Raw genomic sequence first — 134,973 nt, 5'->3', positions numbered from 1 at the left:
TTTAAAAAAAATTCTGTCCTTAATGACAGATTCTTACATAAAGAATATAAATTCTTGAGATATTGCAACTTACCTGTTATGGACTTGAACATTTGGTCTCCCAAAATTTATATATAGTCCCCAATGTGATGGTATTTGGAGGGGAAGCCTTTGGGGGGTAAGGAGGTCTCGAAAGTGGAGCCCCATGATGGGATTAGCCCTTCAACCCAAGAGAGCAGATCTCTCTCTATTTCTGCTCTGTCTCTATCACTTTGCCATGTGGAGCTACAGCAAGAAGATGGCCATCTGCAAACAAAGAAGATGGCCATCTGCAAACAAGGAAGATGGCCGTCTGCAAACAAGGAAGATGGCCGTCTGCAAACAAGGAAGATTGCCTTCACGGGAACCGAATCTTCCAGCACCCTGATCTTGGACCTCCCAGCCTCTGGAACTGAGAAATGTTTGTTGTGTAAGCCATCCATTCTGTGATATTTTATTGTAACAGCCCAAACCAAGATACTACCAAATAAATTACATTTATGAGCAGGTTCCCTCTGTGTCTGTCTCTGTCTGTCTCTCTGTATCTGCCCTCTGTCTCTCACCCTCTCTATAATTATTATTGATTGCAATGTGCCAAGTGCTACACTAAGAGCTTCATATATATCCACTTATTTATGCCTCACGAGTCAATAAGGTATTGGTGTAGACACAGTCTAGATATAAACGGAATATAAAGGGAATTACACAATTGTGCTGTATCCATGTTAATTCTACGCCTCCATCCACTGTATCTGTGTACTCACATCTAAATACACCACAACATGGGGTGCCTGTGTGCTTCAGTCAGTAAAGCATCCGACTCCTGATTTTGGCTCAGGTCATGATCTTAGGGTCATGAGATCGAGCCCCGGCTCCACACTCAGCACAGAGTCTGTTTCCTCCCTCTCTCTGCCCCTCCCCCTGTTCATGCTCACTCTTTCTCTCTCTCTCTCAAATTAATTAATTATACATATATATATACATATATATATACACGCATAAACACACACAAACACAAATATATCACAACAGAAACACAATGTGATATACGTATACACATGTCAACATGAGTTACGTGAATACAACTCAGCAGGTCCTAATCTGTGAGATGTTCAGAAGATGAATATGACGAAGAACATAAATCTCACTTTCTCTGGCGTAAAGGTCATGAGGACACTTCCTTGGGTCAGATACATGAAACAAATCAAAGATTTGAGGAGTTAAATGTTCTCTGGAACTTTCTGTATCCGAAGAGACGCAGGAAAATCGACAGTGGGGATGGTGATCTGGCTGCTAAAAGTAATTACTCACAGACTATGGTGAAAAATGAATGCCCAGATTTGGGGGGTCTCTGAGTCAGGGTAGGGGTGGGCAGTTTCTTCACAGGTGTTTCAGGTGGGTAGCGCTATTCTCTTTAACAAGAACTTCTTCACAGTTTTTCCTCACTGTAGCTCTATCGACCTAGTAGTCAGTAATTACAGAAATAAGTTATTTTTGCAAGGATTTTTTTTTGTATCTAGTTCTTCAAAGGCCTTTTACTACGGAGCTGGAAGAAGGCGTAGCATGTCCAAAAGCCCGATTCCACTCCAAATCCAGAGTTCCACAAATAAATTTGACTCAGGAGTTTAACTTGCAGTAATATCGAAAATCAGAGAATGTACCACTGCAAGAAAGACTGTAGCCCAGGAGAGGATCACATTGCCCTGAGGCCTCTGGGCCTCATCAGGTGCCACCCCCTCCCCCCCACCAGATGACTACAGAGCTTTATGCACCAAAGTCTAGAAGTAGAAATGCTGGGTCAAAGCATAAGGGTTTTTTGGGGTTTTTTTGTTTTTTTAATGTGCATCAATTGCCAAAAAAGGTGGGTTGATTTTCAATCCTATTGGTAAAATTGACACAATAATTTTCAAAGTATTGAGAGCCAAAATGGTATCTCATTATTTTAATTTTCATTCCTTTGAATATTAGTAAGGGAATATTTTTTAACATGTTTATTAACCACACTTACTGCTGTCTTTTTTAAATGACCTGTTCGTGTTCTTTCCTCAATAGGCCATTTTAAAAATAATCATGGCACACACACAATTAAGTCAAAGGACACAGTTTCTTGGAACAGGTCGTTTCCCTGTATTCTTTTAAAGAAAGGTACTACATAAAAGTATTAACACTATCAGGAGTTGTAACGAGGAGAATGGCAAGCACAAATAACATTTTTCTAGCCCATCATTTAAAGCCCAAGGCTTTTATGTCCATTCTAAGAATGGAGTGCTGGAAGGGAGATGAGTGTTTTTCAAATGTTCCTGCTGGTTTTGCTTATGCTCTTTTATTTCCATCCAAAACACTGAACCAGAATCCGTTTGCTATATATGTTTAAATAATAATCTCTCCTTTGGGGGTTAGCCACTAAATAGTTTGTTGTTTTATAGAACTAGTCACTTTCTAGTTTAGAAAACATTTCATCTTTCTACTAGAAAACTTCTCAGAACAAAAGTGTGTGTGTGAGTGTGTGTGTGTGTGTGTGTGTGTGTGTGTGTGTGTGTGTGTGTGTGTAAAGAAACTGGCACTCAGCAGTAGCCCAGAATCAATGATCTTTTTTACACTAAGTTATCAGGGGTACTATTCCCCACAAAAGAGGTAACAGAGTGGTCAGAGGTTTGGGTTTTTACTCATTCTGCTGATGAAGTTCAGAGTTTAAGAAGCTTTCATAGGTGTCTCTTCAAATCTCCAGACCCCCTCGTCAGCATGCCTCAAACTGGACTTCACGAGCCTCCGTACTTTCAAGGATTCCTCCTTATCATCAAGCCCTACTTCTCCTGGGTTTTCCAACACAAATACTCATGTGTCCCCAAATCCACCAGCTCAGCTGGGTTTTGGTATAAGACACCCACCCTCTCTTCACACTAGCCCAAATCCCTGAGGGCCTGGTCAAGCCCCACCTTCACCAAGAGCCCTGCTCACACCCGTGTGACCCACACAGAGCTCTTCCTCTGACCACATGTACACTTGTGTCTCTTCGCCACACATGCCACCACGGGGTCCTGGGCTCTCTTATCTGGACAACTCTTCTTCGCAAGGCTATCTCCTCTTCCAAAGTAATGGTAGGTGGAAACACACATTCCCTACACCTAACTTATGGTAGGTGGAAACACACATTCCCTACACCTAACTTACATGGAGAGGGTCTTAATTAGAGGGAAAAGCCTGCTCTTTCCCAATGTCCCACCTTCTGTTTGTTCCAGAGTATTACCTTTATCACTACAAACAGTCCTTCACCGTGGAGATCCATCTTGCCCAGAGCATGTGGATCCCAGAGACACTCAGTGCAGGGCTGGAATGTCCCTCTGGTCTCAGTGGAGGGTGACAACAAACTGTTTTCATGCAGGACCCTCAGCACCAGTGCTCACACTCATACATCCTGTTTAAGGTTGGGTGTTGGCAATCTGCATGTTCCCCATTCATTACTTCAGTGAAATGTATTGCTAGATTGTTTTCCTGGGATCATTTACAGGTCAAAAAAAAATTAGGTCAAGAGGCTAAAAATAGCCACGTTTTCCTAGGCCACACAAGGTGGCCAGAATGCATCAAGTTTTAGAGTTGTTAGAGTCGTCACTGCATGCTGTATGAGCTTCACAAGAATCTGAAATATTTAAGCATTTCTACCATTCGCAATAATCCTCTAAAGTGTCTTGGGGTCTCCGACAGTATTATTTCTCCTTGGCTGTGTATCCTACTCCCCTACATCTCCGCTGGGAGCTACATGTGAGCAGTTCTGCAGATACACCAGACTGTTGGAAGAGGTCGTCAAGAGGACGTGACCTCCGGTTACCATGCAAGCTGCACCCAGAATATCAGAGGCTCCTCACCCTCTCTCTTACCCTTGAAATGTACATTCTGCTCCCCATTCCCAGAGCTGGAGCAATTTCAAGGATGCAGCCTTGAGAGGATAATGTGTCGCTGAGACCATCTGGATGGCATAAATGACTGAACCCAGTGAAGGCCTCTATATAAACTCTTAAGATTCTTGTGGGGGCAGTGGGAGGCAGTCTGGTTGTAGAGTTGTGGCTCTTGTGGCTACCCAAGAGATGTCTCCTGGTTTATTCACTTGCTTATTCCAACTCCCACCTACCAATGGGAAGTGGTCTGCCTCTTTCTCTGGTCACTCCCTATATCTCTGGTACTGTGATCAGTTTCAGACTCATCCAGAGCTGCGCACCCACAAAGATACACCTTTTATTTCACATCCCTGCTCCTTCACACATTTCTGCCCGAGGTTTAAAGATCAATTGGTGTGCACTGTGCACAGAATAAAAAGAAAATCATCCCTGCTTGAGATCCAAATTACACTTAAATGAAAGAAAAATATTTAGCATCTTACAGCTTCTACCTACTTCCCTGCAAGTGTTTTTCTTACTGATGGATTTCTAGACAACAAAACAGCTTTACTATAAAAAGGTTTGGGATAGCCCTCGATCTGCCCATGAGGATGAAACAGAAAAGGTGGCCTGATTAGTGTGTAGGTGCAGTTCTTGGGCAAAACAGACTAAAAATAATGATAAGCCAGAGCCTCAGGTCTCCCGAGGGGACAGCAATGTGAAGGTGGGGAAGGAGTTTGGCATGGAATCCATGCTGAAGACGCAGCTTATGACCCCGGGCCCACGGCGAACCTCACACAGTAACAGAGTGGACTACTCAACACTGGGCTACCAACTGAGCTGGCCGCCAGGGTGACCTATATGGCCACCCAGGGATCCATTAAGTACAGAATAATGTCAAAATTTCCCCAAAATAGCTTACGTTTTTCCTGCCTCTGTGTAACTAGAGGTCCAGTAACTAGAGCAAAAAAGGGCCTGAAGGCTGAAGAATCCATCTCCTTGCGAGTAGGGATCAGACCTGGAAAGTGGTGGGATGAGCAAGCTAAGTCAAAACGTTCCAACCCAAGTTTCCTGCATCCCTGTTCCATCTTGCCATACTCTCCATGCATTACCTGCACAATTCCTGCACTGTCTGGGAAGCTATTTGATTCTCTAAGGTTATAGATATATGGATTTGAAGTAGGGCTAATCTGTTTTCTTTTAAAACTCAAGTATGGTAAAACCATTGTAGAAAACAGTTTAGTAATTTCTTATCACTATAAACATATATTTGCCTTAGGACCCAGCAATTCTAGTCCTATGTATTTACTTGGTAAGGTAAGTATGATTACCCAATTTTATCAACAAGTAAACCAAGGCTCTATGAAGGTAAGTGACTTGCCAAGGCCACAGAGCTCATGTGTGATGGTAGTTGAACTGGGAATTCAGGTGCATTGTACCCCCCCACTTCCCTACCAAACCTGGCATTCCATCACAGCATGGTGCCTCCTTAAAGAAAAAAAGAAAAAAAAAAGAACCAATGATTTCCAAGAAGTTTAGCTTAAAAAGGAAACAGAAAAATGAATGGAAACATCTTTTTTAGTGCCTCATTATCAAGTAAACCATATTTTTTAGAATATTTTCATTGTACTGATTTTAACATCATTCATGCATTTCTTGTTCTATTAAAGTATTTGAATATTTAATGCACCTAAATGATTTTGTGTGGTGCTGAATTCATGAAAAGGAGGTTGCACAAGTTTTACTGAAAATATTTTACTTGAGCTTTGTGGAAACCAAATTCTCCTTTCAAAACTGGTTCAGGAATAAATAAAACATGGTTATGGGTAGATGTCATAAGTTAAACAAGACTTTATTTTCCCCACCTTCAATAATTTTCTATTTTCTAGACAGGTTTACGTTTATATCTACAGAATAGAGAAATTACTGCAGGTAGACTCCAAGATCTATAATACTAAGCTAGCAAATGAATTGCAATGAATGTAAAATTGTTCTCCAAGAAAACAATAAAACAATTATGTACTTATATGTACTAATATAAATAGGCCAGGATTTTACCTCTAAGTTAAGATGGGAACCGCACGTAACACGTAAGGCTGATGCTCTATCAGGACAAAAATCTTGACTGCACCAAAAGAATGTTCTACATCCTTTGTAGTAACAACTGGTTAGAATCCTGAGAACAGGTGTCTCTGTAATATACTCTTGGCATCACTCCTGTTTGAGAGGAAGTGGCTATTACTGAATTTTACTCAAACAGAAATCACTTTTCACTGCTGAAGAGGGTCTTCTTTATATGTGAGTCATTATTTTCAGTAAGTAAAGAAGGTCTTCCAACTACAAGAATCAAAAATGCAACAACAAACAAAAAAAGAAAAGAAAAATGCCAAAATCTACACAATGATGGATCAGGCTCTGTTAAGAACTTCCATAATCTTGACCAAGCAATAATTGCTTGCCTGTGATTTCAGGATTGAAATTAATGTAGTAGGAGCCTCTTACAAATCTAGCAACAATCATTAATAATTTGGCTACTTTCTTGCCTTCTTGTATTTTTCAATGTCCTTATAAAATTCTTGAATTTTCATAAAATGGATATTATATTTCCAATATGTATACTTATTTTTTTGAATCCTTATAACTTGCATGTGAAAGGCCTGGGTTGATCATTTTTAAATATTTGCTAAATGCTTTTAAATCTGCAGAGCAGTAGGAATTAGGGGAAGCACACCCATTGTCAGATGCCCTGCAAAGTCAGTTCTACCTGGAAACCCTTGAATGTCATGGCCATTGAGTTGGCTCTGTATTTAAATTAAATTAAAACAGACCTGAATTCTGTTAGAGTTCAAGTCAGTCTTCAGCACTAAAGATACCAGCTCTGTCTAAGAGACCAAACATACCTGAATAATTTAATTTTTCCACATTTCAATCTGAATTCCTGGTTTTATGTTCATGATAGCACATTTAAAAAAAAAAAAAAAGGCACATTTTTCTCAAGTCCCTGAAGGAGGGGTAAGTATTGGGTGCTGAAGGCAGTTGTCCATCAAATGTACCTTACGTATTTGAAAGAGGCCTTTTTCTTTAAAAGGGTGGAATTTTTCTTTAAAAGAGTCATTTTTCTTTAAAAGGCATACACTAAGGAAAGATGGAAGGGGAACTGGACGATTGCAGAAAATAGAGCCCATCCATGTGAATATGACAGTGTATATGCTAAATATGAGACCAGGACATAAAATCCTTTGTCTCAGAGCGGTATCTAGACTTTAAAAGATGATTCAGATGAGTGTTTCCTTTTTTCTGACTCTTACTTAATTGCCTGTGTGGGTTGGGGAGCAAGTCCAAAAATAACAGCTAAAACCCTGTGTGTACTCTCATAAATCAATTTACCGATTGTAAATGAGCTTCTGCTGATCATTCCTGTGATAACATGAAATTTCAACTTCAAACAGGACACGTTTTACAAAAGCATTTAATCTTCAATCAAACAAAGTATATCTGATGCAAATCATGTATTTGCCAGTCCTGAGTTTATTTATATGTACAAAACACATTAAAATAGAATAGCAAGTCATTTTGATTTAAATAAGAACTGTTCTAAAATAATATGGGTAATAAAATTCTTTCTCAGGCTTACCTGGTTAGTTTTGTTTGTAATACTTTTTAAGGTGCTAGTTTACATTGAAATCACAGTATTACAAGCAATACAATCTAACACTGTATTATCTTGGCAAAAATGCAAGCATATGGGTTGGCAAACACGGAAGCAACATAAGGCTAAATGTGAACATTATGGTGAAGTTGGCATGCGGTTACAGCGTGTGATATGGCAATGGAAGCATGAATATATCCTTTTAGAATTATCTGCCTAAATATTATGTTAGACTCTGAGAGGCTGTGAGGAGCAGTGATGCCCACCTCACCTGATGGCCATTTATTATGCACATGAGAGAAAGGAAGGAAGCCCTAGGACTTCTGTGGGCTTCGTGGAGAGCTGGCAAAGTCCTTGCTAGTCACAAGAGAGTGGAAGCTCAGGCAGCTCGAACAAGTGCTGGGCAAGCGGTCAACCCCTCAGCTTTGTCTCACTGCCTCCTCTACCGAGTCCACTATACTCGGGACTCAGCTGCCTTCTTAGCTTCTCCCTCTGCTGCTTCAACTTACACACAGCCACTGCTTCTATTGCCTTTTCTGAAAATTCAAAATGGCCGAAAAAGAGAATTTGACAGCATCCATTAGGTGTCATCCAACATGGAGTCTTTCTACTGGACATACTCCTCAAACCAGATCATCCCACAGGCTAGTGGGCTCTATACATCTAGCCTATTTGGAGAGTTGCTTTGGGCATAAAGAAGGGTTGGGTCAACCAGTGAGGATCATGGTAATAACCAAGTCTCATGACAAGAATCATGGGAGCTTATACAGAAGAGACTGTGGTTGCATAAGTCATTCTCTATCCCTAGAGTTCCAGGGGCTTTTCTCCAGTTCAACTATGCAAAGAACTGTTATGGGGAACATAGAAATGAGTAAAGAAAGGTCCCTGCCTTCACAGAGCAGCTACAAACTATTAATAATATGTTTTTAGGTGGAATTTCACCTGGATGTCCTCACAAGGGTTTGGAGTTACCCTCCTGCCTTAGCTTAGAGAACCTCTCTCCCTGAGCAATTCAGGTTGTTCCATGAGAGATGCTTAAAATGAGCTGTTCACGCCAAGCTGTCTTCTCCCCAACATTCACAGAGATGTGACCCTTTACAAAGCAGAAAGCATCAAGTTCACATCATAAAGAACAAATAAAAGATAAATCTCTTCTAAAGTCACTGAACCAAAGCATTCTTCAAATTGGCAAATTTGTCATGTAGCTAATTGAATAAATACTCTCAGAGAACAAAGCTTACCTCCCCTCACAAAATCAGCGTGTGTTGGTCTTTACCTACACCTTATGGTTATTTGTCGTATATCCATTTCCACCACTGAACTGTAAGCGTCTTGAGATTGCAAGCGGGGTTGTTCATCTCTGCAGCAGCAGGACCTAGTCAAGAGTACATGTTCCATAGGTGTTTCTGGACTGAATGAGTGAAGGTATTTATTACCACCAGCAGATAACAGCAAAGCGTAGCTGATACAGTATAGTGAAATAGCACACACCATGTTCATGGGAAGGAGGAGATAAAAATCTCACTCTGGCAGCAGAAAGAATGTACCAGATACAGCTTCCAGGCTTGGACTAAGGCAGTGTGTATCCACCTTCCACCATAATCGAAGAGCCTGGATTTCTCAAGAGCCATCACACCTATCTTCTGCAGTGACACTTACCTTGCATTCACTTCTAGGGGATGGAAGGGAAAAGCGATACCTCTGACATTAAGAGCAATCTATCTCTGGGGGCGCCTGGGTGGCTCAGTGGGTTAAAGGCTCTGCCTTCAGCTCGGGTCATGATCCCAGGGTCCTGGAATCAAGCCCCACATCGGGCTCTCTGCTCCGCAGGGAGTCTGCTTCCTCCTCTCTCTTTGCCTGCCTCTCTGCCTACTTGTGATTTCTGTCAAATAAATGAATAAAATCTTTAAAAAAAAAAAAAAAAGAGCAATCTATCTCTGCAGTTTCCACCTATGAGTATTTAGAAATAAGCATGGGAAAGCTACAGCAGGGCCTCTATACAATGGTAGTGTCACTAGTCCCAACAGATGTTACTAGAGGAATCACTTCTAGAACATCAGGGTGTGCTCTTCTGCTAGCAGCCTGAGCTGGGCTCTCCCTAAGGAGTACTTCGGTAATGAAATAATGATACCTTATGTGGTATCACTGGAAGGGATGTTGATAATCAGAGTCTGAAGGGCTCCCTGGAGCTGCAGATGGGTTTCTCCCAGATCAATCAGCACATTAGCAATAGAAATGCCCATCAAATTCTCTGTGGAAAAATCCAGAAGTACCTACCAAGCTCTGCTACAATAAGCTATAGGGCAATTAGTTATGCCCAATATTCAAGACATTCTTGAACAACCTTGAAGTTCAGCAGTGTTTTCAAGATGAGAAGCTAAAAGGCAAATATGGTGGCAACACCAGGAGTCTGGCTCAGGGTTCTTTGCTTGCCAGAACATGCACTGCCAGGTGATAATGTATATCTGTGTAGAGGATCACAATTATCTACTGGTACCCCAATGCTCATTTTTGCCTATTGAATTAAAATTTTCTTTCCTAGGGGTACCTAGGTGGCTCAGTTGGTTAAGTGTCCAACTCTTGATTTTTGGCTCAGGTCATGATCTCAACGTTATGAGATCAAGCCCCACCCACATCAGGCTCTGCCCTGGGTGTGAAGCCTGCTTGAGATTCTCTCTCTCCTTCTTCCCCCCACCAAAAAAAAATATATATATGATTTTTTTTTCCTAGTTATGTTGTATATTTTAATTTTTCACAGAAAACAGGACTTCAACTAGAAAGGACTGGATTTTTTAAATCATTTTTACAACAGTCATGAACAGAGTACTACTTTTTACTTTGACAGAGGAAACACTGTGTCTATAATTCAACATTGCGTTTAGATATAATCCTTATAAATCCATCTGATTTCGGCTTCTGCTTCTGGCCAAAGTGAGGTAATAGGGTCCATATTTACTGAAACAATCATGAAAACCAGATAAAATCCATAGAGGAACAGTTTTCAAAACTGGGTATCAGCCAGTAAAGGACAGCAGATCCTTGAGGGGTGGGAAACAAAGGAGGTGAGCCCAGTTTGTTCCAGATGATGTTTGGAAAGTTTTGAGGCCAAAGCAGAGAGAGGGACAACTGAGGAGGATCCTGTTCTATTCCTTAGGGAAGACCCAAGGCAGCTGAGTTCACGGGACAGAGTATGAGGAGGAGAGGGTCTCACGGAGTGAGAGCCCTGGAGATCTGTGGCTGGTGGGTACCCCTCAGCTTTTACCTGTTCTTACCTGCATGAGGAAGCTGCCCATAGCAAGATGGCAGGGAAAGGGCCATCAGACATGTGAGTATATCCTCTTTCCGCTTGCCTATCTTCTTCTAAAGAGCAGTTGGTTCTTTGAATTGGGGGAGGAAGAAAGAATTTTAATAGGAAAATAACAACGGAGGACAAAACGACCTTCTAGTTTAATTTCATTAAATTCAGCATCTCTAGAATGACACTCTTCCTATCTACAATATAATCACTTGTTTTTTGTTTCAGAAAAGAAAAATACGAAGATAGTATGGTTTCCATACATCCAGCTTCTCCTACTATTGATATCTTACATTTAATAAGGTGCAAAGGTCACAATTAATGAACTAATATTGATGCTTTCTTCTTAAAGTCCACACACACTTTGAGATTTTCCTAGTTTTTCCTAATTTCCTTTTTCTGATAGTCACTCATTTGTACTTTATGACTCTATTTCAGTGGTGTATGGAAAGGAAATTTATCAAAACTGTGCTTTTTCAAATGAAAAACTTTTAGTGCAACCTTCATTTGAAAAAAAGAATTACAAATCTGAGTAGAAAATACTAAACTAGGGTACCTGGGGAGCTCATTCAGTTAAGCATTGGCCTTCAGCTCAGGTCATGATTCCAGGCTCTAGGGATCGAGTCCCACATGGGGCCCCCTGCTCATTTAGGGGGTCTGCTTCTCCCTCTGCCTCTGCCCCTCCCCCTGCTCATGCTCTAGAACTCTCTTCTGCTCTCTCTTTTTATTTCCTTCTCTCTCGATACATAAATAAAATCTTTAGGGAAAAAAAATACTAAGCTATTTCTAACTTACACCTCCATCTGAAAACTACATATTCTAAGATATAACAGACTCTTGTCAAAAAGTAGCTTAAAAGGCACTTTGGACTCTGGTAAAAAATTTTTGGGACTTGGGTTTCCTTGTCCCAGGGGTCCCTCTAAAGGTTTCCTATAGCTCTGAAGAGCCAGTTCAGAAAGCTTAGAATCCAGTACCTCAGAGCCCTCTACTGGCCACTTCTCACTACTGCAACCTCATTTTGGTCCATTCTTAACCCTAACAAACTCCCTGAAAATACTTCCTCTCTCAACCCTAAGAGCAGGGGCAGCTTTTATGATACAGGGCTGAGACCCATATAAGTGCAATCAATGTCTTAAAGGTGAGGATTTAGAAGGTTAAAAGTTTCCTCTGCCCTGTTACACATATTCTGACAAATTTGAAAATTTTAAATGTAATAAGCTGCAAACAACCAATCAGAGCCAAATTCAAGGCCGCTAACCAAGGATGCTTTAAAGGACATTTACTACAGTAAAATGACGATTTCGTAGCTTTTACCTTCAGTTCTAACAATCAGGAATAGAGATTTTGAGGGGGTGGGGAACCCTTCTTTTAATAGGTAAAGACATTGGGAAAAATCCCTAGGGCAGCAACTGGTAGTCCCGTTTCATTCGTGACATTCAATTTCAAAACACTTACTAGGATCTCTCCCTTCTCTTTTGTTTCAACATAAGACATCAGGATACATGTTCTAGAACAGAAGATTTCTTTTGGGCAGGAATTGTTAAGAAGACTGGAATCAAACCAAGTATCTTTACCAACCACAATGGAATAAAACTACACATCAATAGCAGTAGGAGAACTGGAAAATTCATAAATACGTGAGAATTACACAACACACACTTGAACAACCACAAGTTCAAAGAAGAAATCACAAGGGGGATTAGAAAATATCTTGAGACAAATGAAAAGTTAGACACAAAATACCAAAACTTATGGGATAAAGTCAAAGAAGAATGAAGAGAGAGCTCACAGGTGTGAACATGTATACTGAAAAAGAAATCTCACATCAACAACATAGCTTTACACCTCAAGGAACTCGAAAAAAAGAACCACCTTAAATCCCAAGGTGCCAGGTGGAAGGATATAATGAAGATTACAGCAGAGAGCAAAAGTAGAGAATAGAAAAAACCATCAAAAGACTTGGGTTTTTTGCAAAGATCCGTAAAATTGACAATCCCTTAGCTAGGTTAAGAAAATAAGACTGACAACTCAAATAAGTAAAGTCACAAATGAAAGAGAGGACATTACAACCAATGCCACAGAACTAAAAAAGGATATAGGAGAACACTATGAACAACCGTAGGCCAACAAACTGGATAACCTACAAGAAATGGATAATTTCCTAGAAGACACAATCCGCCAAGACTGAATCACAAAGAAATAGAAAGTCTGAACAGAACTTTAACTAGTAAAGAGATTGAATCAATAATCAAGAACTTCCCAACAAAGAAAATCCAGGACCAAATGGCTTCACTAGTGAATTCTACTAAACATTTAAAGAAGAATTAATGCCAATCCTTTGCAAATTCTCCCTAAAAATTGAAGAGATGGTAAAACTCTCAAAATGATTTTATAAGGCCAGCATTACCCTGATGTCAAAGCCAGAGAAAGACACTGAAAGAAAAGAATACAGACTGCCATCCCTAATAAACAGAGATGCAAAAGTCCTCAACAAAATACTAGCAAACTGAATTCCACAGTGCACTAGAAGGATCAGACACCAGGGCCAGATGGGATTTATCCCCAAGAGGCAAGGATGCTTCAACATATGAAAATCAATGTAATACACCACATTAACAGAATGAAGGATAAAAACCACTTAACCATTTCAATCGATGCAGAAAAAGCATCTGACAATACTGCACACACTTTCACGATACAAACACTCAACAAACTAAAAATAGACCACTACATCAACATAATACAGGTCATATATGAAAAGTCCACAGCTAGCATCACTGAAAGCTTTTCCTCCAAGGTCAGGAACAAAGCAAGGATCCCCACCTCGACATTTACATCCAAAATAACATTGAAGCCCCAGCCAGAGCAATTAGGCAAGAAAGTGAAATAAAAGGCATGGAAATTAAAAAAGGAAGAATAAAAAGATCTGTTTGTGAATGACATCATCTTACACAAAAAAAAAAACCTTAAAAAGTATGTATACCCCAAAAAAATCATAATAATAATAAAATAAATTTAGTAAAATTACAGGATAGAAAATCAACACAAAAATCAGTGGTGTTTCTCAAGATGGGATCGGGAGGGAGACAAACCATAAGAGACTCTTTTTTTTTTTTAAGATTTTATTTATTTATTTGACAGACAGAGATCACAAGCAGGCAGAGAGGTAGGCAGAGACAGAGAGGAGGAAGCAGGCTCCCCACTGAGCAGAGAGCCCGATGCGGGGCTCAATCCCAGAACCCTGGGACCATGACCTGAACTGGGGCTCAATCCCAGAACCCTGGGACCATGACCTGAACCGAAGGCAGAGGCTTTAATCCACTGAGCCACCCAGGCGCCCCAAGAGACTCTTAATCTCACAAAACAGAGGGTTGCGGGGGGGGGGGGGGGGGGGGGTAGGGAAAGGGTGGTGGGGTTATGGACAATGGGGAAGGTATGTGCTATGGTGAGTGCTGTGAAGTGTAAACCTGGTGATTCACAGACCTGTATCTCTGGGGCCAATAATACATTATATGTTAATTCAAAAATCAGTTGTGTTTCTATATACTAACAATGAATACTCTGAAAAGGCAATTAAGAAAACAAGTCCATTTACAATATCAAAAAGAATAAAATACTAGGAATAAACCCAACCAAAAGGTGAAGGACTTGTACTCTGAAATCTATAAAACATTAGTCAAAGAAATTAAAGGCAGCACAAAAGTAGAAAGACATCCTGTGATCATGAATTAAAAGAGTTAATATTAAGATGTCCATATTACTCAACGCAATCTGCACAATCCCTATCAAAATGTCAATGGCTGGGGCGCCTGGGTGGCTCAGTGGGTTAAAGCCTCTGCCTTCGGCTCAGGTCATGATCCCAGGATCCTGGGATCGAGTCCCACATCGGGCTCTCTGCCTACTTGTGATCTCTCTCTCTGTCAAATAAACAAATAAAATCTTAAAAAAAAAAAAAAAGTCAATGGCTTTTTTTTTTTTTTTTTTGCAGAAATACGAAAATTCATCCTAAAACGCATTTGGAATCTCAAGAGACCTCAAACAGCCAAAACAATTTTGAAAAAGAAAAACAAAGGTGGAGACCTCACACTTATTTCAAAACATACTACAAAACCTACAGGAATCAAACACTGTGATACTGGCATAAAGACAGACACATAAATAAATGGGACTCAGGAATAAACCCTTGCTTATATGCTCAAATGATCCCTGATAAGGGTGCCAAGACTACTTATGGGGGAAAGATGGTCTCTTCAAATGGTATTAGCAAACTGGATAACCACATGCAAAAGAGTAAAGTTAGACCTTATTTTATGACATATAAAAAAGTTACCTCAAAATGGGATAAAGCCCTAAAACTGTAAAACTGTAAGAAAGAGAAAGCTCCAACACATTGGGTTTGGCAATGATTTATTGCGTATAACATCAAAAGTACAAGCAAAGGGAGACAAATGGACTATGCCAAAATTAAAAACTTCTGTGCACCAAAGGACACAATCAACAGAATGAAAAGGCAGGCTACGGAATGAGAGAAAACACTAACAAACCATACATCTGATAAGGGGTTAACATCCAGAATATACAAGGACTCCTACAATGCAACAACAAAAAAAGTCAAAAAGTCACATTGACATGGCCAAAGGACTTGAACAGACATTTCTCCAAATATACGAATGATAAACATGCATATGAAAATATGCTCAACATCACTCATCATGAGAGAAATGCAAATCAAAACCACAATGAGATATTACCTCACGCTCATTACAATGGCCACCATCAAAATGAGTAACCAAGTGTTGGAAAGGACATGGAGAAATTGGTACCCTGTGTACTACTGTTGAGAGGATTGGGAAATGGTACAGCTGCTAGAGAAAATCGTATGGAGAGTCCTCAAAACATTAAAAAAAAAAAAAATAGAACTACCATAGGATCCAGCAATCCCACCTCTCTGTATTTATCCAAAAGAATTTTTTCAAAGGATCTTCGAAGTACATTTGCACTTCCATGTTCATTATGCACAGTAGCCAAGAGGTGGAAGCAATTCAAATATCCACTGATAATGAATAAAGAAAATGTGGTACATACATACAATGGAGTATCATTCAACCTAGAAAATCTTTTTTTTTTTTTTAATTTTATTTATTTGTCAGAGAGAGGGAGGGAGAGAGCACAAGTAGGGGGAACGGCAGGCAGAGGGAGAAGCGGGCTCCCCACTAAGCAGGGAGCCTGAAGCAGGACTCAAACCCAAGACCCTGGGATCATGACCTGAGCTGAATGATTGGTTACCAGAGAGCAGGGTGAACAGGAAAAATGGCTCAATGGGTATAGTTTCAGGTTTGCAAGATGAAAACCTTCCAGGGATATAACGTGCAATGTGAATATAGTTAACTCTACCAAATTATATACTTAAAAATGGTTAAGATGATACATTTGGGATGGTTTTAGCCACAATTTTTAAACTTAGGTTATAAATATTAGTTTTGTTAAGCACGGAGTCAGGAAATGTATGAGAAAAGGATTTCCACCACAGGACACTTCCAGGTAGGTGGAACAGAGAACTGGGTGCCTGGCCCCCCGCACAAGCACCACCCCACCATCGCAGTGGCTCTCATGGCCCCAGGGGAGCGCAGGCGCACTGAAGGGGACCAGGTTCCCCGAAGGGGAGCAGCTGCAGGTTACAGCATAGCCAGGTCCACTTCGGGTAGACTCCTCTGAACAGTCTGGGAACCAATTGATAGCTTAGAGAGCCTGCCATCAAGGCGAATCAGCCATTCCCAGCTGAGAAAGGGCAGTACCTTCTTGAGTGTCCCACCAGGAAAGCAGAAACACGTGAAGAAAAGGAAGGCAGAAAGGGTGACCATGATTGACAGACGCAAACACACAGACTTAAGACCCTCTTTTCTGGGACTTCAGAAGGCCATTTACTAGTGAAAGACAAATCTTCTTGTGGGGAAACAAAGGGCAAGAGAACAAACAGAAGGCAACACTTCAAGGCCAGGGATGGGGGAGAGGGGCGAGGCTTAGGCACCAAATTCCATCTCCGCTTGCTAATTCAAGCTGATTCAAAATGAAGTGAAGCTGATTCTCGGTTTAAGTCTTCTTTATTTACAGTATAAGTCTCCAAAAGGTCAAGGCAGTTTTATCTCTTAAATAACATGTCAATCATATAAAACAGCTAGAACCAAAGTAGAGAAATATATACAATATAATACATTAAGTATTTTCAATATTGTTAATTGAATTCTTCGTATTAAATTAAAAGAGAATATTATGATTTACAATGTCACTTCTCTAGTTAAAATCAAACCTGTCAAAAGACATAATGTACATTTTTTACAAAACCAGCACAGCAGCATTAATAAAACTGCTCATGATTGTAATTTTTGTTTTCTATAATACACTGCACCTGTGTTACAAAAACAAATAAACAAAAAGGCATTGCACTAGATGGTTTGAATACTGTCTAAGTCAGTATGTTAATACTTGAGGAACAATGAATGGCCTGACCTGTTTCACCACCAGGCTCATTCACAAGTTTCCATTCTGCTAGCTAAATAAACTTTCTGCGGGTAGATGACTCTTCCTTGGCCAAATGCTAATCGGTAAAATGCCAAGGAGACACTGATGCCACCAAAACCAACACAAACCTATTTACAATACCCAAGAAAAGCCAAAGCTAGAAAACCACTCATGGCTGGATCAAGAAAAAAATTATAAGCAGCATTTTGTAGGAAATTTTGAATGTCTACAAATTGAAATTATTCAACAAACTACAAAAGGGCTTGCAATAGCCGATTCCCCTTATTTTTCTCAGACTTGGGTAAGAAAATCTTTTTAATTTTTCCATAAAGTGTTGATGGCATCAAAACCCTTCATATTTATAAATAAGATGTCTATACAATGCAACACGTTCACAGAGTTTTCTTGTGCTACTATCCATTTTTTTCAGGATTTGTATTTTATTCTAAGGAAGAAAGTAGTAAGATTTCTTCCTCAGTCTTAACTTTTCAACATCAATATTCTCCAAACCGCAGAAGGGAACTCAAGGGACGTGAGTGGTCATTCAATGCCTAACACCAAGAAGCACAACACTGAAAGCCCCTTATATACACATACGGTAGCGGCCTCCACAAAAGCAGCGGGGGGGTGAGGATATATAGTTCTACCACTCACAAATTTACTTCCCTTTCATTAAGACATTTTAAAAGGACAGATCACCCTTGCAAGGTAGCAAGTATTGCTTGGGATCATATTATACTGGAATTTTTTTAGCCTCAAAATTATCTAAGAGGCAACAGTGCTTAAAAAAATAGGTCTTCAAATCATGGGTAGGGAAAACGAAATCAACATCACACACACTACGTCAGGAATTATTCCAGGGGAGGATCCCAGCTCCACATATTTGGTATTGAGACCAAAACAAAGAAACCACCTGACTACAGCAAAGGAAAGCTACCTTCTCCTGGGGAGTGCATGAATGAGGGTGCAGGAAATGGACAAATAACCCTAAGTATCCTGACTGAAAAAAAGAACAGAGACAAATCAGTGTTTGCAATCAAAAGGAGATGCAAAATCCATTGTTCCGGACTGGAGGAGTTACATTCCATCCACCTGTTTCACTTCTACAGGAGCCCATCCTTTTCTCGTCTGCAATATCAAAATTAAAACCACTAGTGTTCTGTGAGTTTCAAAAGGCACACCACGTTTATTTAAAAAGTGCTTAAAATTAGTCCTAAGTCCTTGGTCAACTTGTTAACTAGTTCAAAACAAACCACGTATCCAATAAGCACCAAACACCAAACTAATGCTTTCCTTCTCTAAAGCAAACTTTCCAAAATGTTCCTATTTCACATACTTACAGTCTCTGTAACTGGAATGTACCCAGATTTTTCTTATTTTGTGAAAGTTACAATAGAAATGTGCTATTAGAGGAAGCCTGAAAAGAGAACTTTATAAAACTTTATAAATCCCCAAATTACCCTTGTTAGGGAGAGCAGCCACGAGGAAGTATTTGTCGTTCTGTTATTTCCTCAAAGTTAGTTTAGTACTATATTGGATCACTTCTAAACAAACAAAAACTCTATTAAACAAGAAGTTCCTTACTACAAATATTTCATCTCTTAACATTTCTCAATAATCAGAACTGGCCTAGAAACTAGTGCAGAAAGTTAAGAAACAGATGTCCACACTAGAAACCTCTTAGTTTTACAGATGTCATTTAAATCGCTATTTATATTGAAAAAGACACTTTACCTTTACAGAAAACAAGCAAGTGTTTATGTCTCACCAAATATCTTGGGTAAGGCCTAATTTATTTTTTCCATTAAAAAAAGAAATCCTCAGTAATTCTCCCTTTGGGAAGTTAGTCACAATAGACCGATTTACTGTTTCCCTGAAAGTGGAGGAAAACCTAGAATATGAGCATGTGTGGGTTAAGTGCAGTTGAACATATTAATTGCACAAAAGTTATAAACAAGCTTAAAAAACAGCTCCAAAAGAAGGCTTACAGTTAATGGCTAGAGTCTCCTGTCACCCGCAGAGAAGACAGAACTTAAAACACAGCAAGCACACTCAAAAACAAGGCAAGGTAAGAACACAACAGGATTCCCAATTGAAGTCAAATGCCCCAATAAAACAAGAACAGACTGGGTCCATTTTTTTCACTGGCCATTAAGAGAGTAATTCAGAATTTTTTAAAGGTTTCAGAAAATCTGATAATAGACAACATTATACTTTTATGTAAGAAACACAAAACAAATTCACCACCTCTACAAATGCTAAGTAAAGAGTATATCAAATGAGATGCTGGGAAAGCCAAAATCTAGGAAGCATTATTTTCTTAACAGGTCTGTTAACAAAACCAATACCCCATTTTTTCACCCTTATCTCCTCACCTCTGACCATACATTCATCTTTAGCCCTTTGAAATGTGTATTTTAGCTTAAGTGCAAAAATGTTCATGCAACTTCCCAGCATAAGACAGCTCATTTGTAGTTATCAAAAACCAAAGTGCAAATCCATGGTGTTTTAACCCTTCAGTTATAGACAGCCCACACGACCACAGAATGGGAAGGCCTTGGCATATAGTGGTGAATGTGATGAAGAAATAAAACATGTAGCTTATTTTTGGTCCTTTGCTCCAGGCCCCTTTCATTCACAGTCCATTTCAAAATCATGTGCTCCCTCTCAGCAGTTCAGACCTAAACCTGTCCAGTGGTCTGGAACCATCAGGAAATATTTGTCCATCGCTTCACAAAATCTAGTCCTGTACAACTCCGGAGAGACCACAGTTGGCATTTTACCTAAGATTATAAAAGAGCAAAGAGAAAAAGCTGTTACAGAGCTGACTTGAACAGCTATGTTCTTTCAGGACAACTGCCGTAAAGACACACACACACACATAACAATCTCAGAAAGGAGGTAGGGGTGTCCACTGTGCCACATAACAGGGCCTTTCTGGTAGGGGTTTCCATTTTAAAGACTAGTTCCCCGGGGCACCTGGGTGGCACAGTCAGTCAGTCAGTTAAGTGTCCGACTCTTGATTTCGGCTCAGGTAAGGATCTCAGGGTCGTGACAACAAGCCCAGAGTCAGGTTCTGCACTGAGCCTGCTCGAGATTCTCTCTCCATTTCCCTCTACCCCATTCCCCTTCCCCACCTTCTACCTGATAAATAAGAGACCAGCTCTTGTCTAGAGATGAGAGATGTGTGAAAGCACAAGTAGAGCCAGCAAGACTCAGAGAACTTAGAAGATTTCAGCTGTTAGTTAAAAACAACCCCTTATTCAGAATATCTAGCTTTTTCGGGGGGTAACTTTTCATTCTGGCATTTTAACACAACTTTAAAACCAATTATTTTCCCACCTATGCAAGTCCCTTTATTATTTGATCATTTTGGCAATGATAAAATCAGAGATAACCACTGATTTTTTTTAGGATTTAAAAAAGTACCCATTTCTTAAATGTTAACTGATAAGGAAGACATGAGACTAATTTAAAGAATAAGCAAAACTTCCGCTCACCTTGTCCTCCTAAAATTCCTGTTGATTTCACAACCATCTCAAGCTTTTTGTCCCATGTAAATGTTCGAATATAATCTGTTACAGGAGGCAAGGTTAGCAGTACAGCTATGTTAGTAAATATAAGAAGATAATAACAACAGTAATCACTACTACTTCTACAATGTTTACTGAATGCTAACAATATTGCCAGGCACTGTCCCAAGGGTTTTTTCCATATTAATTCTTTTAATCCTCTAATAACTTCAGAGGGCTTCCTTTATGAGTAACTTTTGAATACAGATATTTTTGGTAAAGATAATGAAATGAAAATGAGACACCGAATAGAAGGTAACTAAAATTTAAAAGCTACTGTTGAATTTTCAAATGAAAGTTGGTGAAAATATTTAATAAGCTATGACTAACCCAATTTCAGTATAATCCTCAAATTTACTCCGGCTTCAATCATAAACTGTAAGTAACTTATGCTCACTGACTTACCTATAATTCCGACGACCAGTTCGTTGCTAGTATCATCTCGTCCAACCAGCAAAGAGTAGTCTATAATGAGGTGGCTAGAAAGAAAGTGGGAGTCACTACGGATCGAGGCTCTCAGCACAGCTTTGGAATGAGAACGGATATACAGAGGGTTGTCTCGAACCATCTTTAAGAGATTTTCATCCAGCAGGACCACATCACAACTCTCTTTCCCAGTATCAGTTTTTACATTTCTATTCCTAAGTGAACCTTTCAAATCAAAAACCTAGAAGAAAGAAAAATTTCTGTCATTTATGCATGAGTTGCATAATTAATTAATGTAATAAATTGGAAATGCAAAAAGATTCCTTGTTGCCTATACCATTACATAGATTTTTAAATTTAATTTTAAAACTTAATCATAACTTATATAATTGTATTAAACATATATTATATTAAATATATTACATATAAAATTATATATAAGGCATGCATTATAATTGTGTAAGAAATAAAACAGATGGTAATTCAACTCATCATTGAGAATTAACACCCAGGTATTCAGTTACTCAAACACTTGAAGAATAAACTAACCCACTTAATCAACTTTAAGATACATTAACAAATAACTCCAAAAATTTATCACTGGATCATAAAGCAGTTTAAAAGCCAGATGCAAACAGTCTTAGGAAACTTATAGTTTTGATATCAAAATTCCACATAATACTAAGGCAATGTAGAAGTTAAATTTGGCTACAAAGTCAGGTTTAATACTATCGAATAAGATGTTATTCTCTGATTCATTACACTCAGGAACCAGAAGTGCAAAAGGTTCCAGTAGCTAAATGGTTTGCACAGTTCAATATCCTTACCTGTGCCATCTTTCTCCCATAGAAAAGATTTTCCATGACAAGGAGATCTAACTTCTTCTCAGTGTTGTTCTGAGAATTCTTATAACCAATTCTGTAAACTCCAAGAATTTTGGCCAATGCAGTGGGCCTCTAAACAAGAAAATTTGTAATTTAATACCCATATCTGGATTACCCATGTAATATCCAAACAAGATTTTCTATTAATATGACCAAAGGACTTTGAAAGAAACTTAAACCCTTAAATCTCATAAGTAAAAACAGTAATGCTAATAAAAACATTAGATCCTTCATGTTCTCCCAAAGGATAATGCTTTATAATTTCTCAGTCACAAATTTTGTCATGACATATAATTTCCTCCCAAATATGCAATAAACCATAAATGGAAAAAAAAATCTAATGACTCCTTTATACACTTACTGGGAGGATCATTGCTAAACATCAAGTGGGCAAACCTGACAGGCACTGGCTTTCTTTCCACCTAAGGACCAACACATGCAGGTCTCAACAAATATTTCCAATTTCTGTCTCGACAAGATTACAAATTATAACGTGCAGCTATTTTCATCCAATCGTAATGTTTCTACACACACACACACACACATTAAATGCAACCTGCTGGAGATTTCTTGGCTCCTCACTGGCAAAGGTGGGAAAAAGAATATGAAATGATTGCATCTCTCACACCTCAATATCAAAACAGATCCGGACACATCCGGTTCCTATCTTAGCATGGAAAAAACTGCCACGAGGACTCTCAGGATATGAAAAAGTCCAGAAAATTCTAATTACGGACCAAGGTTTGGGATTTCTACCTTTTGTTGAACGGCATTTGTAATATAATTAAAGTAGTGCGGTGCAAAGTCGAGGAAAGACTGGACTTCCAGACGAGGCATCTGCTTCAAAATGAATCTATCATCTAAAAGGCAGAAGTGTCGTAGGTGTTTATTCAGTCACAATATTTCCTGAGGTAACCTATACTACATCATTCCAAATATCCCAAATGATGTCCCATCCCAATGACGTCCATCCCAAATGATGTGTTTGCTTCATAGCTTTAAGGGAGATTTTCTGACATCACAGAGAAAATTTTCATCAGAACATAGTTCCAAGTAATGGAGGGCTCAAAGAGTTCCTGAGGATTATACAGTCAAGACGCCTCTATCTTTGACAGTACCAGACCTGAATTCATAACTAGATAGTCTACTTTTTAAAACTATTAAGTAAAATTTTGTAGACTCTTTAACAATGCAGTAAGTCACAGTTATGAAAGCTCTTATCAAGCAACATTTTGCTTGATATTTGTTGCTGCATTTTCTCAGATAATTTTGTTTTCAGGGTATGGAGAAAAGAATGTGAAGTACAAATGGTCATCATCTTCTGTAAACTTTACAGGTGAAGAACTTGGCCCTCCTATTTTCAGGTTAAGTATTTGTATTTTTATCTTGTCTCATCAGCTCTGAGGAACCCTTTTGAGTCTTCTAGAAGTTCTCCATTACTATTTACATTTGTCGAAGTCGGGACCGGAGAGAGTTTAGTAAGGATCGGATCAACGTCTGTCTCTAACTGCACACCACATAACCTGTATATTCTTTTAAATACTGTTATTACATCGTCTCCAACAGAAAAACAGAAAACTTCGTTTGCCAGCAGACTATATACAACCTCAGTTCAAGGGATTCACAAATTATCTGAGGGGGAAAGATGGCTACTACTCAATTCGTGAGGGAGTGACTAAAAAGACTTACCCTCAGTTGCATAGAAGGCAGCTCCTGATTTGCCACCGCGGGCCTGCCAGGGCGACGAGTGGGAAAGAGAACGAATGAAATCATCTTCACTGCTGCCCAGAATCACTTCGCGCATCTTATGAAACTCTCCCGCATAGTACAGGCGACAGTAAAACTTGGCATTTGCATCAGAAAATTCTATGAACAGAAGTGTTTAAAAAAAGGAGGAGAGGGGAGGGCCTTTTGTGAATCAGAAATCTCTCTTCTGCCTTGCCCACTTCCCACGCCCAACAAATCTGACCATTTCATTTTCTCCAAGATACCACTTCTCATGTTAAGTTTACACCCCTATTTATCACAGTTCTGTTAAAATGATTCTCAGGGAAGACTGAAAAGCATCTAATGACCTTATAGAAAAATCAAACATAAAATAAGACCCATTTCTAATTTTATACTGGTCACTGTATATCAGTATATCAGTATACTTTACACCTTAAATTTTACCGTACTTATTATTCTGGATGATAAATTTCTGGCACCCAAACACACACACACAATTCTAGATACCTGGGCAAGGCTCTATGGCTTTAGATTACACAATAATTATTTAAACATTAGAAATTAAATCAAATTATACCTTATAAATTAAATTTTAATTTAATTTCTTTATATATTAAATAATGTTTATCTTATAAACTAAATCTAGATTAAGTAAAGCTTATGTCAGCACACAGACAATATACATTCCAAGAAACCGGATATTATCTAGTATAATGCTAGAAGCCTTAAATAACAGTTTTCTCAATTACAGTCCCTGTCCCCAAACTAACAGTATTTTATCTTATACTTACGAAGCTCCACATGAGGATTTATAAGTTGTTTCTTTTGTGTATCTCCTCCATCTACCTCATCTAAAAAGTTTAATATCATTAGTAAAGTCAAAGTTTTCAATGTGTTATCAGTTCATTTTGTCTTTTTCCCCTGACATAACAATAAAAATCAACAAGTCAACTCTTGTTATCCTGGTCAAGTCACTCCCAAGCAAGCATTATGTGTACAATCAAACTTGATAAACTATTACAAAAATATAAGTACCTTTTGAAAGAGCAATTTCCAGATTAAAAATAGAGAATTCTGGTTGAAGAATAATTTTTCTTATATCTGATTCCTCTGATAACAGTATACTCTCACTAAACTCTGCCTCTGAAACTAAAAATATACTATATGCTAACTGGTTTTAAATAAAAAGAAAAAAATACAGATTAAAAAAACAAAGTAATATATCAACACAGCTCTTTGATCAAGTTTCCATTACTTCTTTATCAGTTTCTGACTGTTTTCCCCGTGTGTGGAATAATGCTTCTCCAATAGCTTGAAATGCCTTCTTTGTCATTTTATATATTAGTATATGACAAACAAAAATACACTAGTGTCAAATAAATGACGAATAAGTGACAAATAAAATATACTAGTGTCTACTCCAGAGCTATTTTTTACACTTGATTTGTGCGGCAGGCCTACTGCTAGATGCACTCTAATGATCACGAACGTGGAATTATTTCAATAGCTAGAAGAAGTGATCCTCCATGTTTCACGTTTCTGAATTATTTTTCTCAAAGCACCAATGTCTTCCAAGGATTACAGCCCAACAGATGTCTATAGAATACTAAACAGATATCTTAATTACTAATGAAAATTTATTATGCTAACTTTTAGACTAATTCATGATCTAACCCAGGGGTTGCCAAACTCTTTTTGTAAAGAGCCAGATGGTAAGTATTTTATTTATTTATTTATTATAGTATCTATTTTATTATATTTTATTTTATTATTATGGTAAGTATTTAACTATTCAATTTATCGATAGGACACGAAAGCAGCCAATCAGTCAATGAATGGGCATGCATGTGTTCCAATACACTTTATTTACAAAACAGGTCAGCACAGTTTACTGATACGTGGTCTAAGCCCATATTCAAACACAATCAGGTAGATATATTTTTAAATATCAAAATGAAGGCAGACATCAATGCCCTCAACCCTACAGAGACTGGGAAAGAGGAAATGTCTGAGTGGGTAGTGGAATGAAAACATTTGAGTATGTAACTATGAGTTCCAAGGTGAGATCGATGTTTTACATGTTTAATGTCACTCTGTCCTCAGTAAACCATGGAAGACATTGCTTTTGCCACTTCACAGGTATGGCAACCAAGGATTTCTGATCCTCAGTAACACATTAAGTGATAGCAAAATATCTAAAGCCATGGACTCTACAAGTGCCATGCTTTTTCCACTCTGCCATTAGGAGGCATGAGAAAAGAGCGAACACCTTGGTTTCAGCAGTAAGAATTATCTATTCAAGGCTATAAAAACACAAGCAAGTAAAATAATCACATTTGATCTCCTTTCACACACCTTGAGGCTCAATGCCTTGACTCTCCATCCCCTCCTTGCCCGTCTGCCCAACCTGGTAGTAAGCACTATCTGCTCCACGTAAGGTCTCTCTCTTCTGGGAAGAGAGATCCGGGCTTTTCCCTGCTGTCCCTCGGAAGAAGGACAGCATTCCAGAAGCCTTTTTGGCTAAAAATAAAAGGTAATATATTAAGTACAGGTCACTGCAGGTGGAAAATATTTTCAATTCATTCTTTTGTTAGTAGTAACCATTATATAAGGGTAATAAATTTGAGTCACACTGATACTTTCATTTGCACAGCCTATCATTCCACATGTTTTATGGGGTCTGGGAATGGATTATTAGCCAAGCACTTTTATTATCAGAAATATAAAAGAAAAAGCAATGTCCAGATAACTGTATCAAAACGTGAGAAATTCTACAGAACATCTTTCCAAAATATCTTTACATGGCGGTCAGAATCTTTTTTCTTTTAAAGATGTATTTATTTATTTAAGAGAGAGAACACATGCATGCACCAATGCAGGGAGGGACAGAGGGAAAAAATCTCAAGCAGAATCCCCACCGAGCACAGAGCCCATAGCGGGGCTTGATCCCACAACCTGTGAGATCATGACCTGAGCTGAAACCAAGTGTTGGAAGCTTAACCAAGAGATCCACCCAGGCCCCTCAACAGTCATAATATCTTAAGCAACAAAATTCAAGACTAAATTCTTACATTATTACAACAGTTAATTAAACTAATACAGAGCAATACTATGATCTACAAGAACTCAGAGTTAAAAATAACATCTCTATATCATTTGTGTTCCTATATTTTAACACAGCAAAATCTAAGATGTTTTCAGCATTTTTCAGAAATTAGTATAAAATGGCCAAAAATATTACTAAAGCTTACTCTATACTCTCATTCTTAGTTTTGAGTTTAGTATACTTATATCATCTATGTATGATCTATGAGCTTAGCATATATGATTCTAATCTTGTACATTTACCATCTACAAAATCCACATAAAATATCACTCATAAAGAGCTTAGTTAGGATGGCAGACACCATGATGGCCTCCTTAATACCCAAGCCCATCTTGTTCCTGGATGAAAGAACTGCAATTCTGTTTGGGGCAGCAATGTGGAAAGCCCCAGAAAATGAATCACAATTTATAAAAGCAACAAGGGCAGTGCTAGTCACTACAATCCCAGTTTCCCTTGCAGAGAAGGGTGACCATGAGACTCAGTTCTAGTCAACGAGGGGAAAGGGGAAGCCTCTCTATTCCTATTAAAGGAAACAGCTGCAGCTTGTAGTTACCTCCCTTGTTTCAATTCCAAGTAGAGACATGAACTGGAACATTCTGATCATTAGGAAAACTTAAAGAGAATCATAAAGAAATCACTCCTCTCTTGTCATAACAATGCTGACTAGCTAAACCAATGCCAGCAACTGCCTACCTCTGGACATTGCTATTTTACAAAAATACACTGAGCCTCAGCCAGTCACTTGAGTTTTCTGTGATTTGTAGGGAGTACATTCCTGACAAAGCCAGAGAGCTGTGTTCAAATACCAACCTCCTGCTACCTCTATAATCTTGAGCAGGTTACTGAAGTCTTTTCTTTCTAAAAAATGGGGATATGTCAAATAACTCTTATGAGGTTATTGTGGGGATTAAAGGGCAGGACCTGTGAAAAATTCTTTTCACAATGCCAACAATACTGTGAAAACTTTTTTAGAAGTCTCAGAGCACGTGGGTGGCTCAGTCAGTTAAGCCTCTGCCTTCAGCTCAGGTCATGATCACAGGGTCCTGGGATTGAGTCCCGCATCAGGCTCCCTGCTCAGCAAGAAGCCTGCTTCTTCCTCTTATTCCACCCCTTCCCCGGCTCATGCTCTCTCTCCCAAATAAATAAATTCTTTTTCTTAAAAAGTCTCTCTCAGCTTGTATACTTTCAACTGAAAGCTCTAAAAAGGCAGATTCTGCTTCTTTTTGCATAGACCTATGAATTTCTAGAAGTTTCAAATCTAATAATGACGTAAAGATCAAGGAAAAGCAAAATATTTACAAAGGAGGACATACAAAAAATTTTTAATGCTTCTTATATCATAAAGACCAGAAGTAATAAATTCTTGCCAGCTGGCATTTTCTTATTTAATGTTTTCTTCTTCAAACCATAATTACAAATAACACTACTAATAAGTGTTCCTCTGTGTATAGTCTTACTTGGCTGTGGTTCTGCTTCTGCTGAACGGTTTGTCTGTCCTCCGCTGACCTCAGGTAATCTAATAGGGCTGCTACTCTTTGGTCTGCTATCTAAAGTACTGAACAACAACAAAAAAAAAAAACAAAAGGAAAAGTTAGCTTCATACAATTTGGACAGAAAATGATTCCTACATTAATCTACTCCCCACCTAATCCCAATCACGGTATCTGAAATCTGATTCATAATTTGTGTAAACACAGGTTTTTAACACAGAAGAAAAAGTCTTGAAGTGTCTACTGGACTTAAGAAAATGAAAGCAAAATGTTGTAAATATAAAAGTGTACAGAAAATATATGAAAGCAGAGACTTTTATATCTCCCCCAGTTCATTAGAGCTATCTTAGCACCTGTAAGTCGAACAATTACAGAAAATACCAATTTCATATTTCTCAGGCTAGTTACCATGATAATAAATAAATCCAGATCAAATTTTGTCACATTAGTGAAGGCGTAAAACCTACTTCAATAAGAACCAAAATAATAAGCATATGACAATTTCTGTCTAAATGTCTAAAATATTGAATATACCAAAAGAACTGGTGGGGGGTTTGGTTTTTTTTTTTTAAACTATTTGGGATCTTTAAGTATTATGGAAAATTCACAAATACTTTAAATTACAAACGAAGTAAAGCAGTAGGTTACTAATTTCACAAGTAACGATTTTTTTAATGAAAACAAGGAAAATTTAAAACACTGAAAGTTTAAGTCTGCAATATATACTACACTTCTATGTCATGTATCAGAAAACTGTGTCCAAAGGCCCTGTTTAAGGCCTTTTGCTATACTTGAATTTTGTTCTGTCAATTGTTTGCTAAAGTTTGAGTGCCACGATCAGTATTCTAGCAACTTTCACACTGATAATATGCTATAAAATAAAACTGAAGTATCAAAGCACGAGTGTTTAAAAAACGATACAGCCAAATGCAGTAAATTCTACTCAATCACGGATCACCTGTTTGTTGGAAGCCCTTCTTCGGCACTGCTCCGCTGAGTCGCTTTGGATAATTCCTCTAAGGCATTTCGGTATTCTTTACAACTTAGGGTAGAAATAGGTTGAAAATGTTAAACATTAAGTTTCTCCTCAAAATACATCAGATACTTTAGAATAAGTTCCACATTACAGAAATATAATCATTTTATGTGTCAATAATTAAATATATTTGAGTCAACTAATAAAAGTTATCAAGGAGAAGCTTCAAGAAGATCATCTTCACAGGTAATAATGCAAAATACAAACCAACACACCAACCAGCATCAATATCCTAAACAATGATTGTGAAAGCCTATGTATTAACATTTAGATCAAACATCTTCAGGGATAGAACAGGTAATTTAAAGAAAACAACTTCAGCTGTTACTATAATATAACAGCAGAAAAGGAACTTGAGAGTGCTTTTCTATTAAAAGGTACTGAACTTTAGGAAAAAAATCCAACTCTTGGACTAGAAGTCTGAGAGCCCTGATTTAGATAAATCAGATGTCAGGGAACAAAAGAAGCATATATTATTTTTCAAGACATTAGAAGAAAGTGACTTCTACAGGAATACTCAATTTTTCACAGTACAAAAGAAATTTTGTATTTGGTTGGCTTTCCTACCTTTCTTATCTATTAATGTAGTATGACTAAGCAATAAAGAAATAAATATTAACTTCCTAAAGGCCAAAAGGCAAAAAAAAAAAAAAAAATCACATGGACTCTCCTAAAGAAAAGAAATTCCTCATAATCCAAACAGACTCTAAACTTCATAAATGCTAAGGCATATAAATCTATCTTGTTTATTCCTATAAATCTAATGCCTACTATACCACATACTGTAGATATTCAAATATTTGTGGAATAAGCAGCCTCCTTGTAACCAATATATAAAAAGAAAAATTTACATTTCAAAGCCTTCCAACAGAAAGAATTTAATTAAACATCTTAGGTTATACTTAAACTAAGTTCTACCACTACCAAGATACTGTTGTAATTACAAAGCACTGTCTTTTTAGACATAAGATACTAATATTTTTAGAGGATGTTTTTTTAAGACACATGATAACTGCTGGCATGTAAGTGGGTTAAGACATAGGAACCGCATTACTCTAGTAAGAAAACCTTACCTGCTATGTGTGAGAAGCAGGAAGGAAATTAAGAGTACAAAAGATACTCAGATAATATGTTTTATTATATCAATAAGTAAGCGTAATAAGGAAGGGATACAATGGATATACAGTATAATAGAATGTTTAGAGGGTATAAGAATGAATAAGTAACTTGCCTAGTCGATTTAGTCAGAAGCTTGCTTAAGAATCATCCTATTGTTATTTGGGCACAGAATACACTTTCAGACCCAAAGACAACAAGCTACATGCCCAAAGAACATATATTCTTGCATATATTTAATCATCCCACCCTACTCTCTATAGAAGATCTAAAAATAAGGCCATTAACAAATATACATAAAATATAAAGATCTAATCATAGGTGAAAAAGTCCCATGAAAAATACCTGAGAGCAAAAGCAATGATGGAGCTGGGTTCCTTCTCACAAACCGCAATGGGCACCCGTTCATGTTCGTACATTAAGTAGTGTTTATCTGGATCACTGTTGAAATTTTTTAAATAAACCAGTAAGAACAAAATTAGCAGGAAATGACATATACAAACCACTAATACATTATAATAAATTTCAAGACAATTTTAAGTTAACTAAATATGGTGCAATTATAAGACTATAATTAAGTAAACCAAAAGGTATGCAGAACCTGAACCAAACAGCCAAGGAAAATGTATCAACAAAAAGTTTTGTTGTTTGTTTTTTAAGATTTTATTTATTTGACAGAGAGATCACAAGGTAGGCAGAGAGGAGGCAGAGAGAGAGAGGAGGAAACAGGCTCCTGCTGAGCAGAGAGCCTGATGCGGGGCTTGATCCCAGGACTCTGGGATCATGACCTGAGCCGAAGGCAGAGGCTTTAACCCACTGAGCCACCCAGGCGCTCCGTCAACAAAACGTTTTTAAAGGCCACTGAAAAATCGTCAGATTTAGTCTTCAAGTCAGAGGGTTCTGGATTAGTTATTCCAAACAACACTTTCCACGCTGCCAAGACTTTGAGCCATGTTCATCTCCAAAAGTATTTATAATGAACAGCAGAAGCGTGAAAGATTTTGTTCTACTATAAGCCTGAAAGATGAGTTTTCTAGAAATTGTGGAAAATGTACCATTAGTCCAACAAGAAATAATGTAACACAAATGTTCTCCTATTATCATATGGGAACTCAAAGGGGTGACCATTTTAACCCCAATCTTGATCCCCGGACTTCCACCCTCCAGCCCCTAGAGAAGCATTCATTCATCTGTGTCATAGCTACGTACTGAGCACCCACTGTACCAGAGACACAGTATTAAGAAAAACTAATACTGAGCACCTAACTTGGACAAGATGTTAACAATTCAGAGGTGGGAAAAAATAGGCATGGTAGAGTTTATAGTACCGTAGGTGTAAAGAAACAAATAACCCTACAAATAAAAACAATCACCTTTCGTGGTATGTTTCATGAGGGAAACATGAGAGCTTGTAACAAAGAGACCTAGGTTAGGGCAAGGAGCTAGGAGGAGGGTCAGAAGTTTTCCTGAGAAAAAATTCAAGGAGTTAATGACTAAAGAAGAAAATGAGGGTGTGGGCAAAGGCCATATAACAGGTGGGACAATAACCCACTCAAGAAATTATGATACTGGAGTGGGAAGCAGAGAAGACAGGGATGCTCACAGACTGTGGTATGAATCACTACATGTCCCCTCCCTGAGACTGGGAGCTCCCAAGAGCGGTGATTTTCCTTATTAATTTTGTTCTACATCCTTGGGCACCAGAGCTGGCACTCAGTAAATTTAAATACTGAGTGAAGAAATAAATACAAAAGTCAGTTAAGAACAAAGGTTCTTATTAACAAATGTCCACCTTTTGGATACACTTGAGCAGCATTTGGCTATACAGATCAACCAGTGGGGAAAAAAACAAACTCTCACGGTCAGCCTGTTCTCTTTCCAACTCAGAAAACCCCATACAAACAAGATCTCATGAAAACTTGTATGGGTCACTGTAATACATCACCACTGACAGAAAAGTACCACGTCCCATTAAGTTATTAGGTCAATAATGTCATCTTCACATACAACCAGTAGTATGTTTCTATGATTATGGGATCAATAGATGTAGCGGTATATCTTTAATATATATATGTATAAAAATAAACACATATATGTATAAACAATTATTTTCAGAATCAGTAGTCTTAAGCATTAAGCAACATTATAATGCCTTTTTTTTAAGATTTTATTTACTTATTTGACAGACAGAGAGCACAAGTAAGCAGAGAGAGATGAGGAAGCAGGCTCCCTGCTGAGCAGAGAGCCCGATGTGGGGCTTGATCCCAGGACCCTGGGATCATGACCTGAACCGAAGGCAAAGGCCTTAATCCACTGAGCCACCCAGGTGCCCCTATAATGCTTTTTTCATCCGCTCATCTACTATGTAATGATGATTAATTACTACATAGTAATTGTACAAATTACATTATACCAAAGACATCTCTTTTACTATGATGAAGTATAATTTACGATTAAAAAGTACATATACAATTAAGTAAGTATATCTAAATATGGAGAGAATAAATCTATACAAAGAGGTTTTTAAAATTAAGTGAAAATAAAACCACTCAACAACAGTCACTGACATTTATAATACTTACAAAGGAAATGGAATAGGGTTATAGCTATTTCCTGGAAGCAAATTCGCAAAGATGGCTTTCATGGTTGATTTTTCCTTCACTTGGCTGTCTGTGGATCCCAGCAAATGTCCATCAAACACATCTAGGATAAAAAATATGCTACTTACATGTTAATATTCAGAAAGAGTAAAAAGAAAAGGAAGTATAAAGTATCAACATCATTTCTTGTCATTCGTGGAACACAGACATATAAACACCATAATTACCAATTAAGGTACAAAATTTCTCATCTAGGAATAAGGACTCTTTTGGGATGAAAGAAGCAGCAATAGTGAAGAAGCATACACAGCACTGACTCCAAGAAGCACACTGCTTGTTCTACGTCTGACCCTCTCTGAAACTGGCATCATCCTATAATCAATGGCTTCTCACTGCAGGGGCAGCAGCCATGATGTAAGTACTGCCTGAGTATGCGTGCACTTAGCCACAGCTCTTCTTGTCATCACTTCAACTCAGTTATGTGCACTGTGGTCGTTACATCATAGTTTAATTGCAATTTAAAAGTTATTTTTAAAGTTTACAGTACTTAAGTAGTTACTGCTTAAACAGAAAGCATGGAAAGAGAGAAGCAAGGCAAAAATTTGCTACTAGTGAAATAAACAGTTGTTCTTGGAGAAATGGCTGCAATTTCTCTTATTTTCTTACAAGGAAATAACAAGAAAGTGTGCTTTATGGGACTCAAGAAAGTAATACCCCCCAGAAAACAGGAATCAGGGTAACATTCAGTTACTGAGATATTTATATGTCAACTAGTGCAGCTTAAGAAGTGATATAGTAAAAAGCTCTATCTAAAATAGCACTTTTTTTTTTCTTAAACTTTAGAGATAAAGATAGAGAAAAAGAGAAGCACACGTGCCTGAGAGGAAGGAGCAGCAGAGGGAGGGCAGAGACAGAATCCACAAGCAGACTCCCAGCTGAGCATGGAGCCCAATGTGGGGCTCGATCCCAGGACCCTGCGATCATGATCTGAGCCGAAACCAAGAGTCGGCCACTTAACCAAATGTGCCTTCCACGTGCCCCAATAGCACTTTTAATAAGCATAAAATTTACAAACTCTGAGAAATAAGAAAGCATCGTATCAAAGCATTTGTGGTGCTCTCCTTTTCTGGATCGAGTACAGTAAAAGTGACTTCAACTGCACCTTCAGAGCTGCTGGCTGTGTCGAGGTCAGGGGGCCCTGCCCCCAGCTGTTCAGGCATGACCTCTGGTGGAGTAGGCAACTGGAGATGGGTAGAACTGGTCGAGCTCTGACTGGACAGGGTTGTAAGGAAGCGATCCTCTAAAGAAAAACAAACTTAAGTGAATCATTTAAAAATGCTGATCCCATGTCTACCTAATAGGAATATTTTTTTTTTAATTTTTTATTTATTTGAGAGAGAGACAGAGTGAGAGAGCATGAGAGGGGAGGTCAGAGGGAGAAGCAGACTCCCCATGGAGCTGGGAGCCTGATGTGGGACTCGATCCCAGGACTCTGGGATCATGACCTGAGCTGAAGGCAGTTGCTCAATCAACTGAGCCACCCAGGTGCCCCTAGGAATGTTTTTTAAATGTCAACTCATATTTCTACTTCCTAAACCAAAGAATTTTAGCTTCCTAAAAATTATCTAGGCCCTTTTAGCACATATTTTAGAAACAGATACAAATATCCAAACAGGTTATATGATTTGATCACAGTCAGGTCTTAGTGACAACACTGTGACTGGCAACCCAAGTCTGATTCCTACCCAATATCCTTTTCCACTGGGCCATAATATCTACCTAACCACTAGTCCATTCAGTTTCACCAGGACACCATTGGGGAAAAAAATCACATACTCACTCTCAGGGGGAAAGTTCACTTAATTATAATAGAAACGCTAAGAATTATGAGTTGAGTTAGTATTCCACAAAGGCAGTCTAAGGAAATTTTCCTACAAATTTTCTAAGATGGCAAGTTATTCAATGAAATACTGTGAAAGACAACTTAGATCTAGGAAAGATTTTAGAAACATAAAAAACATAAATTAAACTTTCTAATGTTTTTGCAGTCAAACCTGCTGACTCTGGAAGAGGCAAAACAAAAATCCAATTTCCTTTTATTCTTTGCTCTTCCCCTAACAGCAGCCATCTCTATATATCATGTATTTCTATATCCTAATTTATTTTCTTGCAATATACTTTATAATAATCTTAAACTGACAGTGCTACAATACTCTACAGGTAGGAAACAAAGTCTAGAACAACTACGTCAGAAGAAATTCCCCAAATTAGCCACTGAAATGACCTACAGACTAAGAAATTTCTGTAAATCCAATAGCAAGTGATCACCAGACTCAAGCACCAACCTTTTTCTCCATTTTGAAGCCCTGGAGAAATATTTCTTGGAGCTGCATCCATCGCACTTATCTGTAGAGAAGTAAATACTTTACTCTTCAGAAACATTAAAATCACATTTTTAAAACTTTCTTAAGAATTATTAAGACACTCAGCTTTCTTGTGGGTTATAACTTTTGATTTTTATCTTATTAGAAATTAAAACTGAAAGTTTTAGAATATGCATTAATTCATTTTTTGTATTAATTCATTTAAAAATAATAAGCTCTTACAAGTTAACATAAATAACATTTTTAAATTAAAAAATAGCTATTTACCAAAAAAACTGGTCAAAGTGGCATTGTTTTACACTTTTGCGCTTTTGTAAATGCTTTAAGTATTTTGCAAATACTAATCTATTGAGCCATATTATTATGATTGAAGAGTATAAAGAAAATCTAGCCCCACACAAATATGCAATTGAAAAAGGGAAATCATGTAGGGCCCTCAAAAGGAACTTTAAAAACCCCCAGGGGTCCTTGAACTACACTTGGAAAATGTGTTCTAAAGAGTAGCTCACTTCCTAGCATTAAAGCATCTAAAAACTACTTATGATTACCCATTAAACTTAGTAATCTTTTATTATCCACTGGATAATGGGATAATATTCATTATTATCCAATATCCGGTAAGATATATTTCAAATCACTATAAACCCTGTATACAATTTGATTACAAAGTCATTTCTTAGATGGCTCTTAGAACATTCTTAGATTTGCTCGCCATACCAGAGAGACCTCCCTGGTCACCCTAAATAAAATAACTGACCTCCAGCCACTCCCCTAGCAAGACTCTCCATTTCCCTTATTTTATTTTTTTTCTTCATAGCCTTTTTCCCATTTGTTTTTTAAGTTTATTGTCCACTGGTTTATTGTCAGTGTCCACCTCATTAGATAAATGTTCCACAAGGATAGTAACTATGGCCTTTATTCAGAACGATATGTCTTAAACCTAGAACAGTGCCTGAAAGTACTCAAACACTAGTTACTGAATTAAAGTACAGGCAGTGCTACAGATTTTCACATCAACTTTCAAACCTTCAAAAAGATGATCATCTACTGAATGACTTTGTATTTTCGATTCTGTGTCTACCTATTATAATTAAAGGTCTTACACCACTAACTTTGCAGTTTCTTCAGTGAGCAAATGAAAAAGCCACTACAGCTAACACTAATGGTGTTAGCCATTGATAACCCTAGATTACTTGGCAAATACTAGTGTACAAATCATCTTAGGTAACTGACTCTTACTCTCACCTAAATTTTAAGGAAAAGTGATTCCTACACAGTTGTTTCCGAGACAAAAAAGAAGCATCAAGATCTAAGGCACTTGAATTTATAATTTTATGGAAATACTTCTCTACAGATACTATACATTTTTATAAAAAAAAAAATCTCTCAAAATCCCTCATCGTATCAGTATATTAAGCCCTTATGGGGTGCCTGGGTCACACGGTTGGTTAAGCGTCCAACTCTTGGTTTCGGCTTGGGTTGTGTTCTCAGGATCATGAGATCAAACCCCACAACGGGGTCTGTGCTCAGCGCAGAGTCTACATGAGACTGTCTCTCCCTCTCCCTCCGCCCCTGGCCCCTACATGTGTGTGCTCTCTCTCTCTCTCTCTCCCTAAAATAAAAAAATAAAATCTTTAAAAAAAAAAAAAAAAAGAATAGTAAGCCCTTATACTATACTGACATTAACAATTTTTCAGAAAACAAGGTTCATGTAATAGGCAGAATTCTAAGATGGCCCCCCAAAATCCTGCCTCCTGGTATACACAATCCCCTTTCCCAGTTAGTCAATTAAAACACTAATTTAAATACTGCTGCTGTGACACGGTTCTGCAGATATATTTAAGGTCCCAAACTGGTTAACCTTAAAATGGGGAGAGATTATCCAGGTAGTGACCTAATCACATAGGTCCTAATCACATAAGTCCTTCAAACCTGTGTCTAGAGGTCAGAGAACAGGAATTAGGAAATTACAAGCATGCATTGTTGTAAGCTTTGAAGATGAAAGGAGGCTCATGCAGGCATGCGGGCAGCCTCTAGGAGTTAAGAATGAGCTCTGGTCACCTGTCAGCAACAAAAGTGGGACCTTTGACCTCTAATCACTAGGAATTAAATTCTGCCAACACCCTGGATGAGCTTGGAAGATGACCCTGAGCCTCAGGTAAGATAACTGCCCTGGCTGAAATCATGACTTGAGTTATGTGAGACTAAGCCGAGATCTCAGCCACACTGTGCCAGACCCTGGCCCCCTGGAAAAGATAAACTTGTGTGTTAGGTCACAAAGTCTGCGGTAATTCTTGATACAATAAGACAAAACTAATACAGTTAGGAAAAGCCAACTAAATCAATGTGCAGAAGAAACCCAATACTAGGTCCCTTAAGAAAAACTTCCCGCTTAAGCACAGAGATTTAAAAAAAAAAACACACACACAAAACTACATAGTAAAATAAATTAGGACTCTATTATGTACTCAGAGCATCCCTAACTTTTCCTTTATGGCACCTACTGCCACCATGATGCACCTACTGCTATCCAGTGATGCCTACAGACAGTGGCTTTTGATAGATGTTTGAAATGAACAAACAATTTTATTTCAAGCAAGATAAAAATTAATCCAGGCCATGTCTCTTTGAAGCCTTATCACTGCAAAATGAAAGCCTCTATCTAATATTATTAAAACCACGTATTAAATTACCACTTGAAAGTGTCTTAAGTGAAATTAACTGTAATACTTATATCAATGAAAGACCAAAAATGAGAACACATTTCTTTACCTTGCTTTCTTCCCCCTGTCTCAGTCTTCCAGGACTTGGAGGAACTGAAGGTCGCTTTCTACCCTTTTCCTGCTGGAAAAGGTCCTGCAATCTATAATTAAAAGGGTTGTGGGGGGAGAACATAGTTTGTTTCTAATATCCTGAATAAGGTATACAAATTTTCTCTTTACAGTTGTGAAACCACAATAATTAGATTCTCCTATTCCAATTGCAATGGTTATTAAAATTATACATAACTTTCTTATTTCTAACCAACTAATCAAGAGCTGTGAGTGATAGGACAGTAGTTATAAAACAATAACAAGTTATTGTAAGAGACAGCATAATGTAACAAAAAAAAACAAAAAACAGGAGCTTTAGAGATGAAGAGATCTGAGCTCAAAATCCAGCTCTGACAATTAATAACTATACAGCTTGGGGAAATGCCTTAGTCTTTAGAGATTCTGTAAAATGGAAACAGTATATACACTGTAGGATTCACAAGACCAAAACGTCCATCTAGGCCTTACTCACTGCCTAGCATAATGCAGATGCTCCATAAATAAATGCTATAATAATTCAATTGAACTTTTAAATAAGCATCAGAGGGAAATATTTCCCCCAATAAAAATTTACATAAAGGTCTAAGATACACATAATAATATATTTGAAAGTTCGGGCCTAAAAACCAATAATCACTCCACAGAATATTAATTAAGGTATATTATATCCAATAAGCGCACACACTCCTAAGTATCTGAAACAGCACTGAATGCTACTCTCATCTGTTTTTTATCTTTACAAACTACCTGAAGATTAGCATATATGTTTTAAATGATGAAGGGGAGGTGTTGACAGAAAAATAAAAACTTCTACAACTTGAGAATTAAATGTAGCATCACAATAAAGGCCTTTAAATTAAAAACATCATGGCAGAGCAAATTTTGCAAAAACATTCAGAAAAGCACCAGACTGTGAAGCATACCTGTTATTCCAAGCTTGCAGCACTTCGCAGAGACTTTGCTTCTTGGCGATGAGGGACTCGAAGACAGACTGCAGCTGCTGGGGGGTGTCCACTGAAGAAGACATGAGCCTCGCCTGCATCTTCTCGATCCAGTTCTTGAACTCGCCTTCTTCCATCTACAAGGAAAGAAACAATTCCAGCCGTCTGAGACACACCTCTAAAGAAACTTCTGATAAGTTTTTTAACTTTTGAGCTTCTGTCAAAGAAATGAATGACCTCTTTCTGTGCAAAGATATCTTCCATTTTTTCTTCTCTTGTTTTGCTAAATGTATCCGTTTTCAAAGATGCAAGTCGTTCATCAACAGCAAGATACACCTGTGAAACTCTAATAAAAACATAAACGTTAAACACCTTAGAAAAGTTGGAATTAAATTTTCTAATCTCACATAGAAAAACAACAACAAAACCTTTTATTTTATTGAATTAAGCATCATACATAATTTTGCTACACAAAAAAGACCTAAGAGGATGTACATCAAAGTTTCAACAGCTGTTATGTCTAAGAGGGTTTGACTTTTTTATACTTTTATGCAGTCTACACTTTTTTTTACATCGGACATATATAACATATATTCAGAAAAATATTTATGTTTTCAAAGAAAGCTAAATGAACAAACCTGATATTTTAAAATATGTGTATATTAGAGACAGATGTCTATATACACAAAAACAGATGATCAAAGAAAGTACAACTTACTTTTGAAAGAAGTCCTTCAGGTCCTGAAGAAGGGACACTTTTAATGGGGCCTGACGTTTAATGAATATTTTGGGGAGTGGAACACATACTTCAAGAAGCCGAATGGGAGAATAACTGAGAGAAAAAAAATACAAACAACAGTAGAAAAGTAAAAAATATTTTAATCTCTTGAGTAGAGATAAACCTAAATTCTATGAGGCACAAGACAAAGTTTCTATAATACAGCATTTTGAACCAATTATAAAAATACTGAAGACATCATTCAACCATTATAAATATCCTCCTCAATTCTGGAAGGGTCCTGTTTGTTTCTTCACTGTACTGTGACCTCATCATGTATCGCCTAAAGCACAAATGGGATAGAAACCTTTATGCAGGTGAGGAACCCCTTCCTACAGTTCGTATAGAAGCAGGTCACCTTCCCAGCTCCTGAGGATTCCTCGTGAACCTTTCATCCTCCTGAGTCCCTTAGGATACTTTCTACTCGTGAGTTTCTGTCGTCTAACAAATCTATCACCCATCCAGGCGGTAGATTCATGTTTAAAGCTCTTGCTTTCAAAAGGAAATAAGCTCTAAGTATCAGTATTTCTGAAGTCCTGTTTTATGTCAGATGTTGTTTTAGGTGCTGAGGATATAGCACTAAACAAGGGCCAGAATTACTGCCCTGGTGATTCAGGAACAAGGAGACTCGGGCAATAAACAAAACAGAGTTCAAATATCAATTATATCAGACAGTAAGCGCTCTAGAGAAAACTAAAGTAAGCAAGGGAAGTAAGCAGGGAGTGCTAGGCGTGAGGAGTCAGGGCAGGAGCAATAGAAACAAAGACCCACAGGACGGTCAGAAAAGCAGGCAGATAGCTGGGGAGCAGAGGGGCGGATCAGGGAGGGAAAATCAAGTACAAGGCTCCCAGGCAAAATCCTACCCGATATAAAGGAGGCTGCAGTGAAAGGACAGGTGTTAAGTGAGGGGACAGGCACAGGAGGTGAGAATAGAGAGGTACTGAGCAGCCAGAGCTTGTAGGAGCTCACAGGCCCATAAACGGGCTCACTGAAACGGACACCCATGGAAGGGTTTGCAGCAGAGGAGTGGCCTGAGCTGACTTTCACTTAACAGAATCACCCTGACTACTGTGTTGAGATCAGACTGCAGGAGGCAAGCCAAAGGACAACTGAGTGAGCCCACCGCAATACTCTAGGGAAAGTCAACAGAGGCCCAGCCGAGAGTGGGAGTGGTGGAGATGGTCAGAGGCATTCATATTCTGGATATATTTTGAAGGCAGAGCCTGAGGCTTTCTCAAATCATGTAAATCACAGCGTACCCATTCTGCAAACTCGTGATTTTAGCTCTATCTGGAATATCCAGTTAACTTTAAGCTAGTTAATGTCTTAACAAATGCTTACAGAAAACAGTAGTTAAGATTAACACCTGTAACAGCAGAGCTACTAGTTCCGATCAGGACTTCATCACTTGCTAGCTCTCTCAGTGACCGACAAGCTCGAAAGTGAGGTAATCATCATACCTCTTTCTTCTCTGTATCGTTCCAATTTTAGTATATGTGCTGCCGAAGCGAGCACTCATACCCACTGCTTAAATTAAGGATGAAGTAAAGTGACAACACTGAAAGCTCTTCGCACAGAGGACGACCCTCCACATCTGCAGTGGCAGGGGTGGGGAACAACACACACCACAAAGTAATTCAATCCAGTTACAGAAGAAATGTCACAAAGCCTTCTAGGGAGTATGTGACTGTGTGTAAGGTCACTCTGGCTTCTTACCTGAAAGATGCCACCATCTGATTATAGGAGAAATACTGGTGATAATCATGATGGATGGAGTGACCACATGGCTCAGCATTGGCTCTGCGAGTGTACTGGTGCCCATAAAACCTAAGTTCAAGGTATTTTGCAAATGACATGGACCAGGACTCATTGGAAAGAGCAACAACTGGTGTTACCTGAAATTCATATAAATCATTTGTTATATAACCACATACTGAGAATCTTTTTTAAAAAATAATTTATTTTCTTTTCTACTACAAATCTCATATATTCTGAATGAAGAAAACTGGAAAAAGAAAGAAATGTTTGTAAGTGGCCAGAGTTAGGGATGGCTCAGGGAGCGGTATCACTGTTGATCCCACCCCACCAGCATCAATATGCTAGTACATTTACTTTCTATGTATGCTTATGTATATTTATATGTATGTATATATGTCCACATATATGTAAATGAATACATAGGAGGTACCTAGTCAGTGTATTTGTAAATAAAAAGCCCTTCCTATAATTAGTCTCATAGTCTTGTGTTATTTTAACTTAGCAATGTCTCCTAAGTATTTTCCCACATAAGATACTCTCATACAACTTGATTTTTAATAGCCATAGAGTATCCCATTATATGGACGTATCTAACCAATCCTTACTGATGTGCATTCAAGACGTAAAATTACAAGTTTTTCTCTATTCTAATGATGCTCTGATGAACTTTCTTGTGTGTGTGTGTGTGTGTATAATTACTTACAAATATCCACAATTATTTCCTTGGAATAAATTAAGGAAAGTAGGAATTGGTAGGCCAAAGAGCATGAACATTTATGCAGTCTTTGATACTTTTTGCCACATGGTCTTCTATAACTGGGGCACTGGGAAGTGCCTGGGTGGCTCAATGGGTTGTGTCTGCCTTCGGCTCAGCTCAATCCTGGGATGGAGTCCCATGTGAGGCTCCCTGCTCAGTTGGGAGTATGCTTCGCCCTCTTCCTCTGCCCCAACTCCCCACCCCCACCACTTGCATTCCCTCTCTCTCTCAAGTAAATAAAATCTTAAAGGAAAAAAAACTGGTGTATTCATTTACACAATCTCCAACAATATCTGAGAATATCAATTTCCCCACTTTCTTACCAATCTCAGGAATTATAAACCTTAAATGTAATTTCTTAAAAAACAAAACAAAATAAAACTACACTTACTGGTTTTCTTAACACTTCTCCGACCTGAGCAAAATCTATTTGCACAATCTACTGGCCATTTCTGTTAAATTGCTTTGTTATGCCTTTTACCCTTTTTCTATTATCATGCCTCACAGAAATGTAATACTAAGTATATTACTAGTTGGTCATATTGTAAGTTTTTTGACACATGGAAGTTTTTTTCATTTTTGTGTAACAAAAACTGTTTGCCTTTTCCTTTCTAACATTACCCCAAAGGCAAAAGTCTTGTTTTAAAATAAAGTACATACACCAAGGCATGTAAGATATACAAATCTAACTTAAGTTATTCATTTAATTCACTACTCGATCTACAGAAGTTCATATATATCCACAACAAAATATTACTCGCTGTCTAAAAGGAACAAAAGGCCTATAAGAACAAGTATAAAAAGACAGATAATTACAAGAAATGATTTCATGGCTGTGTGCTTGCTACTGCAGAATGAACAGACTTTGATTTTACATTCCTCAACCACTGACATTGACATAGGCCACACTATTATTTTATCTGTAATTCTCATATTTGCCTTCCAAAAGCACACTCCAAAATAAGCAAATGAAGTTACTAAACTTGGCATACGTTCACTGCAAACAATTTGGATAAAAAGTAAGTATTAAAGGCATAATATTGTCACCAAGTATTTCCTCCAGAGTGAAAAAAAAAAAAAGTACACACAAGAAATAAAACACATGGTCTTTTTCTCAAAAGATCAAATTTTTAAATTTAATATTTTCATGTGTGTGTTCCAAAATTCATTGTTTATGCACCACACCCAGTGCTCCATGCAATGCGTGCCCTCAAGAGCTCAATTTAAACATAGTCTCAGCTTTATCTCTTAATATAGGAATGTCAATATAGGCTCAAATAGACACAAACATCCTAGAGCGCTATCATTGTGCTACAAGTCTGTCTCCCCCACTAAAGCACAGGAGCCATGCCCCGGCCCTCACATAGTCCCCAGCACACAGACCGTGCTAAATAAGTATGTCTGCTGAATAAATAAACATAACTGAAAATTGTCGAGATATAATCTCTGTAATTTTACTGAACAAGGTATCTGTATGTTACCTAATGACTGGTCAATTCTAAAATGGAAACTTCAAGAAATAAACACTAAATGCAACACCCAGCCCTGGAAGGTAAAATATAGAAGAGCCCAATGACGAATAAATCCAAAATAACACAGACCACCCCCTCCCAAAAGAACTATACAAATAAAGAAATAAATGATGTTGTATGAAATACTATAGCAACAGGGCACATTTACCTGTTTGCAGATTCTGCACCAGGAATAGGTGAGAATTGTATGTTGATATCCAGGCACTGGAGAATCCAACTCCTTCAGGATTATCTGCACACAGCCTTGGCCATGGACAAAGCGCCGAATATGATGCACCATGGGGGTATCACAGAACATGCTAGGACACTGGTAAGAAGGCCTTTGACCAAAAGAAAGTCCTCACATTAACCATGAAACCAGAAGCAATGTAGAATGAATACTGGCTAATTAGAACCACTGTCCAGAAATTATTTTCTCTAGAGCAATATTGATGACCCGTGGATGATCAGAGCAGGGTATCACCCACATTGCTCGGAGCCTATAGCTGAGCATCCTGTCTTCTCCTACAGCTCAGTGACAGTTTCCACTTATTGAGCACCTTCTATTTGCTTAGCATTTTGAAAACCTCAATTCATTCTACCTATGGAAATCCATGATACTTCAGGAGCTTGTTATTCCCTGTATAGGGGGATGGTAAAAATTACTCTTTATCATGTAAATGGCCTGTGATAGCACTAAGACTTAAACCAAGGTCTAGCTGATCTCTATGCTTCTCCTGCCTCTCATTTCAATCACTGTAAAGACGGACATCCTTTAAAAAAGCCTTAGGGATCGCAGCATAATTAGACACTCAAAGATCTGAAACATGAACTAGATAAGACATTCCAGGGTTGAATATGAAATTACTTTGTATGGTATAGTCTGATATGTGGTATTATAGAAGGGCCACATAATACTCCAACTCAGGCTCATGTTTTAGGTTGAAATTCTGGGCATCAGAAAAGCATACATGGACATACATAAGGAGAAAATTTGTTCTTACCTGAAACAGTATCTCTCTAAAAATATTCCTAATGTAAGATCATTCTTTCCATAAAATTCCATCGTTACAATCCTAGAAGAAGACAACATTTCTTAGGAACATGTATGTCATAAGAACCACAGCCAAGACACTTCATGAGACCACAAACTGACTACCTGTTAGATATGCCTACAATGTAGTATATTAAAGTTGGCAATATTCTGCTGTTCTTATAGAACAGAGTTAACTTCATCAGATAAAACAGTTTTGGACTAGCCACAATGTATCTCCTTACCCACTCCCAGTCCATTAGTATCTTATCAAACTACATCAGGATGTATAAACAATAATAAAAAATTACTGAAACAGATGTGAGCCAGGAAGTTTCCTTTACAAAGCCGTTATGTCCTATCGCCATAAAACAGAACTCCTATCTCCTGTCCTCTGGTCCACACCTTTACTGAGCATGGAGAACAGCAGCTCATATCCTTCCAGGAGAGCCAATTCCTGACGTTATGCCTAACTTATGAATGCCCACAAATAAGAGAATTTGGCTATATACAGCACTGTTAAATTATTCGAGCCTTGACCTAAAGAGTCCATAAATTCCCACAGAAAACTCCTGTGGGTTCCTCAGCCCCAAGTCAGTCTGCTAGAGCTACACAGACACTAGAAGAATGATCTCACTGGTAGGAATAAAGTGATTCTAGAGTCCAAAATTAAAATACACAACACATTTTATCACAGAAACAGTGTTCCAGGAACAAGTTTTTAAAATTAAAGTATATAGTACTTTTGGTTAGTTAGTTTTGTTTTTTTTTTTAAGATTTTATTTATTTAACATAGAGAGAGAGATCACAAGCAGGCAGAGAGGCAGGGAGATGGGGTGGGGGGGTAGGCTCCCTGCTGAGCAGAGAGCCTGATGTGGGGCTCGATCCCAGGACCCTGAAAGCATGACCTGAGTCACAGACAGAAAAGTATATAGTACTTCTAAAACTAAAGATAAACTATGTAATAAGCAGTCTTTGGTGACTATTATATCATTTTAAACAAATAGTTCATAACACTATAAGATGTTTTTCTATCAGTGTACTTATAATTAAGTTTTAGAATAAAACCCATTAATAAGGCCAAAGATTCACTACTTTTATGAAAATGATGCCTCACAGAAAACCTGCATAAATTGTACATTATCGTCACAATGCTTAAAATTAGGTTTTAGAGGGGTGCCTGGCTGGCTCAGTTGGAGGAGTATTCAACTTCTTGTCTTTGGGGTTGTAAGTTCGAGCCCCATGTTGGGTGTTGAGAGTACTTAAAAATTAAAAAAAATAAAATAAATTTTTTTTTAAAGCAAACTAGCTTTTATGTATCAACTTTCTCAATTTTTTTAAAATATTTTATTTATTTGACAGAGAGAAATCACAACTAGGCAGAGAGGCAGGCAGAGAGAGAGGAGGAAGCAGGCTCCCTGCGGAGCAGAGAGCCCAATGCGGGGTTCAATCCCAAGACTCTGGGATCATGACCTGAGCCAAAGGCAGAGGCTTTAACCCACTGAGCCACCCAGGCGCCCCAACTTTCTCATTTTTATACATACGAATTTTCTTCCACCCCTCACATCCTTTTACTCTCTTACTCAAGATACTTCTCATTTACTCCTTACCCATGGACAAATACAAATTCCATATTTCATTCACAAGTTTAAAAGTTCTATCAATTCGTATACGACCAGCAGCATGCCATGTACCTAAAAACAGATTCTGATGGCTGAAATGTGTTTTTAAGTTGTGGAATTCTGTTGTTAAATACAGTGCAACAGGGCAAGAGGAAAAGACTCCTACCAAGGACTGACGCAGGCACTGGGCGCGTTGCTGGACTGGGCCGAAGAGCTGCTGAAGAGCACGCACAGTCTCTGGTGGTTCCCGGGGTTCAGGCAGTCCACCTACAGGAGAAGGAGCGGATGAGCACCCAGAAGCCGCCCCGTGCTCCAACCCCCAGGCGTGCTCCTAATGCCCAACCTATGTCCCTCGATTTGCCTCCCATCATCGCTGTGAGCATGCCAGTGAAGACTGAAAACTGCCAGGAACTAAATGAGGAAGAGGAGCAGTTCATTTTTGAGACACAACAATCCAAAAAGTTTAAATTAATTTAAAAATACAAACAGATGTCTAAATAGCTTGTTTTCCTAAATACTCTTTATTACTTACAAAACCGCATTAAATTACTTAGGAAGTAAATAGTTAATGAACTAGATCCATATGAAACAATCAGTTCAGATCGTAAAGTACAAATAAGTAAATCCCTGAGCATGTGGATTTCTCAGATTGCTGTTGCTGGATACAACAGCAATCTGAGAAATCCACATGCTCAGGGATTTACTTATTTGTACTTTATATCTGTTCTCGGTCATTACAAAGGCAACATTTGCTCTCTGCTGAAAATAGAACAGTACAGAGGTAAATGAAGAAGCTCTCCTCCTTTGATGCTACCCCACCTCCCAGAATGGTAACTTTGACCCTGTGGTTAAAAACCATGCATTCTCTTTGTGAGTTCACGTGCATTTATACACAAAAACATCCACATAAGAATACACAGGTGATTTTGTTTTTCTAAGAATGAGAGGATGCTACATACAATACTACTTGTTTTTTTAACACTTGAAAATATATCTATCATGGGCTCTATCTGGGTGATTCAATGAGATCTAACTCATCCTTTTACTGCAAACAACTAGAAACAAGGCTTCAACAAATCTCCTTGTACATATATTCCTATAAAATGTAAGCATTCCTATATAAAATGCTTACTTATTTCAGCAGAATAGGTTATAAAAGACTGGAATCCTGGACCATAGGTATATACATGTACATGGAAATAAAAATGGGTCTCCTATCACTTTCTATAAATTTACACAAATGTATATAAACACCAATTTATATACAATTTATTATAGGTTTTTTCCACACCACATTAACCATGACTCTTATCACTTTCCTTTTTTGCCAGTCTCACAAACACTAGTGTACCATACAGAAAACGGTGTCCCATTATTACTTAGTACTTCCCCAACTCTGGGTGAAATTAGGCAACTTTTTATGTTCTATTAAACAATTTCATATCCTGATTTAGAGATGGATTTTTTCATTAGTTTTATTACAAACACTACCAATAATGTGTCCATAAGCAAATCTTCCTTAATTTCCCCTCAATTTGTGTTTAGAAAGAATAAGGGCACTATCATCGTTAAATAACGTGAAGTGTTTTATGCTAAATAAATACGTCTGACATTTTCTAAAACACATCCATTTTGGGCAGGAACCTTCTGTCTTGCTCCCTTTCACAAGCTTATTAAAAGGATCAAGGGAGCATCACACCACACCCAAGTCAGCCTGCCACAGATCTTACCTAGCTCCACCCTTCCCCCTACCACAAAGCTCTTCCCATACTTGACTGCGAGCTCAGCGTGAAAAGTTCAAAACCCAGTTTCATTACTTGATACTCCTACTTCATATTTAAAGCAATACATAAGCCAGCAGACTCAAGGCAACAACAACAAAAAAAAGGTACAGGAAGAAATATTTACTAAATCTGCAATCTGTCATATTCGTGTGTTTTTTTTTTTAAACATGCCACAGCACAGTTTTTCAACAGGTTCTAAACGTGCACCCGAAGTGGCCTCACCTTTGTCGACCACACCGCATCATTCGGAATCAACCCCTTCTCTTCATCACACTCAATTTTGCTTCCTGATCGGCCGCTTGCTGTACCAGGTACTTCCTTTGAATAAGCAAAAGGGTCTGCATTTTTTTGCTGAATTCTTCCTCCTCTGGCCCGGTAATCAGCCAGCATTCTACCCAAACTCTGGCTATCCCCAAGATGCTCAGCAATTCTGGTGCTCACTAGCTCGTGTGAGGGCAAGACTTGAATAGACTTGGCCTGAATGCTCCCATTCATGCCCTGAAGGCCGGACAGATCCCTGAGCAGCTGCTTCTTTCGTCTGCTCTCCATTTCTTTGAACTCTTTATTGAGGAGAGGAGACCAGTACACCTGTTCGGCAAAATAATCTCGGGTAGAGCATCTCATCCCCTTTTCAGTCAGAAGGAAGGGCTCCCGGAATGTGATTACTGGGGAGATACAGAGGATCACGTCTTTCAATTCCTGTTTAAAGGCCAAAGAATAAGTCTTTCGTTTATCTTCAGAAGAGGTGACCTCCTCGGTTACATACAATCCAGTGTCATCCTGTAAAGGGTCTCTAAAGGTTCTTATCTGGCTTTTGGGATCCTGTAGCTCATCCGCGTGCTGCAAGGGCTCTGGCTGCTCCATGCCCAGGGCATCCTGCGGGTCGTCCACGTGGAGCGGCAACAGTGACTCCGGGACCGATGGAAAGAGAGCACAGGGTATACCTGCTGCGCAAGTCGTCGTGGCATATTCTTGATGCTTCAAAGAGGCAAGATCCTGGGTCACGCTTTTATTTTCCTGGTCACCCTTCTCAAACACAGTCCTCGATTCTAGCAAACTGCCATCCTCGGAGGGCAGAAGCTCTGCAGGGAAGTCAGGCTCCCGGGTGAGGGGACTTCCGCTGAATGGCTCCTGTGCAGTCCCTTCATCCTCCTGCCCCTCGATCAGAGAATGGAAGGAAGGGTTCTGTGTTAACGTAGGAGGCATAGCAAACTCATCCATGAGGAAGGAGATTTCTAGTTGAGAATGGTAAGCTACACAGATCATAAATATTAGGATTTCCTTAACTCGAGCCAGCTCATAATCAGAGCCTCCTCTAAGCTTGATTGTGCAACCCAGATGCTGTGGACAGCCTTCAAAAAACATCAGTGTTTTGGTTTGCTCTACAAATAAACATAAAAAGTTTAAGAAGACTTAGGTGGCAATCCGTTAAGACCAGACAGAATTAATTCATTATCCTAACCTTTATGAGAGAAAAACCTCTAAGTAGGACCACAGTTGCCAATACTCATCTAACCACTGCTCACAGATACTAGCATTATAACTAGTTATTATTAACAGATAGTAGATATTAGTAGGACAAAGTAAACACTGTAGTACTAATGAGTTTACTCATTTCTCTTATCCTCGATCTCAGGTGAATCTATGCTAAAGATCACTCACCACTAGGTAACTGAAACATCTGCATATAAAATTTGTGACAGGTGCCCAGGTGGGGTTTTGTAAGCAGCTGGTCCATCGACATTACTAAATCACCTTGGGTCATCCGACTGATTCGTTCTAAAACTTGCTAGAACACAGAAAAACATTATATTACAAAATTAGAGAAAAATAAAATTCTTGGTAAATTTTTTTCTGGAAAATTAATATTAAAAAATAAACCTCATCATTTCCTTAATTTTAATTACACAATTAAATTATATAATTTCCTTAATTTTAACTATATAACAATTCTTTTGGTTCCAGATTAGACTACAAGTAGTTGCCTAGCGATCAATATGTACCCACGAAAACAAACCAGATTCATATTAATAACATATAAAAGGTATTTAAGCATCATGTATTGGCACAGAATACTGAGGGGGAGAGGGGGAAAACTTTCTAGAATTGCCCTCTATTCTGAAGAGGGTAACTTTCCAAGAGAGAAAATTTTCTACTTATTCAATTCCCTGAAAAAAATGAAAGCTCAACAAGGACTACTTATTAACTAATGTCTATTATACCTTTGGTCTTGTAAATAACTATAATGAGCGCTATATAATTAATTACACTTTCTTCCAGCCTGAGGTTCTCCAGTCTTAAATAATGAAATGGCTATTGTGTCTACTGTCCTACTTTCAATATACGGAATAGCAAATAGATAATCAAAGATCCCTGCATATCAATCATGCATACATACAAATTTAAAAACTGAGATTTTAAAAAATGATATAAAAATAGAAAAATAAGAACACTCACTGATTTTACATTAATGACCAAAGTAATGCCATGTTCTAGTAACATGTCTTGGGCAATCCGAGATACTGTTTTTTCAACTAGAACCAATGTGGGTCGAACATCAACTATTCGCTGAACATAATTCTTCAAGAATTCCCTTTCCTGAGGGAAAAAAACAATCAAAACTATTACAGCTGGTACAATTCAAGATCTAGAGATATTAAAATATCAGGATAGTTTGACAATTAATATAATCTAAGCCTAAATTCTCTTCACCCATAAATAAGTCCAGAAGCAAGTCACTTCAAACAAAATCTACAGTATTATTCATAATTCTAAACTGTTGGCTATGCTAAAAAGAATTTCGGGGAAACTTTATTTTCTGACTTACTAATCATACTTTGATTTTCAGTTCTTAGTAACTTGTACTATGAAAGTCAAGAATCTAATTAGCTTGCTCTTGGATGTTAAAAAAATAATAATAATAAAAATAAATTTTAAAAAATCTAACAGCCCGACTCCCCAATGAAAGCAATTTCTACTTTTTTTAATTATAGAGTCCCAATTATGTTCTGAAAGTAACCAGAGTAGCTCTTCTTTGGCTATCTCAATAAATAACTCTAACGATGCTATTTCAGCTTCCTCCTCATCTCAATTCTCCCAGAGTATGATCATATTCTACTCAGAACAGCCAGAGTTAAAGATCTAAAACACAAAGCTTAATACAATTGCTTGACAAAGGTTTATTTTCAAAGCAAATAAACTGTTAAGTAATGACCAGAATTAAAATAATACAAATCAGGGGGCGCCTGGGTGGCTCAGTTGGTTAAGCAACTGCCTTTGGCTCAGGTCATGATCCTGGAGTCCCGGTTCAGGTCTGCATCAGGCTCTCTGCTCAGCAGGGAGTCTGTGCCTCCCTCTGACCTTCCCCTTCTCGTGCTCTCTCTCTCGTTCTCTCTCAAATAAATAAGTAAAATCTTAAACAAACAAAAATACAAATCACGAACTTTTTCATAAAATTTCTGGGCTCCACACAGGAGGACACCTGAATGTGTGAGCACGTCTGTCACTTCTGCTCCACACACCCAAAGTGTGTTCTGGGCAAGTCTGTATTCACGGCGAGAGTCACAAGCAGCGGATGAGCCTATGAACCTGCCAGGATGGAGTGTATTTCTACCTTTCCCTGTTTTATTGACAAAAACTGGACATTTTCAAAATCTCCCATTATTAACAAAATAGATTTTTTCCCTTGAAATGTGTTAATTTCCTACTCTACCTATTACATGGTAACTGAACAGCATTTTATTTTATTTTAAAATGTTTTATTTATTTATTTGACAGGGAGCTAAACAGCACAAGTAGGCGGAGTGGCAGGCAGAGGGAGAGGGATAGGAAGGCTCTCCACTGAGCAGGAGCCCAATGCAGGGCTCTATCACAGAACCCTGGGATCATGAGCTGAGCCAAAAGCAGCTACCCAACCGACCGGCCACCCAGGTGCCCCCTAACAGTATTTTAAATGTTATTTTTGCAGCTTCAAAAGTATACCTAGAAGACGTTGATTTTTTTTTTTTTTTTTAATCTCTGGGCTTTGGCACAGGAATGGCAAATATACTTCCTCTCAGTCACAACTATAAACAACTGCCATGATTGAACACGACGAAGCACCCTGTTCCAAAGGAAGCCTGGTCCAGGCCCAGCAAGGAAAGGATATCAGGGAGTAGGCCATGAGCCCAGAACAGGGCAGGGGCAGACCAACAGCCCGAGCAGGGTCAGCTTTGTGAAGACTCTGTGAAGACACCGGCTACTTATCTCCTTGCCCTTTGCTTCTCCTTCTCCTGATTCCAGGCAAACTTTGTTTATTGTGCTTTGCTTTACTGTGCTTTGCAGATACTGCATTTCTTACAAACTTGAAGGTCTGTGGCAACCCTGTGTCAAACAGGTCCACTGGCACCATTTTTCCAGCAGCACTTGCTCACTTCATATCTGCATCACATTTTGGTAATTCTCATAGTTTTTTACACTTTTCCATTATTATTATATTTGTTATGGTAATCTGTAATCAGTGATTATGAACAGCCCCCTGAAAGCTTAGATGATGGCTAGCACTTCTTAGCAATAAAGTAGTTCTAAATTAAGGTGTGTGTGTGTGTGTGTATACACACACACACATATATATATGTATAATTCCATTTGCATACTTATTGGACTACAGTACAGCGTTACCATAACTTTTATATGCATCAGGAGACAAAACAAATCATTTGATGAACTTTATAGCAATACTAGCTTTCTGCAGTGGTCTGGAACCAAACCCGCAATCTCTGAGGTATGCCTGTGTTTACCAAAATTTCTGCTGCTGCTTTGGTTATTCCACACTGAGTGGACAAAAAAGAGAGACAGAGAGAGAGAGAACTCAAATCAGCTGATACTTTCTATCAATTCAAACTAAAAACTTTCATAGGGCAGGTGTTTAAGGTTTAAAAAACTATGTCTCAAAGCACAAACAATATATTTTACCTTATAGCAAATTAAATCATGTTTCTTAAACACATGTTTGCCCAGAGCACATTTCTCTAGCACAGACTTCAGTCAGCTAACCCAATTGCAAGAATGGAGTTACAATAGAGTAGATAAATTTAAATATACTTTTCTGTAAACACTAACCTGTGGATTTCAGTTATCTAGTTCATCCAATACATATTCATACATTTTATACATTCATACATACATACATTTTAACATTTAACATTAACATTTAACATTTTTGTTAATGTTATGTATGTATGAATGTATGTATGTATGTATGTATGAATACATATTCATACATTTTATACATTCATACATACATACATTTTAACATTTAACATTAACATTTTAACATTTAAAATTAACATTTAACATTAAGTCATTCATACATTTTAACAAATCCATTCAGGATAAGCCTTACAATCAACACAGTTGTGATCTAATCCTATAAAAGTCTTCCAATGATACCTTCAGTGAGATCAAGAAAACTCCCAGCATCAAAAAAATCTGAGGGGCGCCTGGGTGGCTCAGTGGGTTAAAGCCTCTGCCTTCGGCTCAGGTCATGATCCCAGGGTTCTGGGATCGAGCCCCACATCAGGCTCTCTGCTCTGCAGACAGCCTGCTTCCTCCTCTCTCTCTCTCTCTGCCTGCCTCTCTGCCTACTTGTGATCTTTGCTGTCAAATAAATAAATAAAATCTTAAAAAAAAAAAAAATCTGAGACTCCAAGAACAATAATTTTGTTTTTCCCTATTCCTTATATCAATTCACCACTGAGAAGTCATGGCAAATCAGAGCTATCAGGGATGGTAATGATCTAGTCGAAACCTGATTTTTGTTATATATAGCTGAATTCTAAGAGGAAAAACTCCAAGTAACAAAGCAGAATTCCAAAAAACCACAAATAAGTTTCTTCTTTTGCTTTTCTATGAATTCAGTACAAAAGTGACTGCTCCTACCACTCTCAGAAAATTGTACCTTTCACCTATGGATATTCAAGTAATGCTTTTCCTAAATATTTTTGGAACTGAATATAAGTGTTTCCGCTATAACATGATAAACACATTCCTGAAAACCTCCCATTTTGAACAACTGCAAATGAAAATGCATAGCATTCACAGGAGAAAAGGAATTGGGGCAAAAAACTTTTTAAACCAATGCAACTTCATATCCAGCCCACTAGCAAAAATAAAAGTCAGTACCCTGCGATGAACTTGGACAGCCCACACGGGTGGCTCAGCACAGCTGGAGGCTGCCTCAAGGGAATTTAAAATGTACAAAAGCAACTACAACGGTACAACCGGAAATGGAGCTCTGAGCCGTGGGGCCACTAAGAGCCATCCAGGAAGGAAGGGCCAGGGCTGCAACTCCCTGGGGTGAGAGCACTTTCAGCAGAAAAGCACTTTTAGTTTCTTAAAACAGAGCCAAAAGGGTTCCAGCCTGTGTAGCAGCTGAGCTGAAGCTGAGGATTAGAATCCTCCGCAGCTCTTCTGGGTTCCTTAGTTAAGAAAAATCATACAGAAACACAATTTCCATCGGATGTTACTCCCCTTAACCAACCATGTAAAAGGTAACTGGCAGTCCAGAAACATGTGTTTTAGTAGGACAGACTCTATTAAAAACTAGGTATTGCCACTGGGGATCTGCTAAGTTAGAAAAATCCTTAAAGTAAATCAATAATCCAAGTGGGCAGAGAGGCCAGAATTTAGAGTTTCCCTTTTTCTTCCATATATTCCCCAAAAGTCGTACGTTCCCTTTAACAACTCTGAAACTCTAAAATGAGGAATGACAGAGGTTTTGATAAGCTTCCAAATACATAAAAGATGTCTTTTATAATAATTTTTTAAGTGAAACAAAGCGATCAAGTCTCTTTCCCTGCCAAATACAACCAGCTGGAATGAGTTACGAGCCTGCGAGCTCTACAGTACACAAAGACCCCTGCAGATCACTGTTTCACTCAGAAGTCCTTACCTGAAGCACAATAGGATCAATGCAAGTAAATTTAGTTTCTTCTCTGTAGAGATATTCGATGGAACACTTCAACAGAAGAATTTTGGGATTTTTAATACACGAGTTCATCTACAAAACATGAAATTTGTTAAAAACTTTTTAAAGCCTGCACTTTACAGACCTCCTCTAATCATATCTTTTAAAGTTATATTGTTTATAATTCTTGCTAAATAGACTATCTCCTTTTATTTGTACTGAAATACTCTCATTACTCTCATGTAGTTCTTTTGTGGTATTCTTTTTTTTTTTTTTTAAAGATTTTATTATTTTATTTATCTGACAGAGAGAGAGATCACAAGCAGGCAGAGAGGCAGGCAGAGAGAGAGGAGGAAGCAGGTTCCCCGTGAAGCAGAGAGCCCGACGCAGGGCTCGATCCCAGGACCCTGAGATCATGACCTGAGCTGAAGGAAGCAGCCTAACCCACTGAGCCACCCAGCCCCCCCCCCTTTTGTGGTATTCTTATATATTTTTTCAAACCAAACTGCTCAGAGCAATGCAGACTTCCTCAAAAATTGGCTTTGCTTCACTAATTCTATTTTAACCTAATCCTCTACACTCTTTAAAGTTTTTTTGGTTGGGGGGGTTTCCTAATATTGCAAGAAAAGATATCAAGTCCTGGGTCTAGAAGAGAAGGGTTAAAGACAGGATTCCTCACAAACTCATAGAGATCAGCAACTTTAAAAGCATAATTTACCCTTTCTAAAATTCAAGAAGGAAAAAGGAGGAAGAAAAGAATGAAAACATTTCCGGAATAGATTCTAAGCAGTGATAAATTGGGAAACCAAACCAAGTAACAAGAACTCAAAATGGAAAACCTTAAAGTATCCAGAAGGGCAGACTCAGACAAAGACCCAAACCATATAACTAAAGCCACAAGCCCAACAGCCCAGGCCCTGCAATGGAGGTTCAGAGTGACCGTGCTTATACACTCTGAACTGACAAATGGCTTTAAAGCAGTAAATGCAGCAGTTGGGGAACTACACTTGGGGATTTTTGTTCTTAGCAACTACAAATTAAAGACTATCTCTAAATATGGTCAGTGAAGCAAGACAGTCATTCATGCATATGTTTCTACCACTCCCACATACAATTTTCAACTCTAATGAAAAGCTCAACATACTCTCCTCTTAATTCAATAGACATCATTTAATTTGGCTTAAATTACTACTTTGATGGGTAATATGCCTGTTTTAATAAGATTCTATGCAGAAATACTGACATTGGATCAAATCCAAGCATAGTTTTATTTATCAATGATCACTGACAATTTTCGGGAGGCTTCATGCCTTGCAAAAAAAGGAATTAGTCTCTGCTTAGAGAAGAGTGAAAATAGGACTGTAGTTCGCCCATCAGGTTGCTCACACTAGAAATCTACCTAAGCTCTCACTGTAACCAAATCAGTATCTCCAGAGGTAGGGGGTCAGGGTTTCTCTATTTGCAGTGAGTTCCTGGAGGGACTCAGGAGCACAGCAAGTTTGAGAGCACTGCTAGATGGATGGTTTTTCAAAATGTGATGACCAATGACACTGGAAATACATGCAGTGCCTACTTTAAAACTGGCCCCACATTCCCCTTAGCCTCACACTCCCACACCCTTACACTGAATGGGAATTTCCAGGGGTTGGGTTTAGGAATCCATGTATTTTAACAAGGTCCACAGGGGACCCTGATGTACCATGCACTTTGAGAATCAGTGGACTTCAGAATAAAGATCAAGCCCCTAAATGGGATACAAAGCCTCTTGTCTGCTTCTTCCGGCCTCATCTCCTTTCTCATCTTGCACCTTAGGATCTCAGAGATTCCTTAATACACCAGGTTATTTCACCCCATTCCTCAGTGCTAGTGCTAGTGCTAGAAAGAGGCCTCAGGCCTGAAGGCAAAGATAGTGAGAAGGATAACAGAACACCAGTGACAGTGCTGCGGCTCAGACCTAGACGAGAGAATAAAGTTTTAAAATGCTAGGCCTCTGGAAGGACTCCTGACTATTAGAGAAACCTAGTCTCCCTAAGATGTGGCAGGTCAAAGGAGAAATGAACCTACCCTATCATTCTGTTGGTCTGGAAGCCTGACCTATCCTCTCTCTTTCTTCTTATCTCACAAATTCCTATTATCCAAATCCTAATCATCATCAGCCCTGAAGACCTGACCCGAACTTCCAAAATTTCACCTCTAGAGCAGACACTGCTAACTGCTCCTTGCTATCTACTCTCCTTCTCTCCTATGATTAGCGTACCCCAAATCGTTGGCTTGGTACACAGTCATAGTTTGCTGAACTTCACTGTTGAACAGATCACATTACCTTTTTATGTGCAATGTTTTTGGTACAAACAAATCCATTGACAACCACAGAATCAAACTTCTTTCCACCTGGAATCTAAAGAAACAAGAAAACAAAACTCAATGATATATTATTAGAATCCAGTCAGATGGATGCTATTATTTATTTCCATTTTTTTAATTTTAACTATTCTATAATCAAATCAGAATAGAAAGTTCCAGGATATAATTCTTCCTTTCAACCAATAATTACTGAGATCTAGCATGACTATTTTTCCACCTCCCACTCTCTATGGTCTTATCTGGTACTCTAAAATACCCACATGACTGACCAAATTGTCAATTAAAACCACTACTGAATCAAACGTCACAGGCAAAAAATACATATAGGACTCCACTATATAAGGCAATTATCCACTGCTTTTCCTTAGAACAGTAACAGTAATCTGTAGGAAGAGGTTTTCTCATAGATGATCTGTCAAGAAAAAGGAAGCAAAAAAGAAGAAACCACCTTTGGTTGGTTTCCCAATTCCATGCCCAACTCACCCCCTTCCATTCACTTCTCACTTCCTGTGGGTGGCTTCTATGACCCATAAGTGCACTGCTAACAAAGAGCAGATGGATAAACACGCCCCCTTACTTAGAACCCCTTTTAGATTACCATTAAGAGAAAAATTACTACCAGGCCCACACCATCAGTTCCGAGCACTAGAAAAGCATTAGCAGAGCTCACTTTTTTTATATGGACAAACTGACGGATATCCATATCATCATCCCGGTTCTTGACATCAGGCCGCACTGTCTGAACAACCTGGCAGACCAGTGATACGATGATGTCCCTCCAAGATGGTGACAATGACTCATTATGGAGCAACTGTTGGAGTAGTGCCATCATGTGGTTATGATTAGCTGAACTACAAAAATGTCAGAAGAAAGAAGTTTCCAGTTATGACTGCCAGAGACAGTAATTCTGAAGATGCAATAAGCAGTCTACAAAGAAATAAACATAGGAATTATGGCTCAAAGACAAGATCTTCTTAAGCCAATCTTATTTCATCTGTACCTTAATGATTTTATACATGAATGAAATCTGTGAGTATCTTCAATTAAGATAACCCCTTCAATTCAACGAAATTTTAACACATAAATTACAATTGGGACAGACAATCACAGTTTAGGACTCTTGTTTTATAAGAAATTTCATCAGAACAGGCTTTATTTCCAAAGTAATCTTAGTATTTTTGACTTTATGAGGAAGAACAACTACTCATATCCCCATCAAGTCATTGAAAATTATAAAAATGGAAGATTAACATCAAAAAGCTCACTGCCTTACAGCAACCTCTCCATGGCTTGTTTCTCTCCATTCTCCTCCCTCAGCAGCTCCAGGTTGTTATGATGCCAGCCCAAAGGTGTGAAAGGCAGCTCTTTGGATTTCTCCTCAACTCGACGATTAAATAAGGATTCTAAGTGTAAAATAAGAAATCATACTTCACCACTTCACCATTATGTTTTATGCCATGTTCTTAATAGATTTAGAAAGCACCAATTTTTCTTTTTTTATCTTTTATCTATCTTTTATCTTTTAAACTCGGCCAATTCAAATTGTTGGTATAAAAAGGCAAGGACATGTGTAAATACACAAAAAAATTAAGTGTGAGTTCGGTTACCAATATTCACAACCATCAAAATCAGAGACAGAACAGGAAAAAGCAATTCACATAAGTAACTAGGACTCTCAAGCCAATAATTATAAATACAGTTTCTGAAAAAAAAGAGATTTGTAAAGTCCTTTTACTTCACCGGGGACATTAAAAAATAAGGGGGCTGACTTTCCCTGTAAAATCACAAACTAAAAACTGCATTCAACAGAACTCTGAGTGCTGGCAGAACGACATGTGACAATGTGGGTGCTGAACTTTAGAGAGGAAAGCTCAGCCCTGATACGTATGAACCAGTACACAACAGTGTAGACAGTCTATTCTGGTAATTCTTTATAGTGTTTCTTTCTCAATATTAGAACAAAGCCCTTTTTTAAAGCAAAACCTTTACAAATCAAACCCAAAAATGAACTATAAAGAAATATTAAAACATGGTAACAATTTACATAAGATTTTGTAAAATCCTTAAGTTTTTAAAAAGAATGAAAATGCATCTAGACAAAAAACAGATTATATCAAATGCTTTGCAAAAAGGAGGGGCAACTGGATGGCTCAGTTGGCTGAGTGTCTGCCTTTGGCTCAGGTCATGATCTCAGGGTCCTGCGATCTAGCCCCGCATCGGGCTCCCTGCTCGGCGGGAAGTGTGCTTCTTTCTCCCGCTCACCCTCTGTTTGTGTGCTCTCTCTCTCTCTCTATAGCTCTCACTCTCTCTCAAATAAATAAAATCTTTAAAAAAAAAAAAAAAAAAAGCTTTGCAAAAAGGATGCTCACTATATAATTACTGAAAAATGTGATTGAATAAATGGAAAAAAGCAGGAAATGCTTACAAAAATTCTCTGATCTATCCCCCTCTTAAAGCAAACCAAACAAAAAAACTTTCACCCAAACAGTTCAGCACTACAAAGTAAAGCATGTGTCCACAATACGAGGTACAAAAAAATTATACATTTTAATTATGTAAACATCTGGCCTATATAAACTTCTAGTTGAGCCAGATGTTCAGAGATGAATTTAGAAACACTGTTAAGTTATGAAAACTTAACTGAGGTCTAAGCTGTGGAGTGCTATGAACTACTTAAGAACGTCCTTACTCCACAGTAAGCTAAGTAGGGAGGTGTCAGAGAAGGCTGTCTTCTTCTATAGTGTCTTGTCCCCAAGAAATCAATCGGCAAAGTTAGTTCTTTATCTCTTCTCCCCATTTCTCTTTCCAATTCCACACAGCAGGCAGCGTCCTCAAATGGATGAGCTCTCCCTGGAGGCTTCTGGACAAGTTTCAGAATCCTTGATGATACATGTATCAATACTTAATTTTATATTCATGATTTGGAAAGCATTAAACTATGCCTTTCAAAGAATAAAAATTAAATTCTATAAAAGCTTTTAAACAGTTGCTTTTCAGATCAGAGATCTTCTCTCAAACCAAGTCCAAATTTATATTCTTCATTCCCAACATCCTCAGAGTTACTATACATATAAAAACTGTGTTCCCGTAGTACTAAAATAACCAAATTTGTTTTCAGTACTTGTTCTGTGCCCATCAATATGCAAAGCCCTTAAGTACACCCTCACAAGTAAGACGCACTGTCCCATGTACAGCTTGTGATAGAATTACCTTTGATGAAGGCGTCACTTATTGAGAGTTGTTGTCCTCCATTGTCAGAAATCAAATACTCTGCATACCAGGGAGAGAGCAGAGGAGGAAGAAAAGGAGAGACTTATGACTGCAACATGCCAGCGTAATTATACAGAGAACACACCTACACACAAAGTATGACTCATACTAAACCCAACACTGCCCAGCCAACTGAAGAAAGCTTTAGACTAAAATGCATCATTATACTTAATCCATACACTTCAAACCAAACTTAACAGACTTGAATAATAACTCAACAGAACCTCGAAGCAGTCATGTCAGATAATCCTTAACAGACTGCTTTTCCCTTATCAAAGCTGAGCCAGTTTATGAAAATTGAGATCTTCAGTAATTTAGGTATGACAAGCCTAAAAAGCTACATTATTTTTCTCATGTATAACTGTACGATTTCAGAAATAACTGTCTATATACAAAATAGTTTATAGAGAAGCCACCTGAAAAAATATATAGGGTTTTTTTTTCAAATTTCAGACTATATGCTATAAAGCAAATTAATACAGAAGTGATACCGGCAGGGGATAAAGATTTAACTCATCAGGACTTTCATGTGCTTTCGAATTAGGGTTTGTTTTTCAAAATTTTAACCAAACACTGCCAAATAGTTGCCATAACTGAACACATGCTGTGTTCATTTAGAATTTTAGAATATTACTTTTCTCACAAGTGAAACTTATTCTTTACTTCCCCATGAACTTTTCTTTGCATCTGTGACCAAGCATAGCTCAAGTGAGGTTCTTTCTACTATGTAAATGAAACCACAATGTATTTTAAGCCTTTTAAAATAAAGGTTCTCCAAAAAATTCTTTCCAAGTAGATTTCACTCATAACAAATGAGCTTTGGAAGTTGCTATGTTTATATGCCAATATGCTCATCCTTTGAACAAAAGCAGAAAAAAAGTTCTACATTGGAAATTCAAAGTAAACGATGCCAAATACAATAAATCAAGTATGTGGACAAATAAAAACAGATGTTGTACCTTTTTCCCACACCTCCTGCACAGAAATGAATAATGCCAATCTGTTTGTTCAACTAACATACTGGCTTTACAAGCTTTACTTTTCATACTAAAGATTAAGAGTGTGTGTGTGTGTGTGTGTATGTGTGTATAAAATGATTTGGAAACATACAGAAAATCCTATATCCCCTTCACCTAGGTTTAACAATTGTTAACGTTCCATATCTGATTTCTCTCTACATATATGTATGGATTCTCCCTAACCATTTGAAGTTACACACATCATGACCCTTGACCACTAATACTTCAGCATACATCTCTTAAAAATAAGGACATTCTTCTGTATAGCCACAATACCATTTACAAACTTAAGAAAACTGACAATGTCTTCCAAAAAAAAAAAAAAAACTGACAATGTCTTAATATGAAATTAGTGCATATTCTTCAAATTTATCTAACTGTCCCCAAAGCTCTTTAATAAATTTTTGGCCTCAAACCTGGATCCAATCAGGTTCATATGATGATTTCCTTTATTCTCTTTTGGTCCAAAGCAAACCTCCTACTTTTTACTTTGTCATGATACTGAATTTTAAAAGAACCCAGGCCAAATGTCCTGTGGAATGTCCCATTTTCTGGATTCAGTTGGATTGTTTCCATATGGTGCTGTTTAACTTGCTCCTATAGGTTTTCCTACACATGGGAAGTTAGATCTAGAAGCTTATGAAAACTATGATTCTCACTTCTCTAGGTTCTACTCACTAACTTAATCAAGAATGGTTCAGAATCCTGCTTGCAACACACAACAAAATGTATTTTAGTTGTACAACTCTCCAAGTTTTACCAATAGTGAAAAACTAATCAAGCAAGAAGATCACAATGTTCCAGTTTTACAAGTTTATGAAAATGTAGGGTTTGCTTGCATAAGATAAAAACACCAGATTTTTTTTTAAGTACAGATATGTCAATCAATTTTAGAAATCCAAATTTCCTCAGCCCTGGAAGATAAAGGATGATTCCTAAGAAAATATTTTATAAATATTACCTTTAACTTTCAGGAAAAGATAAGAACCACCCATTCCCATCTACACTCCAAAAGGAAGGAAAACCAGAGGAAGAAGGTGTATTACTACTCTTTCGCCTCACTACCAGTTGGCTCTGACAATCTTTACTTTCCGGTAATCAGTGTTAATGTTAACTACAATGCAGAAAAAATACATTATTGTACTTCAACTTCACAAGAAAAACAGAAGAAGAACCATTCTTGTCCATATGCTGAAAACTAACAGGAGAAAACTGTGAAAGCCAGAAACATTCATTAAGGGATTCAGAAAGGCCTTAGATTTTAGAGTCTCTAGGTCACATAGGACCTGTATGCCCTACAACATAACCCATGAGCATCCCTTTCCTGTTGCTACCAGGTTACTCCTTCAACATTTGGCACAACCATTACACAAAGTACAAATCCACATGTTATATTAACAGTGACATCACGAAGTTCTTACATTCGCCAAACACACTAATAACCTCTCTATGTGTGCTTTTTATAGAGACTCCAGAACCCGTGCTTTTAAAAGGCAGATATAACTACTGCCTGTAACTTCCTCTTTAACATATTTCAAGTGTGAAATTGTCCTCTTTGTCCAAAGATTACTGAGACCATTAAATGTCTTATTAACATAAAAGACAACAGTCTCTACCACAGTCTCCTGAGCTGACAATCTCATACCACCATAAAAGAAGGAAACGGTATTGTTGTGGAAAGATTTAATTTTAGTTAACCAACACCAGTGCCTAGTCACCACCAATCTCTTTTCTAAATACCACAGGACATCCTCTGATTTTTTTTTTAAGATTTTATTTATTTATTTGACAGATAGAGATCACAAGTAGGGAGAGAGGAAGGCAGAGAGAGAGAGAGGAGGAAGCAGGCTCCCTGCCAAGCAGAGAGCCCGATGCAGGGCTCGATCCCAGGACCCTGGGATCACGACCTGAGCGAAAGGCAGAGGCTTAACCCACTGAGCCACCAGGGCGCCCCTCCTATTTTTTTTCTACAATTTTACCAACTTCCAAAGTCAAATCAACAACCTATTTTTTACCAAATTTTAATGCTTCTGCCACTACAATCATCTGAACCCCCTCCTTTTCTTTGTAATTCTCCAAAGATAACAAACTCTGGCCCCATGATCACAGCTCTAAATTCTTTCAATAATCTGGTATATATTTTGCCTGCACCTGGAAAAAGACTTATTTACAATAATCAGGTATTCTCTGACTTCTCTTATCATCTTGGACTTTACTTTCCTTTAGCCATATATATTCTTTCCTGATAAAATTATCTTGATGGGGGCGAGGAGAAGCTTCCCCATATTATTATCACCTTCCCCATATTATTGCCCTGATTTTCTTTCTCTGAACCACAATTTTAAAAATCTTTTCTGAGATGTTCTTGGCATTTACTCCATCCATCAGCGCAATCTGGACTTCTGCTATCCTGTCATTTTTATTTTTTTTTAAGTGCTTGCCCCTCTTTCAGATTCATCCTCCTATAAAAGCTACCTCTCACAACTTCTATAGACAATCTTTTTAATGGGTTGAGAGCAGGGACACCTCGGTGGCTAAGTTGGTTAAAGGCCATGATCCCGGGGTCCTGGGATTGAGTCCCGCATCTGGCTCCTTGCTCAGCGGGAAGCCTCCTTCTCCCTCTGCCCGCAGCTGACCCTGCCTGTGCTCTCTCTCTCTCTAACAAATAAATAAATAAAATCTCTCTAAAAAGTAAGTAAAGGGTTAAGAGCAGAGTGGTTGCAGAAGAGTCATTGTGATTTTTTTTTCAACTGTGGATGCTTCCCCTTTAATTTTCCTTAGGGATACAATTTGAGATCGCACTGTACAAATGTCAGTATTGAAGCTCTCTGCTCCATTCCTTTCCCAATATTAGGAAGTCAAGCACCCTTAAGCAAATTGTCTGACTGTGCTCAGCAGTCCATCTTTTGCTATTATAAATACTATGATGACAGGTTATTTTCTTCACAGTTTTCATAATTTTCTAATCTTCCAAGACATAAAATCATCATGTCAAAAATGTACTTCACGATCTACTTTCAGCAAAACGAAACTGCATTGCCAACACATGTGCCCCAAGGATATCCTCCATCATAACAGATGCCACCTCTGACCCGTATCCGTCACTTCTATTACAAAAGCATCACCCAGTATGCTCCAGGGAACCAGACTATAGTTCATCTCACCCAAGTGTCATGTCCACTCCACTGTCCTTTCATACTCACCCATGTTCTCCACCACGCTTACAATTTGTTTTGAGGATTCCCATAAAGACATGTATCTTACTCATGTTCACGCTAGGCAAGTCTCCTCTTTTACTGCATCCTCTCTAAATTTCTATTTTTTTAATAAGATATACCTTTTTATTACAACTCTTTTTGTTGTTTCAATTTTTTACTTAAATTCCAATTAATTAACATATAGTATAATATTAGTTTCAGGAGCAGAATTTCGTAATCATCATTTACATATACCACGCAGTGCTCATCACAAGTGCTCTGCCTAATACCCATTCCCCACTTAGCTCATCCCCTGCCCACCTCCGCTTCAGCACCCCTCGGGTTGTTCTCTATAGTTAAGTCTGTTTTATGGTTTGGTCTCTCTCTTCCCCGCCCCCCCAATTACTGTAACTCTTAAAAGCTTTTTAACCACATCTTGAGGATAATGGTTACTATTGACAGCCATTAAAAATTTGTTATAGAAAAGGGAGTTTGTTTCAAATTATTTTAGAATAGATGTTTAGGTTCAAAAGCTTCTCTTTTCTGACCATATTTTTAGACTCAAAATAGGAAGTAGCAAGGAATCAGACAAGCATTTCCAATCTAAGGAAACAATTCAACTTTAGAGGGCTGTTAAAAATCCAAACTTCAAGTGAAATCATGGAATAAATGGTTTCATCTTTATAATGATTTTTTAGTTACTAGAACATAATGAAATCTCACAATTACTTACTTACTTATGCATTTTTTATTTATTTTCTTTTACATAATGCCTCTTTAGGGCTAAAATTTAATTTGGCTGTTAGTTATATCCAACAGGGTAAACCTCAAAATCCATTTTTAAAAAGCATTTCATCTATGATCTCACGGATATGTGAAATCTGAGAAACAAGACAGAGGATCATAGGGGAAGAGAGGAAAAAGTGAAACAAGAAAAAACCAGAGAGGGAGACAAACCATAAGAGACTTATAATCTCAGGAAACAAACTGAGGGTTGCTGGAGGGGAGAGGGGTGGCTGGGTGACGGACACTGGGGAGGGTATGTGCTATGTGCTATGGTGTGTGCTGTGAATTGTGTAAGACTGATGATTCACAGACCTGCACCTCTGAAACAAATAATACATTATATGTTAATTTAAAAATGACATAAAATGAAAATACAAAAATAAAAAGCATCCCATTTTTAATATACTGCTGTATTAGATTTTGGTAATGATTTATCTTATTTTTCCTTTTATACCAAATGTCTTCTGAATATGGCCATTATTATTTTTGAGTCAGTAGAAAAAGCCCTCATATAAGACAACTAAAAATAACAAATTCACTTTGTATTACTCAGAGAAGAAACCTTTTTTTTAAATACAGCACATACATCACAAGCATATTTTTTTTTCTGGACAAAAGAATGATATTTTATTTATTAACAACAGAAAATATAACTATTGCATGGCCTGGTAATACATGTGAGAGTCTGATCAACACGATCCTTCCCTGCAGAAAAACATTTGTGAGAAGCTTCATCATGGTTAGAAACCATGCAAAAAATTCAATGATATCAGGAAAGAAATGTGCATCTTCACTCTGTTCTTTCCATAGCAAACATTTTAAATCATAGTAGAAAGATGTTTTGTATTGTGTGTTTCCCCCTAATACAGTTGGAGCACGTAAAAAGGTTTAGTGAAATACTACATTACTGGTTAATGGCATAAGCAAATAGGCTTTAAAATGTTAAATAAAGAAAGAGAAATGAATAGAGCAGAACATCCATGTTATAAATGCAAAGAAACGCCACCTTGGAAGTTGCACATTATGCTAAGGGAAGAGCAGTAGTAGTAGATCCCTTTAAAGATGTAGTTCCTTTTAAAGACTATAAGCTTTAAGTTGGGTGTGGTGGTACTGAGGGAGAAAACGAGAAATAAAAGGAACCAACCAAAAAAAAGTGTGGGGAGGCGGTGTGGGGAAAACGAGAAAGGGGGAACAAAACCCACACCGAATCCCTTCCGCCACATGGGACAGAGGAAGCCAGGAAGACAGGCTGGCATGAGATCGTGTGTGGCCCAGCTCTCCAGCCTGTGCCCGGATTCCAGATGGTGACTACCTCCTACCTTTTTGGTCAGCAGGGTGAGGGGGCACATGTGGGTACTTGGAGGGCTTCTTGATATGGAAGTTCACGTTGTCCAGCTCCACGTTCAGGCTGATGGAAGCGGCTGAGTCACTGTCCACTGTGGACTGGAAGCTGCTGACTGATGTGCGCTTGCTAGGACTGGCAGAATCTTTTAGTGTCAGGGAGGGGAAAGAAATATAGGGAGAGGAGGGGAGTAAAAATGGGTTTCATCAGGGTATTGGAGGAAAGGAGAAAAATGTTCTTTTAATAGACAAGGCCAATGTGCAATACCAAAATGGATACAGTATTTTCATGTACTTCTGTGGAGACTTAATAAAAATTGGAACACATTAAATATATGATGAATTTTTAAGATGGAGAAATCTATTGGAGGTTCTGCAAAGAGAGAGTCTGATATCATAGTGAAGAGGTGAGAAAGTTGTCTGCTGCGATATTATTAGCTCAGAGTTATTTTTAAGCTGCTGCAAACTAGAGACTATGGCAAAATCTGAAAACGCCAGTAGCCTAACAAGTTGGTTTCTTAAGAAAATACTGTATCTAGAACAAAGATTGCTATCAGATGTTTACATTTAGTTGGTGCCATAAAACTTAAAGTCGATTGTTTCAACTAAACAAACAAGACACTCATTGATCATACATACACAGTAATGAGTCACAAAAATCAAAATATTAGAAAGTTTAAACTCACTAGTCAAATTATCGTCACCTTCTTCAGCTATCTGTTCCGTGTCACTGTCATCGAACTTTATGTCTTTAAACCAGGATGGCTCAGAGTGTCCTTCCACAGAGTTCACTGAGTCACTGTCTGGAGAAGGGGTCTCGGAGAATTCTGTACTCTAGTAAGATCAAGACAAGATCCAAGTAATTCACATTCAGTGGCAACTTTCGATGGCAACACTACAAATAAACTCAAGCCCAATATTTCTACAAAGCTAACCACTGAATAAATTTAGATAAAAATAAGCTAATTGATAGAAACCAAGTAAACTGGCATTAATGTTGATAATTCCACTCTAATAATTATAATAGTCACTAATCAGTAGGTTTAGGCAGCTTAATATGAGTAAAACATAATACACAGATTTTACAGTGTTTCAGTTCATGCTTTTTAGTCCTGAGAGTAAACCTGGCTCAGAATTTATTCTAATCTTGTGCCAACACTAGGACACATTCTGGAAAACAACTGTTAGATTTTAACAAATAACACCACACCAGTCTTTTTGGTCATTTGTCTTTTCTAACCTTTAAGTTTCCATTTTAGTTCACAAAGGTATTCTTAAACATTATATAGATATATAGATATATAGATATATTTTTTAACATAAACCAAAAGTGAAAGCTTATATTTTTAAAAAATTCTATTTTAAATCATTTCTATTCCCTAATTAAAGGAAAAAGATATATACATCATTGTTTTATCATTGTTTTATCACTGCTATACAATTTAATACTGGTAATGTGTCAAAATCTACTGCATTGGTGATACTTTTTCTACCATTTTGTTATGTATACTCTCTCTTAGTCCCGAAAACACAGAGTGAAACTGAAAACCATTAAAGGTAAATGACAGGCAACTATATCACCACAAGGTCCAGCTTCAGAAAAGTCAAACCCCCTGGAAACTGTCTGATTCCAACAGGTTTTTCATCACCCCTACCAAGTAAAAATGCTTTTAACTTTCAAACAGGGAAAATGGATCTCTGTCTAATTCAACGACTTTTTATTCCCACCGATGAAGACAAGACTTCCCAACTCGTCAGCGATGACACAGAAAACTACCTGCAGTGGTCTGTACAGCGCGTACTCATCCCTGAAAAGCTGGTCGTGATGACTGACACAATCCAGCCAACGTCCATCGACCATTGCTTGTCCGATGGCTATAGCTTGTGCCCTGAATGAAGACCAACAAAAATAAAAACTTTAAAAAGTCAGAGTAAGAGACTATGGACTCTGAAAAACAACCTGAGGGTTTTGAAGGGTCAGGGGTGGGAGGTTGGGGGAACAGGTGGTGGGTAATGGGGAGGGCACGTTTTGCATGGAGCACTGGGTGTTGTGCAAAAAGAATGAATACTGTTACACTGAAAAAATAAATAAAATGGGAAAAAAAAAAGTCAGAGTAATTTCACAGGCACAAGATGAGACGCAAATGGAATTTTCTTCCATTTTAATCAGCTGGAATGACAAATGGTCAGTCAATCAGTGAGGGGTAAAACAAGAGAGACTTGAAGCTGAACTGAAACATTTTCCCAGATACCAGGGAAAAGAGAAGCTGCTGGTAAGGCAGTCCTAGCAAAACCTAATTTTACTTACAACAAACATGTAAGAAGTGCTCAGTACATGCATATCTCTGTCACTATAGTAAAACAAAATGGTGAAACTAGCATGGTTCTTGCCCTTCAAGAAGCTTATGGTCTTGGTAAGACAATACCAAATATTACAGATATATATACATATATATACAAAAGAGATACTTCAACATATACGGTAATACATAGACGCTAAAGGAACATCCTGGTGGCTCTGTCGGTTAAGCGTCTGACATGATCCCAGGGTCCCGGGATCGAGCCCCACAAGGAACTCCCTGCTCAGTGGAGAGTCTGCCTCTCCCTTTCTCTCTCCATCTGCCTCTCCCCCTGCTCATGCTCACTCACTCTCAAATAAAGAAAGAAAACTTTAAAAAATAATAATAATACATAGACACTTAATAGATGAAACAGACACTCAACACACCGCACTTACACGGCATTTCACAATTTATAAAGCACTTTAGCCCGTATTATTTCATTTCGTCCTCACAGCTTCTTCACAGCACCTATACATTCTCCTCACATTGAAACTGAGAGGTCCAAGGTTCAAAAGAGATTAAATAACTTGAGTAAAAGCATAAAACTAAAAAGAAATACAGTCAAAACCGGACCCCGGAATTTCTACTCTCTCTTCCTACTTACTTGTTTCTTCCCAGGAAAGGAGTAGTTAATCTAATCAACTAGAACAGCTTAGGGACATGCTGCCTTGAAAGGCAATATGGCCTGTCCGTCTCTTTCTCACAAATGATTCCTGAGCCGAGCAAGACACTCCAAGTGGGACTTATGAACTCAATTCCATAGGCTGCAATGTCCAGAACAGAGAACAGTAGCAGGAAAATCCACTGTGATCTCAATACCTAGTTACGTTCCCAAATCCTGCTTAATCAGAGAGCTTAGTGCTGGGGAATTACTGCATACTTCTGCTTATAATAAATAAGGTAAACTGTGCCCCATTTGCCCCTTGCATCTATTTACTACTGGTTAAAATGCAGAAGGGAAGAGGGCTGAGTCATGAGCACCCTATGCACCAAATGCAGGAAACAAACAGCACCCTCGTCTTAAAATCTGCTGCCCTTATATCTACAACATCATGGCCTTATTAAAAATAAAGCAATAGGGGCGCCTGGGTGGCTCAGTGGGTTAAAGCCTCTGCCTTCAGCTCAGGTCATGATCCCAGGGTTCTGGGATCGAGCCCCGCATCGGGCTCTCTGCTCCGTGGGAAGCCTGCTTTCTCCTCTCTCTCTGCCTGCTTGTGATCTCTGTCTGTCAAATAAATAAATAAAATCTTTAAAAAAAAAAAATAAAGCAATAAATAATATCAAAAAGTCTTTCTTAAGATCACATTACCTGGTAGCAATGTGTCCATTTCGGATTAACCAGTTGACTAATTCTTTTCCCACGATGCAATTGGGATGCGTTCTCAGCCAGTAACGGTGATCCTGAAATTCCATTCCACTACTGTGATGGCAGATTTTCTTCCACAGGTCCTTTAACTGAACGCTGTCCTGAAATCACATTATGAGCAAATAATTACTCCTGAGAAGGATGCTATCACATACCTTTGCAGATTCTTTCCTGTGATTTTCAGAGGCCTAAAAGGAAATTCAATACAGATTGTCAGAGCCAACTCACACCATTTAATAGAAATAACACATGCATGGGGAGCAGCTTGAACTCAGTTAATCTAATTGCAAATGTAACTTTTTCTCTTAAAACCAACTATCCCAGGGTACCTTGGAGGCTCAATCGGCTATGCAGCTGCTTCTGGCTCAGGTCATGATCCCACAATCCTGAGATCGAGCCCCATGTTGGACGCCCTGCTCAGCAGGGCGCCTGCTTCTCCCTCTCCCTCTGCCACTCCTCCCCACTACCCAGCTTGCATGCTCTCTCTCTCCCAAATAAATAAAATCTTTAAGGAAAAAAATAAAAACAACTACCCCAAATAATTTTTCCCAGTCAATGGCACGTATGCTCAGTCTCCTAGTTATCAAAGTACAAAACTGCAAAATCTCCTCTTTGAAGGCAGGGCAAGGGAGAGGGGAGAACAGTCAACCACACCAATCCATTTCTTGTAGCCTTCACTCCAGCAGCTTCCCACCTTTCTGACCTGTACCCGACAACTGCCAAGTGACTCTTCCTAAACAAACGCCTTCAGTGAATGACTCCCTGCTCAAAGAAAACTCCCAACATTGCTCAGCACTTATGGATTCAACTCTAAACTTGTAAAGGCTGAACTCACCATGTTCTACCAGGTAACCCCAAGTAATTTTCATTCTCATTGCCCACGCACTCCAGCTTAATCTCTTTGCCCACAGACTCCAGATTACTCTCTCTCCCAACCTCTCCTAACTAATAAATCCTACCTTGGTGCATGGAAAATGTCATGCTTATTTTCACCTCTATACTTGGTCATACCTTTAAAAAAGAGTTGTTTTCCTCAATGCCTGCCCAAGTCCATCCATTCTTCAAGGTCCAGGCCAAGGCTTCAGTTTAAAGCCCTCACCACTAATGATCTTTCTATTACTTATCAATAAAGTATTGCTTTTTTACTATTAAGGACCTGACCGTCAGCCTCATTTCTACCTTTTGAATTTTAAGCTTGAGGACAGGAGCCAATTTCCATTTCTTTGAGTCGGGACTAAACACAATATTTCACACTTACATAAAGTCTATAAACAACTGATAACCATCTCACGTAAACATACAGTAGAAAGGTATGCAAAGCATTCTATGTGTATGAGAAACATATTTCAAAGTTTAAAAACAATCTGGGACCTAACTAAAAGTTCAGCTCTCTTACTACTATGTAAGCACCTCAAATCTTACCAGATGAAAGGAATCGAGAAAATATTAATGCAATATAAGAGTGCTGAATGCTTCACCACTTTCTTAGGTGATCTTAACAAAAACAAGCTAATTATTTCCTCTATTAATTTATATGCTAACTGGCTATTCATAGGTTTCTTAAAAATAGCAAAGAACACTAGACCAGTACCAGAAGAATTTTGCGTTCATCCTCAGTGGTCTCTGTCCTAACATAGGTTCGGTTAGCCTGGGGACTGACAGATGTCTCATATGAAGATACCATAGGAGAACCAGATCGATCCAGTGACAGGTTAGTAATGCTAGCTGATCTGGAAATAGAAACAAAAAGAGAATACACAGTTATAAATTCTTCATCAATAAATAAAATGACAGTAAAAATTCATTTTTAAATAAATGCTTACTGGGACTCCTGAGTGGCTCATTTGGTTAAGTGACTGCCTTCGGCTCAGGTCATGATCCTGGAGTCCCAGGATCAAGTCCTACATTGGGTTCCCTGCTCAGGAGTCTGCTTCTCCTTCTGACCCTCTGCCTTCTCAAGCTCTCTCAATCATTTTCTCTCTCTCTCTCAAGTAAATAAAATCTTTAAAATAAATAAATAAATAAATAAATGTTTACTTGCCAACATTAAGGGTACTTTTAAATGTAATTATGATGGTTGCATATGATATCATCATTGGGAGAAGCTATTTCAGGATAAGTGTAAAGCAAAGCCGCTATGGAGAGATTATAGGAAAGCAATGGTAAATATAGTATATTTATCAGTAATATTTCAGAGGAAAAGGATATAAACTTGTTAAAATGCTGAAAACTAGTGTTATTGTTTTTGTTTTAACTGACAAATATGAAGAATCAGACTAAATGCAGAAATAATCTTGCAGGGGTCCCTGGGTGGCTCAGTCAGTTAAGCATCTGCCTGAGGCTCAGGTCATACCAAGGTCCTGGAATGGAGCCCCAGGTCAGGCTCCCTTGCTCAGTGAGAAGCTTGCTTCTCCCTCTCCCTCTGCCACTCCCCCTGCTTGTGTGCTCTCTCTCTCTTACAAATAAACAAATAAAATCTTAAAAAGAAAGGCGGGAAGGAAGGAAGGAAGGAAGGAAGGAAGGAAGGAAAGGAGGGAAAGAATTTTGCAGATCAGGGACAGGAAACTTTGGCCCACAGACCAAATAGTTTTTGCATAACCAATGAAACAAGAATGTCTTTAGGTGAATATATATAATGCTCTGGTAAAAGAAAGCTAAGCAAATGTTATTCCCCTAAAATAATTCCTTTCTTCTTATTAGAACTGCATTGCTATCCTCAATCATACTTTGAATTTGATCATAAAAAGAGTGAAAATTTGTTTCCTCTCTTATTATATTATTACTTATATAACATTCTTAATTTTGCCTCTGGGCAAAGTTACTAGATAAATGACTTGTAAGTGGAATGTCAACAGCATCAAGCAAGCTTTTATTTATTAAAAAATTGGAGATAGAAATTTTAGTTAACTTCTACTTTGAAAAAAATGAAACCAAATTTTAACTTCTATATAAAGGATAAAAAGGCAGAAGCTTCTATAATGAGTTAGGCAATAAACTCATTTAATTCTCACAGCAAGGGTGCCTGGGTAGCTCAGTGGGTTAAGCCTCTGCCTTCAGCTCAGGTCATGATCTCAGGCTCCTGGGATCAAGCCCTGCTTTGAGCTCTCTGCTCAGCGGGGAGCCTGCTTCCCCCATCTCTCTCTGCCTGCCTCTCCACCTACTTGTGATCTCTGTCAAATAAATAAATAAAATCTTTTAAAAATAATAGTAATTCTCACAGCATAGTATACAGTAGGTACTACTAAATCCATTCTACAAATGAAGAAATCAAGAATCAGAGATCAAGTAATTTGTCTAAGGTACCTCAACTAACAGCAAGGCTGCCTGCCACTCAAAACCAGGTGCCAACTGAAAAACTATGCTCCCCCTAGCATGAAGATAAAGATACTTTTAAAATAATTTTGGGGTGCCTGGATGGCTCAGCCAGTTGAGCATCCAACTCATGGTTTTGGCTCAGGTCGTGATCTCATGGGTCATGAGATCAGGCCGGAGACAGCTCCACGCTCAGTGGGAAGTCTACTTGAGGATTCTCTCCCTCTGTCCTCCCCTCAACTTATGCATGCCTATGCACATGCGTGCTCTCTCTCTTTCTCCCCCACAAAAGTAAATAAATAAATCTTAAAAAAATTTTAAGAAATTATTCACAGGTCTGTAACAGGTTTAGCAAAAAGTCATTCTTAACAGCTTATGAGAAACCACGGTTATCAAATAATCAAGATTTTTCAAATAATCATTTATTTCTTTGCGTATTCTTTTACTGAAAAGTCACCACTATATGTCTGACTCCATTAATTAAAATCTCTCTTCCAGGCGCCTGGGTGGCTCTGTTGGTTAAGCAACTGCCTTGGGCTCAGATCATGATCCCGGAGTCCTGGCATCGAGTCCCGCATCAGGCTCCCAGCTACACGGGGAGTGTGCTTCTCCCTCTGACCTTTTCCCCTCTCATGCTCTCTCAAATAAATAAATAAATAAACAAAATAGAATCCCTTTTCCAATGAATTTATTATCCCTGTGTTTTGCTTCTCTAACATTCTAACTATCCCTGCACATATCCTGATATGGCAGTAACAAAAACAAAAAAAATTAGTAATATTTGTTGTCAAATACTTTTTTTTTTTTAGATTTTATTTATTTGACAGAGACAACAAGAGAGAGCACAAGCAGGGGAAGCAGCAGGAAGAGGGAGAGGGAGCAGCAGGCTCCCCGCCGAGCAGGGAGCCCAACAAAGGGCTTGATCCCAAGGTCCTGGGATCATGACCTGATCTGAACGCAAATGCTTAACCATCTGAGCCACCTAGGCGCCCCGATGTCAAATACTCTAATAAGTAGCCTAGCATTAAGAATGCTGGTTGAAGTTTTTTATTTAGAAATAGTACTCAGACTAAATTATACCTTTCCCAAAGATTTACATCAATCATAGCATTAATTCAAAACACATGGAACTACACTGTAAATCAGCATGGCTCTTTCTCCATTTGTACAATGCTAAAAGAAATACTGTAATTCATCCCACCTTTTAAAAAAAAATCGCCTTAACTCCACATCCCCTTGGGACATTCCCCCCTTCACTATAGCACAACTCCCATCTCCATTCTTCTTCTTCCATTTAGGGAATCCAAAATGGTGCAGCCACTTTGGAAGACAGTTTGGCAACTTCTTATGAAACTAATCATACTCTCTACCTGTGATCCAGCAATCATACTCCTCCGCATTTATGCAAATGAATTGAATACATGACCACATCAAAACCTGCACACAAACCTTTACAGCAGCCTTGTTCATACTGCCAAAACTTGGAAATAACTAAAATATCTTTCAGTAGGTAAGTAGATAAGTTGTGGTATATCGAGACAATGGAATATTATTTAATGCTGAAAAAAAGAGTTATTAAGCCATGAAAAGACATGGAGGAACCTTAAATGAATATTACTAAGTGAAAGAAACCAATCTGAAAAGGCTACATTCTGAATGAGTCCAACTATACAACATTCTAGAAAAGGGAAAACTATGCAGATAGTAAAAAGGTCAGTGGGTTGGGTGGGAAGGAGAAATGAATAAAGAGAGCACAGAGAATTTTCTTTTTAAAGATTTTATTTATTTATTGAATTTTTTACTTGAGAGAGAGAAAGAGAGGGTGAGCACAAGCAGAGAAAAGGGAGAGGGGCAAGCTGACTCCACACTGAGCACAGAGACCCACACCCTGAGATCATGACCTCAGACCAAAATCAAGAGTCAGATGCTTAACCGAAGGCCAGGCAGGCACCTCAGAACAGAGAATTTTTAAGGCAGTGAAACTAAGTTTACTACAACATTGGATAACACATCATTATACATCTGTCCCAACCACAGAATGTACATCACCAAGAGTGAACCCTAACGTAAATTATGAACTTTGGGTGATAATGTATCAATGCAGAGTGATAATATGCTAACAGCTGCTCATCAACTGTAACAAATGTACCACTCTGATAAAGGATACTGATCATGGAGGAGGTTATGAGGGTAGGGATATATGAATTTTCTGTACTCCCTACTCAATTTTGCTATTAGCCTAAAACTGCTCTAAAAAATGAAGTTTACTAATTAAAAAAAAGTAAAAGATTCTGATATCTGCAACTTATTCTCAAAAAAAGTCTATTATATAAATAGTAACAAAGCAAATGGGAAAATGTAAATTAGTGAACCTAAATAGAAAATATATTAAATTTATTATTCTTGGAACTTTTTACAAATTTGAAATTTTTTCAAAATAATTTTAAAAGTTTTTTAAAAATTCAAACTCTCTCTAGTAGCTTCCCACTTCACCCAGAGTAAATGGCAAAGGCCTACAATTCACTATAAGAATATTCTACTCCACGTACACAGGACCTCTTGTTACTCTTTGCCAGCTATGTTCCTTCTAGAAATTTGCTATTTTCTGTTTTCTTGGTACACTCTTCTATTAAATGTTCACATGGCTCATTCCCTCACATCCTCAGGCCTTTGCTCAAATGTCACCTTCCCCATGAGATATTCCCTGACTACACAATTTTAAAATGTCAATCTCTACCCATATGCCTTATTGCTTTTTTGAGCATTATATTTTTGACTGTTTGATTCACTGCTATATTACACATACCTGGTTTCTAGGTACTTAATAATACTTGTAGAAAGAACTGAAAGTATGTTAAACCAAGGTCATTCAGATCTCTAGTTCTTCAGGTTAAGAACTACTTAGTCACCACTTAAACTTGTAAAAAAGGAAAGCATTTTCAGTGAAGAGATATGGACACGAGTAAGATCTAGTAAGTTGAAAAAGGAGGAGGAAGTGTGCGGGTGTAGAATGATTACAGGCAACTATTTCAAGGAATTTGGCTAAGAAGAAAAGAAATAATTGAGAATATAGGTGAAGACAGGTGAACCATAAAGAAGAAATTTTTGTTTGTTTTTAATAGGTGATCTGAGTTTAAATGCTAATGGTGAGGAGTCAGCAATGAGAGGTAGAAGGTACAAACATCAACAGGATAATTAATAAAAAATGAAAAAGGATGGGATCCAGAATACAAATGGAGAATTAGCTTGGATAAGAGGTAGAAAAAAGAAAGAAAAGAGATGAGCTCTAAACGTAACCAGGTTGGTAAATGGCGGTAAGAGCTGAGGAAGTGCCTATTTGTTAGCTACCCTCTTTGCTCTACAATAGAAAATAAGGCTATCTGCTGCGCTAGAAGAAAGCCAGTGGAGATCTGAAGCCAGCAGAGAATACTGGAAAAGAGACACTGAAAAGAATGCAAGCCAGAGCTGACTAGCAAATGGAAAGACAATAGTTTAACTCAGATTTTAGAGCTAAGAAAGTATAACAATCAATCCTACCCCATTTTTATGTTTGCTCTTCTCATTGCCATGAAAGAAAAAAAATCAAATACAGAACATGGAGTTTTCATTTGGCAGCTTACCTATTTCGAGCAGGAGATTTCCCAGCATCCTCCTGAACAGATACAAGTCTTGTTGTAAGAGGAGTATTTGAGGAGTCTGAATGAATCAAACTACAAAGAAAGTAGAAAAATACTGAGATGATTTGGGACAGTAACAAGCAAATCCAATTTCAGTGAAGTGCTTTAACATTTAAAAGATGACTGATTTCCCCTGTAATAATGAGATTAGAGGTCAGTTTTGCTTTCTTCTTTTAATTAAGACAGAAACTATGGTTTTTATATTAACTACATCAACTGCCAAAAGACTGGTAGCTTATTAAGTATACAGTATGACCTTAAAATAATAACGCTGGTTGGATGGGTACTTACAGAACTCCTACATCCATCATATGCAAAACTGAAATGATTTCGGGGAGAAACCCTGAGTTCAAGTATTTTATTCTCAGTTCCCATAGCCCACTGGAATAGCACCAGAGTCAGACCTATGTCCAAGTGCTGGCTCTCCCTCTTATTAGCTTTTGACCTTGGGTCCATTAGTTAATCTCTCTAAACCTTAGCTTCTACATCTGTCAAAAGGAGAAAGTGGTGCCCATCCAAGAGATACGATAACTAAAAGAGAATGAACATGAAACAATTAGCACAGAAATACAATTATTCTATCTCTGACATCTATCCTATATCTCTCAGGAAGATTTCAAATCTAGTTTATTAGAGGACACTTGCCAATTCTGGGCTCACATAACAGGGCCAGCCACAACTAAAAGGGATTACTAACTGAAGTGAGAAAGAACTGAGAATCCCTATATTTTTCACTGTTCTATTAAATGCAGAATCAATTTTTAAAATTTATAAAATACACATAATTTATAAAGAATTATGACACCACAAATAACAATGCACCATCAGCACCGACTCTGAAATGCGTGTTTTTCCCTACCCAATCCCATTCCCCTCTGGGCCTTCAATGATACGACTTATCAATTATATACTTATCATTCCTTCCCTTCTCCTTAAGTTTACCACATCTGCATACCTAGACGGTGTATTTGTTTTGTGTATTTTTGAACATCATAAATAATCGTTGTACACCTCCGTGACTTTCTTTTCTGCTCCATATTATGTCCCTGAGAGTCATATATGTAGAACGTAACTATAATTCATTCTTGACTTCTATTTAAATTAGTTGCTTATTACTTCCTCACACTTTTAAGGGTGATTGATAAAACAACTTATCAGAAAAGGGTTAATTAAAACTCTAAGCTCTTTCTTATGGCCAGATTTAGTATTATACATAAGAATATAACTTAGCTTAAAAAAAAAAAATCAGAAACTGATGAATCTAGGATTCTAATTCAAACAATTCCGTGTAACTTCCAAGAGTTAGTAACATCCTTCACCAGCAGGCAACTGGAAGTAGCAAATTTTAATCTATGGAAAAACATGAAATGTTCCTTAGGGAGGAAAAAAGATCGAATTTCATTTACAATTTTTTTTAAGATTTTATTTATTTATTTGACACAGAGAGACACAGCGAGAGAGGGAACACAAGCAGGAAAAGTGAGAGAGGGAGAAGCAAACTTCCCGCTGAGCAGGGAGCCTGATGCGGGGCCAATCCCAGGACCCTGGGATCATGACCTGAGCCAAAGGCAGATGCCCAATGACTGAGCCACCCAGATGCCCCTCGTTTACAAATATTATGAATACAAAGTTTATGGGCATTTTCCTTCTCTAAGAAGGCTACATTAGAAATTATTCATCTCAATTTCTATTTCCTTTTCAACAAATATCAAGATATATGCCATACACTGTTCTTGGTACCAGTGGGTAGAACAGTGAACAAGAACAATATAAAGTCTCTGCTCTTGTACAGCTTAGGTTCTAATTAGTCGATATAATTACTACCCATAAACATTCCAAAGAATAAGGAGAAAAATGTATAGAAAATAATTCAAAGAAGATAAAAATAAACTGAAGGCAGTCCCGGGTCACAAAACTATCTGTATTTCTCAAACATAAATAAAATTGTACTTAAGTGTTAGTACCTTTGCCAGGCAAAATCATCCTCTAGAAATATGTTGCGACTAGCTTTTCTACTTCCAACAGGCGTTCGAGGTTCACTTGGATCCAGTACAGACACAGAGGAAGCAGAATCTGAAAGAGCATTCAAGTCTTCCCCAATGGAATTACTGTCTGTGGAATGAGCATAACTTAAGGCTATCTTTCTACAGTATGTACAAGCTCGGAGGTCCCCTAGGAAGGAAAACAAAACAAGAAAATGAACTTAAAAAATAATGATAATAGGTTACTTAACAAAACACATTAAATCCTTGGGTTAATAGTTTTTCAAGTAACAGGAAAATGTCTTCCAGTAAAGACTACCAAAAAAGATGTTTCCACAATGCAAAATAATTTTTGGTTCATTTATATATTTTAAAAACCATCATTATGATAAATTCAACCAGTCATTCAAATAACCTCAAAATTTATTAATGAGTTAAGAAAATGATACTTTAAAAAAAGTATAAGTATTTTTCGAAAAAATAAACTTTTCAAGGTTCTAAAAATGAAATAAGGAACAGTAAGTTCAAGAAAAAAACTGTTTCGAATAGAGTAAATAAAGCAATACAAAGAGAAACAACATGTTTTCCCTGGGCAACAAGGAAAATGTCCTTCCTGAAAGTCTCTGTTGTGAAGCCCTGAGAGCGGCCTCCACAAGGGGGCACCATCTCAGAAACAAACAAATACAAAATGGGCTTACAGACCCTGTGAAGTGTGCTGGGGAACTATGTTTGGTTCCTATGTTTGGTTGAGTTGGCAATGAAATGTTCTTCAGAGGACAAACAACAAAGTTATTTAATACTTTTCATATGTTGTTATTTGTTTAAGGTCACAGCCCGGCCCAAACAGAAGTTTTAATTTCCATCCTGTTTTTCTGTTACAGCTATTTGTGTGATTCTGTGTTTACTGTACTAAAAAAAAAGGTCAGATAATTGAACTTTACAAACACATGTTATTTAACAATTCTACTTCAATTTTTTTTTACAATTAACATTAGAAAACTGATGGGACTTGAACAAAAGATTTCTTTTTTAAATTTATTTTAGAAGCCCAGAATTTATTGAGAAAACATTCAGAATGAGGGAAAAAAAAAATGAACTCAAAAAATTTCATCAGTTAGTAATAAGATTTTAATCAATACTGGAGTTTGAATTATTGAAAGAGAATTACTAATTTTTAAAAGAAACAATTTCAGATTTTATTACATTCTTAAAGGCAACTGTACTATTTTTACCATAATTACAACCAATTATAATTATGATAAACAGTTAGGGGTTTTTTCCATTTTAAGACTACAACTATGTAGTCCTCAGTTTTATTAAATTATACGTGTATTTTACACAAAATGCATTTTACACTTGTTGCATTACTTATTTCTGATGCCACAATTCAACAGATGAAATATACTAAAACTAAAGAAAACTATATCCATCTCAATCAGGACCAAAAAAGTGAATCTAGTCTGGGGTAAATGAGAGTGTCTGGACAAATCACCACCAGCCGAGAGAAGCAGAACTACAGTAAGGAAGTGAAATGACATCCTGCAGAAAGGTCTCTAAGTTCCCACGACAAAGACTTGGTTTGTTTCTTACTATAAAGAAATCTCCCTTTACCAGTCAGCTATTAGAATAAAAATGGTCAGAACTCAGCCAAGCCAGAACTGAAAAGTTTTCATTTCATGAAGAAATTTAATCATCAAGTGTCTGCTGAACACATGCTTAATTATGTGATGGTATAACAAAGACTGAGGAGACACAGCTCTGCCACCAAAGACCTTGGTCCACTGAGGTGAAAGACACAAATATAATTAAAAAGTTGCCTGACGGATGTAGAGATATTAATGCTACTACCACCAATAACTGCTTAATACACATTCAACCCTTTCCATGTGCCATACATTATTCTAGGTACTTTACATTTATTCAAGGCTACATTGTACAACTGTGCCCAATTATTCCATTTGCAATGGTTAATTTTATGTGTCAACTTGGAGAGACTGGTTGGTTGGCCAAATAGTAGTCTCCTTGTTACTGTGAAGGGTTTTGATTAATATATGATCAACAATATACAATCTGTTGATTTAAGTAAATTACCCTCCATAAAGTAGGTGGCCCTCATATCTTAGAATATTTTTGCCAAATTAGCAGGTACAATGAGACTTACTGGTTGCTCCTAACTGTACTAGACAAAGTGGGGAGGGGGGCAGGAAGGATGACCTCAGGAATTCAAATTCCCAGCTGTACAAATTACCTGGAAGTTTCTATGTCTTCCCTGAAAGAAATCATTATCTCCTGTAGCCACAGAGCTGAAAATCAAACTAAGAGTTTCATCCTGCAAGTGGCTGAATCACAACACACACTGAATCCTTAATCTTGCAGTATATGACTGCACTGATTAGAAATGAATGGAATCCTGAAAAGTAGAATGGAGATATACGGAAAGATCCTGATGAAGCTGGGGACATGAAGCCCTGAAAAATTCTGCTGAGTTTTCTTTACCTTTTTTAGCCTTTGCAGTCTGTCAAAAGAGATTAACCCTGATTTGCCTGAGAAATCCAAAATGGCCTGAGTTTTCTACCTTGCAAGACACTGCTTATTCTCCTCAGGACCCACTCCCACTACCCTCTGGCTTCTAGAGCTATAACAAGACTCAAGTCCCAGCAAGCCCTGAAAGGTAAGGGATAGTGTGACCCATGAGAAGGTGAACTAACATGATTTTTCCAACTCATGTAGACAGAAACCCAGGGAATAGGTATGCAAATGGATATCAAAGATATAGGAGATACAGTGGAGATGTATCAAATATACAGTGGAAAGAACATAAAGTAGGACCCGGCTGAATTTATTGATATGAGCCCACTAAACAGAGATTATGAATTGAAAACCATAGCATGAGGGATAAAGAGGGCTCTAACAATCTTGTTGGTTGACTGGCTGAAACATGGACCAAAAGTGGCCTATACTTTAAGAGGTTGAAAGGCCAGAACTGCCCTGGTGTATTATGAAGGAAGGGATCCAAAGAATTAGGGATATTAAATGTTAAGAAAGGATTTACCAAGTAACACCTGCTCACTCACCCCAGCAGGAGCTAGAGCATATACCTTTCATGACCATGAGAAATAAATTTGTGAGGGGAACCCAGGATCCTTATAGACCTTGTGATCGCTCTTCTCTGTAGGTCAGAAATTACAGTTGGGGGGGGGGGGGGTTGGTGGTACCTGGGTGGCTCAGTGGGTTAAAGCCTCTGTCTTCAGCTCAGGTCATGATCCCAGGGTCCTGGGATCGAGCCCCACGTCAGGCTCTCTGCTCAGCGGGGAGCCCACTTCCCCCCTCTCTCTCTGCCTGCCTCTCTGCCTACTTGTGATACTGTCAAATAAATAAAATCATAAAAAAAAAAGAAAAGAAAAGAAATTACAGTGGAAACTGCTTCCACTGAATTGAAAAACCTAAATGCAATGGAGACCATTAGATCCTAGGGTGGCACACGCAGAATGGAGGCACTTAATCACCAATGACAAGGTGGGCACGGATGACAAGGTGGGCACGGATACTATAAGGCAGTAGAGTCAACACAGGATTCAGAATAGTCTGACTTGTAGCGACCATGGCATTGATCATGGTACTCCCAGAAGTAAAGTCAATGGACAGTCTACTAAATTTTTACTAGATTTATTTAAGACAAACTCCAGAACAAGTGGACAGTAGCCTAACTTAAATCAAAAACAGCCATGACCTCCCAATTAATTCTCAGAATTGAGCCATTTACAGATCCCGAATTCCTTGAATGAAGGAGGGAGGCTAGGTCCCCTTGAGAAAAATCTCATTACACTGCCAAAAACTTAACACTGTTAATATATCTATCACTCTTCCCCAAAGAGTGACTGTGCATTAAGAAAAAGGTAACAGTCAAACCTTTGGGGGATTACTGGACTTGGCTCTCATTTCAGGAGACCCAAAATTTTATTGTAGTCTACCAGTCAGGAGAGGGGCTATAGAGGTCAGGTGATGAACAGCATTTTAGCTCAGATCCATCTTATGGTGGGTTGAGTGGTTATTCTGTGGTTATTCCTCTGTTCTAAAACACATGATTGGAATAAACATACTCAGTAAATGGAAGAATCCCTACATTAGTTCTCTGACCTGTGCAGTGAGAGCTCTTATTATAGTTCTGGCCTCCAGAACTTTGAGAAAATAAATTTCTATTGTTCTAAGTTGCTCGGTTTGTAACATTTTGTTATGGCAGCCCTGAGAAACTAACACGACAACCATATTAACAAGACAGGATTCTATCCTAAGGGTTACGGGAGCTCTGAATGGGTTTTAGGCAGGTAATATCCCAATATGATTAAATTAGTATTTAACAAAGAATAATAACCAGAGTGTGGAAAAGGAACTAGAAGTAGGGAAAAACTAAAGGTAAAAAAATTCCTCTAAAGGCTGTAGCCATAATCCTGACAAAAGATAATTGAGCTCTGAACTCTAGCAGCTGGGGAGCAGGGGGAGTGAGTAAGGCTGAGAGGAAGATTTGCATGGCAACAAAAATAATTTGAGAGATGCAAAGAGTATTCTCCTTTTGGTGACTTCTGCCCACCTTCCACTCCCAAAACACTGTATAAATCCACATACCATTGTTTGGTATTTTCTGCTTCAACAAATAATTTAAATAAAATTTAAAATTTCCATACTGATAAATTTACGAAAGAATATGAATAAGATGCAGTTTGCTAAGCAAGGTGTCCTATAACTCAAGGATGATCTACATTTTATAAAATGAAAATTCTCACAGTGATACATGTTAGTAATCTATCCTAACCACCTTGTCTAATAAACAGTATTGCTCCTATGGTTTTTTGCTAGCATCTATGACACACTATCTTTTACTCTAGTTATTCATGAGCCTCTCCATCTACTTTATTATTTGACTGTAAAGTCCTTTAAAGCAAAGCTGTATCTCCCCCACTTTTGTGTCCCCCATGCCCCACATGCGAAACCCAAAATAAAAATTGGCTTCACAACGGTCCTGTATTATAACTATTTTACAGTTATGACCTTTAAAAACTGCAAAACTGTCAATAAAGTGCATTTACCTGTATAGCCCATAAATTTTCCAGGGATTTCTTGATTACAGCAACGACTGCAAAAAATCTGCCCACACAGTCGGCAATGGTGTCTGCGCCTGAAGGTCGTAAATTTCTCACTACAGTCATAGCATTCTTTACATTGGCTATCTGGCATCCAGTATTGCTTCAGGTCGCTATCCTGTAACAGTAACAATATGTGAAACTGAAAATATGAAAAGATGCAATGAAAAGTGCAATGCTAATCAATATCCTACAAGGTTTCTTCTGCAGAAATTGACATCCTATTTCAAGAATTCATATGGGAATGGAAAAGATCAAAATGACCTTAAGCCTTAAAATAGCCTTAAACAAGGCTTAAGCTGAAGGACTTACATTACTGTCCACCAAGACTTATTCTAAAACTATAGTAATTTTAGATAGAAAATTCATTCAAGGATAGGAAAAGAAATGGAGCTATGGAACAGAGAAGAGCCTGGCACACCCTCACACACGTATATGGACTTATGATGAGATTTATAATGCAATCAGTGAAGCATGGTATTTTCCAAAAAAGCAAAAATAAAACAAACCAAAAAAATGGTGTTTGGGGGGCACTTGGGTGTCTCAGTGGGCTAAAGCCTCTGCCTTAGGCTCAGGTCATGATCCCAGGGTCCTGGGATAGAGCCCCGCATCAGGCTCTCTACTCCGCGGGGAGCCTGCTTCCTCCTCTCTCTGCCTGCCTCTCTGCCTAGTTGTGATTTCTCTCTGTCAAATAAATAAAATATTAAAAAAAAAATGGTGTTTGGTCCAATTAGACCTCTGTGAGAAAAAAAAAAAAAGCCTGACCCCAAAACTTCCCATGAATTATAAAGTTTCTTGAAGAAACCATGAAAGACAGTCTGGGCTAAATAAATACTTCTTCAACAAAAAAGCACTAAAACAAAAATCACTTACCATAAAGGGGAGAAAAATGATAAATTAAAGTTAAGAATTTGTATTAAAAATGTGTTTGTAACTGGAGGAAGTACCAGCTGAACATTCTTTCGAGTCGAGTAGCATTATGCCATTTTTAGTGAGTATGGTATGAGCCCCATATAAGTATTTAATAAAAATCTTCTAAACCCCCTAGAGAGTACCTGGCTTTTCCCCTCCATGATTTCCTTGAGGCGTTTTAATACTGTGCTGAGGCTTCGAAGCTGAACAGCTGTACGAGGGTCATGACCTCCAAAGGTAGGTTCTGCTTTCCTTCTCGTGTCTGAATCAGATTTACCAAAAAAAAAAAAGAAAGGAAGAAAGAAAAGGCAACCTTGTTATTAGTCTCTAATATCTATGCAAAATAAGGTATATATGTGATGCACAGTGCCTTTATGTTCTCCCAGCCACTGATATGGATTGAGAGTTAAACTAGTTTTTAAAAAGATAAGCGGCTGTTGGAAGTATTTATTACCATGTAAAACACTGCTTCACAAGCAAGTAAGGGCTACCTAAGAAAAGCACTGTCTAAGACCATCGATGGCTTTGAGGCCTCAGACAGACGCATTGCCTAAAAGGGCCCAAAATTCATTATGATTTACTGGGCTCTTTGGTCCCAAGTCATCATAAATACCTGCTAAAAATTTAGAAGAAAAAGCAATCCCTGTGAGTTAACCTAGCTTAGTCTCTACAGCCAAACAGTAAGCAACAGTTCAGTCTAGAGACCAAGTACCTAAAGCCTCATGAAGCAGATGATCAGAAAAGAGTTTAATAACCACATCCCCAAAGACTGACAGAGCTCAGAATATCCAGGGTGGTAACTTACCCACAATTTCCTTCACCAAAATCTAAACAGATTAAAAACACCAAAGAATTACTAGAACTCCAGTCCTACCCTTTCCTGCCACCTCCTTGACCCTGCATCTCCAAACTGAAAGACATCACTTACACTTTAAATAGCAATACCAAAGCCAGTCCTATCAATAGTAAACCCAAATTCAGCTTCGTGGACAAAATGCGTACGCCCACAAAAACTGTCATATTATCTCCTTATTTTAGAGTAAGATTACGACTGAAGTTTCCTGGCTCTGGCTGTTACAAAACTTAAGAATGAAGGGAGGTGGCTTGATAAAAGGGATGAAAATCTCTATTAGTTTAAACTCATTACCAAATAACCTATGGAAATCAAGATGGAAAATACCCGGCCTCAAGTCTTTGTCAAACTCACCGCTAGATTTGTTTAAAATGTTCTTTGTTTTGGTTGGGTGGCACAGAAAGGATTACCGAGAAATGAGTGGTTGCTCTCTGAATCTAAACTGACAAAGAACTTCCCAAGACAACTGAATAACACAAATACTTATCAAAAGTGCACCTATGTTACAAAACTTTAAAAACTTTTTCTATAGTCAAATGCTAATTGCAGCAGACACCTCAGATGTGTTGTTACAACATGCAAGCATTAGAATGACCAAATTCTCCTTGAGTATCACAAAATAAGGGAAGTGTCCGTAATTCATAATGTGAAAAAAGAGGCAGATGAAGCTGTTAGACTGCAACGGCTGTGCTCCCATGCAGGGACGACCCCTTGCATTTAGCTATTTAGAAGTATAAGAGAGTACTAATGGCATCATTCACTAGAAAAGGAAAAGCAAGGCTGTTGCTGGAACCAAAAGAATCACATATGAAGGTGAAAGAGACCTGAGAGGAAATCTGGTCTAGCATTCTGCCCTAAATAACCTTAGATGCTTCTCTTGTAAAACGGACATTACATAATGAAATGATGTTCCTAAAGTCACAGGGCTAATAAATTGTGGAATTACAGCCTTGCAGTAGAAAAAGGAACTTGATTGGTCAAACAGTCCCAGGCTTCTGAAGCTTAAATGTAAATGCCTCTAGCAGCTAAGGCAGAAAAAAATCAAAGAATCAAAGGGACTTGATAAAAGATAGTAAGGAGTGGTAAGGATTGCAGCAAATTAGACATTACAAGTGATTTTTTTTATTTTATTTATTTATTTTTGAGAGAGAGAGAGTGCACATGAGCAGGGGGGAGGAGGAAAGGGAGAGGGAGAAGCAACTCCCAGCTGAGCAGGGAGCCCAACTTGGGGCTCTCGATCCCAGGACCCCGGGATCATGACCTTAGCCAAAGGCAGAGGATTAACCAATTGAGCCAACCAGGCACCCTTACCTAGTGATATTTGAATTCAAGTTTATCAAAACACCAAGGCAAGGTGTGATAGGCTGTCAGTTTGTAATCCCTAAAAGACTCTAGTCTAACTCCGAAATTTGACAAATAAGGAAATCCTATGCTTAATTCAGCATAGGACATAGTCAGATCCCTCAACAAAAACAACAGTGTGGCCACAGGTCAGGTTTAAATGCAAAGGAGTTTACTGAGCTTAAAGCATAGATGGGGATGGTCTCTTCCTTCCATGGAAGAGCTCCCCTCTCCCTCTCCCCTTCCCACTTTCTGGGTCTTGCTTCCAAAATGGCTGATGTAACCCAGGCTGAGGCTCATTGCCCTAGGAAACATGCACAAGCCCCACTCCAGTCCTCAGGTTCCGCACTGAGTCTCGGCTGGCCATAAAATATCCTCCCACCAACCATCATTACCTGTGACTGCCTACTTTTCACTCAAGGATCTCCTGGGGAAGCTGGCCAGACAAGACAGGATCTGGTGTCGAGGGACACTTGACTTCCAATGCTGCCCCCTCCTCCTCTCTTATGCCACCTCTCACTGCCTTTCTTCTATCACCTTGAACTGGGCAAACCACTGTGCTGAGTTTAATACTCTAATAGAAATAAACATAAAACAACTCACTTTGTCTTGTCTCTCAATTCAGGCACTGATCCCCAGTCTATACTCATCAGAAGAGCAGGAAAATGAAGGAGATGACTATAGTAGACCAGGACAGAGAACAAACAGGCAGGAGCTCAGCTCATCCAGCCACAATGACAGTCTGCACCCCAACAAGGACAGAAGGCCAAGAGCAAGTGGCAGCCCGCTAACAGAAGTGACAGAGTTCCGCAGCCAGAGGCATGCGCACATTACACTAGCCATCCCAAGAACAGATGCAGAATTCATTCACAAAGTTGAAACTAACCTGTGTTCTCCTGGGGATGTTGCAAACTGTTCTCTTCTGAAACCCAAGCAAGTAATTAATCAAAAAACAGTCAAGAGATCTGTGCTTGGCCTAAGGTAAAATTTAATAAAACACTTAGGAACTTTTTTTAGGTATCAACAAATTCTTTCACTACCGAGGCAATAGTGTCATTAATTCTGAACAGCACCTGACTATTCCAAAACGGCAGAAAAGTTAAGTCAATAAACAACCTGGGAAACACAATGACTGGAAAAATCCAACACTCAAGAGAGAGATGAAATGAGAAGCACTGTCTCACCTAATACTGCTGAAGATCGTCGCTGGAGTTCCTCATTAAGCTGTTTTTTATAAGGTGTAGGTGACCTCACAGACTGTGTTCTTGAAGGAAGCTGAGGGCTGGCCCAACTTCCAGCTAGAGGCTGCTGCTCTCCCTGGCCCCCTTCTGCGCGCTCTGTAAGAAAGGAAAGCTTGGCATTATTTGAAAAAGTAAAACTCAAGAGTTCAGCAAAGAGGATGAAATTGTTCAGAAAACAATGTAACTACATATTACTTGCATAATTAAAAATTAAGTTTAAAAAAAAAGAAATTCAAAGAAAGTGGCAAAATTACAAGCTGATATATCCTTGGCATATGTGATCCTCAGTTTGTTTTACATTTCATTAGAAATATTGTGAGCATATTAAAGGAAATAGAATACAAGCTTTACATGACTGCAGAGAATTTTTTTGATCGGTTTTGTTTACGGGGTAGATACCACGCACTATTAAAACAGTGCAATAGTGAGCAGACAGTAGGGGCTCAAAAACATTTGCTGAATAAGATTATTGTCTTATGATGAGTAAATATAATGTCGTATCCCAGATGAGATCCTAGAATAGAAAAAGGACTTTAGGTAGAAACTGAACAAGTATGATTAAAACACATACTTTAGTTTACAACAATGCATCAATGACGGTTCATGAATATAATACAGTATAATAAGTACACTATACTAACGTAAGATGATAATAGGGAAAGCTGGGTGTGGGAGTATATGAGAACTCTGTACTATCTTCCCAATTTTTCCATAAATCTAAAAGTAAACAGTAAGATTTCTTAAAAAGTCATTATCTTAAAAATGGACTAAGAAGAGGAGGTTTTATACACTTTAAATATGACTAATACTAAAAGTCAGTTAATACTACTAAAATTTCTCCTGAATTCATTTAACAATTTACCCTCAAATTCCTTACAACAAGAGGGATTACTTTCTATTGCATATCAAATAATACAGACAAATAAAAAGCAAAGATACAGGCCATATTTTTAAAAGTTTTTTCCAGGTAAAAAATATATTACTTGAAAAGAGCTCATTTAAAAAGTACCTTTTCACTTCCACTGATGGAATGGACAAGTCATGAGGATGAAAGGCACAACAGAGGGAACAGAGTCAATGGTATATAAGAGCCCAGCATGGTGACAGAGGGAAGCTACACTTGAGGGAGCTCAGCACCACGTACAGACCTGTCCAATCACTATGCTGTACACCTGAAACTCAAGTAACACTATGTTGTCAGCTACACTTCAGTGAAAAAAAAAAAAAATAAGGAAGACCCCAAATAAAGGAGATTCTGTAAAATAACTGGCGTGTTATCTACAAAAATGGCAACCTCACAAAAGACAAACAATAGGAGACTAAAGACAGATGAAAACTAAATGCAAAATGTGACCCTGAACTGGATCCTGGAAGCAAAGTTTTCTTCTGGGAACACTTCATTTGTGTGGAATACAGACTGTTCATTACATAAAAGTACTGCATCGATACTAAATTTCTTGAAATAAATAAGTAAAAAGTATCTTTTCTCTTGGTATCATTACATTTATACCTCAATCTAATGGGTTTAAGGCAACAGGCATGCTGACAGTTTAAATTTTAGAAACAGAAGAACCTTTCCTCCCATATGCTGATTCTTCTAGTTTTATGGATCTAATTACAATCTTTTGTCTATTAACCCTTAAAAGAACAAAGTTGAAATATATTAAGGGAAAAAAACCGCTAACTTCAAAAAGGGACCTCTTTTTAACATTTAGTTTTCGATTCAGATCTTTAGTTACCAATAATTAATAAGATTGCAGGGAAAACTCTAGCTTTGTCTTCATAAGCAATAAACCCCAGTGACCTATGACTAAAGCTATCTCCTTGTTGATATTTCACATCCTTGCAAAGAAACAGCATGAAAGCTGAACAAGAGAATTTCGGAAAATCAAAATTGCAGTTTCTCTGATCCTTAAGAATAATGCTTACCTTTGTTAAATCGAAAGAGATTGACGAAAGAACTATACGCTGATTTAAAAGGAGGTTCGTCCTGATCAGGAGTCAAAGGCTTAAAGTGTGTGAGATGAGAAGGACTAGTAGGAGACCGCGGCAAATCATTAGCAGAGTCCAATGTTGGGGAAGCCTTATCATCTGTGGCCATCTCATGAGTCTAAAAAACAAAGATAGGAGTTCCTAAGGAAGCCCAAAAGTTGATTCAAAACAGCAGCCCTAAATATCTGGAAATCTGACTCTGAAAACTCAGATCTCTGAAAACCAAAGAGTAAATAAATCTAGTTTAGCGTATATTGCAAATTAAGGCTTAGAAACACTGTAGTCTAGATCATAAGGGTCTCAATCACATAAAACTATGATTATATAGCCAATCTAATTATCTACGTTGTTATTCAATCTACATAAAATATCAGAATCATTAACAATTTGGAGGTAAGGTATAAATGTGAGCAGGAAAAAAGAAAAAAAAAAGCATTTTGACAATTTATATTTTGACATAATTTATATCTTTTTCATTTTAGGATTTTTTTTTTTTAAAGACAGATACTCAATAGTATTTTTTAATACTACCAGGGAAAACTGGTATATTAGCATATTAATTCCTCAAAATTTTTTGAACTTATTTCAATTTTTTCTTTTAAAAAAATGCAAAGCAGGGGCGCCTGGGTGGCTATCAGTTAAGCGTCTGACTCCTAATTTCAGCTCAGATCATGATTTCAGGGTCATGAGATGGAACCGGAGCCCAGCATATGGGCTCTGAGCTCAGAGAGGGTCTGCTTGAGGTTCTCTGTCCCTCTGCCCCTGCACCAGCTCACATGTGGGCGTGCTCACTCTCACTCTCTAAAATAAATAAATAAATCTTTTTTAAAAATTAGAAAAATAGAAAATGTAAAACATAAACATTTCCAAGAAAAGAAGATGGAACAGTCAACCCTTAATGATACTTCTGTATAACCTCAAAAATTACCTCAAGCCATGCCTTATCACCTCAAGAACTATACAAATCAACAAGCTGTTCCTAGCATCTCTTCTTCTAGGCACATGAACTTGGTTCTTCTCCTTTTAAGAGTAAACTCATATAGACATTAAAATGAAGATCTTAAAGGGCTTTTTCCCAAAAAACTAAAAATCACAGTTCAACTGAAGTAGGAAAGGTAACCACATCAACAGATAGAGGTTACAGAAAAACACGAGTGTCTATTTCCTGCCATCTTAATGCTTCAAATAAATGAGAACCATAAACTACACATTAAAGTTCTATAGTTTGTCAACTAATTTATGTTTTACTATGAGGACATCATACTCTTTCAAATGCTTTTCACTTTCAAAATCATATCTACCATCTTGTTTTATTTTTGCAAAAATCCTGGAGGGAGCACAGAGCTGGACTTATTACTACATTTCATCTTGGAGGCAAGCAATGTACACTGAACCTAAACACCTTTCTTGAGGGTCGCAGAGCTAGTCAGTGATAGAACTGTAAGTAGACCCCAAAGTTTCATTCTAAAATTCCTCTTTAGATCAAAATTATTTTTGTAGTTCTTCATAGACTTCCAATTCTAGCCTATCTGAATTCTAACTATTCAAGACATTGCCTGATTAATAATTAATTAAGCAAAGCAGAAATTAAACCATGGACTTGAACATGATTTGGCAATAACTGTTTATTGGTATGGTGGCGGGGGGGAAGGAGGAAGAAAAAGAGGAAGGAGTGTTGAGGAAGAGCAGAGAGAGAGATGGAGGAGAGAGAGAGAGAGAGGAAAGTAGAGGAAGGTGGAGGAAGGAAGGAAGGAAAGGGAAGGGAAGGTTAGGTTAGGTTGGAAGCCCGCGGAGTGAGGGAGGGGGTGGGAGGAGGAAGAAGAAGGGAAGGAGAGGGAGAGAGGAGGCCTCTAATATCACCCACTATTGGGGAGAATAGTCAACAATCCATATTCCAGCATAAAGGATTTTGAAGCAAGCTGCTGACTGAAGAAATGTAAACTAAAAAGAGGGGGAACGGAGGAAAAGGAAAGGAAAAAAAAGAGCACTAAGGAAAAAGGATTATGTGATTACAGGAACACTCAGGCCTGGGAAAACAGTCTACATTCTACTTTGACATAAGTAATGTCGAAGCAGAGTTAGCAATCTGAATAAGAAATCTCCGCATTACTTCTGAGGGTCACCCACATTCAAAACTAATTAATAAGCTCTGGAAATATGAGGATAAAAATTACCATGACAACACTCAGCAGCTGTAATCTTTGAAACATAAACACAAAAAAAAAAAAAAAAAAGAAACATAAACACAGTCACACAGTTCATCTTAAAAATTCTATAAGGACACCGGGGTCTTGAAAAAACTGTTATAATTCTTACTCTGATAGCTTAAAAATTGTCTGTGATATAAACCAGAGGAGTCTTTGCTAAGTGATAGGCAATTAGAAATATTAACCTACTCTTCCAAATGCCAGTACTCTGCCTCTTCTCATTTGAAAGCTCCTAAGACCCACCACCCACTATCTCGGTGATTAAGCCAATATGAAACCTAATCGGGTATTAAACAAGCCTGATCGACTGGCCAATTTCAAAATAAAGCAGATGAAAAAACCCAAGTATCAGCTGAATCACTCCTAAATACAGTTTAAAAATACTTAAAATGTACTCAAAATAATACAGGTCAGCTGAATACCAGAAATGTCAGTTTCCAACAACAAAGGTTTTTTTGTTCAATTTTTCATCAACATGCCAACAAAAACACTAAAGCAAGACCACAACATGATCCATATTACTCTTCCCAAAAAGAAGAAAAAGGGAGCACCCAGGGAAAGAAAAAGGGACGGTAGTCTTGCTCCACAGAAGACTTAACCTGTCCAGTCTGTCAAAAACCCAAACCCAACCAAACAAAAACAAAACAAAACAAAACAAAAGAAAGAAAGAAAGAAAAGAAAAGAAAACTAAGGTTATTTTTTAATCCTGATGGGTGTTTTGGAGTGGCAGAAAAACAGATTCAAATAAGTGAGAAATGAGAGAGCGCCATACCCCAAGCCACTACCTCTACCGTCAGCAGGGTACTCATTTCAAAAGAGGATGCACTGAATCCATACGTGATAATTTAGCATATACCTATACACTTCCGATAAACCTAAATAACTTATACAGAATCCTAGCACTTATCATATTTCTTGAATATGTTAAAAATAATAACCACTATATTGAACAGGAGACTCTTAATTCCCTAAAAATATCCATCACATTTCATCCTCACCCTTTCGTTGGGAATATTCTAAGCAAAGGGAAAATACTAACTGGGAAATCAAGTCTCCTCCTCAAACACAGGTAGAAATGGAACGGACTCAAACAGCAGAAGTAATCATTTAAGGAGGCATATACATATTTGAAAACCCACTATTGGTGTCGTTTTCTGTAGCTCAGGAACTTTCTTCTTCAGTCTACGGATGCAACTGACAGGAGGAGGAACTGGACTGTGCACCTCCAAAACAAGCTCGGGGACACGGGACAAGAGACGGGCAAGGGAACTTCAAATGTTTCCGAGAAAACCTCTTCAAGAACAGCCGCACCCGGCTCCCTTCCCCGCTTGTCAGAAAAGGGGCGACCGGGGAATCAGGGAGCCGGCTCGCCACGGGCGCGGGTTCTCTGCCCTTCGTTGCCCAGCCTCGGCCGCAGTCCGGCCTCCCGACACGGTTGGGAATCGCCAGCTCTCGCCCTCACTTCAGCCTTCCCCTCCGCTCTGGCCCCGGAGCTCCTCAAACCGGCCTTCTTCCCCGCTCTCAGCGCCAGCCGGCCGCGCGACAGGCCGCCTCTTACCTGCGCCTCCCGCCCCGGCCCCGCCGGCCACCCTCCACCCCAGTCGCCGCTTCACCCGGTCCAGGCGCAGGAAGCCAGCTCCGGAGCGCAGCGACGGGGGTACTCGGGCCGCCGGCGGTTCCTGCAGGAAGCAAAGCCACTTACATGGTTGATGCGGTTTCTCGCTTCCCCCGAAGGCTCCGCCCCCTGTTCCTCCTTCTCTCCAATCCGCAACTCTCCCGGGCGCCGGCCCCGCCCTCTCCTTCCCATCCGCGCCACGTTCAGATCAGACGCCCAGGCAAAAGGAGTCGAGCTCAAATAGAGTCGTCTAGGACAATTTGACTGATTAGGCCGCTTCAGCCCTCACAGAGGAAGCCAAGGCGACTGCGCGCGTGAGCATCACGCGTGCAGGGTCACCGGACGGGTGCTGTCTGGGCCGCCGCAGTTACCGTATGTGTTCGATGATGGGGGCTCTCACAACATGTTACCGCGCTCCGCGTTCGCAGGGACTGACATTCACAAGAGCGCAGACCGTTGTCACACTTAAGTGACGGGCAATAACTGGCCATGTGACCTTAACCAAATTACTAAGTTCTTCCGGCTCCTGCCCTCAACTGTACAATGGGGCTGATAACAACACCCACTTCACAGACAGCGTTTGAAGATAAAGTAAAACATTTCACATAAAGCTTCTGGCACAGTGCCTCACCCCAGAGTACGCGATGTGAGCCCTAGACCTAGTCTTTTCATTCGAGTTTTGTGTTGCCCCAAGACTGGGTGCAAAGAAAATTACCAAGCCTCGTCTTGCTCAGCCTGGCTTGCATTAGTCTTTTTGTATTGCTGTGAGAAAACATGCCAAAACCTGCTGGCCCCAGTTGTGGGGCTTGGCAGGGGCGGTCAGAAAGGAAACCCAAAGTGAGGGGCTATTTTAATTAAATTCGTCAAGCCCTTTCCTCAAGAGTTTTGGCAAATCCCTACCCAGTTTTCCTCGAGTTAGCCTTCTCGGCTATGGAGAGCAGCTCCGAAACCGGACAGCTGATACCAGTACAAGGAAATCCCTACCACCCTCAGGGGGGCCCTCAGCAATCTTCCTAAGAGTCGTCAGCTTCCTCTTTCATTTCTCAACTACTATTCCACATCACACCATTCCTCCTGCGCCATTGCCTTGACTATCATTCTCAGCAGAGAATCTCATCTACCTGAGTGAGAAAGTTGGGATTATTGGGTGTGACCTCTAACAAACCCTTCGTTGAAGCACGGTCTTAATGGTTCTTACTGAGTCTATTATTGTTATGATGGTACTATGCTTATATTCTTCCATCAGGTATCACTTGCATTTGAACTCAAAATAGCTTTTCCTTTTCTTTTTTTTATACTGATTCCCAATAGTCAATTAATCAAATAAGGAGACCATTAGACTGAGATGGTTCTAATGTCTTAGTAGCCTACATAAGCAAACCCAAACCTAAGCCTATAATACCTCAAGCTTATGAATTTGAAACCTAAGGCTAACCAATCACAAACAACCACCTAGGCTTTACAAACACAGCAACTGCCTAAGCTGTAATCTATCAAATAATTTCCTTGTTTTGCTTTTGCCTCTTCTCTATAAAAGTCTTTCCCTGGGTGCCTGGGTGGCTCCGTGGGTTAAGGGACTGCCTTCCTGGAGGGTCACTCAGTAGGGAGTTTGCTTCTCCCTCTGACCCTCCCTGCTCTCGTGCGCACTCTCTCTTGCATATAAATAAAGAAAATCTTTTTTTTTAATAAATAAATAAATGTCTTTCCCCTAGCTCCTGTCCCTGTAATGTTTCCAATAATTTCACGTTTGGCAATGCCCAATTCCTGCTCAAATAAGCTCTTAAAAATTGTAATATGCCTCAGTTTATTTTTAACAGTATTAGTACAGACTCATGATTTTTTACACTATGTTATAATTCATTACTGTACCACTCTTTTTGATAGTCGAGTTTTCCCTGATTTGTCCAGCGAGAGCCCCTTCAAGCAGCTTCCACGTTCATTTGACTTGCCTTTCTCACTTTCATCCAACAATTGCAATTCTAACAAGTGTGCCTAAGGAACTGTTTCTAGTGCAAAGTAGAATGTAGTAAAATATGTTTTTCACATTTATTTAAAACAGTAATAAACAAATAAAAAGGAAACAAATTTCTAATGAACACAACCTGAAAGCAATACAATCAAATGATGGACAATTATGCAGTCATTAAAAATTATGCTAAGGCTTTATAGAGCATGATTCTTCATTTCATGGCCAATCATCTTAAAAGAGTTATGTTCCTTTTCCCAACTTCCCATTCAAATGTCAATCCCCTCGACTATGGCTTCATTCAGAATCATTCTGATAGAATTATTCTTCTATTTGCCAAAATTATTTTCAGGCTTCGTCTTCCTTGCCTTCTCTGCAGGACCCTCTCCTTTTCAGAAACTTTCTCTTTGGTTCCCATCAGCCTGTGCTCATTTTTCTACTACCTCCCTGACAATCCTTGCCATTCTCTTTTGAGGACTACTTTTCCTCCACCTGGCTGTTAAAGATGTGAAGCATTCTACAGGGTTCTCACTGAGGTTAACTTTTCTTCTTATGGTATACTTCTAGATTATGACCTCATAAATTCCGTGGCTACCACTACTATCAATACGTGCTTTTATTCGTTTGCTAGGGCTGCCATAACAAAATGCCACAGACTGGGTCGCCTAAACCTCAGAAATTTACTTCTCACAGTTCTGGATCAAGGTGCCTGTTGGATTATTTTCTCCTGAGGCCTCTATCTTTGGGTTGCAAATAAATGGCCACGCTCTTGCAGCCTCTTCACACATTCATCCTTCTGTATGTGCACATCCTGTGTGTCCAAATTTCCTCTTCTTCTAAAGACACTAGTCAGATTGGATTAGGGACCACCAGTATGACTTCATTTAATCTTAATTACATCTTTAAACCATCTCCAAACACAGTCACATTCTGATTTTTAGCGGGGTTAGAGCTGCAACAGATGAATTTTGGGGAAGGAAGGACATACAATTTAGCCCATAACAATGCTAAAGATTCTCAGATTTCTCTCTTTAGCCCAGGTACCCCTCCTGAAATCATGTGGCTAACTGCTTCCTTAACACTATATCTTGCTGTCCCATAGGCATCTCAAATTTAACAAACCTTACACTTAACTCATTATCTTGGCCATCAAACCTGTGACTCTATCTCTATCATTTCTTTGTTGAAGGGCAACCTGTCACCCAAACCCAGAAATCACCTGCAATGTTCTTTCTCCTATAATCTTCATGGCCAGTAATTTTCAATGAAGTGAATTTCCACAAGGTAGAATAACTGTTCATTCTACTTCACTTTTTAGATTATCAAAATGAAAACACAAATGGCTTTAAGTATTTAGAGAATCCCCTATTACCTAGATGAGGGTCTCATAACCGAATACAGACAGAAATTTCATAGCCCATGTTTCTATTTGTGCTTACAACAGTAAATAGAGCCAGCTAATATTAAAATATTCAGATTTTTTTAAGATTTTTTTTATTTATCTATTTGACAGAGAGAGACCACAAGCAGGCAGAGAAGCAGGCAGAGAGAGAGAGAGAGAGAGGGAAGCAGGCTCCCTGCTGAGCAGAGAGCCCGATGTGGGACTCGATCCCAGGACCCTGAGATCATGACCCCAGCCGAAGGCAGCGGCTTAACCCACTGAGCCACCCAGGTGCCCCAAAATATTCAGATTTTTATTGTCCAAATGAAAACCAAATGATGTCAAGGCATGCAATATAAACCAAACAGGAAAATGGTATGCTAAATGAACCCTCACATGACACCAGAATAGGCAAGCTAAGTTCAAAAGAACAAGAGTCTGAGCAGTGAGTTTCATATTCACATTTCAAGCAGTAACTTAAGTTCAGCCAAATATCATTTGTTACATTTAACTAACGTTGTTAATGAGTAATGTATAATTTTATAGTTTTATTTCTCATCACTTTATCTATAAATTTTTTAGTTGTATAAGAGCTAACAGCATAAGGAGCATATATCTAGTTTACGCATATTATAATAAGTCAATTCTAGGGATCTATAAAAATAATGTTTTCAATGAAAAAGGAGTTCCTACATTACTGGCTTAAGAAACAGTTTTGAGGGTGCCTGGGTGGCTCAGTCAGTTAGGCTTCTGCCTTCAGCTCAGGTCAAGATCCCAGCAACCTGGGATCAAGCCCAATGTACAGCCCCACATCCAGCCCCATGTCCAGCCCCACATCCAGCCCTATGTCAGGCTCCCTGCTCAGTAAGGAGCCAGCTTCTCCCTCTCCAGCCCCTCTGTGCTTGTGTTCCCTCTCTTGCTCTCTGTTATACATAAAGAAAATCTTTTCAAAAGTCATTTTTAAAAAACCCACTGTTTTAAGATGCTGAGACTCCCATATGCTACCTTTCCTCCCATGTCTGCTCAGAGCCAAATTTGCAGCCCAGCCTTAGCAGTGTTTAGGATTTGATGGAATACATTTTGTGATTAAATTCACCTTCATTCTGTATAATTTCCTAAATTTATTCTGTTTTCCTCACATATGTTCAATGTATTTTATCATGCAATATTGTATGTATCTTGAAAGCTGCCCTCAATCTTTCTGAAGCAAGAATGAATATAAGTAGTAGGCAAGGGGTGATTAAATAATGTGAACCTGATATAAAATGGAGTAAATTTACAATCTCAGGTGACTTTGGGTCTCAGATTCTAGATGAAAATACAAGCTTATACTCTTCTATAAACATTTCCACAAGAGCAAATGGAGGTAACTGCTACTTTCCATTAATCTACCTAAAAAAATCAACAAGTGAGGGGCGCCTGGGTGGTTCAGTGGGTTAAACCTCTGCCTTAGGCTCAGGTCATGATCCCAGGGTGCTGGGATCCAGCCCCCCACCGGTCTCCCTGCTCAGCAGGGAGCCTCCTTCTTCCCCTCTTTCTGCCTGCCTCTCTGCCTGCTTGTGATCTCTCTCTCTGTCAAATAAATAAAACTTTAAAATTAAAAAAAAAAAAAAACTACTATCAACAAGTGTAGGGCACCTGGCTGGCTCACTGATAGACATAGGACTCTTCATTTCCAGTTGTGAGTTAAAGCCCCACCTTGGATGCAGAGATTACTTAAAAACAAAATCTTAGGGGGAAAAAAAGAAGAAGAAGAAGAAGATCAACAAGTGAGATGCTACGTATTTTTTCTTCTTACTTTTCTCTTGGGAAAAAGACCAGTGCCCTCTAGTGTCCAAAATGTGCCTCGTGTAGTGCCAGTCATACCGGTTTATCTTCCCAGAGTAATTGTAATAATGCGATGCTACAGAAAATTTTTAAAAATAAATTTTGGAACATTGAATCTGGACAGCAATATACAAGCATTACACTCACTACAAATCACCGTCTAAAATACTCCTCCCCATGTTTTCAAGAGTAAGGAATACACAAATTCCCTGCAGGAGGCAAAATATGTATGTATGTTCTTTATTCTACTGTTTTCTTAAGGTTTTACATCTTATTCCGGCTTCACTGGGATCCCCACAATAGCCTCCTATCTTTATCTTCTAATGCGAATGACAATTGGGTTTACTTATAGAATGTACTTTTGGTAGTGATTAGAATGACAGGTGCGGAAGTTCTGAGAACGTAGTCGGTGGTGGTGGCGGAAATTATTTACCGTGGTATTCCTGCTTGTGTAATTCTTTAACCCTTTGCATTCTCGCTGCACCAAAGAGCCCCGAAAGCCACCTCAAGTTCCCTAGCCCCCGCCTGCACCCTTCCTTCAACCAAGCTCCGTCCTTGTTCGCCTTTACCTAAGACCTGGAAACTCTGCGGGGTCCTAATCAGTGTGGGTGTTAGAGTACCATCCTGGAGCGCCCCGGTCCGGAGCCTGCAGGTGGCATTCACGTTCTTCCGCCGCACGAAGCCGAAGCCCAGTCCAGGGGGCGCGGCAGCCCCTTCGCCTCCCGCGAGAACGGAGAACCCGGCTGCGATTTCAGCCTCGAAGTTCCGGGACTGGTCCCCGCCCCTTGGCTCCGCCCACTCCCTTGTGGTCGGCGCGCACTGACTGGCGGCGTGAAGGGGGCGGAGCTCTGGGAGGTGGGCTGAGGGGGCGGGCCTGGGAGGGGACAAAAGCGTGGCAGTGCCAAAGCCCTGCCCTGCCGGCCGGCTCCTGGGTTGTTGCGGAGGCGGTGTCAGAGACTGAAACAGCTGGGGCCCAGCTGGGTTTGCCAGTGTAGACGGTTGTGAGCTTCAGCGTGTGAGTGGCTGTGCTGCCGCTAGCTCATCGTCTGCGTACCTTCCCCTGCAGGTAACCGCAGGCTTCCAGGGGCGGCCCCCAGGACCTGGCTTTTGCGGGGAGGCTCTGAGCCCGCCTATAGCTGGAAGGGGCAGAAGGGAAAAAGCTCAGATCTTGGGAACGGAAGAAGGAATTTAGCGGCGAGCCCTGATCGAAAGGAAGGGGGAAAATCCAGGTTGGGCGTGGGGAAGAGGCATGGGGAGGAAGAGGGTACTCGATGTCTGGATGTGCAGAGGCCCACTCTGGAATGGGCGGCGGAAAGTTGCTTGCCGTGGCACATAGAAACCCGGGTCTGCAGGCAGAAAGGGAAATCGAGCGGTGGGAGGATGCAAGGAGGTGTGGAAGACTAAGTCTTGGCTTTAGAGGGAAGAAAAGGTGCTGCGGTGACGAGCGGGCTGCAAAGAAAGGAGGTAGCCATGGACTTGGGCGTGTGCAGCGAATTCAGGTGGCCGGACCTGGCCTTGCGGCCGGGGAAGCGTCCTCCTGGGGGCGTGGAGGAGGCGGGGTGGGGTGGAGGGCACACCTCCGCCCCCTACGGGGCTCTCCAGTTCTCCAGTTCTAGGGAAGCGTTCCTGCTGCAGGCTCAAGGCGCCAGGGGTAAAGATTCTGGCGCGCCCGGCGAAGGGGTGGGCGTGGAGACCTGGAGAGACGAGCGGAGCCAGCTTCGGTTACAGCCGTCTTGCACAACGGCCACAAGGACATGTGCAGGCCAAGAGCCCGCTGGTCACAGCGTCACCTAAGGACGTGCAAACCCCAAGACCAGCTAACGGACGATGAACCCGAGACGCGCCCACTGACGCACCCTTCAGTGTGTGTGGAGCGGAGATCCGTGTGCTCCCTTAACCTTCGTTGGGAAAGTGCCTGCGCACCTAAAACTGTCCTTTGGCCCTCTGGGTCTGCTCAGCCCTGTACTTTAAACCAGATAAACCCGGCTGGCCCGTATTAAAAACAGCTAAATCCTCCTGACAGGCGTGTTTTGAACGTTAAGTCCTTCTGTTTCCCCTTTTTGTTTTGTTTTAGGAAATAAACTGTGCTCAACTCAGTCTGCAACATTGAAAGGAGTTGGGGTGATTAGAAGTTGTAAAGGTGAGAATTAGCAATTTTTCCCCTTCTGTATTTTTTGATGCGGCAATTCTGCATTTTATTGGTCCTGGAGGTCTTGAGGTAGGCGGAGGCACGGCAAGGAATGAGTCAGGGATATTTCCAACAATAAATTTCAACTGCTTCCTTGTTTCCTTCTTTGCAGCTCTTCTCTGCAAGAGGTGGTTTTTGGCCCAGAAGTTATTGTATTTCATGAACTCAGCTTTAAAAACTATGTGTTCAAAATTTTGGGGTTGATGAAAAAAAATTAAGAAGGTTGAACAACTCTTTTTTCTTAAACTACGTATTCATCCAGGTTTATTTTGTGGAATGACACAAGTGTGTCAGGAGTTTGGAATTCACCTGCTTTCAGATTAAGTGAACTGACTTGTTGGAAAAGTCCTTCCTTCTGAAATCAGGGTTTGGGTGGATAGGGAGACTCTGATCAGCAAGGCTTAGAGAAGTGAATCCAGTGGGGCCTTAAAGCCTACCCCATGGAATTTAAATCTAAAAGAAACAAATAATGTCCTATGTTGTAAGAAGCAAGAGTCTACCACAAAAAAAAAAAAAAGACTTCACTTTTTTAGTTAAAAGGTGCTAACATTTTGGGGCACCTGAGTGGCTCTCAGGTTAAACCTCTGCCTTCAGCTCAGGTCAATATCTCAGGATCCTGGGATAGAGCCCCACATCGGACTCTCTGCTTAGCAGGGAGCCTGCTTCCCCCTCTCTCTGCCTGCTTCTCTGCCTACTTGTTAACTCTCTCTCTGTCAAATAAATAAATAAAATTTTTTTAAAAAGGTGCTAACATTTTAATGAATAATGTGAAGAAATCCTGATATGTTTTCATTATGACATAGAGAAAAATTACTGCAAAAAAATGTCTGTTTCAACTGCGAAGGCGATAATTTTTTAAATGCCATCATTCAATATAGACAGCATTACTTGACAAGTGGAACTGAAGTAATTTGATCTTTAAATGACAAAAATGTACTCATTAGTCTACTGTGAACCTCAGTTCCTTGTGACAAGGCAAGACATTTTCAAGGATGCTGGATGACCCCTCAGTTGTATTTGCCATCAAGGAAAAATAGCCAAGTCATAACGCTTGTATATAGGAACACAGCCATGGAAATGTATCAAGACCAAGATACGTTTGCTGCCTCTTTTTGTGTTGTTTTTTGTTTTGTTTTAAATACAAGGACAGATGTGACAGTGGGCTCAGCAGGACTGAATCAACTTACAGCTCTACTGTAAATTATATTTGAAATTACACATCAGAAGTAGTTAGCTCTTCTACACCATTTTTTCCCCTTCTTTTATTCTAGTTGGGTTACAGATGGCTCCCAGTAATGGTATAGGGAACCTCCTAAACACTAATATGCTTCTAGAATTACAAATTTGAGAAGTGAAAATGGGCCTGAGGATTAGGGATACATCCTGGCTTGTTACAAGGAACTGAGGTTCATAGTCTGCTAATGCGTACATTTTTGTGTTTTTGTGTTGTTGTTGTTGTTTTAAGATTTTTTTTTTTTTTAAGTAATCTCTATACTTAACGTGGTGGTCCAACTCACCACCCCAAGATCAAGAGTCGCACATTCCAGGGACTGAGCCAGCCAGGTGCACCCCCACACACACACAGTACATTTTTATAATTTAAGGACGAAATTGCTTTAGCTCAACTTGTCAAGTGATTCTGTTTATAGGCCTCTCACCTAATAATTGTGAAAGTCCGTTCTCCTGACTTTTCTAGTCTTCCGCCGTAACTTAAGGGGATAGAAGCAATTTGCAGTTATGTTCCCCCAGGAAAATAGTTTCCCTTAGAGCATCATGAAAGGGAATCGATCCCTTCCTCGGGCTCAGGGCCTCTTCCATTTCTCAGGGAACACACACAGGATGTGGTCTTCCTGGAAGCCTCAGAGTTTCACTTCTTCCAGAGGGTGTACCTCTGCCCTTTCTGGGAATGAGTTGAATTTGTATTTACTATCCTCAATCCCAGGAAGACATGTCTTACTAGAACAATTCCATTTCTCTGTCCCACCCACTGGCAGCTTACCTTTGCCCAAGAACAGTCCAGGAGTTGGCATACCAAGGAACAGGACAGGGATGTGCTTGGTTTCTGGGCACTGGTAGCCCTTCTATATACAGATTTTTCTAAATAGAGAAATCACTTTGGTTTTTAGGATGACATCCCCATTATCCATTATTGTCTCTAGGAAAACATAATTCCCCCAGAAATTCTTCATCTTTCACTTCTAAATTGTCCTTAAACATGGCTTATAAAAACTTGTTGAATGGCCCCAAGTGTAGTTTTGGTGTTTTAGGTTTGGTGTGTGTGTATGTGTGTGTGTGTTTTTAACCAAAACAGCCTCTTAAAAAAAGGGAAATACTAGCACCCATCATTTTGCTGATTTTGAGGGTGCCGTAAAATGAGGGGTTGGATTAGGAGGGTTCAAATAAACATGATATTGAAGAAATCATCTCATTTTAGAAGATGAACCAACAAGTCAGGAATAATGGCAGCATTACTGAGAACATCTTACAGGGTCATGGGATGGCCTTGGGAAACATTTTTGTTCTGTCAAAGCAAACTGGGAAGATCATTTCCATCTTACAGGGTTATGAGGACTGCCTCAAACCCACACATGAAGCACATAACACAATGCTTTCTACAGAGAAGGTGCTTGATCATCCTGGTAAATATATTGTCATTAGCGAATGTAGTGTTTAGTAGTTACCGAATTCTTGGTATTTTTTACACCGTAATGAAATAAATGAGAAGACCTGTGTCTTCCCTTTTGTTCTTTTTAAAGGTTTCTTGAAGTCAAAATGTCTCAGAAGATCCATGGCGGTTCTGTGGTAGAGATGCAAGGAGATGAAATGACGCGAATCATTTGGGAGTTGATTAAAGAAAAACTCATTTTTCCCTATGTGGAACTGGACCTGCACAGGTAAATGAATTAGCCTTCTACGCAGCAAACTCAGAAAGCATAATCTAAGTGAATTTCAGGGTATAACTAGCTGTGTAACTAGCTATAGCTGTATCTTATGAAGCTTTCGAGGGAGGGATACCAAAACATAAGTATGTGAACCTTCTATCTTAATTTCATTAATTTTATTTGTTTTTTAAAGATTTATTTATTTTTAAAGAAAACGCAGGGTGGGGGGGTTTACAGAGATAGTCTCAGACAGACTCCTCACTGAGCACAGAGCCCCGTAACCAGTGGTTTAATCTCCCAACTCTAAGATCATGACCTGAACCGAAACCAAAAGTCAGATGCTTAACTGACTGGGCCACTCAGGCGCCCCGACTCTCTTGCTAGAAAGACTGGATTTAGCATTGGTCTGAAGAAAAGAATTGTGATGAGAACAAAGTGATTCTCTGCTCTTTCCAAGCCTCTGTTTCTTGTGAAGTTTTTCTTTTTACAAATCAGTGGCTCAGAGCTGCACAAGGTATTATTTGTGGAAAGAAGACTCAGAGGTACAGTTTGCATTGAACAGTAAAGTAAATGTAGTTAGCACAGTTTTTTCCTTTCTACTACCTCTGTTTTCTGTCACTCTACTTAACTAGTCAGTGGACTTTTCCCCACCTTTTACCCTTTTCACACAATTCTAGTATAGAAAGAACACTTTAATTCATCTTGTACAACCCTCACCTTTCTGTAGACCATCCCTTACACCTTTTGTGTTCTAAGGATTTGAGCCTTTGCTCTGTCTTTAAAGTGTTTGGAGACAGAGATTAAAGTCTCTATGGGATCCTCCTCTTTGTTCCCTGGGATTTTTGTAAATTTGCTCATGTTCTTTGTGAATCCAAGCTAGGAAGAGACAGAATTTTTCCAAAGGGGCTATGGCTGAAGCCTGGCATGGCAAAATGTTGACCCGTACATTTCAGCCAGACTACGGCAAGTCTTCCATGTGTTTGTCTTGACCCAGAATTATTCATCAGACCCATGTCTTCCTCCAAGGGCCTGTTGTTTGCCTGGGTTTAGATAGTTCATTTACATGGTGTCATTGGACACTCTTTTTAGTTATTCTGAGCCCAAGCTGTTGATAATGTCTGTTTTGCAACCACGAGATGAAGCAAATACTTGCAGAGGCCAACCAGACATACAGGAAACGAAGCATAAAAAACATCAAGTGAGTTACAGAAGCATTTCACAAGCACTCCCCTGGTTTGGAACTTGACATAGTAGCAGATGAGTTTGTCAAGTTCTTGACAGTGTAAAAGCTGCAAAAAAGCTTTAAGCCTCATTAGCCGTAGAGGCATAAGGAGTTTTAAAGGACAGTCATTATGCCCGGAAGGGAAAGAGTCACTGGCTACAGAATAAAGAATTTTTGGAGGCTCAAACAAATTTTAAGGTGTCCCAAAATAACTGTAATCATTACGTGACCAGTTCTTTTTGAGGGACGGAGACTGATTTGTTTGTTTTGTTTTCTGCAAGTTAAATAGTGGTCCAGGCCACTTACTCGTTCTCTTCTGTTACAGACTTAAAGAAGGGAAGCAAAAACTACTAATTTGCTGGTAGATTCTTCTGATGAGAGCTGGTTCCTATAAACATGAAAAGTGCTGACCACGGTCCTCGTTTGAGTTAGGATTAGACATTTGTAATATTCAGCATTTCCTCTGCCAGAAGATAAGAGAGTCCGTGGATTCGTTAGACTTAAGTGAATTATCTAAGGCCAAAGCAGTTTGGAGTAATTTTTCTTTGGAAATACACTAAGATTGCTACCTTTACGTTTGCATCGTGAGTTGGGATAGTGAAAGACAGGAAAATGCAAAAACTAAAAGGAACTGAAAAGAAAAATCTAGAGGCTTCATGGATTAGCAAGTGTTGAAAGCTAAAAAAAAACCTTGAAAAACATTTTTAAAGTCTTGGAGGACAAAAAGAATTGTTACATTACTGTTTTGTTTCTCCTGTTTCTGACAAATTCGGACATACTTGAGCTAAAGCTTTAATCATTTTCTGTGCTCTGTGGACAACCAACATTTTTTCCAGTTCCGAATGACCCGCAGCCTGGGTATTGGTGTCAATTACTGTAACTCCCTGGAGTGTATAAATCCATCTTTGCATTCCATTATTTACCCAACAAACTGCAGGCTTATTTCCAGAACAGAGACTTGCCTCAGAATTAGGGAGAGGTTCATCTTCTGACTAACTGGCATTAATGAAGAAGTCAATAGCAGTTTTGGCACCGACTCCGGCATTTATAGGTCCTACCACTTAAATGCCATAAAACAATCCTTTAGACTTCCTGAGGCCTTTATTTTTAGAGCACACTATTTACTAAGGGAAAATAAGTGCTTAGGCTTACGTTTTTCTGCTAATTTTGTGGAAGGAAGTCTGCAGAAACGGTTGCTTAGGTGCTTATTGCCTTTTGGTGGTATAGAACACACAAAGGGGACGAGCACAATGGCTTCCATTCAGTCTCCTTCTAGACAGCCTCCCACGCCGCAGGCAGGTGCGGCCCACAGTCCACCTCTCTTGGTGCTTTGTTTGGTTGGCAGCTGTCTTCTGGATCTAAGGTGCACTAGTCCTCAAAACTGGCAGACTGAGGTGTATTTTGAGCCTTTCCTTTCTTCAGGGCAGGCTCTGCGTGCCATCACCATGCGTGGAATGGGGACACCCTCCATCACTCATTAGTTTGTCCGGACAGTTACACTTAATGACTTTTCCCTCCCAGCTATGATTTAGGCATAGAGAATCGTGACGCCACCAATGACCAGGTCACCAAGGATGCTGCAGAAGCTATAAAGAAGTACAACGTTGGTGTCAAATGTGCTACCATCACCCCTGATGAGAAGAGGGTCGAGGAGTTCAAGTTGAAACAAATGTGGAAATCACCAAATGGCACCATCCGAAATATTTTGGGGGGCACCGTTTTCAGGGAAGCTATTATCTGCAAAAATATCCCCCGGCTTGTGAGCGGATGGGTAAAACCCATCATCATAGGTCGCCATGCTTATGGGGATCAAGTAAGTTGCGTTCACATTGTTGCATTCTCCATACTCTTCTCTCGTGACGGGGTTGAGAACCACCAAAGATTATATGGAACATGATCACTTCATACATAAAAGGAAAAACTGGTTCCATGACTGAAAGCAGTCTCTCTAAAACATTCCTTTCCTACTTGGAAAAGAAAGAAGTACTAGTTTCTGTACTTTTGTACCAGTAGGCTTATTGCCAAATTAAGCAGAAAAACTGCCAACTAAACAAAATCCGTACTGAAACGGAGGTTTTGAACTTTTCATAAAAAGCAGCATAGGTCCTGAAAGAGCCTTACAGATACGAATGTCTCATGCTGAAATCCAGAGGCTTGGATGTGGCTGTCCTCAGAAACAGTGTGGTCAGGTCAGACCACTCTCCATCCCTGTGGACAGGGTCACTGGGTTAGTCCTTGAGGATCAGCTCACTTCGTTCTACCCTGTGGTTCAAATTATCCCCTCGTCCTGGCCGAACCTTCCAGAGGCCCAAGAGAGAGAATGTCCACAGGAGCACTTCAAACTCACAAATCCCAGGAAGACTACTCTTAAGGTTTTTGTGAGTTCATGATATCTTTTTCATCCTCCACCCCTCCCCCCTTCAATTATTTTGGCATCAGTCACTTGGAAGAAGGGTCATTCTTTTCATGAAAATCCAGCCTGAAACTTCCAAGCCTACAGTTGATTCAACCCTAATTGTTTAAATGTGCATAAACCTCTGCAAAGCATCCGTGAGGCTTTGGTGCCTCAGTGTCTTCCTTTCGAGAAATGGGAATGAGTTACCACCCGTAGTGAAGGACTTCATACGGCAGAAACGTGCTGTGTGGAAAAGATATTTAATCTTCACAGTTACCTAATGGCTCCTTTTCTGTCAGTGGTAGTGCTCTATACGGACATAAATAAGTAGGTGTGGCTGGCAACCGTTAGTACCTGGTTGTGAAAATATTCTAATTTAAGTCACCGAAGAGTGTACAGTGAGGCAGAAATTCACGGATGCCTCGTGTGGGCCAGGCACGGTTTTCCACCAGCAGAGCTCACTCCCGTGGGCGAGATGGTTGTCCTCGTACAGTCCTTTCTGAAGGTGAAAGGACTCTCATAGTTCCTTCCACACTCACTGCTGCTTTTGGACAAATCCTGAGCTGGTGTTAGTAGCAATAATAACCGTGAAGAGACTGAGCCTTGAAGGTCTAAGGACGGGATTGCAAGTCTTTTGACCCTAGGTGTTTTGTTTCTATTATATCACAGTTCCTCCGTTGTAAGATTGATGTAAGAATCAAATGAGATAATGAGATGATTCAAGTTAGTCACTTAAAATGCCTGCCATATAGTGAAGACAAGGCATTCGCTCTCCTCACATCCACGATCTAGCTGGTGTATTATAATCCCCCTGTGCAAAGACTTCCTGGACCTCCAGGTCATGGTCATTTCTCTCCCTCTGACATCCTACTGCATTTCTAATCTAAGCCTACCTTTGACATTTGAAAGCTCTTAGGTTGGGGCGCCTGGGTGGCTCAGTGGATTAAGCCACTGCCTTCGGCTCAGGTCCTGATCTCAGGGTCCTGGGATCGAGTCCCGCATCGGGCTCTCTGGCCTGCAGGGAGCCTGCTTACTCCTCTCTCTCTGCCTGCCTCTCTGCCTACTTGTGATTTCTCTCTCTGTCAAATAAATAAATGAAAATCTTAAAAAAAAAAAAAAAAAAAGAAAGCTCTTAGGTTGGTTCTCACTTTTCGAATGTCTTTGTTAGGTTATAAGCTTCCTAAGAGAAAATGCTTTGTCATTCTCTACTCTATCAGTGCTCAGGAAACTGCCCTTTACATGGGAGGCGCCCAGTAAATTCTGATTTCCACTATACCCTGGGATTAACTTGCTTTGGGAACTCTCTGGACCTCTTTTTTCCCATCTCTAAAATAAATGAAGGTTGAGCCACACTGCCCTGTTTGTCTAGGTATCTTACAGCTCTGTATTCTATGATTTTTTTTTCCCTTATAGTTTTTAAAAGGATAGTTTGGGGGGGGGGGTGTTTATTTGTTGGTCGGTTGGTTGGTTAGTTTTATATTGTTCTCCCCTCTACACAGTACAGAGCAACTGATTTTGTTGTTCCCGGACCTGGTAAAGTCGAGATAACTTACACCTCAAGTGATGGATCCCAAAAAATGACATACCTGGTACATAATTTCGAAGGTAAGTCTATCAGGAGCTACATGTTTTCATTTTTTACAGATCATTTAGACAATATTGGTACTGTTTTTTGAAAGTTATGTGGCTGCCAAAAATACAAGCTGGAATCTGTAACATTTCTATAGGACCCAACGTCTAGCATAAAGAAGTAATTGCCTTCCATGCCTTCCCATGGGGTAGATTAAAAGACACAAAAGGAACCAGCCACTTAATTGGAAATGCATGTGGGCGAAGATGGAGGGAAGGTTGGCGGGAATCAGTCATGCCTAAATTATAGAAATTAAACATTAATAATCCCATATCACCTGTCATGTAATCTGCCCTTTGCTCTGGTAGGGTTTGTATTTGAAAATGGTTGCGTTATATATTTGCTGAGATTTTCTTCTTGCCCTGAGTGTTTATTCTGTGAAAGTAAGCACTTGTTTTTTGCCTTTTCTTCCACTCCATCCTGCTGCTTCAAAGGTCCCCTATAGCAAATTCCACCCAAAGGTTGTTGAAAGAACAGAGAATCCTCTTTCTCCACTCCTGAAGTGGTTACAAGCTCTCATACAAACAAAGCTCAAAGCTTACCTAGCCCTTGTTCTCTTTCCCTCCTCTTACTAATATCATTTTAATGGAATCTCGTCCTGCGGGTTTGGGCCTTGTACATTTTGAGCCTAGGTTGGCCCTGGGCACTGGCCCAGATTCAAGTTCTATCTTTCAGTAATAACAGAGTTTACCAAGTAAGAGTCGTGAAACACTAGTGATGACGTGTAGCATAATTATTTCTGCCAATGAGGTATGAACCTTCAGTGTCCTCCAGGAAATGATGAGAATTTTCATTCGATACTTAAAATGCCAATTTTTCTCAATGGCTGAGGATAAAGCACCCACATAGAGTTGAAAACACGTATGAAATTTTTTAAAGTGTCGAAGACAGCTTAAAAATGATTCACCCTTTCTTGAGTGTATTTCTGGCTCATATCAGTACTTTCTAGTATTTTGGTATCTTCAGGATCCTAAAGACCATGTTTTTCTCATTTCTGTTGCCCTTTCAAAACAAGTTAGAACGTTCTTATCTAGAATTGACTTTCTTCCAATCGCGTGCCTTGGCAGGTCATGGAATATTCATGTTGGAAGTCCGGCCAGCACCTTTTGAAGCCATGGGAGCTGGGAATTGGCTGCTTGGGTGTTGGTGGGTGGATTTGGACTTGTTACAATTCTACCCCATTTACCTTTCTCCTTTTTCCTCTCATCGGTGTTCCCCCCACAGAGAGTGGTGGTGTGGCTATGGGGATGTACAATCAAGATAAGTCGATCGAAGATTTTGCACACAGTTCTTTCCAGATGGCTCTGTCTAAGAGTTGGCCTTTGTATCTGAGCACCAAAAACACTATTCTGAAGAAATACGATGGACGTTTTAAAGACATCTTTCAGGAAATATATGACAAGTAACTACAGTTCTTTTTTGTTTCTTTGTCTTTTTTCTAAAATAAGCTAGGATTTATAGTATAGAATTTGCATCCTTATCCCTTTGAATCTGGGACAAATTGAAAGAAAACCATCACTGTCCCATAAAGTTAAGATTTAACAGACGTGAAACAAACCACTTTTGAGTTGCTTTTAGAAGGTAAATGTTTTCAAGTAATGTCTCACATTTATTATTATTTTTTGGTTAGAGCCAGAATTGTTTAATGTTTGAATGAAGGTGCCCTGTAACTGACAGAAAGTTCTAATTTTGGGGTGCACCTGGCTGACTCAGTCGATGGAGCATATGACTCTTGATCTCAGGGTTTTGAGTTCGAGCCCTATGTTAGGTGTACAGATTACTTGCAAATAAAATATTAAAAAAAAAAAAGAAGAATAGGAGGGGCACCTGGGTGGCTCGGTCAGTTAAACATCTGATCCTCGATTTCAGCCCATGTCATCATCTCAAGGTCATGAGTTCAAGCTCCCGCTCCGTCGGGCTCCGTGCTGGGCATAGTGCCTGCTTAAGACTTTTCTCTCTGCCCAACCCCCATCTTCACTCCTGCTTGCTCACTCTGTCTCTCTTAAAAAAAAAAAAAAAAAATCTAATTTTTCAAGCATATGAGTTTCTGCATGGGCACATTCCCACTCTTTCCGAAGCACCTTGTTGTGATTTAGAACTCTGCTTTAGTGGAGTCATTTGAACTTTTCTGTATTAATAACAACTTCAGGCTCAACAACACCGGAGCATGTGTTAACTTTTAAGATGACATAACTCCCTTTTAGGTGCAAATGTTGAAGCCAGGGCTTGGATTTTAAGACAACTTAATTCCTCCTCCTGCTACCTATCCATACCAACCCCAGGAGCTGTCCTAGTTTCCTAAAAGATACGGAGTGGTAGAATTTTCTTTTTCATCCATTATTACATTCTTTTTTTTTTTTTTAAGATTTTATTTATTTATTTGAGAGAGAGGGCACAAGCATGGGGAGGGAAAGGGACTGGCAGACTCCCTTCTGATGAGGGAGCCCAAGGGGGGACTGGAGGTAGGCTCAATTCCAGGACCCTGAGATCACAACCTAAGCCGAAGTCAGAAGCTTAACCAACTGAGCCACCCAGGTGGCCCCTGTTATTACATTGTTAAAGTCAGCTGTATCTGAAGAATCTGATCAATAGTGACTGAAAACTAAAAATAGTGCTGGGGAAACTGCTCTCTCCATTGTTCTCACATCTCTGCAAAGGAGGTGAAGTCACTCTAACAGGTGGGGACATTGGGGTTTCACAGCTTTAAAATGGGCAGGATTTGAGCTTAGGTTTATCAGATTCTCAAGTCTGTGTTGCTTCCACTAAAAAATGCTAGTTCCAAGCCCACGCTCTTTGGAGAAGCAGGTGCTCTCCCTAACAACACCAGTTTCCTTTTTAATTCCCTTTTCTCTCTCTTTTTTCTTAGGCAGTACAAATCCCAATTCGAAGCTCAGAATATCTGGTATGAGCATAGGCTCATTGATGACATGGTGGCCCAAGCTATGAAGTCCGAGGGAGGCTTCATCTGGGCCTGTAAGAACTATGATGGTGATGTGCAGTCAGACTCCGTGGCCCAAGGTAAGGACCTGTGGGACCAAACAGAGGTACAGTGCAGCCGGCGGCACCTAGGCCATGCCATAGTAGTTCTCTAGTTCGGAAAAGGGAGTTTTGCAGCCCTTTGTTAAATCCTAAGATGTAAGCACTGGGGAATCGCTGAGGACTACACACGCTTGTGTTTATTTTCCTGAGGCCGCTCTTCTCTGAGGGATTCAGCGCTCTTCCTGCGGTTGTACCCAGCATTTCATGCTTTGTCACTTACAGGGTATGGCTCTCTTGGCATGATGACCAGCGTGCTGGTTTGTCCAGACGGCAAGACAGTAGAAGCAGAGGCTGCCCACGGGACGGTAACACGTCACTACCGCATGTATCAGAAAGGACAGGAGACGTCCACCAATCCCATTGGTAAGGTCGTGTTTACTGCTACACTGATTTCCACCCGAGGAGTGGAGATCTCCAAAGGAAATCAGACATATCCCTTTGGCTGCCCAGTGCTTTGTGTATAAAATCATCACCAAACAGTGCCTCTGTTCGACTGAGAGCCATTTGAAGGTGCTTCTTGAAATATACACAATATATGCATTTCTATTTTGTGGGAGAATGTACACTACAGATAAGACTGTTGCCAGTGAGGATTTCCCTTTTCTTCCGGTGCAGTGAAATGTCACAGATGGCTAATAATCTAAAAGCTATACAGATAGAGCCTTCTAACTGGATTTTAAGGAAAACATTTTGAAAAGAGATGACAGCCTAGAGAGAGGAGGGGAGACCAACACAGATGAGATATAGAAGAGATTGTGACCCATCCCAAATTAGTAAATGCCTTAAGCTTCAAGTATTACTAGCACACCATGAAAATATACTTTCTTAAGGCTCTAATAAATTTAAGACATTTGCTCTACAAAAAGACAGATCTTTTTAAAATTTCTATTCAGTAAAAATATTTCCAATTCTTATACAGCCCATGTGGATAGCATCTAATGGAATCAGTCACTTAAACAAAAAAATTTGTTCTGTTTTTGGGAACTGAAACATTTGGGAATCCCTCTTGGTATGATCTAAGTGTTGGTTTTTTGGTTTCGTTCTGTTTTGCTCTTTTAGCTTCCATTTTCGCCTGGACCAGAGGATTAGCCCACAGGGCTAAGCTTGATAATAATAAAGAGCTTGGTTTTTTTGCCAAGGCTTTGGAAGAAGTCTGTGTTGAGACCATTGAGGCTGGTTTCATGACCAAGGACTTGGCTGCTTGTATTAAAGGTTTGCCCAAGTAAGTATAAGATGCCTTGAGCTCTGCTGTCCAATCACCACGTATCTTTTCTAGGCTCAAAACATCAGCTTTTTTGAGGTATATGGATTATTATTTATCACCTAGTTCAGGGATCAACAGACACTATCTACGGATTGCTGACAGTAAGCATTCAGACTTTGTGGGAACAGATGGCCTTTTCAAAACTCTACAGCTATTGAACTTTGCCACTGTAGAAGGAGAACAGTCATAGATGGTACAGAAGCTAGTGGATGTAGCAGTGTTCCAGTCAAACCAGTTGCAAAACCAGACTGTTGCCTGGATGGAGTCCAGGAGCCAGGCTGGAGTTTGCTGGCCTCTGATCTAGTTGACGATCATTGGGTGACAAGGTTCTGTTCAACAAGAAATTATAGACTTTTGAATTAAAGGGACTGCCGAGGCTATTGTATTGTACCCCTTTATTTCTTTCCATTTATGGGTAAAAAAACCAACAGCACAAGTTTTAGATGCCCACTTCCTCCTAGTCCCTTCTGTAATTATCTCTAACCAACAGTCAGATGTTCGAGGCCCATTTATTGCCCATGGTTTTTCTGAAAACATGGTAGCCCATCTCCCAGCTGGATTGGCTGCTAATCAGAGACTTCTCCCTCACAGTTGGTCACTATGACTCACCTCAAGAAACCCTACTGAAGGGGCGCCTGGGTGGCTCAGTGGTTTAAAGCCTCTGCTTCCAGCTCGGGTCATGATCTCAGGGTCCTGGGATCGAGCCCCACATCCGGCTCTCTGCTCAGCAGGGAGCCTGCTTCCTCCTCTCTCTCTGCCTGCCTCTCTGCCTACTTGTGATCTCTGTCTGTCAAATAAATAAATAAATAAAATCTTTTTAAAAAAAAAGGAAAAAAAGAAATCCTACTGAAGTTTAACACCAATCCCAAGTCCCAACCGCGCATCCTCTGAGATCTCCATTAGGGTCAGTATACCTCAGTGATGGGGATATACTCAACCACTCTGTCTTTCTTATCTTAAATTTCTGGCAAGAACACAATGTTTGAAATGTGCTTATCGGTATGTTAGCTTTGTAGCCTCTATGAATTGGCACCTATCAGCCTGATTACCTTAGCCAGCCCATTATCTTCTTTTTCTTTTTTTAAGTAAGACAATGATAATAATAAGAGTGTTCAGACTGTTTTAAGGACATGTGACAATTTGTTGCAATGTAAATGAAAGCATGGCTGTTCCCTGAATAGGTTTTATTATTTTTAAGAATGAGGAATAAGAAGTGGGATGATTTCAGTCTCTCCACCATTAGCCTGAGCAGAAGCTCTATGATAATTTCGCCCTCAAAGACTCAGGGCAGGGGACATGCTGAAGGTGCATGTGGCCGAGCTGCCTACAGCCTCAGTCAGGCCCTTGAACCTTGAGCACGGGCATCAGCCATATATCCTTAGCTTGTTAATATTAATTTATTCATAAATAAATTTATAATTAATTAATTAATTAAATGCTACCTACATAGCATTTCTAGGACTTTCCCTTTACCTGCTACCCGACCAGAGACAAACTAATTTCTTTCTTTTCTTTTTCCTCCTGTATTAGTGTGCAACGTTCTGACTACTTGAATACATTTGAGTTCATGGACAAACTCGGAGAAAACTTGAATGTAAAACTGGCTCAGGCCAAACTTTAAGGCCATCCCTCAGCTTAGGATACGTGTTTTTGGTAACTAGGCCCACTGGTTTACATTTTCCTGCATAACACTCAAGGTTCAAGGTAAAATCAATTTTGTAATTTGTTTAGAAGCCAGAGTTTATCTTTTCTATAAGTTTACAGCCTTTTTCTTACACATACAGTTATGCCACCCTTGTGAATGTGGCAGGGGACTTTTTAAAATTTTATTTTATTTTCTACTGGTAGCCTAGTGCTCATTTGTACTCGTTGTCACTTTTTCTCATGTTCCAATACAAATGACCAAAATGAACAGCGTTCGAAAGGGTAAACCGTAGCCACAGTATTGTTCCCAAAAATATGCGTGAAGTACAAATTCACCCGCTTCACCACTCCGTGGCCTGGGGTTCTGGGTGGTTTTGGTGCAACAGATGCCCCGTCACGTGAGGCAGAGCCGTCCAGTGAACTTGCCCACAGTTTGGAATGAAAGCAGAGGTGTTAGTAAAACCTGTTGGAGACCCCACCGTCACTTTTTTAAAGAGTTCTTCTTGAGTGTTTTGAAAATGCTAAGTATCTGTGAGGCGACTGGAGAGTCTGGAATGCTGAGTAAATGCTACCTGTGGTCTGTCCTCCGTTTGCCTCCTCCTCCCGGCCTTGTGTGGCCTGAGTATTATGCTATCGTGAGCGGCATATTTCATCCAAGTGCAATAATCCAAGGTGCACCTTTTTTGGACTTCTGCTGGCCCGTTTTATTTCCCTTCTATCAATGTGATTTTTTCAGAAGTTGATTTTAACACTATTCTAGTCCGTTCTTCATCTGAACTACTAATCGTAATTAAAATTCAGTGCTAATGACCAGTCTTCTTGGGTTTTTATTTATCAAGTATACTCCTGGGACTGTGGGGCAAATGGGTAAGGAAGTGGTAAGATGTGGATCCTACAGGGAGAGGGGAAAGAAGACCAAAGACAGAACAAAGGAGATGACTGGACTATTCAGGAATCGAGTGGAGGCACATGCTAGGGGTATAGGTATGATCGTGTAAGTTAATGGGAAGCCACTGAAGACTTAAGAAGGGAGGGACGTGATTGTATTTTCCTTTAACAAAACAGCACAGCTTGTGTGAAGAATGAGTACCAGTGGAGGAAGAGACGGTGGGCACAGTCCAGGAGGGAGGGCCGGTTATCGGTATATTGGGAAATGAAGATCTGAACTAGGACAGTGACACCGGGGATGGAGGGAGCAGGGTGGGTCTCCCAGAAGAGAAGAGAATGGATGGGGATCGGTGGGTCCCCAGGCAGTGTGGGGAAAGCAACACGTCACAGGGGTTTCCCACAGTTCCAGCTCACACTTGAAGAAAAGCTGGCCAGCATGCCAGTGGTAGCCACGTACTATGGGGAAGGAAACTGAGGCCTCAAGACACACTTGGATCAGACGTACAGAGTACCTCAGAGGCCATTTTGGCCGAAAGCCCAGAATCTTTGTAGCTAAGCTCGGGCTCTTTCTACTGGACCTGCACATTTGCAGGTTTCGACGGGTGGAGAGAGCATCACGTGGAACGAAGCGATGCTGTTGGATTGGATGACCTGAACTCGTCCCTCCAGCACTCACAGACATCCTGGGAGCTGATCAGACAGAGTGTTCATGGGGCAAAGCCCCGCCTCAACATCTGTCAGATCAGTATTTGGCCAAGAACTGGTTAATGTTCTAAAATATTCAGTAAATGAACAGATGCTGACCAATACGTGCCAAGGCTAATGGTTTACTTTGTAACAACATCAGGATCAGAATTTTTGACCTGGAAAATCACTCCTGCTTCGCAAAACCCTGAAGGCAGTAAGATCCAGGAACAGAGGAGACAGGAGTCCCATACTTCGAAATTCTCTCAGTTGCAAGTACGATCTCTTAAGTAGAATTTTTAACTGAAAATACTTAATAACTAATCTTCACAGTTAGAATCACAGCTCCCTTGTATTTTTCCCTGATACAGACAGTCCTCCCAAGGCATTGCCAACAAGTGATTTTCCATCCTCCGTTTGAATAATTCTATTGTAAAAATTTCTTCCACATCAGGGGTCTTGTCTGTTCCTGTTAAAAAGGAGGTAAGATATGAAATAAATACAAAAAATATTAAGAAAGACTTTGAGTGTTTATATCAATGCTGAAAAATTGTGTACTCTTATTACCCCTCTACTCTTAGAAATTTTATTTCACAGGCCCTATTCTTAATATTAGGGAGAGTGCAGCATCCTAACTGCTAATTCCTCTGGAACAAGAAAGTTAAACAACTCTGGATGGTATCTCTGACTCAAAGAGTTGACCTTGCAGACAGCCTAGCATTGTTCATAACTTAATTTCGATATCATTTCAGACTTACAGAAAAATCATAAAAATTATATGAGGAAGTCCCATCACATTTTGCCAAGTTTTTGCTTTTGCTCCCTTTGTTCCATCTCTCTTGTCTTCCTCCCTATACACACACACACACACACACACACACACACACACACACCCTACACACACCTTCCAGCTCAGAGGAATTTGAACACATTGTGCCCCTTCACCCTTAAATAATCCAGCGTGTATTTCCTAAGGACAACGAAATCCTCTTATATAACCACAATATGATTGTCAAAGTCAGGAAATTTAACATTGATATAATGTGATACGGTCCCTATTCAAGTTTCAGCAACTGCTCCCATAATCTTCATGGGGTTCCCTCCAAGGTCCAACCCAGGATCATACATCGCATTCAGTTGATCATAGCTCTTCAGCCTCCTTTTGCCTGAAACAGTGTCTAAGCCTTTCTTTGTCTCTCTAGACCTTGACATTTTTAAAGAGTACAAGCTAGTTATTTTGTAAAATGCCCCTCAGTTGGGGTTTATCTGAGGTTCCTTTGTAATAAGATTCCAGTTATGCATTTTGGGCAGAAACCTCTGAAGTGATAGAGGGGTAAAGGGAGAGGGAGAGAATCTTAAGCAGGCTCCACACCCAGCATGGAGCAGGTCATGGGCCTGGATCTCATGAGCCTGAGATCACGATCTGAGCTGAAATCAAGAGTCAGAAGCTCAACGGACTGATCCACCCCAGCGCCCCAAACACTGTTCTGTTTCTTGATGTGGGTGATCATGCTCCTGGGTGGCTCAGTGGGTTAAGCCTCTGCCTTCGGCTCAGGTCATGATCTCAGGGTCCTGGGATCAAGCCCAGCATCAGGCTCTCTGCTCAGCGGGGAGCCTGCTTCCCCCTCTCTCTCTGCCTGCCTCTCTGCCTACATCTCTCTCTCTTTGTGTGTCAAATAAGTAAAATCTAAAAAAAAAAAAAAAAAGAATGCCTTGTAATGATTCATTAAACTTTTTTGTGGTCTACTCTATCAACCTCATTTCACAATAAAAAGATAAACAAATATATTAGGAAATGTGTTCTGAATCCCATGGACTCATGACACAGGACCACATTCTCCGGAGACAAATCAAGAACTTTCTCTCCAATGTCAGCTGACCCTGATGTTCAGGCCTTCTGGTTTGCCTTTGATAGAGTGACACATTCCAGTCACATTGTCTCTAACCTTTTCAAACATAAGCTGGGAAGTGTTTCTCTAAGAAGATGCTCTACCCCTGTAATTTCAACCAACGGCACACCAAGAATTATGAATAGAGATGCTTGAGGGTCCTTAAGTGGCTTTTTGGACCTCCCTTCTCTCACCTTGATGAGTCCATGACACCTTCTTGTTAGGGGTACTTGGATGTAAAGCCCTCATTTGATTTCTGCATAAGAATTACTCTCTTCCTGGTTGGTGTTGCTTTGTTTCACCTGGTGCACTATTTATATGTTCAGAGAGGAAGCTCCGAGACATTTTCTTTTTTTTTTTTTAATATTTTATTTGTTTGACAGAGAAATCACAACTAGGCAGAGAGGCAGGCAGAGAGAAAGGAGGAAGCAGGCTCCCTGCGGAGCAAAGAATCCGATGCGGGGCTCGGTCCCAGGACTCTGGGATCATGACCTGAGCCGAAGGCAGAGGCTTTAACCCACTGAGCCACCCAGGCACCCCATCCGAGACATTTTCTAACTGAATCACATTTTCCTCTTTTCAAACCACTAGTTCAAATTTCTCCTACTTTTCTTCCTACTTCAAAAGATATTCGGGTATCTCTTACAAGGTTTTACTGTGAATTTCCCAAGTAAACTTTGAAATGTTTAAGTTATATGATAGAAACTAAAAATTTAACTTTGACTCAGAATTTTGATTCTAATATTCTAAAGCTACTTTCATCTGTTTCACCTAAATTTTCCATGTTTTCTGGTTGCAATTACTCCATTTGCTAGAATTACTCAATGGCTTTATTTCTTAAATCATTTTCCTGTTTTTATTATTTGAGTCAGCCTACTCATTGCAGCAAATTAATTACCACACCCTTGTACTATTCCATAAAGACCTACAACTTGGATCTCAGCCGAAGTTTTTAATCTGGTTTTGGCATCTGGATCAAATTCTTTATATAAGGGTTTTTTCTGTTTGTTGTTTCTTCGAACACAATTCACCCAACAAATAGATTTGAGTATGTCCTCTAATCCTGCCACTCTGTTGGGACACCAGTGTCTCCTAAGACTGACAACCTCTAGATGGGGTACTTCTCTTCAGGTCAGACTATACCAGGAACTCACATTATACTAGCTCTAAGAGCCAACCAGCTTGGGTTTTGAGTCACTGTGTTTTAGTGAGATTCTTTACCATTATAATAGGAAGACTTCTGGAATTTATTTGGAGTTAACTTGGGTCTCATTTTCCATGAATATATTCTCCAAATTTCCTGAAGCTATGGCAGGATAAACAACACCTTTATCTGTTGTCTGAGTACTGTAACCCTTGCCCTTTAGCACAGTTGTGACTAACCTACCTGGTTCGGTGATATTTGTTCCACTTCCTCAGTCAGCTGCTGGGAAAGTATCAGCCCTGATGTAACCACTTCATAAATTCCTAGCTGAGGGGTGGCTCAGTTGTTTAAGCATTTGCCTTTGGCTTGGGTCATGATCGCAGGGTCCTGGGATCAAGACCCACATTGGGTTCCCTGCTTCTCCCTCTGCCTCTGCTGCTCCCCCTGCTTGTGCTCTCTCTCTCTGTCAAATAAATAAATAAAATCTAAACAAACAAACAAAAACAAAACAAAAAAAAAAAAAAAAAACACAACACCTCCCAGCTGAGCATAGGAGGAGATTTTAGACACATAAAGGATGGACTTTTTCTACTCATACATTTATTCCTAATCGAATTCTCCAACTCGGGGGAGTGGCTTGAGCTCTTATCTTTCTCAAAGTCTCCAGCAATGGGCTCACTAGTGACTGTACACAGACATGGTATTTGAATCTTATTACTTGCATTTTACCTGAGACATTAACCTATTTGGATTCTCAATACATTTGGAATGCTTTTAAAAGTGTTTCTATAAGAAACAAAGACGTGCATGGAATACCTTCTCAGAGTCAAGAATTCATGAGTCTTTCCACTTGAAATAGTTTCCAGATGGTTATTTTAATTCTACCATGTGTCAGTCACCTTTAAGGTATAGCAGGCCACTAACTATTTTGCCTATAAATAGCATAGTAACGATCAAGTCATTGAGTTATCTTTTATGTAGCTAATACCATGTGTTTTTTCTAATATAAACTTAACATGGTTCAAAGCCACAGCTTAAAAATATATAGCCAGGGCACCTGGGTGGTGGTTCAGTCGGATGAGCTTCCAACTCTTGATCTCAGCTCAGATCATGACCTCAGGGTCATGAGATTGAGCCGCACTGGTGAGCTCCACTCACTAGGGAGTGTGCCTCTCCCTCCACCCCTCCCCCTGTGTGTATACATGTGCACTCTCTCAATGAATAAGTCTTTTTAGAAAAATTAAAAATAAAAATATAAAGCCACTACAATAACTGTGAGGTAATCCAGCCCTGCAATAGATGTCACCACAGCCCATTAAGAAGAATCTATTAAAAGAAAATGCTCAACATTACTCACCATCAGAGACATACAAATCAAAACCACAATGAGGGGCGCCTGGGTGGCTCTGTGTGTTAAAGCCTCTGCGTTCGGCTCAGGTCATGATCTCAGGGTCCTGGGATCGAGTCCCGCATCGGGCTCTCTGCTCAGCAGGGAGCCTGCTTTCCCCTCTCTCTCTCTCTCTCTGCCTGCCTCTCTGCCCAGTTGTGATTTCTGTCTGTCAAATAAATAAATAAAATCTTTAAAAAAAAAAACACAATGAGATACCACCTTACACAGTTAGAATGAGAAAAATTAACAAAACAGGAAACAAATGCTGGTGAAGATGTGGAGAAAGGAGAACCCTCTTACCCTGCTGGTAGGAATGCAAGCTGGTACAGTCACTCTGGAAAACAGTACGGAGGTTCCTCAAAAAGTTGAAAATAGAGCTACCGTACGACCCAGCAATTGCATCACTGGGTATTTACCCCAATACAGCTACAGTGAAAAGAAGGGCCATATGCATCCCAATGTTCATAGCAGCAGTCACAATAGCCCAACTTTGGAAGGAGCCAAGATGCCTTCCTTCAGATGAATGGATGCCTTCCATTCAGATGAATGGATAAAGAAGATGTGATACATATATACATGGAATATTATTCAGTCATCAGAAAGGATGAATACCCACCATTTGCATCAACATGGAGGGTGTTATGCTAAGTGAAATAAGTCAAGCAGAGAAAGTCAATTATCATGGTTTCACTTATATGTGAAACATAAGGAACAGCACAGAGGACCATAGGGGAAGGGAAGGAAAACTGAAGGGGAAAAATCAGAGAGGGAGATGAATCAGACTATGGACTCTGGGTAACAAACTGAAAGTTTCAGAGGACAGGGGGTAGGGGGAAGGGGGTAACAAGGTGATGGGTATTAAGGAGAGCACATGTAATGAGCACTGGCTGTTATAAGCAAGTAATGAATCATTGAACACTACCTCAGAAACTAATTAGGTACTATATAGTGGTTAACTGAACATAATAAAAGAAAGTCAATGACAAGGAGAAAATCTTAAAAGTAGCCAGAGAGAAGCTAATTATCATGTATAAGGGATTCTCAATAAAATTAATAGTTAATTTCTCATCAGAAACCATGGAGTCCAGAAGGCAGTGGAATGATATACTCAAAGTGCTGAGGGGAAAAAAAAAAACAGCCCAGACACACTTGAGAACAGTTGAATCTATATGTAAGAATGGCCTTCAGTTGGAATGATTTGTGAGGGTAATTAGATTACTGTTGACCTCTCTTTTTTATTACCAGAATCTGTTCAGTCTAAAAACCTATCAATGGGTATATCCCAAGAAAACACCCAGCATCTTACTGGTATCCCAACATTTAAAAAATGATATCTGGTATAGAAAGTTTGGATTTCTACCAACCTCTAAAAAGACTTATTAACAACTAATTAATTTATTACACACATATCTATCATATAGTTTCTTGCACTCTCTCCTAAATAAGAAAGGAAATATTTTTTTTTTAAAAAGATGAGTTTTTCTGAGTCTGATGAGTGAATCACTTAAGGGACTACCATCAAAAAGGAGAAGTCTCTAGACGATTGCTGGTTCCAAGCCAAAGACAAGTTCAGCTGTATACAATGAATTTGAGGTAGGCAGAACACCCAACTAGGGAATTTCAAGCAGCATTCGAAGATGAATGGTTGAAGTCAGGGCCAGAGATGTAGACAGTAGTTGAAGTCTTGTAGATTTTCAGCAGGAGATAAGAGCAAAATGAAAACAGTAAATGGTCACTGACTGGCCACATTTAGTAAGCTGGAAAAGTCAGTGAAGGACAAAGAAGGAACAATCGGGAAGACAGAGGTCAGTGCCAAAGATAGGGGTTAAGCTAATTCACTTGGAAAGGGGTAGGCACACAGATAGATGTTAGAGACCAAGGTAAACATAAACTAAAAGACAATCACTGGCAACTCTCGATAATCATACTCTAAAAGGCATACTAAGATTTTTAAATTAGTGTTTTACTCATCTATTTGAAACTTACAACATTCTCATCTTCTGAACTGACATTCTCTGCCATCTCTGATTAGAAATCATGTTGAACAAAGGCAGTAGAATCATTATCAACATGGGAACAAAGTAAAGGGCATCACCTGAACAACTGAATAAAGCTCTAAGAAAACTTCAGCTCCCATGGAAACTCTAAACCTAGGCAATTCATTCAACAAATACAATTTAAGGGTCCACTGTGTGCCAGGCACTGGCCTAGGCACTGGACACACTGTGGTGAGTTAGACTTGGACCCAGCCCCTGGAAGCTTAATATTATACCATTTACATACTACTCAAAGGGGCGGGGGGAGCTGAGCAGATTATATATAATTCTAGATCGGCACATAGGGCCCATATGTATAAATTATACAGGCAACTTTCATAACACAAATATAAATCATGTATTTCAATAATTCCATCAATTGCTCATGGGAGATCCAGTTTTGCTGTTTATTCAAATACAAAGTAGGCAGTTTTGAACTTTTAGTCTTAATTGACATGCTCGTGTCTTGAGCATATGTGTTAACCTTATGGAAAATAAATCAGTTACTATTTTGAGGGTAGAGTAGGGCAGACCAGGAAAGAAATACAAGGAAAAGGGAAGAGTGAGTCCCTGCAGAGTTCTGAGATGGGGCAAGGATGACAAGCCGCAGGTGTACGTGAGAATGGTTGAGGTGCATAAGTGGAAATACTGCACGGAAACTGGAGTTATGGAAAAGAGTGTATAGACGGAGTTCTGTGCAGAGTAAAGGTCCTGAGCATTTATACTGACAGTCTGTAGCCTGAGGAAGTAAGTGGTTTCTGGTCACATGGTGTTCTGTAAATAAGATTAACTTGGTCCCAGGTTCAATCAAGTTGCAAGCTTGCAATTAAACCATGTTTTAAAAGTTTGCATAAATCAGTTGTTTGGTGCACTAGAGCACAGATTCTTGCACAAGCAATCGAGTAAGTCTTCAGTATGTAGCTGGGGCACAGTTCGAGGGGACTCACATTTGTGTGTGTCATCTCTGACGGGTGTCTCTTACGTGCATCTTCAGTTCATTTCCACCGTCATCTTATCACTACATTTTACTCAGGAGGACACTAAGCCCACAGGATAAAGATAACTTGTCCAGGGTCAGCGAGCAAACAGCAGACTAGAAGGCAAACTCCCATTTGCTTAGTGCAGCTAGATCAAATGTTTCTTAAAATATGAACCAAAGACCACCCATGTGAGACACACCAGAGTAAGCAGAACACTCAATTGGGAATATTCAATTGGAAACCCCCGGTAGGATATTCAAATGCAGATTCCCGGGCTCCCCTTACTGAATCAGATGCTGAAGGCAGGGCTCCAGGAATCTGTAGGTTTACAAGTTTCTCTGGTGATAGTTCTCAATGGGAAAATCTAAGTACTATGGGAAAGGTTTAGGAAAAAGCCACGGGATAGAGTACATTTATACAAGGTTTTGGTTGGTTAATAGCGTCCATTTTAAAAAAGAGGATGATGATGATGGTGATGATTAATTGCAAGTAATTCCTAATGGATACAATTTAGGGTGTATTATTTACTTTATTCCCCCTCCTGGCAGCAGCAGTTTGTGTGTGTGGGAGACTCTCTCTGAGGTCCGCCTTCCAGCCTGTTTTCAACTTCTTCCTTCCTTCTTCCACTTCTGGACCCAGAGGCTCTCTCAAACAGCTAAACTGGGTTTGGTGTCACCATCAATCCTCTAAGATCTCCCAGTGATGGGTAAGGAGAGTGGCAGGACCAGCTGTGGCCCTTCTGGAAAGCAGGGTCATTTGTAAGTCACGAGTTCTGGATTCCCAGGCTGTTGGGATATTTGTCCTCGTTTTTCAGGCAACTCTCTGATATCTTTCTTCAGAATCTCCTAGACACAATGCACATTTGCATTTAAAGCCACTTTGGATGAAAAAACCTGAATGATAATGGTCAGTAATCAAAGATACTTTAGGAAATATGCTATCACCACCGTGACAGCTACAATGGCAAGATGTGGTAAACTCGGTTTATGTTTGGATGTTGATTTGTGATAACTCAGATAAACAGAATTCACACGCACACAGAAACTGTCGCATCATCTGCTGAGTGTGAGTGTGTGTGTGTGTGTGTGTGTGTGTGTGTGTGTAGACTTGTGCTTTCTCCGGTATCTCCCTCCATAACCCCCCGCCCCACCTCCCCTCAATCCCCCCACATCAATTTTCTCTCTCATCTCTGCCTAGGGATTAAATATTACTGACAAAGTTGGCAGGACTGAGCCACGTTGAATCTAGATGCGAAGGTAACCTCCAAAAACCTATACTGGTCAGGGGCAAGAACTGGAAACTAAGGGTTAATGATTTGGCATTTTCCCAAGTCTGAAGTTCAAAGTGCTTTTCCAAATGCTGTCCAAGGGTTTCTATTGCGTCCCTGCCCTGCCTGGCAGTTGTGGTCACCACCCTGGGTGAAATGGCCCCTCCTTGGTTTCTGACCAAGCATTAGCCCTTGGAGGGAATTCAGGTTTCCTGGGGGTGGTCTCAGGACCCCAGGCCCCTCATAATCAATTCTGCCTTCCCTCCTATGGGTTCTTCTCTCTCTCTTCTCTCTTACCTGCTGGCCTGACCCATCTAGACGCTGGCAGGAACTATAGAGTCAGGAGATAAGGGTAGAGTGGGAATTGTAGTTCTTTTCAAAATAAATGGTATAGTGAAAGGGGGGCCTTAGAGATCATTTGATTTAGCACACTCTGTGCTCAAATTGGGAAAAAAAATGAAAATAAGGCTTTTCCTCATGCTGTTTATTGCTAAATAACTCAAGTGTTCTTCAAGCAACAGACATTCTCCATAAAGAAACATTCCTTGACTCCAAGGAACAGATTAGCACCCACAAATACGTTTCGCTCTAAAGGTTTGTACCCATAGAGAAGAAAAAAGCTACTCCCTCTGGGACTGAGGGGGAGGGGATGACTTAATAAAACCATCATTATATTTAGAATGAACATTTATCCCACAGGCAAACCGGAGGATAGAGGTCATCTAAGGATGTGCTCAAGATAGAAGCCACTCTATTGCCAAGTTCCAGGGATTCACTCTCAATCGCTGGGGATAAGACAGGACGAGTCACTGAGTGTCATTCTGAAATTGACCCAGGGCTAAATGGCCTAGTCCCTGTCTTGCTTGTCCTTTTGTTATAATTTGGATCCACAGTAATAAAACCTGTAGCTAATATTTACCAGTCTCCTGGAAACACTGCCCTAGATCCTTTACTTGATAACATGGTTCGTGGCTGCAGGAGCCCAGTGATGAAAGTACCACTGTTTTTCATCTCATAGATAAAGAAATTGAGGCACAGAGGTGCCCGGATCACGCTGATGGTACTCTGTTCATCTTTTGTTGCAGAGAGAATTATCTCAAAATGCAGTGGCTTAAAACCCCATTAATTCTTTTATTCTTACCTCTCTCGTGGTTCCCGAGGTCGACTGCACTCAGCAAGGCGGTTTGGGATTCTCGCTCGGGGTCTCCCATGTAGTTGTAGTCAGGCAGTGGCTGTGACTGGAGTTGTCTTTTTTCCTGTCATGTTTCCTCACTCGTGTGTCTGCTGGCTAGGATCCAAGATGAGGCTGTCACTAAGACCTCTCCATGTGGCCTGGACTTTCCCTATTGCATCCCAGCTGGGCTCTGAAAGCAAGCATCCCGACAGGACAGGTAAAGGTAAAAGCTATATTGCCTTTAAAATGTTTTTTTTTTTTTCAGTTAATTATAGACTTAGTAGGAAGTTGAAATACAGTTTTAGAGTCCCACGAGCCTTTCATTCAGTTTCCCCTAATACTGTGGTCTTCTTTAACTGGAGACCAAGGTCATAACCAGGAAATTGACATTTGCCCAATGCTATTGATTAGGTTATGATTTATGTTCTGTTTTGCCAGTTTTTACTTGCACTCCTTTGTGTGTTCTTGTGTGTGCGTGTCTGTGTTCTGTGCAATTTGATTCCATGTTAAGACGTATATAATCGTCACATTCAACATAAAAAACAGTTCCACAAAAGGACTCCTTCATGCTCTCCATCTAGAGTTTCTCCCACCTCTCCCCAGCCCCGTTGTCCCCTGGCAACCACTCAATGGTTCTCCATCTCTATAACTTTATCATTTTAAGAAAGTTACATAAATGAAATCATGTAGTTGTAACTCTTAAGACTGGATTTTTCACTACAGCTCAAGCCCTTCAGATCCATCCAACTGTGTGTGCATCAATAGTTGGTCCTTTTTTATTGCTGAGTAATAGTCCACGTGTGTCTTTTAGACCTGGTCTTGGAAGTCACACAATTTCACTTCTATAATAATTGTAGTCCTGTCCAGTTTCAAGGGGAGAAATTTACCCCCTCCCCACCTTGATAAGAGTAGCATTGATACCCTTTCTAAGAAAGACCAGGAAGAACAGGAGAGCTGTTGTGGCCACCTGAGAGCATACAACCCACTGCAGATGGTTAAGTGGCAAAGGTAGAATTCAAACCCAGATAGTTTAACTCTAGAGGCCCCATTTTAGGGTGACAACCTGTGTGTTCTTGCCACAACAATGGGAATTAAATCATTCCAAAGTTAACTTAAGAATAGAGCTATAAATATTTCTTAAATACACAACATTAATTTTATTTAATTAAGGAATTTGGGGGAGAAATAAGAAAGGGTTGGCGAAATCAGAATCCTACATGTTCACTGGGGAAAAGTGCTGGGAAATATTTAGTTAAGCAGCCTGGAGGTAAAAAGACAGATTTATCATTCCCTTTTCATTCTAAGGAACTTCTGACCCTCTAGAGTTCACTTTACTAGAAATACTCCATGAATGTTTACTACTCAGGAAGATCTCCCTCTCCATATTCACTGAAGTTGGAACCACACTTTTATTCTGTTGCTCTGAAATAGTAGAAAACATATGTGCTGGTCTCTGCCCCAGTTCTTGGGACAGAGCTCCTAAAACCCTTGTAATTTCAAAAGTCAAAAGAACACTAGGAACATCTTTTGTTCTAATTCTGGTCTTTGATCCTGAATCCTGACATGGAGCTCCTAAATTCCCTGGAATTTCCAGGATGATAGGAATGTCTTTTGTTCTAATGAGGCAACTTTGGTTGGGCTCTTGTATGGGGCTGGTGCCCAGAAAGACCAAGCCATGATTGGCAGCTTGGAACTTTCAGTTCCATCCTCCCTTCTCTGGAGAGTGGTTGCAAAGTGAGTTAATGGTCGATCAGGCTTACCTGGTGAAGCCTCCATAAAAATCCCCAAAGTGCAGTGTTTGGGAGCTTCTGAAATAGAGAACATGTGGAGATCAGGGGAGAGTGGTGGTCTCAGAGAACTCATGGAAGATCCCCGGCCTTCCCCTCATAACCTACCCTATGCATCTCTCACAGCTGACTGTTCCTGAGTTATAGCTAGTAAACTAGTAATGTAGTAAATAAACTCTTTTCCTGAGTTCTGTGAGCTACACTAGCAAATCAACTGAACTCAAGGAGGGGTTCATGGATTTACAACCAGCTGGTCAGAAGCACAGGTAGGAACTTGTGACTGGCATCTGGAGTAGGAGCAGTCTTGTGAGACCAAGCATTTAACCTATGAGATCTAACACTGTTTCCAGGAAGATAGTATCGGACTTGAGTTAAATCTGTGGGACCTGGTCAGTGTCTGCTGGGAATTGGAGAAGTGCTTAGTGGTGTGTGTGGAGGGGAAAACCCCACATATGGGAGCTGCCTTCACCAAAGCTCAACTCCCCATCCTGGTACCCTGCCACTCAACATTTTTTCCATTGGTTTCATAAACATTGGAATGCCTACCATGAGACAAGAGCTTTGCCAGTTGCTAGAGGTCCAAGAGCATTCACACGACTCATAAGAAGCTTATAGACCACAGGAGAAATAAGCCAAGTAAGTGGAGAACACAACACGATATCATGAATATTGACAGACATGACCTGGAGGCCTCAGAAGGGAGCATAACCTGACTTGGGGTGCGGAAATGACTCTCAGGGAACACTTCCCAAACAGTGAGTTCCCTGAGCTGAATTTTGAAGTTTAAGTTCTGGCAAACAGGACTTAGCCAAGGGAATAGGAGTGAAGAGAGAGAATGGCAGGCAGTGACCCAGGAAGTGGGCAGGGGTCACATAAGTGGACTCGGGGCCACTGTTAGTTTTACAGAGACTTCTGTACGGTTTTAGAAAATGGTATCCCTGTCCCCTGAAGTGGCCATAGGAAAAGCACCTGTATTAATTTTCTAGTGCTGCTGCAACAAATTACCATGAACTTGGTTGCTTAAAACAAGAGAATTTATGCTCATAGTTGGGAAAGCCAGAAGTCTCCAAACCAATTGTCAGCAGGACTGGTTCCCTCCAGAGCATCTGAGGAAGAATTCCTTCCCTGCCTCCCTCTGATCTTCTGCTGCTTGCCAACAACCCTAGTCTTTCCATGGCTTGTAGACTCATTGCTTCAATCTCTACCCCCATCTTTTTGTAAAGAAATGCTTTCCTATGTTTCCTCTCCTGGTCTATGTCTTTTTCTCTTCTTAGAAGAATATTTGTCAGTGGATTTAAGGCCCACCTGGTTAATCTAGAATTATCCCATCTTGAGATCCTTCACTGAATGCCTTCTACAAAGATCCTTATGCCAAACAAGGTCACATACATGGATACCAGAAGTCAGGACGTAGACTTCTTTTGGGGGACTACAACTCGACCTACTATAACCCTCTTGGTGAATCAAGTGGGACCTAGAGCAGGGCACAATCTGGATTGCATCACGGTAGGCCTGGCCCCACCAAGTTGAGCTCTGCCTACCTACTCTCGAGGGGTAAGTGTGAGCCTAGGATGAAAATGCCAGTCCCTGTTGTTCCAGGGCTTGGTTCATCACTCGCTGCATCCGTTTCTCACTCCAAAGACAAATACAAAGTACTCTTAAAAACAATCTGCAGAACCTACCAAACTTTTACTCTAAGTTGGAACCCAGTCAGGAATGAGACTAAGCCTTGTTCAAAAATGGAAACGGAGGGGCATCTGTGTAGCTCAGTGGCTGAGCTACCAATGAAACCATCCAACTTGGTTTCAGCTCAGGTCATGATCTCAGGGTCCTGAGATCTAACCTCGTGTCAGTCTCCATGCTAGGCGCAGAATCTGTTTGAGGCTTCTCTCTCTCCCTAACCCACTCCCCCTGCTTACATCCTCTCTCTCTCTCAAATAAATAAATAAAATCTTTTTAAAAAATGGTACCAGAAAAGTCGAATTTAACCAAGCAAATAATAAGTGAGAGAATGTGTAACTAGAAACTTAAGAAATGGGAACCTGAAAAGGAAACCTGGAGTAAAACTCCTTTCACTAAATTCTTTAAATTCTTCCTCAGATTAATGTGTACACTACTATTTACAGTGGTTACAATAGTGAGTTCATTCAGTCTAACTGTGTAATGGAGAGGTTTACAGTGGAGTTATTTGTCATCTCTGTCATCTTTCTGAATGGTCTTCTTTATAGAATTCCACTTTCAGAGCACTGCCCAGAATAGTACACAGCTTTAGAATTAACATCAAGTCTAGAAGAAATCGTGGAGGCATTGAATGGACGGGGGTGGTATTTATTATTATACGGAAAGGGTGATTTAAGCACCATTCAGCACTCAAAACTTAGAGCCTGTGTCTGGAAAATTACTTAGTTCATTTACTTACCAAAGCCACTGTCAAAGAACATTTATTCAATAAATTCTTTTATTTTATAACCAAGCAATAGACATCCCCAGCAATTGTGATTTATTTTTTTTAAAGATTTTATTTATTTATTTGACAGAGAGATCACAAGTAGACAGAGAGGCAGGCAGAGAGGGGGGGGGGGGGGAAGCAGGCTCCCTGCTGAGCAGAGAGCCCGATGTGGGACTCGATCCCAGGACCCTGAGATCATGACCTGAGCCTAAGGCAGCGGCTTAACCCACTGAGCCACCCAGGCACCTGCAATTGTGATTTAAAAAGAAATATTATCCTAAAGATTTGATATGTGGCAATCTAGCAATCGAAAGCTTCCGAATCCTTTATTTGAATCTTGGTCAGATTTCAGGTGTTAGAAATATCACAAGGTTTGTTATTACAAACCACCTGTAGAGGGTCCAGAACAGTTCCCCATATTTTTTACAACCAAACATGAATCTTCTCATTATGGAACAGATTAAAAACTATAGCCTCAGGGTGCCTGGGTGGCTCAGTGGTTTAAGCTGCTGCCTTCAGCTCAGGTCATGATCTCAGGGTCCTGGGATCGAGTCCCGCATCGGGCTCTCTGCTCAGCGGGGAGCCTGCTTCCCTCTCACTCTCTCTGTCTGCCTCTCTGCCTACTTATGATCTCTCTCTATCAAATAAATAAATAAAATCTTAAAAAAAAAACTATAGCTTCATGTCAGTTCAGATTAGATTATGAAAAACACTTTCAGCTTCCAGAACTTCTCAGATTTAAAAATAGCTGAAGAGGCACTGTAGACATGTAGGTAATATTCCATCTATTCTTGGAGAAGGTAATGATTACCTAGAACTTATCCAACCATTGCAGAAACTCTTCCTCCCATGTCATCCCTCCAGCCCAGCCCCTGATAGTGCACTAGGTAGTTTGAACTTTTGGTTATCCTTTGGCCACATCCCCAAACCACACAACCTGGGGTACAATTGGAATTAGTACCTACAACTCCAGATTTCCAAGCTTAAGTTTATTCATTTCTTATAGATTAAAATTCTTGCAAGTGATTTTGGTACCTCTCATTTTACCATAAAAGTGGGAACTCATTTTTCTTAGGCATAGCACATAAAAGAAGATATTTTTTAATAAATGAAAAGATGTAGCATATTTGTACATGGTAAGCCAATATCACAAACGTGCCAAGCATTCACAAATTTAAAACTGGAATGCATTTTTTTAATCAAAAACCAAATGAGATTGGATACAAAATTTGGAAAAGCAATTAAAGTCTGCTTGGAAGAAAAACATGCAAGAACCATCAAGAAAAATTTGGTAAAAGAATAAAAAAAGTAACATTAATAATTGTTAGTCAATAAAAAAATGATGTGCTCGTGTAAGAACAGAGATTCATCCATTTTGTCATCCATTATTTTAATTGGATCTTTTAAGAACCTATTCTGTGCCAAGCCCTAGAGAAACAGCAAGAAACAAGATGGATAGGGTCCCCTTCTCATGAAGCACATATTCTACAGGGGAACCAAATATGAAAAACCAGTCACCACAAGTCTTTGAAAAAATGAAGCAGGGAGTGGGTGTGGGGCTATTTCAGATCAGATACTCTAGGAAGCTTCAACAGATTCACACAGAAAGCCAAGAAGCCAACCCCAATACGTAAAAGAATTTGGCATTTAGTAAGATAGCATTTCTGGCATGTTTTAAGTTAAAAAAAATTTAAAAATAGATTTACGCTAAAATCAAGCCATGTCATTAAAAACAAAAATACCTGAAAGACTATATTGCGACGAGTCTATTTAAATAGTCCCTTTTGAGACAGTGCCATGTTATTCAGACAGGGCTTTCACCACACACATAGGTAGGCAAATTTTTTGTAGAACTTCCTTTGGAGCCCGTTGATAAGCCTTCCGTAGCATTTTCAGGGTAATAATTTGGAAAATTATTCAGGATTTACTCCCAACTTCATTTCCTAAACTCATACCTCCAAGGGATCTAGACTTTTTTTTTTAAGAGAGAGGGAGAGCGGTAAGGGGAGGGGCAGAAATAGAGGGAGAGAGTGAATCTTCTTTTTTTTTTTTTAAAGATTTTATTTATTTATGAGAGAGGGAAAGAGAGGAGGAGCAGAGAGAGAGACAAGCAGATTCCATGTTGAGCATGGAAAGACTCCACACAGAGCCCAATCCCAGGACCCTGAGATCATGACCCGAGCAGAAACCAAGAGTCAGACCTACTCAACTGACTGAGCCTCCTGGGTACCCTGAGAGAGAGAATCATATGCAG

General features: G+C 39.4%; 2 protein-coding genes across 9 annotated transcripts; one reads left to right on the top strand and one right to left on the bottom strand.

Moving 5' to 3' along the window:
* Positions 1–16,030: 16,030 nt before the first annotated feature.
* On the bottom strand, positions 16,031–95,694 carry PIKFYVE (phosphoinositide kinase, FYVE-type zinc finger containing). Of its 8 annotated transcripts, none has more exons than XM_046018679.1 (43): positions 95,681–95,694; positions 91,709–91,889; positions 89,723–89,875; positions 89,425–89,460; positions 86,488–86,606; positions 85,379–85,550; positions 80,277–80,484; positions 78,256–78,345; positions 72,915–73,053; positions 71,267–71,424; positions 69,393–69,504; positions 68,302–68,449; positions 67,594–67,761; positions 61,213–61,272; positions 59,276–59,405; positions 58,673–58,853; positions 57,962–58,036; positions 55,624–55,731; positions 51,150–51,290; positions 50,355–50,481; positions 48,915–50,074; positions 47,075–47,175; positions 45,258–45,329; positions 44,423–44,594; positions 41,944–42,122; positions 40,168–40,281; positions 39,687–39,795; positions 39,432–39,586; positions 38,468–38,558; positions 35,657–35,717; positions 34,474–34,611; positions 33,294–33,414; positions 31,057–31,152; positions 29,518–29,601; positions 28,527–28,624; positions 26,319–26,483; positions 24,755–24,814; positions 23,925–24,101; positions 22,992–23,095; positions 22,179–22,307; positions 21,331–21,592; positions 20,854–20,928; positions 16,031–20,136 (listed from the first exon to the last, which is right to left on the bottom strand). In XM_046018679.1, the coding sequence occupies exons 2-43, from the start codon at positions 91,878–91,880 to the stop codon at positions 20,021–20,023; spliced, it is 6,336 nt and encodes a 2,111-aa protein (XP_045874635.1). In that variant the 5' UTR covers positions 91,881–91,889; positions 95,681–95,694; the 3' UTR covers positions 16,031–20,020. The 8 variants fall into 8 exon arrangements, with proteins under 8 accessions (XP_045874635.1, XP_045874633.1, XP_045874634.1 ...); XM_046018677.1 differs by lacking the exon at positions 95,681–95,694 and adding an exon at positions 95,537–95,649; XM_046018678.1 differs by lacking the exon at positions 95,681–95,694 and adding an exon at positions 95,592–95,614.
* Positions 95,695–101,677: 5,983 nt separating this feature from the next.
* IDH1 (isocitrate dehydrogenase (NADP(+)) 1) lies at positions 101,678–117,841 on the top strand. Its single transcript, XM_046019362.1, has 10 exons — positions 101,678–101,833; positions 102,842–102,907; positions 105,712–105,849; positions 108,581–108,872; positions 110,954–111,059; positions 112,309–112,486; positions 113,951–114,102; positions 114,346–114,486; positions 115,183–115,345; positions 116,918–117,841. Exons 3-10 carry the CDS (start codon positions 105,728–105,730, stop codon positions 117,006–117,008), a joined length of 1,245 nt encoding a protein of 414 aa, XP_045875318.1. The 5' UTR covers positions 101,678–101,833; positions 102,842–102,907; positions 105,712–105,727; the 3' UTR covers positions 117,009–117,841.
* The last annotated feature ends 17,132 nt before the right edge of the window (positions 117,842–134,973 follow it).

This window comes from Meles meles, chromosome 9 (genome assembly GCF_922984935.1).
Source record: "Meles meles chromosome 9, mMelMel3.1 paternal haplotype, whole genome shotgun sequence".
In the NCBI taxonomy this organism is placed as follows: domain Eukaryota; kingdom Metazoa; phylum Chordata; class Mammalia; order Carnivora; family Mustelidae; genus Meles; species Meles meles.
This window is presented reverse-complemented; position numbering and strand designations above follow the sequence as displayed.

What these genes read in the sequence shown, in the direction of transcription:
- IDH1 (XM_046019362.1), top strand. Translation starts at nt 105,728, where the DNA reads ATGTCTCAGAAGATCCATGGCGGTTCTGTGGTAGAGATGCAAGGAGAT. An exon ending in GCCATGCTTATGGGGATCAA is followed by an intron (nt 108,873 to 110,953) that starts GTAAGTTGCGTT and finishes CCCTCTACACAG; the next exon opens with TACAGAGCAACTGATTTTGT. An exon ending in GTCAGACTCCGTGGCCCAAG is followed by an intron (nt 114,103 to 114,345) that starts GTAAGGACCTGT and finishes TGTCACTTACAG; the next exon opens with GGTATGGCTCTCTTGGCATG.
- PIKFYVE (XM_046018679.1), bottom strand. Translation starts at nt 91,880, where the DNA reads ATGGCCACAGATGATAAGGCTTCCCCAACATTGGACTCTGCTAATGAT. An exon ending in TCATGGAGGGGAAAAGCCAG is followed by an intron (nt 85,551 to 86,487) that starts GTACTCTCTAGG and finishes TTACTGTTACAG; the next exon opens with GATAGCGACCTGAAGCAATA. An exon ending in GATGTTTCAGTTACCTAGTG is followed by an intron (nt 50,075 to 50,354) that starts GTGAGTGATCTT and finishes GTTTATTTGTAG; the next exon opens with AGCAAACCAAAACACTGATG.